A 144,179-nucleotide genomic window follows, 5' to 3' on the forward strand; every position below is an offset into this window, starting at 1 on the left:
ACATGTCCTTGTGGCATGATTGAGCATCTTTTGGATATATACCCAAAAGTGGTATTACTGGGTCTTGAGGAAGGTTGTTTCCTAATTTTCTGAGAAATCACCACACTGACATCCAAAGGGGTTTACCAGCTTGCATTCCCACCAGCAATGCAGAAGTCTTCCCTCTTCCCCACAACCTCTCCTGTATAAGTTGTCATCAGTGTTTTCGGTCTTGGCCATTCTTACAGGTGTAAGATGGAATCTCAGAGTTGTTTTGATTTGCATTTCTCTGATGACTAAGGATGTTGAACATTTCCTTAAGTGTCTTTCAGGCATTTTAGATTCCTCTCTTGAGTTCTCTGTTTAGTCCACTTTTTTATTGGATTATGTGATCTTTTGGTGTCCAATTTCTTGAGTTCTTTGTATATTTTGGAGATCAGACCTCGGTCTGATGTAGGTTTAGTGAAGATCTTTTCCTATTCTGTAGGCTGTCATTTGTCTTGTTGACCATATCCTTTGCTTTACAGAAGCTTTTCAGTTTCAGGAGATCCCATTTATTAATAGATTTTCTCAGTTTCTGTGCTGCTGTGGTTCTATTTAGGAAGTGGTTCCCTGTGCCAATGCGTTCAAGTGTTCTTCCCACTTTCTCTTCTATAAGGTTCAGTGGCTGGCTTTATGTTGAGGTCTTTGAACCATTTGGACTTGAGTTTTGTGAATGGTGATAGATATGGGTCTATTTTCATTTGTCTACATGTTGATATCCATTTATGCCAGCACCACTTGTTAAATATGCTTTTTTTTTCCATTTGGTATTTTTTGCTTCTTTATCAAAGATCGGGTGTTTGAAGATGTGTGGATTGATATCCGGGTCTTCTATTCGGTTCCATTGGTCCTCCTGTCTGTTTTTATGCCAGAGAGTTGGGATTTTTAAAGAGAACTTGGACATTTAAAGTGTTAAAAGTTTTAAGGATTATTGGGACTTTAAATGCTGGAATGTGTTTTATATAGTGATACTGATATTAACATAAGGTCTTGGGAATTAAAATATGAAAGCTTGTAGTTTAATAGGGATGTATTTGTGTCAAGTTGATAAGGAGTCAGTTGTGCTGGTTTGGGTGTTTTGGTCCACTTGACATAGCCAGGCATCATCTGGGTAGAGGGAGCCCTAACTGAGAAAACTCTGTGAGTCTGAGGTCAGCTTCATAAGCTCCAGGCCACTCAAGCCTCCAGTGATAACATGCCTCAAAACAAACAAACAGCAACAAAAAAAAAAAAAATGCCCCCCCCACCCAATCCAAAACCAACCAAAGAAAAACTGCTGAGAAAATGCCTCCATCAGATCGGCACATAGGCAAGTCTGGGGGCATTTTCTTGAGTAGTGATTGACGTGGAGGCACCACCCCCTGGAAAAGGTCCTAGGCAGGCTGGGGTGCTGAGAAGGCTCAGCCATGAAGAGCACGTGCTACTCTTGCTTGAGCTCCTGCCCGCATGGCGTTGGCTGCTGGACTGTGATGTGGAACTGTGAGTGAACTCAACCGTCTCTCCTCGAGTTGCTTTTGGCCATCGGGTGTCATCACATCAATAGTGACCCTGACCAAGACAGTGGGGGACACAGGAGGCAGCGACTGGCTCTCAGTGGCTTCTGGGCACAAGAGGCAAACATCCCCATGGCAGACATAGGGATGGCACCAGATGAGGCTGAGAACCCAGATCTGCCCCCTCACAGTAGCACTGATGTCCCTAAGCCGCACCTGCTCGCTTGGATGTGGCATCCCTGCTACCTTGATGATAAAGTCAGAGGGGGAGGGGAAGTGAGGGAGGCAGCACGCCACAGTCGGAAGTCAGACCTGCCAAGAACAGCCATCCTTTATTTTCATAGGTCTTTCTTGGCATTGGGCAGATACTGCCAAACAGGCATAGAAGATGTATAGACACACTGGTGACTACGGGGTACCCCAGGGGCTGTGTTCATCAACAACAGCTGGATGCCAAGGACCCATTTTTGCTAAAGATAGGAGAGGGGAAGAACCATGACAGGGTGCTCATGGCAAAATAGGAAACTTGCAGGCCTTGGTTTATTTGATCACTTTAATATGCCAGACCAATCAACAGGAAGGACGGAGCACACACAAATCTGTATTCGCAGCACGGAGGGCAGATGTTCATAGCCCTGGGCATGCATGTATCTCCTGTGGAATCAGGCAAACCAAGAATGCATAAATACCACAGCACAGCCAGACTTGGGGAGTGGATGAACACAGGCCACGGGGGACCATGCTTCAAAGGCAGTCAGAGGCATTAAATACAGGGCCTAAACATTACAGTCCACTTCACCGTACACGTAACTCATATAGTAAAAGGAAGGAGACCACGGTATATACGTGCAAGCGGCTTTGGTCAGAGAAAATGAACAAGGGAGGTGGAGCCATGCACTGGAAGGGCTTGCCTGTCTACTCCCCATCTTCTTCATCCCCACCCAGCCCACAAAGTCACCTGGGATCATGTAAGACTCTGAAAAGTCCTGCCTGGTATCCGTGATAGCCTCCAGGCCCATTGTGGGCAGGGAGGTACCCGACAGCCAAGAACACTTGAACCCTTGGAAGGAACCGGCCTGGACTGGAGGGGAGGGACATTGAACTGGTCAGGTGGGGGGAGCCAAGTCAGCCAGGCCAGGCGGGTGTGATGTGCTGCCTGGACCCAGGTCCTGGGAGAGCAGGAGAGATCAGAGATCACGGAGGAATCCACTTTTGCAAGCAAAGCTGAAGATGGCAGGACAAGCCTGTGTTTCTCCGCAACTGTCCCAAAGCCCATTCCCCTTAGAACTGGCTAGCGCTGCTGGGGTCACACTGCAGCAACCGGACAATGGACGGGTCACTCTTGGCACCTTTGATGAATTCTTCCAGAGATAGCTTGCCTGGGGGTCAGAGCGGGAGAAAGAGGATTAGCATCTAAAGGGGATAGGACCTCGGGTCCTTCTGGAAAATGGACAATGCCCACTCTCCACCCACTTCTAGGGCACTTACAATTCTGTTTACATATGAGTACACACATTTATTTACTGTGTGTGGGCATACATATTATCTGAGGCATACATGTGCTCCGAGGAAAACTTGCAGGACTCGGTTCTCCTTGCACCATGAAAATGTAGGTCCTGGGGATTGAACTCAAATCAGGTTTGGTTTGGGTCTGAAGGAAGCTGCCAGCCCCACCTGGAGGCCTGGAGAGTCAGGCACTGGGGCAGCTGAAGTAAAACCATGGGTGCTGGTCAAATTCCATTTCTGTTCCTAGGCTAAAAATCCCCTGACCAAGTCAGGGGTGATGACACACACCTTTAGTTCAAGCACTGGGGAGGCAGAGATGGAGACAGGTGGGTCTCTGAGTTCGAGGCCAGCCTGGTGTACAGAGTGAGTTCCAGGGCAGCCAGGGCTACATAGAGAAGCCCTGTCTTTTGGTGCGGAGGGGGGATTTCCTGACCAAAAGCAACTCAGGAGAGGAGGGTTTCCTTGGCTTAGGTCACAGCCTGTCACTGCAGGAGTCAGGCCTCACAGGACAGAGTGAATGCCTGGTGCTTGGCTGCCTGCTGTCTCCTTTCACCTCACGATGCAGCCCCACCCCCTCCCGCATAGAGAGTGGTGATGGGCCTTCTCATCTCAATTAACCATCAAGACAATCCCAACAGGCATGCTCACAGGCTGACAAGATCTAGAGCAGAGCGGTTCTCAACCTTCTTGACGCCTTTTGTGACCTTCTAATATGGTTCCTCATTTTGTGGACCCCCAACCATGAAAGTATTTTTGTTGCTACTTCATAACTTATGAATCGTAATGTAAACACCGGATGGTCTTAGGTGACCCCTGTGAAAAGGCCGTTTGATTCCCAAAGGGGTTGAGGGCCACTGATTTTTTTTTTTTTTTTGGTTTTTCAAGATAGGGTTTCTCAGTGTAGCCTTAGCTGTCCTAGAACCACTATGTAAATCAGGCTGGCCTTGAACTCAGAGATCAACCTGCCTCTGCCACCCAAGTGCTGGGATTAAAGGTGTGTGCCACCACCACCCGACCAAGAGAACCACTGATCTTAATTCTTCATTAAGACTCTCTTCTGAGCTGAGAGGTCGTGGCACATGCCTTTAATTCCAGCAGAGGCAGGCAGATCTCAGAGTTCAAGGCCAGTCTTGTTTACAGAGTGAGATCCAGGACAGCCAGGGTGACACAGAAATTTTTGTCTCTAAAAAACAAAAAAGATTCTCTTTTGGGGCTAGAGAGATAGCTCCACAGTTAAGAGCACTTGCTGCTTTTGCAGAGGCCCTGGCTTCAGTTCCCAGTATCCACATGGTGGCTCACAGCCATTTGTAACTCCAGTTCCAGGGGACCCAGTGCTCTTCTGGCTTCCATGGGCACCAGACACCCAATGCAGTACACAAGCAGACATTCAGGCAAATACTTACATACAAAATAAATAATCTTGCCGGGTGGTGGCAGCGCACACCTTCAGTTCCAGCACTCCGGAGGTAGAGGCGGGTGGATCTCTGAGTTCAAGGCCAGCCTGGTCTACAGAGTGAGTTCTAGGACAGCTAGGGCCATAACACAAAGAAAGCCTGTCTTGAAAAACCAAAAACCAAACAAACAAATAATCTTTAAAAAAAAATCTGGGCGGTGGTGGTGCACACCTTTAATCCCAGCACTCCAGGAGGCAGAGGCAGGTGGATCTCTGCGTTCAAGGCCGGCCTGGTCTGGTCTGGTTTACAAGAGCTAGCTCCAGGACAGGCTCCAACAGCTACAGAGAAACCCTGTCTTGAAAAACCAGAAAGAAAAAAAGAAAGAAAGAAAGAAAAAAGGCCTGTTGATGTTGAGGTCGAGTTGAGTTGGCAGTTAAAGCTAACCATCACAGTGCCTCCTACTGTAGAGTCTGGCCAGTTCCAGGGGATGAGAGTTGTAATTCTGCCCACCTTTGCTGCCCTTCTATCGGGATCCAGCTTCTCCGTAGTCCCGCCTCCTCCCCTCTTGAGCATTAAGCAACTGGCCACTGGCTTACATGAATGATTTCTCCGGAGGGAGATAAACGACTGGGACACATACAGTCCCACTGTTCACTGTCCTCTCTGAAGCTGACGAGATTTCCTGGCCTTGACAATCAGGAACAAGAGCCACAGCTTTTTATTAGAGTGTGCCATCCACACTAAGTGAGCCATTGGCATGGTGCCGCTTTGGCCTCATACCCACGCAAGTGAACTTCTCCCCACTTCACGGAGAGGAAAGCCAAGCCTAGGGAAAGGCCAAGCCTCAAATTGGTGTGTCAGAATCAAAGCCTTGGAGCCACGATAGACAAGAGAGTGAAGGATGTTTTTTGAGACCAGCCCAAAGGTAGCACTAGGCAAAAGGCTGTCTGCTTTGTGTGTGAACGTGTTTTGAAAGCATTTCCTCACTGTCTGAAGAGCTTTCTGCTGTCTGCAGTTCCACGGGAACCTTGTGTCCTGCTGAGCACCGGCCTCGGCTCACCTGCGCAGAGCACTCGAGGCCCTGCACGGCACTTTCCTGTGCATTAGCGGACACTGAATCTCAGCACAACCCAGGGAGCCTTTTTTCCCTTAATGTTGCATTTCTTGGTGGAACAAAAGCCAATCAGTCGTGGCTCTACAAAGCCACAGACAGGCTGAATCAGCGCACTGCGAGCAGCTACCTCACCCTTGCTGGGGTCCTACAAGAAACAGTCAAGGCGAAGGACATAAGCCATGTCCTCGTGGACTTCTTCCCACCTCCACTCCCCGAGACCTGCCTTTCTGCAGCTATGGTAGGACCTCAAAGTCCTCGGTACTATGGCCACAGACAATTTAGGCTTCCATGCCTAATGACCCCCACAAGTCCCTGGGGTGCCTCACATCTCAGGGTGATAGCAAGAAGCCTGGCCAGCTCTGCAGGATCCCAGGACACAAAAGTCCTCTGATTGAGTCTCTCACCTCTCAGACCATCAGCATACTTGCCTCTCCTCCCTAAATATATACTTGTGGGAATAATAAAACCTACTCTCTCTGTTAACATGTGGGCTGGCTAATTCCATGTCAGCTTGCTACAAGCTATAGCTATCAGAGAGGAGGGAACCTCAGTTGAGAAAATGCCTCCATTACTGTAAGCAAGTTTGTAGGATGTTTTCTTTTCTAGTTTTCTCAAGGCAGGGTTTCTCTGTGTAGCTTTGGCTGTCCTGGAACTCACTTTGTAGACCAGCTAGCCTCGAACTCAGATCTGCCTGTCTCTGCCTTTGCTTCCCAAGTGCTGGGATTAAAGGTTTGTGCCACCATGCTTGGTTAGTAGGTCATTTTCTTAATTAGTGATTGATGGGGAAGGGCCCAGCTCATTGTGGGTGGTGCCATCTCTACGCTGGTGGTCCTGGGTTCTATAAGAACTACAGGCTGAGCAAGCCATGATGAGCAAGTCAGGAAGCAGCTCCCCTCCATGGCCTCTGAATCAGTTTCTGCCTCCAGGTTCCTGCCCTGCCTTTCTTTCATGATGATCTGCTCTGTAGAACTATGGGCAAAATAAACCCTTTCCTTTCCCAGTTGCTTTTGGTCATGGTGTTTCATCACGGTAATAGTGAGCCTAACTAAGACAACATGTATGGAGCCTACAGCTCAGAGGGGCTAGGGACATGCCCATTGTCATAAAGCCATAGGGAGGGCACCGGGTGCAGGGTAAATGTCCCTGACCCTGAATTCCAGTCTTCCTTCAGCACAGCTGAATCAAATGGGAGGGGAAAGGGGCACAGCAGGCTTAGGAAGGGGCAGGGCCAGCTTGGGAGGGTCAGGGCCGCAGAGAGCACATCCCAAACACATCTGTGCCAGCAACAGTTTCACCCAAACATCCAGCGCTTGCCATCCCCCGGCCCCCACGTCCCTACCGTCATTGTTTGTGTCCATCTGCCTGAAGATCTTGTCTGTTCGTTTCTCCGGCGTGGATTCGTCTTCAGGCATCTTCATCACGGAGGACACCATCTTGTAGATGGCCTGCAAAGGAGCATTCATAAGTGTGCTCAGGAGTACGGAGGATGGCACAGACAGGGCAGAGCGCTCCCTCTCTGTGGCAGGACCCTTCTCAGATCAGAAAAAAAAAAAAAGAGAGAGAGAGACAAGATGCTGGGCAAAGAGTCGGAAAAGTTAGGCAGTGTTTAAGAGCACAGGATACAGCTCCGCTGGGATGGTGGAGTAACAGGACTCCCGGGCTAGGCGTGGGTGGGGATAGCGTTCGAAAGGTACAGTGGATCTGGGGGGCTGGGAATGCTGATGGGGGAGGTCACAGGGGCAAATGCAGTAAGCCCGGCCCACCTGTGGGTCCTGCACCTGCAGATTCAACAAACTGCAGATGGAAAATATTCTGGAAAAAGAAATACTACTGGAGGTGCAGGTTTTTTCTTATTCCCTAATAATACAATGTATTATTAGCACCTGTAACTGCTGGGCCTAGCACCACACATCTATCTGCTTATTCATCTATTCCTTTATTTACTCGTGTGTGTGTGTGATCAGAGGACCACTTGTGGGAGTTGGGCCGCTTGCCCTGTGTGGGTCCTGGGATTCGAACTCGGGCTGTCAGGCTTGGCAGCAAGCACCTTTCCCTACAGAACCACCCCACTGGTCCAGACATAGAGATGATTTGAAGCACCAAGGCAGAAGGATGCTGAGGGCACATAAGCATTGGTCCCGTGCAGGACTTCCCACTCTGAGTTCTACAGGAGGCCCCGACCTATAGAGAAAGCTAAATTGTGTGTTAAGTTATACATGTGTGTGCAAAGACACCCATGCAGAGGCCAGAGGGGAAATACTGGTGTCCACCTTGTCCCCTTTTGTCTTTGACTGAGCCTGAAGCTTGCCATTTTTGTTAGGCAGTCTGGGCAGCAAGCTTCTGGGACAGGATTCACCTGTCCCCTAGTTCTAGGGTTACAGACATGCTCAGCCACTCCTGGCTTTTACATGGGTGCTGGGATTTGAACTCTGGACTTCATGCTTGGGCATCAAGCACTCTTACCCACTGAGCCATTTCTCCAATTCTTGCTCTGAAAATTCTTAAGCAATCACTTATCTAAGCCTCAGATCTCATTAAAAGGAGAAAATGACCTGTTTTTATAGGATTGGGGGCTAAGCCTGATTGACGAGCTCAGTGGGGGCCTGATGTCTAACAAGCGATCGATGAAAGCTTGGCTTTATCATTATTTTTTGCAAGGGCCTGCAGCCCTTTAGTTTACATGGGAGCAAGGGAGCTGAGGAGTGAGCTGGTATCATGGTGATCATAGAGCACAGGGCTGGGCATGGGGGTGCTGGCTGCCCGTGCTCCAGCTGGCCCTGCTAATGCCAGTACCTGAACTATCTCCAGCATTTCACTGCGGCTGATGTAGCCATTGCCGTCCAAGTCGTACATGCTGAAGGCCCACTTGAGCTTCTGCTCCAGCTTGCCCCGAGAGGTCACACTCAGAGCGATAATGAACTCCCGGAAGTCGATGGTGCCATCACTGTTGGTGTCAAAGGTGCGAAAGACGTGCTCGGCGAACTTAGAGGCATCGCCGTAGGGGAAGAAGTTGGCGTAGATCTTCTTGAATTCATCCACTGTCAGGTGGCCGGTGGGACAGTCCTTGAGGAAGCCCTTGTACCATTCCTGCAGCTCGTGGTCGGTGAACTCCGTGTGCTCCCGCAGGTCCTGCAGCACTTCAGGCCGCAGCTTGCTGTTCTGCTTGCCCATGGCAGCTGGCAGTGGAGTCTAAGCCTGCAAGACACAAGGTCAGCTGTGGATGCCTGGGACCCAAGGTCCGGCTTCTTATCCCCCCACCAAGCTGGCTAAGCAAGGTCCCCTGTGTGTCCAGTGCCATGGGCCGGAGGAATTCAAGACCAGGATTGTGCAAACTCTGACTTTGAGCATGTATTAGACGCCTCTGTTCAGAAAGTATACAATGGTTTTTTACACAACATGCCAGACAACAGAACACTCCAGGAAGAAAGACCATCCTTTGGAATAAGAAAAACTCTTCTGCTTATGAGCTTGGGCCAAAGGGCAACATGAACCCAACTCAGACAACGTTTTCTCTTGGGGCATTGTGTGTGTGTGTGTGTGTGTGTGTGTGTGTGTGCATCTACACATGCGTGCGTTTCATGTCACAGATACACTTGCTAATGCCACACAGTAAATAATGTTTGGACAGGTGGGTAGTGGTGGTCCACGTTCCCATCTAACACAGCTCAGTTATATTTATAGGCGGACTGACATCCATCCTAAGTGAACTCGGGGAATGGTTAATGATAACTGAGGGTGGGTGCCTGGCTCTGGCCTTTGGAAGCTTTACTTCATTTATCAACACGCCTAATTCTCTAAGCAACGCTGGTTATCAACCCCATTCCTACCCAGATTGTCTGGGTGGAGCAGCATTTCTTGGGGACTCGGATATTCTCAATAAAGCTTTGAAACATTGGCAGGATAAGGAGGCTTCAAATCCTCCCAGACCCCATGCCCCCTGCCCACCATCGACCAGGACATCATGCTGTTTTTATCCCGAGGAGAGAGGCACCTGGAAGCCTGTGGGGAGTCCCCGCTCTTTCTTCTGCCTGAGATACTGCTCTAGTGGGGAGGATCTAGAATTAGCATCGATCGGAGAATGTCGGTCTGAATGTTAACAGTTGAAACAGGCCCCCGTGGACATCCAGGCCGGTGCTCCATCGGAAAGCCTTTCCCACTCAGTCTCCCACGAGGCCTACGTGTGAGATGCTGGGGTAATTTGCCACTGGACATTGACACTGCTCTCAGTTCACTTCCTCAAGTTTGCTTTCTTCCCTCGGCAGTAACACATGCGCAGGGCACAGTCAGTTTTGAGGTGTATAAGGAATAGGGTGAGTAGGCGTCCCCTTCCCAAGTCTCAAAGGAAACCACTCTGAACTGTTTCAAGGCTCGTGAATTCCAAACAATATGTGCTGGATCCTGTTAAGGGGGATGAGACCCGCACACTTCAATATTGTTCGTCACATCTGTCCCCTTTCCTCACCTCCCTCCCAGGTTGTTAGCTTTATATATACATGTTTTATTTTACTTATCTATGACTATGACTGACACCTTTAAACTTCCTTGATAGTGCCTTTGAAAACACACAAGACTTATCTAAACACATCCCCGCCTATCCAGATAACCGGTGCCCACAAACATCTCAAATGTCCATAGCATCCTATTAAGAAATAATTGTCAATTGAGCTGTCCTGGTGGCACACAGCTGGAATTCCAGAACTGGAGGGTGCAGGCAGGAGGGTCAGGAGTTCAAGGCCAGTCTGGAAGAGGTCGTATATGAGAGCACGTGACAAATGCTGCCATTTGTGAACGCAACAAAGGTAGACATACCTGGGTGTGGGGGCCACCTCTGGAAGAGCTTACTAGAAATGGGAATGTTGGCTGAAGATAAGAGAGGGCTGGATAGATAGGGACCTTGAATGGTTTTTTGCTGTGTTCTCCTTTGTAATTTTATTTATTGATGTTTTCTGATATAGGGTCTCCTCTAGCCCAGGCTGGACTCAAACTCACAATGTAGCTGAGTAATTTTTACACTCCTCACCTTCCAGGGGTCACAGGTGTGTGCCACCATGCCTGGCTGTATCCGCAATTTTAAGATGCTGAACTGTTCCACGTTTTCTTTTCCTTTTTTCTTCTTCAATGTTTTAATTGAATATTTATTTGATGTGTATGATAGTTGTATTTCTATATACAACAGGTGTGTGCCTGGTACCTACAGGGGCCAGACTAGGAGGCCGGATCCCCTTGAACTAGAGTTACAGAAGTTGTGAGCCACTTTGTGGGTATTTGTCGTAGGGAATTCTGGAAGTGGGGCGGTGTGCACTTTACATCGGCATAAATAATATAAGAGGCCATGCCCAAGTGGGTGGGTAACTTAAAGGCTACTGGCGGTAGGAATTAGAAACTCAACTGAACTGGGGTCCTCTGCAAGAACAGCAAGAACCATGTCTCCAACCCGGCCCCTTAGTTTACATTGTCTATTCAAGGAACAAACACACAAACCACAGGAGCCCAGCCTCTGTTCCTTGGCTGGGGTGTCAAGTCTAAGAACCTCCAGACTGACAGAACAGGATGGTCTAGGCTCAGCCCTGTCTGGAAGGGGCTTCAGAATGAGGACAGGGAATGTGAGGGGAAGTAGAGCACAGGGTGGCACACACCTTTAATCTCAGCACTCAGGAGGCAGAAGTAAGCAGATCTCTGTGAGTTCAAGGACAGCCAGGGCTACACAGAGAAACCTTGTATCAAAAACAAAAACAAACAAACAAAAAAGCAGAAGTAGGGTGCTGGAAGACCTCATAAAGAGACACAGAGTCTCCCTGTGATGGCTGAGTGTCAGATTCTTTCTCTTTCTAAACTTAGCTCCCATCTCACAGCCCCGCTTCAGTGGGGGTTTACAGCCAGCCCCGTCTTTCTGCTTTACCTACAGATCCACCTTAAATCAGCCAACCTCTCCCTGGCCGAAGACCAGAAGCTACATCCAGATCTGCACAGGAGCCCACTGAGGCCACCTTCCCCAGCTGCAGGAGGACAAGTGTGGTCACTGGTCACTGAGGGGCCACAGCAGGCCTAAGGTGAGCACCGGGTGAGGAGCCGGCTGCCCTCCAGGGGGCCCACTACCCAGGGCTCTGACTCACCCCATGAGTCAGGTAAGAGCACGTTGGGATTCTTTGGGAAGAGATAGCAATGCCCTAGTTTTATTGCGGGTGATTCATTTGGAAACTCAATTAACAAGACGCACATAAAACTGAAGTCACACTGGAACACGGAAGTGGGGCTAAGAACAGGGCTGATGACAGTGGGAAGGCAGGGCACTTGGAGAGGGCTGGTCTAAAGCATCCCTAAGCAGAGTAGGAAAAGAAGTCTAAAAGAGCTGCCCAGGGGTCCTCTAGGAATAGGATTGGGGAAGGAAGGGAGGGAGGGAGAGAGGGAGGAAGGGAGGGAGGGATCTGAAATATCCGGAGGAAGGGGCCCAAGAGGGTGGCTGCTAGGAAGTCGCTCTCAATGGAGGGCCCTCAGGCTTGAGACACAACTGTACAAAACAAGGTTAGCAGTGGGACCCCAGAGAACAGGGAAGAGGTTGGGGCCATAGGTGGTGAGAGGCAGGGAAGCAGGGTTGGACTGAGCTGAGGGGTGGGGCTCCTGCTCAGATACTAATATTGGGGATAGCCGGTCCTAGACCCAGAGGAACTGAGTGGCTACAAAGGCCCTGGCCGCTGAACCATTCTCATGGGGAGACTTACAATGTGTCTCCGGACTGGGGTCCACTTAGACACTTCACATATCAGATACAGCCTGCTAACAAGGACGCTGACCCCCAGGGAGCCGCAGAACCTCTCATTCCAGCTTGCCTGGCTATGGAATGTGTGGGCAGGACAGTCCCACGGTGGGTAATGCGGTCCTAGCTGCACCTGCTGTCACAGCCTGCCCTGTGCCTGTGGCTCCTCTTCCCGATCAGCCATCCTACACCCCACAGCCTGGCCGCAGCCCCTTGGTTTCCAGCTCACGCGCTCAGCATCCCCTCGCCTCGTTGAACACACGCCACTGCTGTGTCGGTGATTTATCATCCTACGGATGCTACCAAAATGCCAAGCTCCTCGCACTCGCTCTGCAGATGTCTGCAGAAAGGAAGCCACTGTGCAGCGAGCCTTGGTGTTTGCTGGAGGACATGCTTGATTTCCGGGCTCCTTCCCAAGTATCCCAGAGGCAGCAGCTTCCGACCTCAGTGCTGTGCCTCTGCCCACTTCATCCTCTTCCTGGTGTCAGGCTGCTTGACAGAACGGGTGGGGCGCTTTGTGTTTGTTTGGAGCACTGTTGCTGTTGTGGATATGGTACACACACCCTTGCTCTAGTTGTGGCTATAGTACACACACACACACACCCTTGCTCTCTCAGACTTCAATAATTTGGGGACAGGAAGGTCTTTGTTTTTTTTTTTTTTTTTCCCGAGACAGGGTTTCTCTGTAGCTTTGGAGCCTGTCCTGGAACTAGCTCTTGTAGACCAGGCTGGTCTCGAACTCACAGAGATCCGCCTGCCTCTGCCTCCCGAGTGCTGGGATTAAAGGCGTGCGTCACCACCGCCCGGCTCAGGAAGGTCTTTAACAAAGCTTGCAACCCAGTAGAGCGCAAATGACGGTCTTTGGATGCAAAGATGAAGGCTCAAAGAGACCACTCAGGAGCCTCCAAACCGTTGTGTCAGGGCTATTCCTGAGGCTCCAGGAACGTAGAAGAGGGAAGAGGACCAGTCTGGGCCTCAGGACTAGCTCTGAGAAGAACAATGGCTTTAAGTTCTGCTCCTGCATCCACATTTCTTCAAAGAGTGGTACCAATGAAAACAAGTCTGGCCGTCTTAAGAACTCAGGGACGACAGCATAAGCGGTGCAGATATGGAGGAAGGGAGGGTAGGAATGGCCCTTTTCTGAAACGTCAGAAAAGGGCACTAGACAAAGCCCCAGCCCTGGAGGGCTACATGGAGCAGAGTCCTCCCGTCCTGCCAGGCCCCACTGTATCCACATGGACAAACACACCTCAGGGATACCCAGCGCTGCTGAGATGCATGCATGTCCAGCTCCCAGCCAGCCTGAGTCCTAGAAACCCTCTTCTCAAGTGTGATCAGCGACAGTGACACCCCTTCTGACTCCAAAGGGGAGGAGGATTCTGTGCAGAGACTTGGGGCAGAGGAACACAGTCATAGAATGGGATAGCCGGAGCGATGGTAAGAAAGCAGACTCCCTGCAGCAGAGAGCCCCGCACCCATCCTTCCTGGCACGTGGAAGCTTGGGCTGCTAGGACAGCTTTGGGGTGGCTCTCCAGAGAAGCCCATGCTCCAGTGGGTGGGGCAGGGCATAACTCAGCATTTCCCAGCCTCTCGGGCTCTTGTCGTATGGAATATCGAGTCACCTCGGGTTGTAGTCCCTACTCTCTAGTGCCCTGGGCTCCCACGGCACATTCCTAGGCAGAGAACTAGGTGGTTTGCCTAGGAAGATGGCATTAAGAGTCAAAACGGAAGGCCAAAGAGGATGCTGGGAGATGATGGGGGCTCCAGCGAGGACTGGACAGAGATTCCAGCACAAGGGGTCTCACTCGGCTCAGCTGAGGGTTGGCAGAGCCATCCCACTGAGGAAGACAGGAGATGCCTGTCCACACGAGGCAGACCATGGGCAGGCGGGCTGTGACTAGAGCCAGGCCCCTTCCCTGCCAACATCCTGAATGGCAGTGAGTTTCCAAGTGCACTTAGTTGGTACCATCGGCCTAAGCTCCTGGCCAGCGAAGTGGCTGCCATAGCCATGTCACAAGATGGCCTCCTAAGGCTCACTTCCACGAAACGGTTAAGTGGAACCCACGAATGCTGGCAGCTTCACACTTACTTCCTGGCACTCATTCACAGGCGCCTAACAAAGACCTGGATAAAATATTTAATACAAAAGACCTCATTTTAGCTCTCTTGGAGGCACTCAGGCGGCAGCAGCAGAGGATGTTAAATGGGCTCAGTGCTGTGCGCCCCATGACCCTCCGTTCTTCATTAAGCAACCAAGCCAGCCTTATTGATGTTCAGCTGTCTGGGAAAATACCTGGCAAAATACAAACCCTTTTGTAGGGACAGCATCACTGTGGATGCTCCCCAGAAGGAGTACCCACCTAGCCCCGGCCATCAGATGAACCCAGGCTTCATTGATCAGGCAGCCCTGCTTTCATCCTTTAGGGGGTGAGGGATGAGGGTCCTTGGGAAGAACACAGTCACCTACTTAAAACACTTCATATTCTACTAGGGCTTCTAGCAGACAGACAAGACAGACAGCAGCCTTGGAGCATGGAGGACATGGAGTCCAAATTGACTTCACCTTAATGGGAATTGGGGGAGGGAGCTAACAGTTCCTACACCCTCTCCCTGGGTCTCTGCTTCTCTCTCTCCCTCCCTCTCTCTCTCTCTCTCTCTCTCTCTCTCTCTCTCTCTTTCTCTCCTGCTCTTATTGTCTTTAACATACTGAACTGTGAAGTAAAGGAAAGTAAACAAGCAGCCGGGGAGCTCTGTGAAAACGCAGGTCAATAATCCTTGCAGACGGTATCGTTCTGCTGATCGCCCAGAGAGGCCCTTGGGAAGCCAGTGCTCCAATGTCCCATTAGCCACAGCTGAACGCTGGCTGGAAACACGAGTGGCACTTCCCTCCACTGCTGAAAGTGCTCCCATCAGTCAGCCCGCTAAAGCTCAGGGCTGCTAGACAGACCCTGGAGGAAGATGGTGGGGACTGGTACAACATCCGGAGGAAGTCAACTATGCGCTTCCGCGTGGTGACCCACAGGTGAACGTTCCTCCTGTTGATGAGACCCCGTCTTGGGCGTGACTGCATTAGACCCATGTCCTGTTTTTCTCCAGATAGGCAGGTGAGACTCAAGCAGCCTGCGGGCCCCCTGCCGTATTGCAGCACTAGGCAGAGTGGCAATCAGCTGCCCTGATAAGGGTAACAAGATGCAATGAGGCCCGACGGACACTAGATGGCGCAGGCTAGCAGAGTGACACCCGTTTCTATCTCCAAGCCAGTCAAGACAGCATAGTGGGTCTAAACCATCAACCTGTTGGTCACGACCCCAAGGTGTCAAATGACCCTTTTACAGGGGTCGCCTAAGACCATCCTGCATATCAGATATTTATGATTCATAACAGTTGCAAAACTACAGTTATGAAGTAGCAACCAAAAGTAATCTTATTGTGTGTGGGGGTCACCATGGCACAATGAACTATATTAAAGGGTCATGGCCTTAGGAAGGTTGAGAATCACTGTTCCAAACTCATACAGGCCTGCAGGGTAAAATATACAGGATTTGGGCCTGTTTGGAATATAATGGGTTAAATCAAGCAGGTTGTAGACATTGCTCATCCCTGTTTCTCTTTCCTCTTTCCATGTGGTTGTAGGAAAATCTCATATTACATATGCATATAGCTGTCCACTTCTGGTGGACAGTACCGGGCAGCACCAAGCAATGGTACCGACGACTCTGGAGCTAATGCCGCCAGACAGAGACTCTTTTCCCGTCTATTAGCACCCCACAGTGGCCTGTGCTGCTTTCCCTCGCTGATGCCATGTGGGAAAGATGTGTTTGCATCTCAGTCCTTATCAGGTCCACAGCCCTCGCTTGCTTGCGGGGCCTCTTAGGGAAGCCAGTTGCAAGGGACCTGAAGCCTGACCCCAGTCAGGAGGCAGAGGGCTGCAGTAAGAGAGGCTCCCTTCTCTTCTGAGTGACAATAGTCACCTCCCCTCCCCTCCGGAGAGATCTAGGGGAAGATCAAGGTGTTGTGGGTACCCAGATGTAAAGCCAACCTGCCACGAGAGAGTCACAGAGCCAGGTCTCAGCTGGAGCCGCTCCAGGCTAGGGCTTGTCACTGACTCCTGAGCCATTTTCCAGGGGCTCATACTCTCAACTCCCCCAAAACCTCAGTGATTATAAGAAATAAAGGGAGGCAAGGCTAGCAAGATGGCTCCTTGGGTAACGGCCCAAGCCACCAACCCTGAGGAACCTACATGTGGGAAGAAAAGAACAGAATCCTCCAAGTTGTCTGCTCCTACACATACACACTGTGACACTTGCCCATCACACATGAACTGATACATAAATGTCACCCTTAAACAGCCGAGGGGAAGCGTAATGTCAGAAAGAGAAAGGGGGCAGCAGGCAAGGCTGCATAGGAAGCCCCACCCTGTGCGACTCCACTTCCCTTCCCCTGCACTCTCCCACCTGAAAGACTCCACTTGAGTTAGGGAACAGGAAGAGGTGGAAAAAAGAAAAGGAAACCCCCAAGAGGAAACTGCCACCATAACAGGAAGAGGGCCCTGCGGGTGGCTTCTCCTCCTGGGTCACACCCACTCCAGCCTCCCAGGAAGCTCCTACTCCCCTACTGCAGCCGCTCAGACACAAACATCTCTCACGCCCCGGGGGGGGGGGCAGGTTTCCAGACCCCACCATCACTGTCCTCAGCACCATGATGGGACTTGCTACCTTCTCTCAGGACCTTGACTTTTAGGGCTTTTCTCCCCGTTAGACCCTAGTAAGCATGTTTCAGCTCCAGGGCCTTTGCATGGACAGTCCTCCACTACGGCGCCCCTTCCTGTCTGTACCAGAGAGGAATCCCTTCAGCATTGGGGCTTCTTCCTGGGGAAGCCTCTAGGATTCATGCACATGTATGCACACGCACATGCATACATGCATGCTTGCCCCACTAGCATGTGCAGCGCAAAGAGGTTGACAGTAGGGTGTGATTTTTTTTCCTTTTTAAAAATAACTTTTTATTTCTATTCATGCATATGTCTGTGGGCCACATGCTCAGAAAGGTCAGGCGATGAGGTCAGAGCCCTGGACTCGAATTACAGGCAGCTTAAAACTGCAGCATACGAGTGCTGGGAACCTAACTCGGGTTCTCTGGAAGAGCAGAACTTGTTCTTAGCCATGGAGCTATCTCTCCAGCTCCTGGGATGATTTTTACTTTTTTTTGCTTTTCAATCCCCGTCTACCTCGCTGTGGTTTTGTCCCTGCACCCCCCCACCCCCGCTCCACCTCACATTTTTGAGTCAGGGCTCTCTGAACTTTGAGATTACTATGTACTGTTTTGTCTAGACTAGCTGACCAGAAGGACCCTGGGATCAGGCCCCCCCCCCCCCTGCACACCCCCCGTCTCCATCCTCCAGTGCCGGACTCACAGAGCCATGGTGCCCAAGAGAATGAAAGGACTCTTCCCACCCTCCCAAGCACTCCAGGATTAAGGACACAGGAAGGAATGTGAGGGACAATGATGACAAAGTGGTCTCTTCAGAGGTACAGTTACAAGAAGGCACATTCTGGTTTGGTCTTCCAGAAACCTCCACTCGCTGGCACAGGCATAGACACAGCAGAGGAGACACACAGGAATGTGTCACACTAGGAGATTGCTCACTAGTCAGATGTGGCTGTCCCTTCGATTGGACAACCCAGGTATGGGGTCCCAAGTAAGGCTTCCTGCTCCTTCCCATGAGGCTCTGGGTGGTGGCTGGACTGCTTCTGCATGGGGCCAGAGGGACATCTGGGCACTTAGTTACCAGCAGTGTGTAAGCGCCAGGGCCAGACCTAGGGAGAGCATACTGCTCTACAGCATTTAAGAGCGGCCCTGTGAGGGCTCCAGTCTGGCTAACTACGGTGGAACACAACCAAGAAGATGACCAGCCCAGTCACACCAGGAACTGGCAATGGGGAGAGCTGGAAAGACATGGAAGGTAAGGCATGTCCAGCCCCCGACTTTCCTTCCTAATGGCCAGCTTTATAGAAAAGAAACCTTGGCGAATTAGCTAGTCAAAAACAGCCCAGGACCCCAGTGATGCTCAACTGCATAGTGGAAGCTCAAGGCTGAGCCACAGGAACAAACATCACTTAGACACAGTCTTACTCCTGGGGACTGAGTATAAATAAGCTCTGTGAATCGCCCTGCCCCACAATTCTTGTTTTGAGATAGGGTCTCGGGTATCCCAGGCTGGACTTGAACTCCTGATCCTCCTGCCTCCATTTCCCGATGGTTGGGATTAGAGCCATGCACTGCCATATCCATTTTGTGCAAGCATGCTACCAATAGCCCCAACCCCAGCCTATTCTCCCTCTGCTGCTTCTGACAGCCTTTCTACATAGCCCAGATGAGCCTTGAACTTGAGACCCTCCTCAGTTCACTGAGATAAGCAGTGCACAGCAAGCTTTGTGTGCTCTTTTGAAGGGCGTGTAAGACCGCAAGCTGGAGATGGGCAGAGACCTCCGTTTCCTCCCACCAGCCCCTCTGCAGATGGAAGCCTTGTGTAGTCAGTTCTGGTGGGAAGAAGCCAGCAACGGCCTCTCTGTCTTGCTGCCTGGCACCCAGACTCAGATTGGCACACCAGGCTTGGTGCGGAAGGTTCTTTGGGGATCCTGGGTCGGCTGTGGAAAGACTCACACATGGATTCCTGAATGGGTGGGATAATAGTTTATATCAACGATGCTCTGAGGCTGGAGGCCAACTAGAGCCTTTCCCTAGGGGACAAGGGAATGGGACAGGTCCTCCAGGACTGGTTCTGTATAGCTAGTGACTTAGGCTGCCCTGGCCAGTGGCCAGCACCCAACACTCCTGTGAGGGCCTAGAAGAAATCCCAGGGCACTGAGCCAAGCCTAGCATCCAGCAGGGCAGAGTACCTCTTTCATGGCTCCTGACCAAGCATCTCTAAAGGGGACTGGGGTTCACTGTGCCAGGCCGCCGTGGAGCATGCAGGCTTGGTTGCTGGGTCAGTCCCTGCTGGCCATTTGCTTCTGGCTGGCTCAACTTCTCTGACTCCCGTCTTCCCAACTGTAAACTGAGAGCGGAGGTCCCTGCCTGTTGAATTTACAGTGTAACTATTTCTATGACAGGAAGGGAAGTGGAAGCTACGAGGAGACGGAGACAAACTGAAATGCCAGGCAAATGAATGGTGGTGGAAATGGCTGGGCTTTGCCTGGGTCAGCGAGCTCCATCAGAGTACTGAGCAGGCCCAGAAAACTCCTTTTGCTGGCCACATCTAGTGCAGTGGCATTAAAAGCTGCATCCCGTGCTGGCAAAGAGCCTGGGGTCACAGTGATCTAGACACATCCCTGGGGTGGAGCCATTGATGTTCTAACTTGTGTACTTCAAAGAGGAAATGAGGGGAAAGGAAGGAAGGACACAGCCAGGCAAACAACAGGGCAGGGACTGTGGAGGCTCACACTGGCTAAGGGGAAGGTTAGTACAGGGCCCAGGCATCAAGGGTTTGCCTGGCACAGCGATGGGGCTTCAGGAGGAAGAAAGCCCTTTCACTAATGTTAGGGTGTGTGCTGGAAACCCCCATGACCACTGTTTGGGAATGGGTCCCTATTGTAAGGGATGGGGGTCCTCAGTACACATTGCAAAGCCCCCCCCCACGCTCCCCTCACACAGCGATGTGTTGCCCACTGATTACCCAAAGGTCTCCTGGACTTGCCCCAGTGACAGTCCAGGAGTCCCCAGAGCACCAGATCGGATTCAGTAGGACTTCCCACTGGGAACTCGTTACTCTGACAAGAATGAGTTCGCTCATTCACGCACGCACTCCTTCCTCTGCTGTTTCTCCCATTACCAAGAGTGCATGGATTGGACCTGAAGATGTGAATCTTGGGCCGATGGGGAAATGCTGACTGGTGGAAGAGGAATTCCCAGAGGGAGCCACAGTGTGCTCAGAGGCAAATGGCAGGAAAGCGAGAGCATGGAATGTGTTACCTGGGGTGCATCGACCTTAGGGGCATGCATGAGGTAAGAATCAGTTTTCTCCTGGGGTGCAGGAGCTCATAGGCACAGGTTTTGGGACCAGAGGTCCCTGTGGCTACTCTGGGCCTGTTACCTCTCCAGGCACGCGAAGGGGCGCAATGAATAACTCACAGTATTTACTCAACAGTAACAGAATTGGCATAGAACAACACGGAACAGTCTAGGACATACTAGAACAACCCAGAACAGTCTAGAAAAGTGCAGAACAGTGTGAAAGGATAAATGAACGAATGACGGAAGTGAGGAGGAGGGGAAGAGAGGGAAAGAAAGAGGAATTAAATACCATCAAACCCAAAGCCTTCAGATTCCTTTCTTGAAGGTTGGTTCAAGTTTACAGTCTGGGTGAAAAACACAAGCACGAAGCTACTGGGATCTATAGTTGTTTGTAAGGACGGATTAACACGCACATACTAGCCAGGGTACCCTGATCATTGCCAGCCTCGGAAAGGTCTAGGAGGGCTTCCCTTGACACTCTTACTTCCCTCTAGAGGCTTCTGGCCAGTTTTGTCCCTGAGCAGGTGGATCCCAGCTCTAAAATGTGTCCTGTCCACAGGGCAGGCTTCTAAGGTACTGAGAAGCCGATTTCCCGTCTAGACTCCCATGTCCCTTTCTCGTGTCCCTCCTGTCCGGCAGGTTCACTACTCCCGACCACAGAAGAAAGCTACATTCCTCCCAGGCCCCTGCCTGAGTGACATCTAGATTCCCACCTCCTAGCTCCCAAGTGAACTGGAGCTGTCTGAATTCATGCGCCTCAAGTGAATGGGCTTTGACCATTCACTAATAACACGCCCTGGGTAGAGGCTAACAAAGAAGAAATGTCACCTTAAATGTTATGGCTGTGCGTTAACACATGGTTCTGCCCTCAGGGCAAGGGACCCCGGTGATAGGTGGTCCCCAATGGAGCTTGTAGATTTGGGATGGCAAGCATAGCTACCCTACCCACTTCACAAACTTGTTTTTGATTTTTTTTTAAGCTCAGAAGAAAACCTCCGGGGAACCACCTCATGAGCTGTTTGACTCACGTCTAATGTCTCAGGGAAGAAATAAAATCAGTAAGCCATGCTCATTAATACGTCACCACTCCCCATCCCACCCCAACTATTGCAGATAACACTAGGTGGAGGAATGAGCTGTGCCTGTAGCCCTCAGGGACCCCAGCAGCCGTACTTGTGAGTCCAGTTAGGAAGACATTTATGAGGAATCTTGTGAGCAGCTCAGAAAAGCCACCTTTGGCTATTTTGAGTCTTGATACTGTTGGAAACCCTGGGGAAAAAACTGCTGAGGTATCTCTTTAACATATGGAAGTGGACCTGGTCATCAGGTATGCCCAGCAGCCGGCAGTCACTATCTGTCACAGGGCCCTTCAGGCTGGCATGCTCCGCCCCCTACCCTCAACTTCTCCAGCCCAGAGGCTGGCTGTCCTTCCCTATTAAGTCCACCCGTTTTGGTTTCCCGCCCTTTTGTGGTCTACCCTTTACCTCCTGGCCTCTTGGTCTCTTGGTCTGGCTCTCCCCTCCCCACCCACTTCTCAAATGACTGGCTTGGGGTCACTTTCAATCTGGACTTTCCCAGATGTCCCTGCCTCTGGCTATCTTCTCCCTCATATCTATGATAAAGCTCCTCTTCCACATATCCAGGAGCAGTCCTGTCCTTATTTTTTTCCTTCAGATATCACAGGGCCAGAAGCCACAGGTTCTGCATGGAGCCTGGGAGCCATGCCCAAACCTGACCGTGAAGGCCCAGTAACAGGCTTTAAATGAATATCTACTATATGAAACCCCAGGACAGAGCCGGGGGATGCATGGCTGTGTGAGCCGCTCTCTGTTGGTTGCACTGGAGAGACCTGGGCCCTCTCCTTCTGCGTGGAGCCTGTGCCTGTCCTGCCAGGTCATATCCAGGCAGGTGGTGGGCAGAGGGTGGCGACACAGAGGTTGAGTTTCAAGATGAACCAACTGCCCCGCCCCCACCCCCAGGGCCCAAGGCTGGGTTCCAGTTCCCCAGGGCACAGCTGGGACTGATCTTATGACCAATTAACATACAACCAAACACAGGAAGGCCACAGTAATTGTTTCACTGTGGAGGAAGGAAGTCAGGGAGGGACGGAGGGAGGGAACAGGCTGCCTGGGTACTCCTTTAGGTCCCAGAAGATCCAGCCACTGATGGGGACTCTGTGACCCACAAGCACTGTCCTCACCCACTCAAACTTTTGTGCCTGCCACCCATGTATGGTCTGGTCCAGCCTGCCCACCCCCACCCCGGCCCCCGCCTCTTCTTTGAAACAGGATCTTATTTTTCCCAGATAGGTCTCCAACGTGCTATGTAGTTGAGGATGATCTTGAATTTCTGATCCTCCTGCCTCCACCTCCAGAGTGCTAGGATTACAGGTCTATGCCAGTTCAGAAGGGATGGAACCCACGTAGCTTCATGCATGCTACACAAATGCTCTGCCAACTGAGTGCTACCCCAGCCTGTCCTTTCTGAGCCATAGCCTTAACTCCAGCCAGAGGGTGGGCACCCTGGAGATCCCGGCAATTGCCACCATGCAAACATTTAAGGGTCTCCTGTGTTCTCAGTATTTCCAGTCTGAAAATTGACATACTGCATTGTGGAAGTCCAAGACCATTCAAAAGATCAGCTAGAGAGGGATGTGAAACCTGGGTCACCCCAGGAACTCAGGGACACGTGCCCAGGGTGAGCCAAGAGAGGGGCAGGGGGGAAAGGATGGATGTGGACCCCACCTGGAGAGGCCAGGATGTAGGTGGGAGGTGTCTGACTGGCTCAGCTCAGGCTGGGAAAATCCAGCCTTTCTGTATACAGGTCCCCACAGAGCACCTTGTTCTGTCTTAATAGGGTCACCGAGCCCAGGTGACTGGAGGTTGATTGTTCTCCAACTGGCCAAGCGCCAGGCTGGTCTTGCTTACCGAGGCCCAGGACATCAGCTCACATCACACCTGTTCTAAAGTAGATACACAAAAAGGACAGGGGACAGCACCCCCGCCCCTCGGACAGTGGTTTACATCCCTACGAGAATTCTGTGCTAGGGTCCAAAGTGCACTGTTGTTGCATATGTCTCACAACTGCTCACACTATGCTCCAGGCACAATCTTCCCCAGCAAAGCTGGAGAGGACACCCAGAGGAATTGATACTGCCAAGTCATTGTTGTCCTAAAAATAAGCCGCGACTTTCAACACAGGAAAGATTTCCCTTAACTGTGAGGGTCCCCATGGGTGGGGTCCACCCCAGGAAGGTCACAGTGATCTGAGAAGTCACCTGAGGTAGGTAGGGATCATCACGGAAGAGACCAGCCTAGTGGCTCTCTCCAATAGCATAGCCAGTCTCCAGCCATTCCCCTACCGTCTTCTACAGTAGTGGTTCTCCACCTTCCTAACGCTGCACCCCTTTAATACAGTTCCCCATGTTGTAGTGACCCTCCCAGCCATAAAATTATTTTCATTGCTACTTCATAACTGAGTTTGCTACTGTTATGAATTGTAACGTCAATATCTGATATGCAGGATGCCAGACATCCGACTCCAAGGGGGTCGCAACCCCACAGGTTGAGAATCGGTGTTCTAGATGCTGCTGCTAGCCACACAGGCCTCTGTGAGCAGTGTTGATCCTTGAATCCTGTAAGCAGAGATCACGATCTACATCTAGGGCTGTCGTTCGGTCTACGGTGAGCTTCAAGTGACCGACTGCATATCCGTTCTCCTCATTGAGTCTGTGACTCGTACTTCCCCACCCCTATCCCTCTGACCCATCTCCTCATCCTCTCCAGCCACACAGGTCCTTCCACGGCTTCCATATCCATTTTGACAGCTGCTCCTGGGCCTTTGCTCCCAAACCTCCCAGACTTTTTCCTCAGTCAGATCTCTTGAGGCCAAAGTGGAAGACTTTATCCAAAAGGGAAGCCTCAACATGTAGCTTCTTGCCCTAAACTCTCTTTCCAACTTATTTTTTCCCCTCTCTCTATATTAAAATGTGTTTAAGGGATTTCCTTTGCCATTGGAGGTCACAGCCCGCAAGCTCGCTGGGGACAGAGCATATTCTCAGTAAACGGTGAGCCTGTGTGCATGCACGCTGCCTGCCAGGGTGGGCAGCCAATGGGGGGGCTGTGCCCCAGGCCTGTTGTAAAGGATTACCTCCACAGAGTGGGAACGGAGGAGGTGTCTGTCCATCCTTGGGGCAGTGGGGGGGGGGGGTCTTCCCACTGGGTATCCCCTAACCCCTGACACTATGGCAAAGTTCTGACATCACCTTAGAACTAACCACCTGACCCAGGTCCTCCTCATTGAGTGCAGGGGTGTGTGCATCAAATACTAAGGGGCCTTAGGATGAGAAGAGATCCCACGGGCTCTAACTCCCGTTCGTCTGGCTTCTGTGTCTGTCCCAGCTTCCAGACATCAGTTCCCAGGCTCGGCAGGACCCTGTCATGCCCCTGTGTGCTTGTGGCAACTGGAGTTAAAGGCCCCGGGGCTGGGAGCACGTATGTAGATGGTGCTCAGTCATGCAGATTCGGGCAGCTGCTTCTCTGCCCTCCACATGCCATTATGTCTATCGAGAGGACCCAAAGACAGAGGCTCCTTTCTGGGTATTTCTTTCAGACAGCATGTACAGGGGATGTGGGGGAGCAAGTGATAGGCGGCAGGAGATGAAGGCAGGAAAGGTTACTCCACCCACAGGAAGTCCCAAGGACACCCTGTGCCTGATGCTAGGGGAGCTTGGGTGTCTGGGGGAGGGGAACCCAGCCACACCCAGGTCTGCTGGGAGCTGGTGGCCCAAGTTTCTGGGGAGCTGTATCTACCAGAGCCACAGATGGAAGTACCACTTGACATTGTCCCCCGCATTTTGCAAGAACCTCGATACACATGACCTCTCAGACAAAAGTGGTGATGCTGGCCACACGGTTAAGGCCTGGCTCATTCTGGAGATAATTTCAAGGCACACTGGACCCTCCCTTCTGGGTGTTGTTCCCCTTCCGAGGAATAGCCTGGGGGAAGGCAAGGGAGAAGGAGGACTTGGCATATGGGGTGCGAAGGGAAGGGAAGATAAGAAGAACCTCAGGAGAGACGCCTCTGTTCTCCATCCTGTACTTTTATATGGAGCTCCCAACTCTGCTCCCTGGACAAACTCACAGGCACAAACACAAGCACACACGATGCTCTCAGAGAGACTAAGAAGAGAGCCAAACCCGGAACCCAAAAGGGTTCTTCTTGCCTCCCAGCCTCAGTTTCCTAACTTATCCCCTGAGAGCACTGGGTAGATTGTCCCCACACAGTTTCTACAAGAGCCACCCCTTCTGCCCACAGCCCTAACCATCTGCAGGCCCACTGGCCTCAGGGTCACTTACCTAGGGCCAAGTGGAGGCCAAGACCGAGCACAGGTCAGAACTGCTAGGGGCTGATGCACAGGCTTGACTGGGCTGCTAGACCATGCCCCTGGAAGAGAAGACCATAGGTCAACGTGGGATGCTAACATCTGGATGAATCCACACTTGCACCCAAGCACGGCTGAGTGTGCATGAGTACAATTCCTACCATCTCCCATTAACAGAAGCCTCTGAGATGCTGACTTCCCGCTGCCCAGCTGGGGTTACATTATCCAAAACCAGTGTGAGCACCGGTTATGACCATGGCTCCCCAGTACACAAACCTGGCTCAAAATATTAATTGTAACTCAACTGGGTGACTCTGGATCATCAGAGATTTGTTGTGTGTGGTGCCTTGCTTTCTGTCCCTTCTGAGCATTAGGAGGCTTGGTTGAATATCCAGGCTGGGTTTGGTAGGCACAAAGGAGCATCCATGTCTGGCCCCCACCTGGGCTTACCCAGGCTTCCTCCTCAAAGTCCCAGTTGCCCCAGTCCTTTCTGTCTCAGTGCAGGGTACACAGAATATATTCTAATGTGCACATTGAATAAAAATACATCCTAGGACTGGAGAGATGGCTCAGCAGTCAAGAGCACTGATTGCTCTTAACGGAGGACTCGGCATTCAATTCCCGGCACCCACAATGGCAGCTCACAACTCTGTGATTCCAATACCTGACATTCTCACACAGACCTACTTGCAGGCAAAACACCAATGCACATTAAAACAAAAAACAAAACCAATATATCCCAACTCAGACAGCATGCAAGCCCTCACCATCTGGGGTAAGGAAACACCCCGTTAGCATCAAGAGCCTTCCAGGATGCCCAACAACCAAAGCCCCCGTAGAGGGCCAGCTCTGTAGGCCACCTCTTTCTTCCCCATCTGAGGATTGGTGTCCCCTCCCAAGTGAACAGTATTATGGAAATGTTCCTGAATAGTACCTCACTGAAAGCTGTCCTCGTCCCCCTGAGGTCCTCAGGACAGACCAAGGAGGGAGACCCAGCGTCACATTCATTTCCTTGACGGGGAAAACAGGGACTTAGATAAGCTGCTAACTGACTCAATAGCCAAGAGACAGCCAGGATGGGATCTGAACGTCCTGTCACCCGAGCACAGCTTCTCTTCCTGGCTACAGCCCAATCTCAGTTTCCCCTTCTGGTCCACGGTCCCTCTATCCGCAGCAATGATCCCATTCCTATGTGCTCCCTGTACCAAGCTCTGGTCCACCTCGGTGTCTGAAGCACAGAAGGACCAGGGCTCCCCTTGCTTTGCAGATGGGGGTGGGGACGGTGGGACTGTGCATCTGCCCTCGTCCCACTCAGCCCGGCTGACTGGACACCACATAGTAATATGTCGGCTTCATTCTTGTGTCAATGCTCAGTCAGTCGCTGCAGGCACCTAGTACTCCATGCTTTACAAAGGAATAGCCCTGACCTCAGACTCAATCTTAAATTCAAGATCTGGACTAGAAAAGCCACACACTTCCACACCAGATACATGCACATTAGTGTGGGAATATACTCATTAGTGCAGGTGCCTGTGGAGGCCACTAAGGGGCATCAGATCTCCCAGAGCAGGAGTTACAGCCTCCCAACAAGGCAGGAACTGCACTTGGGTCAGTCAAAGGACAGAAGGGCTCTTAAGCAATGAGCCGCCTCTCCAGTCCCCTGGGCACATCTGGCCCACACCCTACCCCAGAATGAGATATCTGCCCCGTCACTGTCATTGCTGTCACTCAGGTCCCCAGCTTACACTAGCGTTCCGGCTTTGAGCCATATATTCCGGGCTCATGGGTGCGCGTGGAAGCATGTCTACTGCGTCGAATACGGGATAGATTCATTGACCTCATCATCTCTTGTGCTCAACCTTATCCATGCTTTCTCAATGTGTTTCAAAGCCCCCAGCCTCAGCGAGTTCCAAGAGTCCTGATTTGACTGACACTCAGGGGGTCAAGGCCAGGCTGATGGCAGAAAAGGGGGACCCCGTGAAAGGTCATCGGAACCCACAGCGTGGTGGCTGCAGCAGAACTTACCAGGCAGGTGTACAGCCAGTCACGATTTCCTCATTCTGCCTTCCCCATAACCTTGGCCAAGAGCCATGCTCCCAGGGTATTACTGAGGAGGGAGTGTCTCTGGGACATGCCTGTGTCATTCGTGGCTAAGTGGAACACCCAAAATGCAAATCCTCAGCCCAGACCCCTGCTTCCTGCATTCACTGCCGTTAACCAAGGGAACAGGGCATACAAGCCATGAGCTCACACAATCACGATACTTGCACAAAAAATGGAAAGAGCTAGAAATCGTTGCTAAGGGAAAAGAGTCAGGTTCAGAAAGGTGTGTATGTGTGTGTGTATGTGTGTGTATGTGCGCGCGTGTGTGCTGGTGGTGATGGGCTGTATGTATGTGTGAGTATGACTAGAAAGGGGGAGTCCAAGAGGGAAAGGGATCCAAGGAAGGGAAGAAGTGGGGTATATGTCTGTCAGGATACACAGGACATGAAAGGGAAGAAGTGGGGTACATGTCTGTCAGGATACACAGGACATGAAAGGGAAGAAGTGGGGTACATGTCTGTCAGGATACACAGGACACGAAAGGGAAGAAGTGGGGTACATGTCAGGATACACAGGACACGAAAGGGAAGAAGTGGGGTACATGTCTGTCAGGGTACACAGGACATGAAAACAGAAAGTGCTAAGCAAGGGAAGGAAGGGACCAGCTGGAGGGGGTAGGAGGCAGAGAGAGGGCAAAGGGGAACACATGAGAACAATGGACAATGGCACATGTGTGATGGTGACCTTGAGAAACCCACTTTGAGAAAACCAAATACTTTAGATGTTATCTGAAAAAGTTTACAGATTCAGGCTGGAGAGTGCTCAGTGGTTAAGAGTGTATACTGCTTTTGCAGAGGGCCTGAGCTCTGTTCCCGGCAGCCATGACAGACAGCTCACAAATGCCTGCAACTCCAGCTCCAAGGGGGATCTGACGCCCTCTTTTGGATTCCATAGGCACCTGCACTCAGGTTCACATACATACATACTTATATCTATATACACATAAAAATTAAAAATGAGTCTTAAAGATTGTTTTAATTTTTAAAAATGTTACTATAGGATGCAGTGAGCAAGCACCCCACCTCCTTTTAGGGGTGTGGAAATGTGAGGGGTGGGTCCCCCTCTCTCAGCCTGCCACCTCTCAGCTCCTGAGACACTGCACCATTAGTGTGTGATGGGGAATCTTGGTTGTCGGCTTGACTGGATCTGTGGTCAACACACACCTTTGGGTGGGTGAGTCTATAAGGGTGTTTTCTGGCAGACTGACTCAAGGGGCTGAGACCCTCCCCGGGAGTGGGCATCACGGACACAAGGGCAGCCTTCGCCTGCCTGCCCGCCTGCCCTCCTCATTGGTGAGTGTATGTACCCTGGTTCCGTTACTGTCTCCATCCTTCACTCATCAGAGCCCTGGCTTTTGGCCCCCGGACATATCCTGAAGGCCAGAAGCTCTCTAGGAACCTCCACACCTTCAGGGCCAGACTGAGACTGTTAACACATCCAGGTCAGTGTCCTGAGCAGAAGGGGCTCTCAGCCTACGGCCAGCCACTGTTGGACTACACTGTCCTATGGTATAAGCCAGTCTAAAGCCCTCTTAGAGAGATGAATCCATTCTATCAACGCTGTGCCTCTAGAGCAGTGGTTCTCAACCTGTGGGTTGGCGAATGACCCATTCACAGGGGTCGCCTATCAGATAGCCTGCATATCAGTGTTTACATTATGATTCACAGCAGTAGCAAGATTACAGTTCTGAAGTAACAAAATAATTTTATGGTGTGTTGTGTGTGTGGGGGGGGTCGCCACAACCTGAGGAACTGTATTAAAGGGTTGCAGTATGGGAAGGCTGAGAACCATAGTTCTCAAGAGCCTTGACTAATAAAGCACTTGGCTCTCAGTCAGCTGCAGGGGCCTTGGTTGTTCAGTGACAAAAGCCTACCATTGCCAGCCTTCTGGGAACAGCTCTACATGACCACCAGGGGACCACACGCTGATCACAGCTCACTGAAGAGGACTCCCAACCCAAGAGAGCACTTTGTATCCGCCATCCCTGTCCCCTAGAGAGGATCCCAAGCTTAAAGGGAACCTGCTGGGTCAGGGTAGGCCTAGGGGAAGTTCTTTCAAACTGGCCTAGTCAGTGAACGACCTTGGGCACACCCCATGACCTCAGTCACAAAGGCCATGGGGGGGGACATCACTAGGAGATTGGCTGAAGCCACTGTCCTGCTGAGAATCAAGAATTCAAGAACAGAGAACACTCACTGTGGAGGGTGCCAACAGAGAAAGGCTATTTCTTTTACACAGCAATGATCCACAGCCAAGGCCTGAGTTTGTATGACCAGGAGCATGGCCTGGCTCCCCTCTAGATAGTTTCTGGAAATCTCCCAGACAAGATGACTAAGCGTTGCTTCCAATGAAACATCCTGGTGGCCCAAGCCACCTTTGTGACCCATCAGGCTGTTACTCTGTCTGGTGTAGCTCAGGACCACATTCAACTCCTTAATATCCCTTAGGGGGTGTAGTTTCAGGGCCAAAATCAGACAGAAGACTGCTCAAACATAAGGGAGCATTTCTCTTTCTGACTTATTTATTTAGCATATGTATGTGTGTGTGTACATTCACACGTGTGAATATGGGCACGTTTGTGCCACGGTGCACATGTGCACAGTCAGAGGAGAAACTCAGGTGTTGGCCCAGGCCTTCCACCTTATCTGAGGTAGAACCTACACACTAGGCCAGGCTCACTGGCCTGTGAACTTTGGGGTTCTCCCGTCTCCTCGTAGGAACGCTAGGACTGCACATGCTCACAACTGCATCGAGCTTTTCATATGTGTTCTGGGAACTCAAACGCAGTCTCTATGATTGTACAGCAGGTACTCTGTCTTCCTAGCCTCCTCCACAGCCCTGCTTCTCCTTGTAGCAACTATTGTTCTTTTTAAATTTTTTTTGGGGGGGGTGGAGGGGGGGGTCAAGACAGGGCTTTTCTGTGTAGCTTTGGCTGTCCTGGAAGTTGTTCTGTAGACCAGGCTGGCCTTGAACTCACAGAAATCCACCTGCCTTTGCTTCCTGAGTGCTGGGATTAAAGCCACCGCTGCCTATAAGTCCACATTTAAAATTTCCCTCTCAGGGAGAGGGTTTTCCCTCCTGGGCATGAGGTCCTCAATTCGGTTTTCAGCATTGCATAAAACCAGACGTGGTGGCATACAGCCACAATCTCACCATTTGACACGGGGCAGAGCAGGAAGATCACAAGCTCAGAGCCAGTGTGGGATACAGAAGGACCTGTCTCAAACAAAAACTCTTTTCAATAAACTCCAAGTCTGTTTCTATGCTGCCTTGTGCTGAAATTCTTTGCTGGGGGAAGTCAAGGATCTGCCTGTACCTGAACAGAGGTCCCTACAGGATAATGAAACTCTTTTTTTTTTTTTTTTGGTTTTTCGAGACAGGGTTTCTCTGTGGCTTTGGAGCCTGTCCTGGAACTAGCTCTTGTAGACCAGGCTGGTCTCGAACTCACAGAGATCCGCCTGCCTCTGCCTCCCGAGTGCTGGGATTAAAGGCGTGCGCCACCACCGCCCGGCATAATGAAACTCTTAAAGACACAGTGTTCGACTGTCTTCTGTTCCACTATAACTAACAGGACTAGGGAAGTGAGAATTCCCGAGGAAGATCCCCCATCCTGCCCCTACCATCCCTTCCAGCCAGCTCGGGTCCCACGTTTCCTTGCAGGAGAGCCCTCCATTCCAGAGACCCTCAAGGCTGCTTGTGAATACTCCATTAACTTGAATTGCAAATTTCTTCCTGGCCCTATCATTCAGCCACAGGGGCTCCCTGGCTTTCCAGTGAGAGATAAAGATTGCAGTCATTGCCTCAAGGAGCAGAAGTCATTAGGCGGGAATAATTATGTGGAGCTATGTCTGGTGGATCCCGATTTCTGTCTGGATCCCGATTTCTGTCTGCGACTGTCTTACAGATTGTCGAGTCTCATCCTCTGAAGGAGAGATGGGTGAGTCATACAGAGCCTGGGATGAAGGTCTTGCTGCTCCAAGGATGCACAGGCATCGGGCAGGAAGGAGCTTTGTGTGGAGCTGATGTGGAGCAAGGCAGGGTTGCTGCACCAGAGCCCAATCTCTCACAGGGTGTTTTCCACACTTCCCCTTTCCTGTGGTAGCCCAGCATTTTGTGCCTGGCAGACCTAAGGCCGGCTGTGGCCAAGCCTGACCCATCTATTTAGGTCCACAGAGTGGGGACAGATGGAGGGGAAGAAGACAGGCAGAGAGAGCAACATGACCCTCTGGCCAGCTCAGAGCCTTGCCCCCAGTGGATGGCCCCAACCTGTTATTCCACTTCTTGATGCAATAATGACACCTCCTAATTGAAAGATTTTAAGTTAAAATTATGTGAGTTAGTGCGTGCACGCGCGTGCGCGCGCGTGCACACACACACACACACAGAGCACATAGGAAAAACTCAATGATAACAACTCTGGAAGGGTTTGGGGAGTTTAGGCCAACCGAAAAGGGACACAGCTGAGTGCGTAGTGGCACAGGCCGGTCATCCCAGCACTGGGGATAGGACTGTGAATATGGCCAGCTCAGGCTACAAAGCAAGACCTGTATTATGGTTTGGTGATGGAGTATTCAGATAGCACAACCTCCCTCTCCCACTTTCCACATAGGATCATGTGTTTGAACACACGGTCCAAGCTGGCAGCCTGTTTGGGGAGGGTGTAGAGTTTTAGGGTGAGGTCTTTCTTGCTGTGGGGGGGAAGGGGTTTATGAGGCTGGAGCCTGGAGCCTCTTCTCACTCAGCTCTCTGCTTCTTGGTCTGTTCAGCTGTGAGCGAGCACCTGATGCTCTTGCTGCCACACCTTCCCCACTATGATGGATTGTAGCCCTTCAAACTGTGAGCCCAGATAAGCCTGTCCTCTCCTGAGTCACTTCTGGTCAGGTATTTGGTCACTGCAATGAGAAAAGGAACTAATATCATCTGTCAAGGAGAAAGAAAAGGCACAAGCGGACTCAAGGAACAAAGAGGTTGAATAAGCAATGAGAAAATTCCCCACAATGAAAAGCCCACACCCAATGGCTTCACGCCAGAACTGTAAAGAGCTGACGTATTTTTTACCAACTCCTCAGAAGACAGAAAAAGAGGGTGTGCTTCTCAACGCATTGAAAAAGATCGCAACTACTGTAACACAGAACCAGAGACCAACTTCAAGGGAGAATTAAATTCTTGAGCCGTTCTCATTAAGAATATGGCGTCAAAAATCCCTCACAAAACTGCAGGTCAAATGCAGCAACATATAAAAGGATCATTCACCATGCCCAGTGATGTCTGTCCCAGGAGTGCAAACTTTATTATTTACCATCTGAAAATCAACTTACCTAATGCCCAGCTTTTTTGTTGTAATTAAATTTGTGTGTTTGTATATGTGTGCGTGTCTCCATATGTGTAAGCATGTGTGTGCCAAGGTGTGTGTGTGAAGGTCAGAAGCCAACTTTGAGGAGCTGGTTACTGCCTCCAACCATGTGGATCCCGGGGATCAAACGCAAGTTACCAGGCGTGATGGCAAGTACCCTTATCCACTGATAAACCTTCATACCCAGCTCCTTAAACTGTGTGTCACAAACTCGTATAAAGCCACTGAATGTGAGAGCTGAGAAATTTGGCAAAAAAAAAAAAAAAAAAAAAAGGTTTGGAAGATCAAATGCAATGACTAAAACCAAATCAAAGTCAAACATATAATCTATGAGACATGTTGCACCGTGCGACTTCACTACAGCCTTGGCTCTGAGCACGCGTTATGTGCACCGTGCCATGCCAATGAAGCCTGCCTGAAGCACCTCTACAAAGGCTGATGTAGTATATCATAGCAGTGACCACCAAAAGGCACGTGCTCATCCAGATAGATCTAGAAGAAGCACTTGGCAATATCCAATGCCTTTACACGACAAAGACACTCTATGTGGATAACAGGACGAAAGGGAGCCCCTGCAATCTGACGAAAGGCAGCTATGCAAAGAAAAACCGCAGCTAACATTACAATGGGCAGTGATGTCTTCTAGGATAAAGACTCAGACAGCGGTGCCTCTTTGTTCTTGGTAGTTCTTTCTTTCTCCTCATGTGCATGTGCGTGCACATACACGTGCACATACACGTGCACTTGTGTGGAGGCCCAAGGCTGATGTCCCCAGTCTTCCTCTATTGCTCTCTTCCTTATTCATCAGGGCAGGGTCTCTTCCTTGAATCCAGAGCTCGCCTGTCCAGCCAGCTTTGCTGTCTCTGCTTTTCACTTGCTGGCTGTGGAGACCCCAAAATGTGAGCCTTTTCCACCTTGTCTGAAGGTCAGGGAGTTTGAGCTTGACCTAGTGTGTGTATTTAGTGTTTGGACGTTAGGATGGTCCATGGAGGTAGATCAAAGGTCAGAGAATTCAAGCACACTTCTGCTCCTCCTTTTGAATTTAGAGGTTTAACTTCAGGATACTTGTGTAGGTGGGTTCACTGTCTAAATAACAGAATGCTTTTTTCAAGAATTAATGACTTGATGTCTCAAGTATTGAAGGAAGTAACTGTTCTAGTTGTCCTCTGCACCATGTTAAAGCAGTCTTTTGCCTTTTATTTTATTAAGGCATAAAAGTATATGGAAAATTAAACGTGGGTGAATTTCAGTATTCGCTGGAACTCCCTCCCGGTACTATCCTAGGTTTCTGTTTTATTATTTTTACTGGCGTCTTCATTCTCTTTACTAACTTTTCTAATCCCCACGCCCCTACCCTGGCAAGTGGTATACCTGTTGAATCTGGTCCCCGACAGCTGGCATGACAAGTAGCCCGCCACACCCACTTGGCATTTACGTGGGTTTTGAGGATACAAACTCTGTCCATCGTGCTCTAACCACTGAGCCATCTCCCCAGCCGTATCTGTCCAAGTCATATGGTTCCCAGCAGGGCAATAAAGCAAGAAAAGAAATGCAAATATGAAAGATATCTATTACAAGGATGGAAGACGCACGCTACTTCATTTTCTGATACTATTATTTGGTAATTAGCACTTCTGATGAATCCGCTTCATTTTTCAAGAAGGCTGCTAGAGGCAAGATCAATAGATAAAAATAACTGTGCTTAGAAATTTGTAATTCAAAATTCAAACAGTGGAAATGATGACAATAATAATTAGAATACATAATTCCAAACAATGACATCCTACCCCCCCAAAAAAATACTAAGAAAAAAATACTCAATAAGAAATGCAAAAAAAATTCTGATCTGGAAATAACAAGGCATTGTTTTGCTTGTTTATTTAATTTCATTAAAAAACAAAAAATAAAAACAAAAGCCAAGTTCTGTCACATAACCCACACTAGCCTAGGTCCTGCCGTCCAGTCCAGACGGGCCATAAGCTCGCAACCCTCCTCTGGCTTCAGCCTCTAAAGATCTCCAGGCCTGGATGAGGAAAAACATTGTTGAAAGGTATCAAGGAAGATCTGAATAACTCCGGATGCATTCTCTGTTTACAAATGGGAAGACTTCATGGTAAGCTGGCCTTTCTCCCGACTGATCCACAGACTTAAGAAAATTCCTGTCAGCAGCCCCTACCTAGTTTACTTCTTTGTAGAAAATGAAAAACTGGTTTTAAAATTCATATGGAATTGCAAAGGACCTGGAGTAGCCAAAAATAGTTATAAAAAATTAGAAAGTATTTACTCATGCCTCCCAATTTTCTTTATATTCTGTGTGTGCAGAGTGTGTTCATACATGCGTTTTGTGTGTGTGTGTGTGTGAAGGCACATGCATGTGGAGGCCCACGGTTGATGTCAGGAGCCCTTCCCTCCTCACCTTCCACTTTGCTCAGTGAGGTAAGGGCTTTCAGTTGGACACAGAGCTCACTGGTATGGCCAGTCGAGGTAGCCAGCTTGACTCAGTGATCCCATCTGGACCTTCAGAGCCACCATGCACACCTGACATTTGATGCCGGTTCTGGGGTCCTAACACTTGCACAGCACAGCCATCTGAGCTATCTACCCACACCTCCCAACGGAAAGACACAGAAATGAAGTGCAATCAAGAGTACAGAAATAAACACGTACATTTGGGGCTATCGATGCAGGCCAGAGACAGAGCCCCTGCCTAGCATGAGCAAGGCCTAGGGTTCCATCCATGCCTCAAAAGTCAACCAACTGACCCTACAACATACAGTTTAACAAGGATGCCAAAACCATCTGACATGGAAGACTATCTTTTCTCTTAAAAATTTTATTATTTATTATTTAGTGTGTGTGTGTGTGTGTGTGTGTGTGTGTGTGAAAGTCAAGGGGACAACTTTGGGGAGTTGGTTTTCTCCTTCTACCATGTGGGTTCCAGGTAAAGGCAAGTGCCTTTACCCACCAAGCTGTATCACCAGCCCATGTTAGCGGTTCTTGGAGCTGGGGGAACAAGGCTGTAGCCTGAAGTGTTAGGTTTCCTCTAGAGCGATGAAAGCACTCTGAAAATGACTATGGTGATGGCTGGACACACTTGGAAAAAGACCACCACCAACTGAACTAGGTATGTCACCTTTACTTTGCTTTACATATAAGACGTGGAAATTTTTAGGTTATAGGAACTGTTTCTCCAAGCCCCATGGTGTTAGTTTAATGTCAACTTGACACAAGCTAGAGTTATCTGGAAAGAGGGAACCTTAACTGAGAAAACGTCAGTCTAAGATCCAGCTGTAGGGGGTTTTCTTAATTAGCGATTGATGGTAGAAGGTCCAGCCCATTGTGGATAGTGTCATCCCTGGGCTGGTGGTGCTGGGTTCTATAAGAAAGCAGGCTGAGCAAGCCATGGGGAGCAAGCCACTAAGCAGCCCCCCTCCATGGCCTCTGCTCAGCTCTTGTCTCCAGCTTCCTGCCTTGTTTGAGTTCCTGTCCTGACTTCCTCCAGTGAAGGACTGAAATGTGGAAGTGTAAGCCAAATAAACTCTTTTCTCCCCAAGTTAATTTTGGTCATGGTGTTTCATCACAGCAATGGTAACCCTAACTAAGGCACCCGCCAAAAGAAAAAGGGAATCTAAACCAAAGTCTTTCTACTTTTTTACATTAGAGGACAGAAGGATGAAGAACAGAGTCATAGGAACAAGGACACACGTGACTGGGCTTCCCAGTGCCGCACCATCGCCCTCACAGATGGATAGTACAGAGCAGGTGTGCCAATCTAGCTGCTGTCGAGAACGAGGCAGCTTCCCATCCTGGGCACAGCCCTAAAGAGCATACCTCAGGTTGAGCTAGCGTGGTACCTTGGGGACCCCCAGCATGGCCAGGCGCGCAGGCTGAGGGCCAGCCAGCATGTGTACTAGATCCAGGGCTACCTCCTCATTTTTGAGAAGTACACAGTCTAATAGGTTCACTCGGATATAAACTTGACACTAGGCAGGCTGCTAGACACAAGCTCTTGGGGGTCTCCTTATTCTTATTCAAGGGGTGCTGTGCAGGGCCAGTCCTCAGGACACGTGGTTCATAAGAGACACCCCAGCTGCACCCACAGCTCTTCATCTGTAGCCTAAGAATCTTCAGAGTCCTTGGCTGTTTCTGTGGCCTCTCGATGGCCCAGTCCTGGAGAACTGCTTGTTCCTGCCTCCAGCTAGAGAAGTCTCTCCCCAGCCCCCAAACACAGTCCTGCCCAGGTCATGCATTGCGCTACCTCTAAGACCTGCAGGGAACCCGGAAACAGCCTCTCCAGCCTGCTCCCACAGACCGGATGTGTGCTCAAGAGATGACAAATTGTCTTAATATATTCTGAAGCTCAACTTAATTAGGAAGCAAAGTCCCTTAGGGAGGGGAAAAACATTGTGGGCTCTGAAGCCCAAGATAGATGGTTTGGGATTTTGATGACTCCCAAGTGACTATGGTTTGGAAGTGACTCAGCCAACCACGGTCTCCAGGTAATGAGCACAGTGACTCACAGAATACCCTCGGATACTATTTGGATAATGACCTCTCTCTGTAGAGACATTTCGTTCATTTCACCATTCAAGAAACTGACTTACAGCAGGGTATGATGGTGGACACTTTGTGACCCTACCGTCGGGAAGCCCTGGTGGGAGGGTTGTAAGTTCCAGGCTAGCCTGGGCTATATAGTACAGCATGGGCTCAGTCTGAGCTTCATGGCAAGACTCTGTCTCAAACAAAAAGCAGTAGCAATATTAATAATAAATAATAAAGCAACGGGGTCATAAAGGAGACCATAGGTCATGTAGATGTTGTCAGCTTGTACTCCACAGAACACAGTGGCAGCCAAATCTGGATGAGACCACTCAGGCTGCCCGGCTGGGGAAGGGGCTGGGAGGACAGCTGGGTTCAGCAGTGAGCTGAGCCCAACCCTGAGCAAGGCAGAGTCCTGGCCAGTGCCCAGCCTGGGAATTTGACGATAAAAATTTGCACACTCCAAAGACTATGCAGTGCCTAACTGTGGCTCCTGCTTGTATGCCCCTCACCAGTGTGGCTGGCACTCGTGAAGTACTGGGTTTAATCCCCAATACTGAACAGACCAGATGTAGATGTACACCTACAATTCCAGTACTCAGGAGGTCGAGGCAGGAGACCAGACTTTTAAGGCTGTCCTTAGCTACATGGCATGTCTGAGGCCACCGTGGGATACATGAGACCTTGTCTCAAAAAATAAACAAACAAGCAAAACAGACAACGAAACCTGGTGTCTACGCTTTGAAAGACTGGGATATTTGCTAACTAAGGATAACTGACTCCTCGCATTCTCCTTGATGCAGGGGTCTAACTCCTTCACGCATTGAGACAGGCCAATCAATATCCATGTACTCCAGGACATGTGCCGTCGCCAACCTGCAAGCTATCCGAATGTGCACCTACACCTCACTAGGAGGGAAGCTGTAGCATCCTCGCACAACAGAGTACTAAGAAGTCATCGGAACGCCCCTGGGTGGCACCTAATCACACAGACAACGGTGAATGAAGAAGCCAGACGCAAACCCTCACAAGCTCTGAATCTTAGTTGACCTGTTAGCACAAATCGCCATGGAGTTAGTGCCTTTAAGCCACCTACTTTCTGTCCCCAGTTCTGCGGTAAACCCAAAGTCAAAGTGCCAGTGTGGATGGTCTAGCTTCTGGTTCTTTACCGAGTTCTTGTTTGGTAGGGAGCCCTGCATTAATCGCGCCTTGTGGGTTCTACCCTCCTGCCTTAATTTACCTCCCAAAGTCCCCACCCTTCTAAGACCATCCACTGTGAATTAGCATTTCAATGTATCAAGTTTGGGAAACACCAAGTGCAAGTTAAACACTGGACATTCCTCTCTTTTAAAAAAATTAAATTGCTACGTATTTATTTAGATTGTGCTTGTGTTTATATGTATGTATGTATGAGTGTGTGTGTGTTTGGAAAGGGTGCAGGTGTTTGTGTATGTGTGCATGTATGGGTATGTGTGTGTGCATAGTGTGTATGTGTGCTGTGTGTGTGTGTGGTTATGTGAGTATGTATATCGTGTATGGGTGTGTGGAGGCATATGTGTATACTGTGCGTGTGGGGGGTTGGGTATGTTTGGGGAGGGTGCAAGTGTTTGTGCCTATAGTGTGTGAATGTACATGTATAGTGTATATGGGTACGCGTGGTACGTATAGGGGTGTGTGTGTGTGTGTGTGTGTGTTTGGCAAGGGTGTACGTGTGCTGTGGCTGCATGTGGAAGGCAGAAGACAGTTTTCATGGGTCGGTTCTCCTCCTGTCATATGAACCCTGAGGGTCAGACTTAAATTGGGCGTTGGCGGTAGGCTCCTTTACCTGCTGAGCCATCTAGCCAGCCCAAGAACTCACATTTTAAGCAATGTTGCTGTAGAACAACTTTGAAAACTAGAAACAAAATGCCAGTCACCATAGGGAAAGATTAAAGGGTCCGTGCTCCCAGGGTAGCAGTGAATTAAGACTTTCTGGCTCTGTCTCGTTGGGTGGGAGTGCACCATCTCTACATGCTACCATTATGAGACCAAACACCGATGCTCACCCATTCATGCCCTTCCATGGGGTAGGAATAAAGGTGGCCCATTTCTCATAACAGGCTTTCTGGGACCCCTCCCCAGCCAGGGCCACTGTCACCTCCTACCATGGCTACCTAATACTGCTAACCCTGGACAGGGGTGATAAGATACCCACTCGGGCATTCTTCTCAAGGGGTGCCCACTCTGGAAGGGAGGTGGTGAAAAACCTTTGCCAACACTGGAACGGGCAGCCATGATGGGAACAGTGATGGGCCTGGGGAGGTGGGGTGATTGCTCCCGATGGCGTTGGCACTTCCTGTTCTGTGGAGTGATGACCACAGGAAACCAAGCGCTCCATCTTAGCTGAGGGGACACAGGCCTTCAGCAGGACACCTCTCTCCAGAGCCTAGCGTCTTAGAAGGATGGGAAGGAAAAGTAGTCTGCCCTTCCTTCCACTGTGGGACCACGGCATCTATGAACACAGACATTTAGCCAAGGCGTCCATGGGTAAGGCAAAGAGAAAGGACACCCATCTGGTCCAACCCTGCCATTTTGCCATTGTGCAGAGGATGCCAAGAGGAAAGAAAGAGTCCTGGCACTAACTCACAGGGCCAGGTATGGCCAGATGTATAACCAGGAGTGGCCCTATTAAGACCAGTATGGCCAAGTATGGCCAGGCCATATACCCAGGAGTGCCCAGGTGAGGCCAATATGGCCAGGTGTGGCAGCATGAAAAAACAAAAATCCTGGGAGAGGCAGATGCTTCCATTTGCTGCTGGTCAGCGACATAAAGGTTCCTACTTGAACGAGTGCCCTTTCCAAATGTGCACTTGACATCACCTGAGGTCACTTCATGGTCACCTGTCATACGAGCCAGGGCTGCAGGCCTCTGTGAGTGCCATTGCTAGGCACGCTGGCAGCTTTATTAGCAATGAAATTGGAGGAGAGGATGGAGAGCAGGTACTCCGTTTGGAACAAATTATCACTACAGTCTACTCGGGAGCACAATGGCCGCAGTGTCCCTAGAGCGGCTGTCCTGAGTCCACCCCAGGTTCTCAGAGTACCAGGAATGTGGAAGGTGAGTTGGGGGTGAACCCTTCAACACGAGGAATCTAAAGCATGCTGAACCTGGACTCCGATATGTCATTGGGTGGCCCTGGACAGTCGCTGTCCCTCCTCTGGTCTCTCCTCCCTGTCCTTCCTCTGGTAGCCAGGAGACCACATGAGAATATGAACCCACAAACACCCTTTCAATGCATGGCCATTCAAGCTAAAGGCTGGGAGCAGCACCTCCTGTGTGTAGTGTACAGAACCACGGTGTCAGGCCCATCCACAGCAAACACTGTCCCTTCAGGTCCCACCCAGGGCTAAGCTAGCTACCAGGCCTGCCAGCCACCTGGGTGTTCATGATCTTGTCCTGGAGTTGAGCAGGCAAAGGGTGGCATCTTGTTCCTGGGCTCACAAGTCTCCAAATGCCTCTTAGAGAAGACCGTTCCTAAACTTTGAACAACGAATCAACAGACAGCTCAGGAGAAGGATCCTGGCTAGTTATGAACAGTTTTGAATATCAGAATTCAGACTGTCCTCAGCCATGGTGGATTCTTGAATGATGGACTTGGAGGAGGATCAGGATAGTAACCTGGGCAGGATGAACGGCATATGCCCAGGCCCATGCCAGAGGGACCTCAGAGGAGATGGGTGAGTGATCTAGGCAGGGGCTAAGGTTGGTCCATGGCCAACCATCTGGGGTGTGCGTGGCCACGAGCAGCTTCCAGCTTGTCACATACAAACACTGGAGACAGTCTACCTGGGAGGCAGAGAGCTCGTGAATTATTGGGATTGAAGTCTCTGGGTACGTGAAGGAGAGAAGGAAAGAGGGAGAGAGAGAGAGAGAGAGAGAGAGAGGGAGAGAGAGAGACAGACAGAGACAGCAAGAGAGCACAAAGATGCTCCTGAAGTGTGGCCTGTGAAGCACCCGCCTGGAAACACATCACAAAGACGGGGGATTAAGGCTGCAAAGCCCCTTAATCAGGAACCTACAGGATGCTGGGCTGCGATGAAGGGGTAAGCCATGTGAAAACAGAAATAAATTATTCATTCCCCACAAATGAGCAGCCTCCACATTCCCGCAACAGCCGCCTCACCACGGGCACCCCAAAGGCATGAGAGTCCTGTTAGCGACACCGCTCAGCCATGCCGGCGTGGGTAGACACAGGATTCGGCCATCGCCATCTTGACAGCTCCCCAGGATCTGTCCACACGGTGTGCGTTCAGTATCACAAATTCAAACAGCCCAGCTCAGCTAACATAGTCCTGATTCAGGCCAGCCTCAAGCCACAGGGGCAACTCCCCAGAATCACTGTATCTAGAGCCTGCTGAGAGCTCACAGCGGCCCCCATGCTGGGAAAGAAGCCTGGAGCTTGCAGGTTGGGGCAAATCTCCAGAAATGGGTTTGAGTTGAAAGCAGGCCTGCCAATCCAATCCGAGCTACCATTAAAAAAGCATATGTGTGTGTGTGTGTGTGTGTGTGTGTGTGTGTATACATACATGCGCGTGGGCGGAAATGTGTGCACATATGGATAAACTATGCATACATACTGTAATTTTAGCAGCTCCCAGCCACACAAGCACACGGAACTGAGGCCACCAGCAGAAGGTGTCGGGGTTCTGGAGTCACCCCCGCCACCAGTAATCCATACACCACTAACAGCCTTGGATCAGGACCCCAGGGGACCAGCAGGTACTGGAAAGTAGAGGTCATTCACAAAACAATCCACGTGCTCAGGCCTCCCAGCGGGCCTCCGGGGCTTAACCACAGCTTACAGTCTTGAGGTTTTCTTCTCGCCAAGTTCTGGCATGCCAGGGACTATTTCCTCTCCCAGACCACACTCTAACTTCTCAATGAACTCTTCTTCACACCGGTCTTGAGGGCCTCTAGAGAGGCCCCAAGCTCCTGTCCCCTACCCCATTCCTATTGTACCATGAGGTTCACTGTCCCCTCACCTAACTTGGCCACTGGTGACACTGGTGACATCTCTTACCTGCCTGGTAGCCCTGCTGGAAGGTACTACTGCAGAGGACAGGGCCCTGCCCGGCAGCCAGCACACCTTCCGGCACAGAGAGAGCAACTATGCCTAAGTCTGGAGGTCCCACCTTCACCTGTCCAGAACAGGTCGGAGCTCTGCCTCGCAGTGAAGCAGTGAGGGTACTGGAAAACACTCCATAGGGAAGGGGGCTTCTCCTGGGACTGGGGACTTGCACTCATCTTGATCCACATGGAGGAGTATCCTGTCCCTCTGTCCCTAAGCTTCCACAAGGAGTCTTTTGCAGTAGCCACACAGGCTCACACTGACCTCATGCCCACTCCTTGTGTGAGAAGCGACTTACGCATGTGGCTGAAGGAAAGGATCTCCCAGCCATCCCCGCCCTCAAGCGTGGAGGCCCCATAGTTGTCTGCAACCCACACATGACTAAAAATGTGGCTTACGGGTTGGGGCAAACCTCAGGGGACTGGTTCTGGGTATAAAGCAGACATGCCAATTGAGCTGCCATTATAAAGGCATGTGTATGTGTGTGCTTACATGTGCGTGGGCGGAAATGGGTGCACAGGTGGATAAACTATGCATACATATTTTAATTTTAGCAGTTCTCAATGGAAGTGAGCGGCGTCATGTCTCTCAGAGGGAAACGTGGTCGTGGGTGAAGACATTTCTTGTTCTCACCAATGGGGGGAGGCATCGCACGGGTGAGGGTGGAAGGGACTGCAGAATGGGCTACACACAAACAGCAGCTCGCCCCACCCTAAGAACTGCAAAGCCCAAAACACCAACAGGGTCGCAGCTGAGACGCCTGGACCTGCGCGGACCCCACAACCCGCTGCCGCTGGACATCAGGATACGCTCAAGTTGTTCAGGGAAAGGGGGGCCAACAGTCTGGTCCCTTGAGTCCCATCTAACACATTAACACTGTCTCAATCTAGCCAACCATGAAAGTCTCCCAATGGGAGGAAGGAACTGCGAGGCCCTGGACAGGCCACCCGCCATTCAGTCCTCTTGGAATTCTTTCAGAGCTTCAGATGGTGCCCAGCCCGGTGTATCAGGTCCCTGTATGTCCTAGAAGTCACCACAGGGGGCTCCTGGACAGCTCAGACAGAACCAGCACAGAGGGTCCCTTTCCGCTCCTGCAAGGCCTTGGGGACTGCCTCTGCCCCCACATAAGCAGTGATCCTGGGGACCCAATCGCAGACACCACGATATTTGAACTTCCATCAGAGCGATGGTCCCCATCTGCCCTTTCTTTCACGTATCCACATCACATTTAACCAGGCTCCTAGCATGTGTCAGGATTTGTCCTAAACGTCTGGGATGTAACAGAAACAAAGATGATTCCTGTTCCTTGCAGCAACAGCCCTAAGAGGTTCTGAGTGGAACCCTATGGGTCCTGGGTAGGTGAGTGACAGAAGCCACAGAGGGAGCTCCAACCTAACCTAGGGTCAAGGAAAGCTTCCCAGAGCAGGTAACACACAAAGTCCTGAATAAGAGCCAGCAAGTGACTATTAATATGGGGGAGGTGAGTGTGGGGTGCGGCAGTCCTGGCAGAAGCTTTCCAGGAAATGCTCCACCCAACCAGGAGGCTGCATCCCCTGGGGAGGCTGGGGCTTTAACAGCAGCAGTCAGTGAGGGCAGCTGTGGTCAGCACTCAGCTCCCTGGTCCAGAACAGATCACAGTCGGTAGCCTCTGGCCCAGCGCCTACAGGCTTGCCCCAGCAGGAACAGCCAGACATAAAGTCCAGGAGTTCCTCAATTCTCAGACAAAAGAACAAAGCTCTCCTCACTGCCCTGTCCCAGCAGGTCCTCCCTGTTCACTCCATACCTCAAACCAGCAAGATCTCAGGACACACACATGGCTTTTCCACCCATCTGCCCACACATCTCCCCATCCTCAGAGCATGGGCCTGGGGTGTCTCCAATGGCAGCAAAGCCAATGCCCAGCTCGCCGAGTGACAGCTGGAGTTTTCAAACCATAGCCACAATCGCAAAAGGGCAGAACAGGCAGACTTACAGCCAGCCTAATTCATGGCATTTGTGCAATGAGAAAAACGCACAGGGCTTTGCCAAGTTAGGCATCCCTTCTGACTGAACCTCCAGGGAGACTCGGGCCCGCAGGTCCACCCTCACAATGAGGAGGGCACGCCTGTTCTGGGGGGTGGGGGTAGAAGGGGATGGCACCAGGGGCTCCTGCTTCCTGCTCAGGGCTGCAGTCATCCTGGGCGACTGTGCTGAGAATGAGCGTCAGTTCCGAGCATTCCCTTACATCCCAGGCATTCTTGCATTTGTCTTGCTCCTGTCCTCCCGTGAACAAGCGACCACATGTTAAACGCACAGCGCAAAGTCTGCCGTTAGCCCTATCACGTTCCTTCTCCTTCCTGTCTCGTCGTCTTAACTCACCAAGGCTTCTGGAATTTTAATAGCTTCCCGGCCTCCCATCCTGGGCCAATCTGATAAGTGGTACCACATCATAAAGGCGGAGGCTGAAGCTGCTGATGTGGTCCAGGCAAAGCTACCTGGCATCCACGAACAGATGTCCAACAGCAAGGCAGGCCATCAACTGAGCCCCGCTCAGCTGCCACTGAGGAAAGATCAGTCATTGCTTGTGGAATCTGAGCTGTTTCATCCACAGCTCAGAAGGGAGCCCTGTGTGTTGTGTCCCCCAAGTCTGTCAAGCCTCAAAGGGTCCCACTATCATCATCATCATCATCATCATCATCATCATCATCATCATCAACAGCAGCAGCAGCAGCAGCAGCAGCAACAGCAGCAACAGCAGCAGCAACAGCACTCACCTCCCGGGGCCACTGGGTCCCAAATGCCTTTTCTCTCATAAGTCCCATTTTTGTTCATCTTCACAATGTTTTGGAGAAACAAGGGATGTGATGAGAGTTTAGAACAAGGAGGAGGAGGAGGAAGAAGCAGTAGTCACTGGGAACCGGCAGGGTTGCTCCTGCCTGCACACTGTAGCTCCATGAAGGTCCATGGGGAGAATCAGGGTGGTGTCTACTGCCCTGATAGCTCTGGAGAAGGGCGTAAGGACTGGGAGGGCCTAGCCATGTCCAAGTTCAAGTTCAAGCACTTTTGGAACTTGCCATCAGAGGTTCTATTTACAAGGCTGGGTATGCTGGCTTGCGCCTTTGGTTCCAACACTTTGGACACAGAGACAACCTGGTCTACAGAGCAAGTTCAAAGCCAGCTAGGGCTACATAATGAGATCTTGTCTCAAAAAAATTTCTCTTTATGTATTTATTATTACTAGTATATCATTTTTAAAATATTTTATTTATTTATTTATTTATTTATTTATTTATTTATTATACAATATTCTGTCTGTGTGTATGTCTGCAGGCCAGAAGAGGGCGCCAGACCTCATTACAGATGGTTGTGAGCCACCATGTGGTTGCCGGGAATTGAACTCAGGACCTTTGGAAGAGCAGGCAATGCTCTTAACCACTGAGCCATCTCTCCAGCCCCCATAGTATATCATTTTTAATACTGGGTATTGAACCTAGGACCTCACGTGTGCTAGCAAGCTCTGCACCACTGAGTTGTAATTTTCAGCCTTCTTTGCAGAGATACAGGAGGACTTAGGCCACAGCCAAGTCTCTCTGAAGCCCCCCATGCCTTCCAAATGTCCACCACCGAGACAGAGAAATCCCACACTGCCTTCACCATTCCCTCTGAGCATCCCAAACAGCACCCCCACACTGAACACATGCCAGAGAATGCCACTGAGGAGGCCACACTCAGCATCCTGCCATGATCCAAACCGCCCAGAGCCAGAATCCTGCAAAGGCGCCCCCAAGCACCAGGACCACCCTGCCCTCCCTTCTCGGTTGACTCCAGGACACAGGTCTGTCAATTATGATGCAGAGGAAATGCGCTCAGCATAAAGTATGCATCTTGCCTTCCCTCCAGCTGTGACCCAGGGTCTTCTCCTGCCCCCTTGGCAGGCAGCTGTGACCCTCACATGTGCCACAGGCTTACTTCTCACTTTGGACTGGTAGATCCTCAGACTAGTGAGTCCCCATGGCCAGGGGGCCACTTCCATGTCCCGCCACATTGGCCCTGGGGGAGCTCAGCTGTGACCTAGAACAGGAAAGGTAGACGCAAGCCAGGTGTGTGGAGGTCACAAGGAGTTGCCTACACTCCGGCCTCCCCTGAGTTGAGGCTTTTCCAGGAATCTTCTGGAAGTACTGTGTTACATCAGTGGGAAAGGATGGAGGAAGCCACCAGGAAAGTAGGCACCAGAGTAGCTTTGAAGGGCTGATGTAGGGCCAGCCGAGAGGGTGACTCAGAACACGTAAAAAGAAAGACAGGAGTCCTGGGTCTCACGACTGTGCGCCGACACTGGGACACTAGCAGGGTGGCCTGTGAGCTGTGCCAGGATGTACATAGCCGGGAAGCACACGCTAGCTCACGACAAGCGTCTCTAAACACAAAGTCAATGGAGAGGGACATTAAAACGTCCCCACAGGGCTGGCAAACGGGGTCACTGGCCTCCTTGCTGCAGTTCTACTTAGCTATCCTCCATCCACCATTTGTGAGGCACAGCCTGTGCTTCTTACTGCCTCCTCTGGAGAACCTTCTAGAAGGGTACAGCCTAAATTGTGAACAGCAGGGTGTGGGTTAAATAAATTACAGTACATCCTCAGAGTAGGAACCCTGCCAGTTCTTCGAAATTGGGCCACAAAGGATACTTCTAATAAAAAAACAGAAACACACAGTTGATGGCATGTTTAGGTTAAACAGGCTACAGTTTGTGTGTGTTCTGAGTATAGTAAAGCATGAAGAAAAATGTATGTGCTATGGAATTCGAGACAGAGGCCATGGGGCCTGGAACTAACCCTGCAATGAGGAAAGTAAATCTTTAAAAATATATATTTTTTTTAATTTATTTTTTCGAGACAGGGCTTATCTGTGTAGCCCTGGCTGTTCTAGAACTCACTCTGGGCAGTCTGCCCTCAAACTCAGGGCTCCATGTGCTGGGATTAAAGGCATGTACTACCACCACCCAGAAGCACACTGAACTATCACAAGGGAAAGCACTAGCAAAATATTAGATGTCAGGGCTGGGGAGTTGGCTCAGTGGTTAAGAACATGGATTGCTCTAGCAGAGGGCCATAGTTTGGTTTCGGGGGACCCATGCTAGCAGCGCACAGTTGCCTCGAACTCCAGCTCTCGAGGACCCGAGGCCTCTGATCTCCAAGGACTCTGCACCCGTGAGAGGTACCCTGTTTCCACACACAGACACACAGGTACACATAATTAAAAAGAATTTTAAAAAATTCTTTAAAAAATTAGATGTCTTTTTCTTCATCAAGATCAGATATGCTTCCCCTTAATATTAAACTCTGACATTTACATTTAGGCTGCTTGCATTAAAAAGAAATTTTGTTGTTTGTTTTGTTTTTAAGACTGGGACTAATTCTGATCTGTAATTCCAGAACTTACCATCTTCCTGCCTCGGCTTCCTCATTACAGGTTACAGGTATGTGCCACTATACCAGGCTAAGAAAAGGTTTAAAAAAAAAAATCAAGTTTATTTTATCTACAATAAATTTCATCATTTCTAAGTGAAATGAACTAAAATTCATTTAGTTTTGAGAAATGTGCCCTGATCTGTAACCCACCCAACATAATCTTAGCAGAATGGAATCTTTTAAATTTATGCTAATAAGTGGTTTAGCATATATGAATATTCATCACCTCCCCAATTACTCTCCTAAATTATTTAATTAATTGCTGGTTTTTCAATTGATTCTCTCATTTTTTTTCCCCTCAAAATACAAAACAAGGCAGACCAGAGTCAGCCGTTTGGTGCCTTGGTGCTCAGGAGCGCTGTGTAGAGCCAGTTCGGCCTGCTGTCCCTCTGACTCAGTGCAAGGGTGTGACCCTGTCCAGTCCTATGAAGAAAGCAAAGTCTGGAAATTGAATAACTTGACCAAGGTCAGGCGGCTGCTAAGAGGAAGATCTAGGGCTCACATCCAGGGCTGATTTCCACTTCCGTATTTTATCTGTCCCCAACAGCCACATCACAAAAAAATGTCATTGTATCATCCTTGTCCTTCCCTAACCGCATACATTGCCTCAGTGTCTCAAAGGGCATTGAGGTGAAGGTTGGATCCACGCCTTCTGCCTCTCCCATACACTGACACCCCGCCACTTCTTGGCTCTAGCATGAACGAAGCTCCCAAGCACCCTCAAACCCACCCCAGGCTCTGGAGGGAACATAGGCATGGAGACAGGAGAGAACCTGGCTAATCATTCTTGTCTAGTGAATTCTCTGGAGGGCTGCAACGATGTCACAGGTCTGCAAGAGTAAGCACCCACACTGGAGACTTGGGACACGGAGCCGCCTCAGCCACCACTCCTGCTGAAACAATAAGGTCCCTTTATAGTCTATTATTCGGCTTCATAAACAGCTCATTGGGAAGAAGACCTCTGTCCAACCTTCCATGGCCTGTGGACTCCCCCCTCCCCTACATGGTCATCTGCTCCTTTCCCTCTCAGTTCTTCAATCCAGCAGTCCCGTTGTATCGGCTCTGTGTGCTGAAGTCCTAGACATCCACATCTCACAGAACTTCAGACTCTACCTGGGGTGCAGCTTACAGAACAGTAAGAGCCAATAATCAAGAGGATTCCAGATTTGGTGGGGGGGGGCTTCCAGAAGGAGTGGGCAAAGCCTCCATGCCATCAGGTTCAGATGTCTGTCCGACATCTCTCTCTCTTAATTGCTTTCCGGACCTCACCCCTGCCCATCACAGGAGGCCACCTCAGCTCTTCTGTTCACTCTGCACCTTACTTTGTGCAATATTTAATATTATTTAACATTTGTGAGCCCGGTACACCAGTGTCTACACCAGTGTCTACAGATGGGACTCCACCCACTGTCTCCATCCAGGCGGACGGGCTGTATCTCATCCCAGAGAAAAACAGTGTCTCTCTCCCATAATCCTCAGACTTCAAGAAAGCTGACCACACATGGCCTTTCCAGTGTGCATGCCAATACTGTGAGAAAGCAAACAGTCACACCAGAGGGCGGGGCAAATGCGTGGCTGGGTCAGGAGGTGGCCCTCGGTGACTATTTTTTGTGTATGTGTCCTATATTTTTTGCCAACTTTCTGATCTGTTTTACATAATTCTTCTAATTAAAGTAAGTGTTTTGTGCAGCCCGTTGTCCCTGGGGCTCTGGCACTCTGCCCCACTGACCTGAGGACTCAGCTTGACTCAGGGGGGAGGACTTGGAACACTCTTCAGGAGGGAGCCCGTAGCATTTGGAGCCCAGCAGGCCAGCGGAAGACAAGTGCTTGCCCTGGGCAGGCCCAGCCAGGTTACTCTGAGCTCCAGGGGGTGGGTGGGGACTAGGGATTTGGCTAGATTCTAGATTTTCCTAGAGCCCATGTAGGAAAACAGACCTTGTCCTGGACATAATGGCACACATCTGCACTCCCGACGCTGCTGAGGCTTAGACAGAGGGCAGAGTTAAAGCCGGCTTTGGCCATGGAGCAAGACTCTGTCTCCAAACACTAAAGCAACAAAAAACACCAACCAGATAGATCCCTGTAGCCAAAACCCACCACCCTGCCAACCCTGCAGTCATCCCAGGAAGGAAGTGGGACTGGAGTCAAAGTTCCCAAGGACCCTGGGGTCCAAAGTATTGGATTCAGGCTAAGAATCCTAGAGACAAACTGGAAAGGCTCTTCCTCCAGCACAGGATGGCATGGATTTCTGGAGGTAGCACTGGTGACCTTGGCCAGGGCTGCTCAGGCCGCCTGTATCACAAAGCATAGTGACCACAGGGCGATGAAGCTGCTTCCTGAGGCTGGTGGTGAGAACAGAGCTCACCCCCCCCCCCCACCAGGGGCTCAAAAAACAAAGGCTGCCATGTGTGTCCTTGGCTTCAAATACTGAAACATTAAAAAACCCCCTCCCGGGGACGCGGGTGTCTGATGTCATCTTCGCTGAGAGCCACTCGGCCGCACAATCTCCAGTTTCTAGGAACGTTTCTGTCACTCGTCACTTTCCAACACTTTAAATTTTAATTTTTCTATTATGGAGTCAGACGATGAGGATGGCAGCGCAGGCCCCTCCCCCTCCTCATGCCTTATTCATGGACAGGAGGCATGGGTGTCAGAAGCAGAGAGCCTCCTGGGGCCCCAGCCTTGTGCCGCCCCTCCCTCAACCTCATGCCTCAGTTTCCCCATTGGCTCCTTGGCTCCTCATCCCAAGTCTAGGGATCCGCCCCCACTCACGACATTCCTGGAATCAGTGCCCTCACCTCCTTTGGGCACCCATTACCAGCTTCTGATTACCCAATCAACTCTGGGACTTGCTGCCCTCACCTGTCACAGACTGCGCCACTCAAAGCCTCTTGATGCTGCACCGGTTCTAGGGCAGGCAGAGGCCTAGGGAAGGAGGCTGCCCAGCACTGGCTTGCTTCCCTTAGGGTCGCTAGCAGGATGGAGCCAGGGAAGGGCAGGGAGCCATGGCTGCTGGATCATGGAACTGGGACAAGTGGCTCTGAATACACCTGGAGTTCAGTCCTTAGGTGGGGAACAGGAGAGGCTCTTTGTAGCCACCAGAAGTGGTAACCTCCCGAAGGGCAACACGGTGTGCAGGAGCGAGGGGACCATGCTGCTATCCAGTCGGGTGGGACAGAAGACTGCCGGCAATAGCGGTCCTGGGTGGCATGTGGCATCTAGTGCTTGTCACCCTGTGTCATACCCACCTGCTCAATCACCTACCTCCCACCTGGGAGCCGCCTGAGGGATCAAAGCTCACCCAGTATTGAACCCACCAACCTGGATATACCATCGAGGCAGAATAAGTGCTGTGTGGCTGAAGGATGCATGCAGTAGGTGCTCAATATGTGCTGGTAGACTCAATGGACTCCAGTAGATTGTCTCTCATAGGATCCTCTCCAATCTCAACTCCACAGAGCCAAGGTACCAGCTCCCCTGCTGTGCTTCGGCCCACGGGAAGGTGATCTCTCTCCAGTGGAAGACTGATCAGAGGTAAAGCCCAAACTGGACTAGCTGAGAGATTGGTACACCTCAGCCGCACAGCCGACAGTGGCAACAAGGTTCCCAAGGAAGCACTGTGTGCATCTTTTCATCTTCTTTTTTTTAAAATATTTATTTATTATGTATACAGCATTCCTTCCATGTATGCCTGCGGGCCAGAAGAGGGCACCAGACCTCATTAGAGATGGCTGTGAGCCACCATATGGTTGCTGGGAATTGAACTCAGGACCTTTGGAAGAGCAGGCAATGCTCTTAACCTCTGAGCCATCTCTCCAGCCCGCATCTTTTCATCTTCAAAGACCATGGAAAAGGAAGGGCAGAGATAGGTGGTGGGGGGGGCGGCAGCAGAGAAACTCGGACCTACAAGGGCCCATGCTTGCCCTGTCTTCTCACCACTGCCATCCAGGCAAGAGATGCACTGGCCCTGCTCTCACATTTATTCAGGTGAGCCCTCCAGGGGAGGAGGAGGGGACTGGAGAGGTGGCCTCCAGAAGCATGGGATTGAAACAGAAAGGCTCAGGGAGGCTGCCCGTGGGGGAAGAACATGGAAGTCCCACCCCCTGCCCTCTGATCTTTTACTGCAATAAGGTTTAGCTTTCTGGGACCTCGGGGTAGGGCTCTCGGGTGAGGCCATACTTTAAGATAGCCACTCGACGTGGGGCTACAGAGCCCACAAAATCTCCCTCCTGTGCAACAACCAAGTCAGTTTCTACCCAGGTGGAGCTAAGTTCAGAGGACAGAGAACCACAAAGTGACACAGTAAGAAGAGTTCCCCGGGAATCCTGGGAACCAGGTCAAGGTTACAAGACAGATGTGGACTCCCGCTGGACCAGCCACATGGCTCAAGGGCTACAGCCACTTCTAAGATGCTGACGCATTTAGACCAGCTTCCTCTCCAAGTGAAGAGCCAGCCAGCCTCACATGACCCTCAGACCCCACCTTAGCACAAGAGCAGGACACCCCCCAGCCACCCCACTGCTAAATGCATGTCATTCACTAGGTCCCTCCCACTCCTATGGCTGTGTTTCTATTGCTCACTCCCCTGCCCACACACTCACCTCTACTGCATGCTGGCTCCCTCTACCTTAGATCCACAGCAAAGTCGCAGTCCAGTGGCAGGTCCCATTTGTGTGACCTAAGATAGCCTGCTTTCCTTTCTAGATGAGGAAACTGAGGCAGGAGATGAAGGCCAGCTGGCTGGCGGGTGCAGAGATGGAACCTGAGTACAAGTCTTCCTCAACATCATCGATACCAGGTATTCCCAGTAGCAGCGCACCGCAGAACACAGACAAGCATTCTGGGAGTTTTCAACCATGCTACCTTCCTTAGTCCTACAAGAGGTCATGGCCAGTGTTCACCTCACTGTCTAGAACCTGTCCTGAGTATCCAGACTTCACAGAGTAGCCTTGACCAAAAGCTAGCTCACAGGTGCCATTCAGTTCTGAGGTGCCAAGCTCTGAGGCTGGCAAGCACGAGACAAAACAGAATGTGCCATACACCTGTCTCTCCCTGCGGCTCAGCACCTCTTCCTGCCTGTGCCCAGTTGGGAATTCCTGGATGAACTATGAGGAATTAAGGCTCTCACAGCTGGGGACTAAGTCACTAGATAGCCTAGGTCAAGACAGACTAGACATCTGACTCCCCAAATCTCCCTCAGCCACTTCCCCACAAGCACCCTCAGGCACGGGGGGGAGGGGAGGGGGTGACCTAACGGCCTGTCTGTCTCCTCCTCCTCCACCATGAGGGCACCATGCCTGCTCTAGGAATAATGGGAAACAGATTGGAAGGAGCTGAAGTGAGGCGGCCAGGAAGGCGGTTCCCTGGGTTGAAAGGAAGAGGACATTGAGGGATACAAACAGGAAGGGGACCTGGGTTTGCTATGCAGCTCCCAGGGCCCTACAAAAGGCAAGGTGGCGGGATGCCAGCATCGTATTTGAGCCCCACCACTCCAAAGGCCTAACCCGGTCGTTTCTAGAAGATAAGTGGCCCAGGTAGACGCCTGCACAGTGAGAGTTTCTCCTTTTCTTTCCAGGACGTCAAGAAGTAGTACATTTCAAGGACACGCTGGGGGTGGCCTAATGAGGACAGGCCTTCTTTTCTTAAAACTCTAAGTTGACCTCTTTGAATAACGAGCTCTTGCCTGGTTGAGTCTGTGCCTCCTTATAGCTCATTTCAGCTTTCCCCAGAGGAGCTATTAATTATTATTTGATTAATAGGCAAATGGTGACAGCTTCCAAGGGACAAAGTTTATTCCTCCACTGTACTTAGGCTACCATCAGGCCCTGCCAGAGATCAGCTTGGGTGTTGGGAGCCCTGGGGAGAGAGTTACATTCTTCTGGTACTCACGAACTTGCTCTTGACCCAGGGCAAGTGTTCACAAGTGTTTCCAATAGGTTCCATTTATGAAGCAACCAGAAAGCCAGCACCCCAACAGAGCAGCACCAAGTATCTGTTCCCATCTCAAGCTGATTACAGTTCCAAAGAGAAACATTGTTGCTAGGATAAGAGCTCCAAACGGAGACATTGTTGCAGGGCCTAGAAGTGCCTCCTGGGACCTCCATATACTCTGTAGATACCTTGAGTCCAAGGAAAATCAGAGATTTCCTCAACAGCGCTGGGCCCTGAAAGATAGGAGCCCCAAGACCGACAACTCCTGGAAGATTTGTCACAGAAATCAGGCCACAGATCCTGATTTTACACAGATGACCTAAATGGCCCACTTCTTCCTAGTCCCACAGAGTGAGAGAGAGCGGTGCCTCTGGCTGCTGCAGCTACCATCAAAATGGCATTTTTAGTCTGCGTGAACCCAGCAGTGTGACACGCACTGGCCCGGTAACGTTGTGCCTGTTGGGATGCAGTGACAGTCTGGGTCCAGCCTGGTGCAGCAGAGTTCAGGGGGTTTTCCAGACCAGGGGCAAACCACCAGCTGCTGCCAGCTTGTGAGATGTGCGTTTGGGAGAACCACATAATGACGGCCTTCCCCTGCTGTCTCCCCCTCCTCACTCGGTTTAGCTATTGGCTGAGAAACCAAAGTCGGTTGTGGGGATGACTTCCAACAGATATAATCAAATAATCTATTCCTGGATTCTGCAAGTACTGAAATGTCGGTAATTCAATTCCTGAAATGTCATTTTGGAGCTGCGGGCGCAGGAAGCACAGCGGCTCAGTAAACAGGCTCCTGTCAGGGTCCCCGTGCACACACTGACCTTCAGCCCCAGCCCGTGCGACCATGGACGGTCAAGGCCACAAGGTCCAAGGAACCCTTGGCACAGGATGAAGACTTCAAGGAGGGTGGCTAAATAATGGCCATGGTTCAGGAGGCATGCCAACCAAAAAGAATGTGACCCAAGTTCCAGGAAAGGAAACAGGCATGCCTAGAGGGTTGAGGACTCCTGCAGGGGTGGAGGGGTAGGTGGTGGCCAGTGGTGGTGGTGAGCACAGGTAAGTGTCAAAGCTCAGTTTACTGTTTGGTTAGCAATGACAATTGTCACAGCTTTCGCCAGCCCCTCCCCTTCACCACAGGGTTCACTGTGACATCAATTCCAAGGTCTTCTGTGGGACCCGCCCAGGCACCATGGGGCTCCAGGACTTCTCTGGCACTTAGATGGCAATTTTGGCCAAGTCTAACATTTACATCTAAATCTGCATGCGAGCTTGTAGTGGTTATTAGTGTTTTACTTTTCAAGTTCCTTTTGGATATTCATGAGTTTTTTTTTTTTACAATAAGAATATTTAAGTTTAGTTTGAAAATGCTAATAAAATGCTTTCCCAGAACCCCATGCCAGCTGCTCGCATCCCATACAATTTCGCATCTAACTGTCAGGAGGTCAGTGTGTTCAGACACAGACCCTTCAGATGACAGCACATCAGAGAAGCAATTAGAACTCTCCTTCAGAAATGTCTCTTTCCTGTGCCTCAGGGGCACCGTTCAGTCCCTCTCCTGGCTTCCTCTGCCAGGTCCTTACCAGTCAATCACTGTGTGGCTCCCACACCCTCTCTTAGCACCAGCAAACAGCCTTATCCTCCCACATCAAAGGACCCTGCACCAACCCAGCACTGGCTGCTCCCATCCTAGCAAACCCCTGGGCATATGTAGATAAAGTCAAGGCTGCCCTGACTTTAGATCAGGTACCCCAATTGTGGGTATTTCCCCCTGAGCTGGAGGCTCTGCTCTAAGACAGCTATGCTGGAAAATCACATCAAGCTAGGTTTGGTGAAGAAGCAAGAAGAAGTCAGGGCACCATGTAGTATAGGGAGCCTGGGACTGTGGGGACATGGGGACAGGATGCCCACGGCTCTTATAACTTGGGGTAAGAATACTCAGGGTTGTCAGGACATGAGTTGCAGGAAGCTCAGGGCTCTGGACACAAGGGCTGTTGGGAGACCAAGTTCTGGAGTAGAGGACACTTGGAGCTTTCAGGATAAGGAAATGTGGGAGTCTAGGGTTGTGGGTGCCATGGGGCAGGATTTGCAGGGTTGGAGATGCTAGGTGCTATTGGGAAAACTGGGGGGGGGTGCTTAGGAATATGCTTAAGACTGGGAACTGTGGGTACCAGGATGCATGGGCTGTTCATACATATGAGGTAAAAGGCATCTGAGACTTGAGACACCCGGGCTGTTGAGGCAGGGGGCTGTAGGAGCCTAGAGCTGTGGGCATCCCCAATGCAGGATGCCCGGGACTATGGATACCCAGGGCTGCCGGCCTACAGGGTGCATGGAACTGTGGGATCCTGGAGTTGCGAGCACCCCAGATGTAGGTTAGCCAGAGAGCAGTCACAGCACTTGGTGAAGGTTCTCAGAGCTGGTGGGGCACGAGGTGCAGAACCCCTGAAGTTGTTTCTATGTGAGCTGCCGAGGCTAGGTGGGGCAAAGACACACAGTAGACTATGGGGAGAAACCAATCATAAAAGGGCCAGGCATGGTAAGATCAGGCGGAGGGCATCTCAGATGACCACTGGGAATGGCTGTTAGTAAGCCAGGCCATGGAAAGCTGTGAGTCTCTTTCTAGACCCAGGCAATGAGTGCCTTTGTCATGTGGTATCTATCCTGGTCTACATGCAAGTCTAGCCTGAGCTTGATGAGAGGCTAGCAGAACACAGAACACACCCAGCAAGTGAAGACATACACAGAGCCAGGGAGAGGAAAGGAATTCAGAACAAAGAGATCCTGACCTGGCTGCCAGACCAACTGTGCACCCCATATGAGCCATCTTCTTGAGCCTCACTCACTCATGAAGAGAGCACAGAAGGGCCCCCTTTGCCCACAGTGGGACGTCCAGGTGAGGACCCCGGGTTAGCTACTGTGAGAACTTGGGTTAGTCAGCAGCTAAGAAGAGAAAGCAAACATAGTAGCTGAAGAGAACCATACCCACCAGACAGTAAAGAGGCAGCCATCCTGGATTCGGCCCCCATAAAGAGCCGCTTGTGGGGACGATTTACTTATCTTCACCTGGTTCTGTGCTGCCTGTTCAAACAGCAGATATTCACACACACACCCCAACTCTGTCAGCCATATCCTACCCTATGGGGCTCACAGCAGGGCCATCCTACTCCAGGACCCTGCTGTCTGAGGACCCCACATCAGACTGGAGCCAGAGGACCCAGACTCCTGGAGACCTCCCTGTGTAGACAGACAAGCTGGCTGACTGAATCCCAGAACTCAGCATGGAAGGCTAAGCACCAAGAAATCCCTGCCACCCTGCGACTGGGGCTTGGAGTCTCTTTCAAGTTATGTTCCGTGGAATCAGGCCATATGCTGCCTATCTGGTGGCACTGGGTGATGTCAGAGACAATGAAGAGCTGGCTGCAGGCAGTAATGGGTGCTGGGGGCTTGGTTCCTCTCGGAGGAGAAAAGGATGTGAGCAGAAGAGGAGTCTCTTAGGTGAGGCGGCATGGGGGTGACCCAGCATGGGGGGTGACCCAGCATGGGGGGTGAGGTGGCATAGAGCGAGGAGGACTTTTTTACAGTGGAAAGGAGCCCCACCAGCAATCCATCTCACCAGGTATTTTCCTGGGACTTACCCATCAGCCTCCTGAATAAACTCACAGAGCCCCAGCCTTTACCTGGGGACCACAACATTCCAGCAACTGGGCTACATCATCCCATCCCTTCCCTGACATCCCAGAACACCCAGGAGGGCAGGAGGGTGTTGGCCTAATCCTTGTGTACCTAGCTTGAAGCCACTCCTTCATGCTCAGAAAGTCACCTTGGTAGGGGCCAGCCTGTGAGCCCCAGGCCCAACCCCCACACCTGCTAGAATGTACCCCAAGCAGGATACAGTTCTTGGCTCTGTTCCGTGCCCTCCTCATGTGGGTGCTGGGAGCCTGTTCCCAGGAAGGACAGAGGATCCACCTCTAGGCGAGGCGCCCTTTAGGATCTAATGCGGTCTCCTCACTCACTCCTCCAGAGGGCCTGCCCTGTGACCCTGGCCTGGCATCTTCCCCAGGAAACTTTCCCACATCCTGGCACCCTGAGTCACCAGGTCCTGCCCATCATTTCATAAGCCCAGTATAGATATCACTCACCCAGTTCACACAGGGAACCAGCCTTGAGGCATTATATGTTCCGTACCCTCTAGGTGACCCCAACAGACAGCAAACAGGAAAGGGGTGACAATCTGTTTAACAGACAAGAGAATCAAGGTCCAGAAGTAGGAACTCATTAGCCACAGCCCCGAGGGGCAACATGGAGAGTAAACAAGTCCTTTGACCTGGCCAAGGGTGTCCAAGCCGTGACTGACCTCAGAGATGACCTGAGCACCTTCCAAATAAAGATTCCCAGGGCTGGAGGATTGCTCAGTGGTTTACTGTTCTTCAAGAGAACCCAAGTTCAATTCCCAGTAACCATGTTAGGGAGCTCACAACTGTGTGCAAGTTCAGCTCCAGGGGATCTAAAACTTTCTTCTTGCCTCTGAGGACACTGTACTCACGTGTACAACACACACACACACACACACATACACACACACACGCACACACACGCACACACAAATGCATGCACATATACTTATAACTTAAAAAAATAATAGTAAATATTTTTTGTTTTGCTTTTTCAGACAGGGTTTTTCTGTGTGGTCTTATCTTTCCTAGAACTTGCTTTGTAGACCAGGCTGGCCTTGGGATTGCTGAGATTAAAGATGTGTGCTATCAAACTCAGTTAAAAGAAAATACTTTTACATTAAGATTTTGGCTCCAATCGGGATACTTCATAGGTCTGGGAGGATTAACTTTGTACCCTCCTCCTCAGCACACTGCTTTCCCATATCCTGTTTCCCAACTCTTCTCTCCCTAGAACCCTGCCCTGCAAGCCTGCTCTGTACTGGGAAGCCACATTAGGGGGTGCAGGTGGCAATGTGTTAATACAGTTTCTGAGGAACCCATTCCAGAAGCTCCTAAGCAAAGCTAATGGAATCTCAGAGTCAGAGTAACTGAAGTAAGGGGGCTAGAGGGTAACCCCAAGACTTCTGCCCACTCATCCATCTACAGATTACTCCAAGTCATAAACACTTCCCTTGCCATGATGTCACATGACCACAGAGGGGGTCAAACTGCAAAGGGGTCCACAACTCTCTATATGACATTTGGAAAAGTAAAAGGCCCAGCATACCAAAGCACTCTTCAGAAATACTGTGCTGGAATTAAACAAACAAATAAACCAAAAACCAACCACAGAAGGGCTGTGTGACCCTGGGAAACCAGCTCCCTGATTCCCCCATGATGCATAGGGCCCTGAAGCCCCTCCCTCCCCAGGAACCCTCTGACTCGTACCCTTTAAGACAGACCACCATAAATATGCCTAAGCCCAGGCTCAAACCACCTCATCCCTTGGTGATGGCCAACAGACATCAGGCAGCCAGCAGCTTCAGAGTCTGGGTTGGGGAGGGGGCAGGAAACCCGCTGTAAAGAAACCATCATCATACAAGGGCGAAGCCCGCTGACCCCTACAGACAAGTGTAGGAACTGACTGTGCCCACTCAGGCTGCATAGCGAGCAGCGGTTCTGAACGTTCAGGGCTGGACACAGAGCAGGTTCCCCCGTCATGGTCACCTCCCCAATGAATGAAAGCTACAAATCAGAGGCAGGGGCATGACGGGAAATCCTCCTGCCCCCCGTTCTCTCCTCCTCTAGCCTTTCATCCATCCTGTGTGTGTGTCCACGGAAACAGACACCAAGGAACTCAAGGCTTGGCCTCTTGGAGAACCAGGGCTCTGGCATTAAAGGCTCTGCTTGCTGCCATCTTCTTGTCCCCAGATATCCTGGCTGATAACCTGGAGAACTGGGTCCTCCCTATCTGATCCCAGCACTAACTCCAAGAATCACTCGTTTGAAGGTCCAGTCTGATGATGGGATATTCCAGATCTTTCTCTGGAATTCCTCCCTTCCAATTATTTGAAGGCTATTAGGACCACAGATTGAGATTCTAGGAAAAGGTCAGGGGCGTGTAGCTCAGTCGGCAGAATGTTCTTGGTTCACCCACCCTCCAGCACCATGTGTGCTGATCCACGTCTGTACTCCTAGCAGTCAGGAGGTAGAGGTCGGTGGGTCAGAGGTTCAAAGCCATCCTTAGCTACACAGAGAATTCAAAGCCAGTCTGAGTTACATGAGATCCTGCCAAGAAAAAAAAAGACAGACAAAAAGGTAGGGAAGGAAGGAAGGAAGGAATGGGTTTTATGCTTTGGTGGCTTCTTTACTAATGGTAGACCCAAACTGAAAGCCAGTTGGTTTCCACGTCAGATCCTCCACCTCTCTGACTAATCCCTGTTCTGTCACTAACCAAGGTCTCCCTGTGAACTGATTACCATTAAGGGCCTGTGGAAAACCTTGAAGCACCATGCTGTGCCAGTGTGCTGTGCCCTGGGGAAATCCCCCACAGTCAGCCTCCCTGGTCCTGGCACCATGCTGTGCCAGTGTGCTGTGCCATGGGGCGGTCCCCCACAGTCAGCCTCCCTGGTCCTGGCACCATGCTGTGCCAGTGTGCTGTGCCCTGAGACAGTCCCCCACAGTCAGCCTCCCTGGTCCTGAGTAGTAGTCTAAGTGGAAGTCACTTTAGCCTACCCAGCTGACAGCCTGGGTAGGCTCCATGGTGGTAGGACTCATATCTGCTCATGGTGTGCCCTTGCAGTGAGGGATCTACCAACTCAAGGCAAAGCCTGGCATCATGAGGTATCTGTGGCCCCATCCTGCTGGTGAGTAAGCCAAGGGCGGTAAAAAAAAATGCCCACAGATACATGGGAGAAACAGGGAGAGACAGGCCATGAGCCAGGCACCTAAAGACACTTTCTCTGGGAACAAAGTCAGCACCTTTCACCTTCTCATTCTCTACTTAAGAACTGCCTGCCTGGTGGACCCACCCAGTCCTGCCAATCATACATCCCGAGAGCACTGAGGCTCCTCCCACCTCCCATGCCACCTGCACACAGCTGTTCACCATGAGACTACTCCATGGTTACTAGGAAATTCCAAGCACAGTCTGCTTCACTGTCAATTTCCCCCCGTTCTCCATGAAGAAACAGGGCTGTCTCAGCACCCTGCTGGTACTATACACAACCCATCTTCTATTGACCAAGCGGAGGCCATCGGCATTCAGCAGTGGTAGCCATATTTCAGGCTACAAATGGGGCCTGCACACGCTCCTCATATCTAGCATTTACTCTTCCTATAAGGAAAGAGCAGGCCCCTTCCTAGGGATGCCACACTACAAAGCATCAAGGTGGGTCATGTGTAAATTTGGAAGGCATCTCCAGGCAGGATGAGGCTTCAGAGTCTGTCCAGGAGCAACAGGGCCCTAGGCCACAGCCAGGGTCCTGCACAAGTGAACAGCTTTCTCCTATGCCTCTCCAGCCCTCCCAGCTGCTCCTTTATAATTCCTCTCTCCTGCCAAGACACACCTTTTTCTGCACAGAAAAGGCTGCTGTTTCATAGGAAGATAGTCTTATTGTTAGCAATGCTGGGAATGGGGTGAGGAAGGAGGAAAGCACGATCTCTTGATTTTCTTCTCCAAACATCAGGCGGAGAAAACAAACGAGGGTAAATAACATTGTTCTGCAAACAGCTCAGAGGAGTGGGGAGGAGACATGGGGAGCGGTAAGGAAGCGGCATCGTGATGTTTAGAACACTGGCTTCTTGCTGGCTGATCTAATAAAGATATGGAGGCATCTCCGCTTTTGCTAGCGTGTTTTAAAAGACACGTCATCACGATGTCTGAACTAGAGAGGATTCTGAGGGTACTGAGCCTCGGGGGTCCTTCCCTTCAGCAGCCCTGTGGGGTTACTCAGCGGCATCTGCCATACATAGCCTTTTGGCCAGGTGACACACGGGCCACATGTCACTCAGCTCCCAAGGCAGAAAAAGGTACAAGATAAGGAAACATGGGGAAATACGCACATGAGAAAGAGAAAAGCCAGGGGTTTGGGAACTTGGCCAGGTGGCTGTTACCTGCCAATGTTGGCCTGGTCTTTGTCTTCCCTTCCATTCCACCTTGACCTTGAATACAAAGATGTTACTGTTGGATTGGGTAGCACTGGTGATTGATTGACCAATTGATTGATTGATTGAGATTGGTTTCTACATTGCTCAGACTGGTCAACCAACACCCAACCCACTTTCTCAGACAGTTGATATACCCTTTTCAAAGTCTGCTTTCTCATTGACCAGTGCAAATCAAAATTTACTAAAGGATCCAACCCACTCTGATGACTCTGTTAGTGTCACATGTAAGGAACAGAATTCACTATTAAAGAGCACCCTAGCTGGCCAGGACACAGATTTTCTTTCTGTTATAATGCTCAGAAGGCCCTAATGATTGACATCTGGACAGAGGCCCCACCTGCTGGGAAAACACTAGGTGAAGCTCCTTCCCCGCAGTGCCTACCCTGACCAGTCGCTGGGGTTCTCCTGATGCTCAGACACCCAGAGATGAACTTCCAGGATGGCTGTAGCTGCGGAAGAAGTAACAGGCCTGGATCTCGCCCTAGCTTGCAGAGCCTAGACCGCTAACGGAGATACAGTCACCCGGTCCCAAGAAAGACAATTAGTTCGGATCTCGACACAAGCCCCACTGGGAGAGCAGCCCACGAGGAACGCTAAAGAGATCTAGGGCTGGGGTGTAACACTGTAGCGAGATGAGCAGCCCATGAGGAACGCTAAAGAGATGTAGGGCTGGGGTGTAACACTGTAGCGAGATGAGCGTGGACTCAAGGTTCCTCCTGAGGAAAGGAAGGAAGGTTCCGGAGAGGTTTAAGGGAAGACAGGGAAGGAAATCTCTTCCCGCTGGAGTGTGAGCTGAGGAAAGAAAAGGATGAGTGGAAACAGCTCCTGTGCTAAGTCCTTGAGGGTTTTCAACAATCTCCTGTGATGGTCAATCTTCACCGTCAACTTGACAGGAGACACACCCCAGAACTGCCTAGGAGACACACACCTCTGGGCACGTGTCTAGGAGGCTGCTCCTAAAGAGGTTTTACTGAAGAGGGGTGCCTCACCCCAAATGTGGGCCACACCATCCCATGATCTAGAGCCGTGGTTCTCAATCCTAATACTGCGATCCCTGAATAAAGTTTCTCGAGATGTGGTGACCCCCAACCCTAAAAGTATTTCCATTGCTACTTCACCACTGTAACTTCGATACTGTTATGAATCATACTGTAAATATCAGAGTTTTTTGACGGTCTTAGGTGACCCCTGTGAAAGGGCCACTTGACCTCAGAGGGGTCGTGACCCACAGGTTGAGAACCACTGATCGAGCTGGAGCCCCAGAGTAAATGAAAGGTGACTGCCCCGAGCAGCAGCACTCCTCTCTCTGCTTCCTGACTGTGGCTGCCTCGGGTCCTCACCGCCATGCCTTCCCCACAGTGACGGGATGGTGCCCTCTCGCACTGAGAGCCAAAATTAACCCTTCCTTCCAGAAACTGATTTTTGCCTGGTGCTGTGTCCCAGCACGGTGCAACTAACCCAGCTTTCCACCAAGGGATAAAACACAGAACACACGGTTCACATGTCGGAAGTATGTAGCAGCTTCGGAAGTGTGAGGTCGCTACTACAGTCCATGGTAGAACATGATAGTCTCCCTCCTAAGAAAATTCACATCTGCCCTAGAGAGACGGTTTGGTGAGTAAATGTGCTTAGCATACCAAGCCCGAAACCAGGGCTCAGTTCCACAGGGACTTAGATGGTTGGAAGCAGAGAACCAACCCACAAGTTGTCCTGACCTCCATATGTGTAACAATGCACACACACATACCAAATAAAATCTGTTGTAAGAAGAATTCCTGTGGTGATATTTTGTTTGTGCTCTGACAAATAAAGCTTGCCTGAAGATCAGAGTGTAGAGGTAAGCCACTAGTGAGCCAGCAAGTCCAGGAGTGGTGGCTCCCACCTTTAATCCCGGCACTCAGGAGACAGTGATATGGCCGGATGGAGGGAATATAAGACAGAGAGACGGGAGCTCAGGATTCAGTCTGAGGTTTTGTAGAGACACCAGGATACCCCATTCGGTCTGGGGACTTCGTAGAGGTAAGAATTAGTGGCTGGCTGCTCTGCTTCTCTGATCTTTCAGCTTTTACCCCTTAATATCTGACTCCGGGTTTTCATTATCAAGACCAATTAGAATTCGCACAACAAAATCTTATACCTATTACCACTCAGTTCCTGTCACCCCTCCCCCCCCAACACTATCTTAGTAACCACGAGTGTCCATACTCTGGAGTTCCTTGGTCCTGAAATCTCACGGAAATGGAATGACACAATCTGCCATCTCTTGCGATGGCACCATTCCCTTGGCATTTCTTTTAGCAGTGGACAAGGGTTCTGACGTCCACACATCCACTCCTACACCTACATTTGCCCAACTTTGTTCTCAGGCTCTTAGTGGGTGTGGGCGGGCCCTGGTGGTTTTGGACTGCATGTCTCTCATGACAGCTAACTTGTGTGCTCACAGCTCCTGCATATCATATATTCTTTGAGCAACGTCTTTTCGGGTCCTGTAATGGCTAACACTGACTGTCAACTTGATAGGTTCTAGAACCATATAGAAAACAACCTTGAGGGAGGAATACCTGTGAGGGGGATTTCTAGGTTGACTTAACTGAAGTGGGAACACCCATCCTAACTGTGGGGAGCACCATCTATAGGCTAGGATTTTAGATTGCATAAAAGGAGAAAGTGAACTGAGTACCAGGACACGCCCCCCCATTCTTCCCCCCCCCCCCTTCTGACTGTGAGAGCAATGTGACCAGACACCTTAAGCCCCTGCGGCCACACATTCTTCTTTAAGTGGCTTTTGTAAACATCTTGCCAGTGCAACGACAAAAGCCCACATTTTTGTGAGGGTCTTTTGCGACTCCATCCTAAGAGCTCCCTGCAGAGTCCAGATACAAGTCCAGCATCCTTGAGCCTCGGCAGCCTGGTTCTTTCCTCTCTTTGCCTTCCCGATGACGTCCTTTGAAGCACAGCTTTTTGCCTGTGTTTTCTTTGGATGTTGTTCTTTCCTATCTAAGCATGGATGGCTCAATTCAAGGTCAAGCCTGGGTTCATTTATCTCCTAAGAGTGTTCTAGTTTTACTTATTATATGTAGGTTTGGGGTATATTTTGAGTTAATTCTTTTATACAGCATGAAATGGAGTCCAACCTTATTCTTTTTATAGACTTTGCATTTCTGATCCTCCTGCCTCCAACTTCCAAGGTCTGGGATTACAGGGATATGCCACCAAGCCTGGTACATGAGGGGCTGAGGTTCAAATCCAGAGCCTTGTGCATGCAAGGCAAGCACTCGCCACATCCCAAGGCCTTCCTTTTCTTTTTTAAAGGATGGAGGTCAAGCATTATAGGCTAGGCTGGCCTAGAACTCATGGCAATCTTCCTGTCTCAGCTGCCCAAGGACCAGAATTATAGACATGAGTCACCATGCCCGGCTTGTTATGACTTTTAGAGTAGTGGAAAACCATGATAAAATTTCTTTTTTAAGGTTTGCATTCCATTCTGACACAGTAATATTGGGAAGAAATTCAGTAACATCCATTGCCATGGCCTGCAGCATCATGGGAGCCAAGAAAATTCCTGGGTGCTGGAACAGCAAAATACAAAGGAAACATTAGAGAGTGACCAACCAAGCATCCATCCCGGGCGTGGCTACTCTCATCGGGAGTTAATCAGTGCTGAAACAGATTCCTTCATTTGCCTGAAATTTGGGTAGGCCCTTCATGTACCTCTGCGGTCCAGTTGCTGGGGACTTCACAGGGAGCTTTTGGCAAAGAAGTTGGGCTACTAGACCAAACAGGCGTGAGCCACATCATACCACACACATCCGATTTCCTGGGAGATGGCCAAAACCCAGATTACTTTAAAAAGAAATGCAATGTTGCTGCTTAGAGTGTATAAAATTGCTGGCTCCAAGTCTGTCTCGCTGGCTCTTAATCCTTAGCCTTCCGTTTTCCATCCCCAGCACATGCGAGGCTTACAGAGGCATCTAGTAACCGAATCAAGGCACGAAGGAACACATACCTGCTTGCCGGGCTCTGAGGTGGTCCCAACACTGCCCTTCCCTCCCTGGCCACATGACTACTTTCAAGAAAGGTCTGAAATGGCCTGCTGCGCCCATCCTTGGGTTGTGTGAATTCTGGAGATGAAGATGCGTAGGTGTGATGCAGGTGAAGGTGGAGAGAGGAGGAACCCAGGGATTAGATGGTAAATTGATGTATCCATGTTGGGGGCCAGGTGCCTGGTGAAGTCTGATGCCACAAAGGAGGCCTGGGGGACTCCGGGCCTTTTCTCCCAAGTACAGGGTAAGAAGTCAGATGACAGACATGTGTTCATACCTGGGAAGATAGGGGCCAGCAGAAGGTTCAAGAGACTCTGGGGGAGCCTGCAAGAGCAGGTGTATCCCCTTGGGGATGGCACCCCACCCCTTGCAATCACGTCCTGGAAGCCCCGAGTGACAGGAGCCACTCGAAAGAAGAGTCAGTCAATCAGTGGACAGAGAGTTTTTATCATTTTGGTTGTGAGCCCAGCTTTTAATGACTGAGCCATCCCTCCAGCCCTGGCACAGAGGTTTTAAACCCAGTTTCCTCCTCCCTGCCACCATCTCCACCACTCTTTGGTCCACACTTGGGACCCGAGCTTGGAATGGGGGGGTAATGTGATGGGGACCACAGTGAAGCAAAAAGGGGCACATTTCACTCATGAAACCCTTATTCACGTCTTCCTGGTCCCACTTCCACTACGGGCGCAACACAGCCGCGTGACAAAACAAGGAGATACACAAGTCCTGGAGGACACTCATCCAGTGCCCAGACCCGAGGAGCAGGCATCATCCTTTTCCCTGGGTGGCACCTGCCCTACCCATGAGGCCGAACTCACTGAGCAGCGTCTACCACCAGCAGCGCCCCAGAAGGGTGAGCGAGTGTTTGGGACACTTCTGAGTGTTTACTGCTGCAGCATTCCTCTGAGGAGGATAAACAGCTTGCAGCATTCTGCAAGCCAAAGGTGGGTGGGGTGGAGAGAGGGAGAGAACACGTGTTTAAACTCTCCCATCTGCAAGAGGGCCTGAGCCCCACCAGAAGGAGGGAAGAAGAAGGAGGGAGGGGAAGAGGCCGGGCTGTCTAGGGAGTAGGATGAGGGCTGCAATGAAAACAAAAAAGCAGAAGCAGGGGGAGCACGACTGAGTGCTGGTTTTATCTCGTGTCAGGGTGGAAACCCGCCCAGGCCTTCCACGCTAGCTAGCTAGCATTTGCCAACACAAGGACATACCACTGGTTCCAGTCTGAGGCAATTGACTGGCTAGTTGCCCAATTGTACAGCCCGTTCACACCCTAACTGGCTCCTGATACGGGTCGACTCCAAGCTCCTCGGAGGTTTGTTTTTGCTGAAGTGGCCAAGAGGACAGAATTGGCACCACTTTGGGGTGGAGGTGGAAACAGGCAGACATGTTCAAATTTGGTGATGAGGAACCGCCTCCCCAGGGATCCAGAGCCAGCCCCGAATAGGCCTGTGGACTTCAAGAGCCTGAAGCAGGCCGGGGGCCGGGTCTGACCCCTTCTACCTCCTCCTGGGGTTAGTTTCTCCTGCCATGTCGTCAGGGCCTTCTGGCGTGGTGTGAGCTACAGTTGGCCTTTCTGTCCACATTACTGATCTGTACTACTCTTCTGACCCACCTCCCTATACAAGCGACAAAGACAGCCAGGCGGGTGCCAGGCCTGTTCTGGAAGAATCCAGAGACCCAAGGACACCAAGGCATTACATACAAGCTTTGGCTGTCTGTCACACAGGCCCAGACACTGTCAGATGTGCCCACAGACTCAAACTTTCATTTATTTCCAAATTATCCCTTGTGCTTTGGCTAAATATATCATCTGTATACCCAGGGTACACAGAAAAGACTCCAAAACATAGCAAAACATTCCCAGAGGCTGTTGCTTCAGGTTGTGTGTGTGTGTGTGTGTGAGAGAGAGAGAGAGAGAGAGAGCACGCGTATGAACATGCACACACGTGAGAGAGGAGAGAGAGAGAGAGAGAGAGAGAGAGAGAGAGAGAGAGCATCCAATGTGCAGTGTGAGAAGCCCCCTTATTCATTAAATTTATAAAAGATTCCTGAGCTACCAGATGGTACAGTGGGGGCTGTGGATGCCCGGGTCACTTTTCTCATTTCTTTGCACAGGGCTCCATTTCAGGACCTGAAAGAGTGACATCCAAGAAGCTATTCCACAATTCCACCAAGACAATAACGGGGCGACTTCAGGAACTCGGCTTGCTTTTGCTCCACTGAGCAGATGTGTGCCCTTTCTCACTTCCTGAATAAATAGGCCCCGGGCTAATCCCAAGGCACCTGGTAGCACTCTGGGTTCCCTTACCACCAAACGGTCTAACCAGGTGGGGCCTGAGATCCAGGCTCTGTTATATAATTAGACCTGGTTCAGAGCTATCACCACCCCCCCCCTCTGTGACAGCTTAGCTTGTTCCAAGATGGCTATGCTTGGGTCAACATCAAAGACTATGTCCCTGGTGCTCTGTGCAGGAACAGGAGCCCAGGAGATGAAAGCCACAAGGTTCACAGTGACATTCAGTCATCCATGTGGCTTAGCCACCCGGTCTGCATTCGGTTTAGCTTTCAAAGGGGGAAGTTTTATCGAGGTCCTACACAGCTCAACTGGTTAAAAAACAATTGGCTCTCAGTTCTGCATAGGATCCCTTCCAAGCAAGATGCATCTTGCGGGATGCTATCTAGATGCAGGATGCTCCATGCAGACGCTCCTTGCAGGATACACCACATAGCCTCCCTATGGAGAACCAGTTCGGTGTGCCCATAAGCAGAGCAGTGCAGGTCTCCAAGAGGACCATGGTGGGGAGAGCCTTGCACAGAAACCATGTACTGAGGAAGAGAACAGCCAACTGTGTGCTCAGCCCTGAAGATAGACCATTTTTCTTCCTGCTCCAGCACGCCCCCAGCCCCCACCTCTCTCAGTTAATCCCTCCAGGGAGCAGCAGGAGGATTTTAGATGTCACTAGATATCCATGTCAAAAAAAAAAAAAAAAAAAAAAAAAAAAACTTTTGTGAGAACTGGGTTCACGTCTGTCCTTCAACTTTAGTCCAATACAGCTCCAGGCTGACCCTGCAGACCCAGCATTAGGCAGAGGCTTATGTCTGTGGCCAAAGACAGCGGAAGCTAGAAAACCCACTTAGCATCTCGGGGCAAGAAAAGGTGCCGTCAGTTCTTCGCATGTCGTTCTGAATTGCCACCAGGTTGTCTTGACCCTTGAAGAAAGCCATGACAGGAGGATGGGCCTTTCAGTCAAAGGGTAGAAGAAGGGGGATACATAACTTGAGGGGTGTTACGAGGGCAGGATGGGCCTCTGTGTGAAGCTAGGTTAGACGCTTTAGAGGAAAGGGAAGTCTCTGGCAGGGAAGGCACAAAGGTAGGCGAGGGACAAATCAGGTGGCCAGGGAGCAAATGTTCCCCTTCTTTTAAAACTGTCGCCGCTCATCAGGTATGAGCACGGGCTGCTCCTGAAGAGGCCCTGATGCCGGTTCCCAGAACACACCCCAGGCAGCTCACAAGTTCTGCCTGTAACTCCAGTCCTCCTCTGGGCCTCTGAGGGCACTGCACTCAACTGCATGCGTGTGCGTCCCCTCCTCCTCACACACACATGTAATTAAAAAATAAAATAGGGCTGGAAAGACAGCTCAACAGTTATAAGCGCTTACTGCTTGGGGTGCTTTGAGAGAGAATGGCCTCCGGAGGGAGTAGTACTATTGACAGCTGTGGAGGAAGTGTGTCACCATGAGGCGCAGGCTTTGACTCTCATACGCTCAAGCCATGCCCAGTGTGACAGTTCACCCACCTCCCGTGGCCTTCGGATCAAGATGGAGCATTTTCAGCTACCTCTCCAAAGCCATGTCTGCCTGCACGCTGCCTTGCTTCTCGCCATGAAACTAATGGACTAAAAAACCTCTGAATTGTAAACCAGCCCCAATGAAACAAATGGTTTCCTTTATAAGAGCTGTCAAGGTCATGGCAATAGAAACCCTAACTGCAATACTGATCTTGCAGAAGACACAGGTTTGGTTCCTGGCACCCCTATCAGGTAGCTCACGACTGCCTGTAACCCCAGTTCTAGAGGACTCTAGAGGCTCTGGCCTCTGTAAGCACCTACACCCACAAATGCGCACCCACACCCACAGAGATATAATCAAAACAAAACAAATCTTAAAATTCTCAAACTCCAGATCTTCTTTGAGAAAAGACACCCCTGCCCCACACTCTTTCTTCTTTTCCTCCCCCTTCTGCTCCTCCTCCCTCTCCTGTGACTCTCCCTCCTCCATCTCTTCCTCCCCCACTCCCTTTCTTCCCTTCTTTCTTTCTCCGGATCAACACTGGTCCTTGCTTTGACTGGAGACGACAGCTGTCCCGATCACTTCAGAAAGGCAATCCTCCTGCCTAGTGAGTTTCCCAGCCAGAGAGGTAGCATCCTGAGGAAGTCAGCACCTTGGTATTAAACTGACTTTAGGTGAGGTCCGTTTGAACTGTTCTCAAGTTGCGGCATCCAGCCCAGTCAGACACTTGGGGCCCCTTGCCTCAGCAGCCTGCCCACTTTGAAGATAGCAAGATTTCTAAACTGCAGCCGGCAAAGCAGAGCTGAGCTGTGCCCGCCTAGCAGGAGAGGGGAAGTGCAGATTTACCTAAGAAGGCCAGTAGTGAAACTTGGCAGCCCACACAGCCCAGGGGTGGCTTCCTGAACTCCTCGGGTCACAGGGAAGTCTGTGGCCCCAGAAAAGGTGCGCACAAATGCTTAGCAACCACGACTGCAGTCATTTCGATACTGGGACGGCACAACCCAGGCTGATCGCACCGGCTTTGGTATGGCTGGCTCCATACAGACACGTGGTCACAGTGGCTTCCAGGGTGCAGAGGAGCCGAGGGCTGGAAGCAGAGCAACTCTCACACTCGTGGCTACACGAAGGGCAGTTCTTGTCTCAGCGTGGCAGGACACCGATTTCCACGCTGAGCCTCAGGCCAGCCGTCAAAGGCAAAGGGGTCCACCTCGCTTCACTTCCACAGCACGGCCCGTCTCGAAGAGGAGGGTGGGGAAAACCTCTGAGAAGAGAGGCCAATGCTACTCCCAGACCACAGCCTTGGATTCCAGACTCAGAACAGAGACTTTTGCGTGGCGGCAGGAACGAACTGTACCTCCTCTCACTCAGAAAGTTGGGGAGGGAGACCAAACAAAACCCAAGAAGAGATTGATGGCACTCACAAAAAAAAAAAAAAAAAAAAAGCCTTGAGCCAATCTCAAAGCCCCGGCACACTAGGCCCCAGCACACTAGCACATATTGTTCCTTGTGCCTGGAAGGCACTCAGCTGAACCCCTCCCATGTCAACATGGTGATGTCCTGAGCAGTCCAGAGTCTCCTTCAGTGGGAAACTTTCCCCCATGCTCCACGCTGGTGACTCTGTTCTGGGCCCTGTCATGTATACATGCCCTCTCCCACTGGCTAAGCCAAGAAGGCTAAGGATTAAGTCTTATTTGGGCTGTGTCCAGGAGCTGGGGCTGGCCAGTCTTGACTGACAGCAAGGCAGACCTGCCCAGACCATGTAGAGGCTCCAATATGAGGCCCCACCCCAGCTAGTGCTCACTCAATCTATGCCAAGTTCTCGATGTTTCTTAGCAATGAACAAACTGTCTCTAATCCTATACAACCCCTTCCAACTGTGGGATGCTACAATAAGGGACCCCTCAGCTCCACTCCTTGAGGCTTTGGGAGGATCCACGTGTCAGGAAGAATTTCCACTTCAAGACACTCCCCTCCCCTCCCAAACCTCACAACTCCATCATGGCCAAGTCTGAACCCAGGGAACCCCATGGTACCCAGCGGTCTGTGCCATGACTTCTATTACAAATCTGGACCTGGGGGGTTTTTGGAGACACTGCCCAGGAAAGCTTGTTTGAAGCAGGACCCCTAGAGAACCTGTCCCTAGTATGTGAAGAGGTCTTGGCTTGCTGCACCAGGCCATATAATTTATTCCAAATCTATTGCACATCAATGCCAAGTCTAGAATCTAGACCAGATGCTCTGCAAGAAGAGGAAAAAGTGGGATGGCTTAACCCAGAGGAGTAAGTCCAGGCCTGTGACATGGTGGCATGGTCAGGAGAGCTCCCGAGCTCTGATTTTCCAGGGGTTGGGGACCACATAGAATGTAGGGACAGGGAGACAAGGACCTGGCGTGTCAGAGGTGAGCCAGCATCTGAAAGGCCGTCACTGTAGGAAGTTAGAGTGGGGGGGGGGGGCAGCGCTCTGGCCTGTGTGAGACTCCATCCATTCCATCTAGACTGTGCTCCCAGCTCAATCCCCTCCACACCTTATCCTCCTACAACCATGGGATACTGCCTCCAGGGAGTAAGCCAGTGCCCGCTGCTGCTGACCTCGGAGCCGCCCTCTGCCATGGTAAAGGGCGTTCTAAGTCACCTGGTATGCAAAGCACATTAACAACTGGAACATTCCCCTGGCGCCTCCTGGAAACACCAGGCTTAAGTCCTTGTCACAACTTCTAGCCCAGAGTCTACGATGTCCTGCCTCATCTTCCATGGCCTGGGTCCCAAGCTACACTGAGGACAGTCAGCACAAGAACACTTGTTCCCTCCCGTTCACGTCAGGACACCTGGCTCACAGAGACTCGGAGATTCTACAATCCCCTCTCAGTTGGTAAAGAGCTCAGCTGCAGCCATGGTTCCCTGACTGGCTTCTGGAAGGAGCTTGGAGGGGAGAGGGTTAGCCACTCCCCATTTCATTCCCAAATATCAGCGATGTAAAGAGAAGGGTGGTAGGAAGACACTGTATGTTACTGTGGGAAAATACACACACACACACACACACACACACACACACACACACACACACACACACACACGCGCGCGCGCGCGTGCGATGCGCTGGCTAGTTTTATGTCAACTTGTCACAATCAATAGAGTCATCCCAGAGGAGGGAGCCTTAGTTGAGAAATTGCCTCCACAAGATCTAGCCGAAGGCAAGCCTGTAGGGCATTTTCTCAATTAGTGACCAATGGGAGAGGGCCCAGCCCAAGATGTGTGGTGCTTGGGTTCTACAGAGAAGCAGGTTGAGCAAGCCACGGGAGCAAGCCAGTAAGCAACTCCCCTCCACGGCCTCTACATCAGCTCCTGTCTTTAGGTTCCGGCCTGGTTTGAGTTCCTATTTGAGGTTCCCTCAAGGAGCCAGGATTCAAGATATGTAAGCCAAACCCTTTCCTGCCCAAGTTGCTTTTGGTCATGGTGTTTCATCACAGCAATAGTGACCCTAACTAAGGCACAAACATACACACGCAAATGCAAAAACACAAAAACTTTTTTGTTTTTGTAGTACAAGAAAAACATTAATCTGGGTTTAACCAAGAACACCCCACATCACGAGACAAAGGACAGTGCTCCCCTCTTAAAACCTGGCAGGAGCCCCAGGGCCTCTGATGCTCCAAGAGCAGGAAGGACCAACAGTGAGTCACCTAAGGAGGCTTGTGAGCCCCAGGGACTGCTCCTCAGGACCTGTTGCTAAGCTCCGCCATGCACAGAGTGAGCAAGCAGATTCTGAGACCTGCTGAGTGACCTGGTTCCTCTTGGCTAGCAGTTCTCAACCTGGCGGGTGGAACAACCCTTTCATGGGGGTCACGTATCAGAAACCCTGCATGTCAGATATTTATGTTATGATTTACAACAGTAGCAAAATTACAAGTATGAAGTAGCAGTGAAAATAATCACGGGGGGGAGTGGTCACTACCACACGAAGAACTGTATTAAAGGGTTGTAGTGTTAGGAAGATTGAGAACCACTTGATCTAAGGCCTGATTTCCCTTAAAACAGAGACAGGGCGGTGGTGACACAGGCCTTTAATCCCAGCACTCTTGAGGCAAAGGCAGGGGGATCTCTGTGAATTTGAGGTTAAGCTGGTCTACAGAGCGAGCTTCAAGACAGGACTCCAAAGTAACACAGAGAAACCCAGACTCAAAGAAAGAAAATAAATAAACACAACAAAAACCCCAACAGAGATAAACACCAGGCTCACTGGGTGGCTAAAGCTTTGCTCAGACAGGGCGTGGCCACGCCTTTAATCCCAGCACTAGGGAGGCAGAGGCAGATCTCTGGGAGCCCAAGGCCAGCCTGCTCTACGTAGTGAGTTTCAGGCAAGCCAGGGCTACATAGTTAGACTCTGTCTCAAAAATACATTTTGTTCCACAAAGATTTCAAGATACAGAAACCCGTATGAGACACGGCTTCTTTTAGCACCCAGTGCCCTGTCCCCAGGTCACATTGTATCTCAACTGTGCCCTCGTTTGCACACTGTCCCGTGCAGTGCTTCTAAAGAACTTGTCACAGACAACCCGTCACTCACTGGTGGCTGCTTCAGCATGTCCTAGAGTTGCCTGGACAATTATATGCGCTAATACATCCTCGAGTGCCAGGAGCAGGCATGCAGGAGGTATACAGCATGCTTTTTGTATTCTCCTTGCTGTTACTGCACCTGTGAGCCAATATCGGCCCTGCTCCCCTGCTGCGGTTCTCTGGCTGCCTGGGGCTCGGCTGTGAAGCCACTTTCTGGTCCCTTATCAAGCAGAGACAGCATTGATTGACTGAGCTGCTTCAAGTGGGACACATGGGAGTGAGCCAAGCTCTCTGCGACCACAGCTCCAAGCAGGCTGGGTCAAAAGGTCCTGCAAGCTGACTCTGGGTACAGGTGGGGGTTTGGCCACTGTTCCACCTTCCTCACGCACATCTGGTACTCAGTCCCGTGCTGGGCACAAGCAATGGACAATCAGTGACCACCACTCTGTGGCGCCTAGTAGAGCAGGGAGACACACACTATCACCCCAGAAAGTCTTCAGCCCTATGTTGTGTGATGTCATACTCTTTTGGGGGGCCTGACTCCCAGTCCCCAAATAAATCACACGTGGAGGTTTAGTCTTTGTTATGAATGCCTTAGCTTGGCCAGTTTCTAGCCAGCTTTTAACTTAAATGATCCCCAACTACCTTTGGTCTCTGGACTTCTTCCTTTTCTTGTTTCAGTATATCTTCCTTTCACTCTTACTCCATGGCTGGCTGGGCGGCTGGGCGGCTGGGTGGCTGGGAGGCTGGGCGGCTGGGAGGCTGGGCGGCTTGGGAGGCTGGCTGGCTGGCCCCTAACGTCTTCTCCTTGTTTTCTCATTGTTCCCTCTCTTCTTCATTTCTCCTTCTATTTATTCTCTCTGTCTGCCAACCCCGCCTACCCTTGCTCCTGCCTCGCTATTGGCCGCTCAGCTCTTTATTAGGACCATCAGGTGTTTTAGGTAGGCAAAGAATCACAGCTTCACAGAGTTAAACAAATGCAGCATAAACAAGTCACACACCTGATAATAATAGACCCCAACATTTCCCCTTTTGCCTTTTTAAACAAAAATGAAAAAATTTTCACAATAACATAATAAGACTGTATACAATAAGAACAATTATCAAATAAAGATTACATTCACAGTGTACTGAATTCCAGGTCATTTGTGTCTGGTAAATTTAAAGAAAATATACCAAAGTCTATCCTATCTTAGTAAATCCAAAATTTTATACCTAACTTACTTTCTAGCATATCTAAGAAAAACTGCAACTATAACTATCTAGTTATGAGATTCCCCATTGCCTGTCAAAATACTGTCTGCTCATGTCTGCACGGTTGTGGTGGTACTGCTATGGTGGCCTGCTCCTGCTCCCCTGCCTCCTCTTCTTCCCACATGTGCGTATGTGTGCTGTGTGTGGCATGTGTATGTCCGGAGGCCCGAGGTCAATATCCAGTGTCCTCGATTACTCTCCACGTCATTCACAGAGGCAGGGTTGAGCTTGGAGCTCACCCATTCGGGCAGGTTCAGCTGTCTGACTTGACTGTCCTAGGGAGCACTTTCCTGTGGCTGCCCTGAGTTCTGGGATTAAGGTGACCACTGCATCTGCCTGGTTTCTGTGTGGAGACCTGAACCCCAGTCACTGTGCATGTACAGCAAGTGACTTGTTCTTTACTGTTAGTTGCTATCCAACCCAACAGCGTCCACGGGTAGTGACTCACAGGTCGTATGCTACTACAGCTATCTAACCCCAGGAACATTCTTCTGTCATCTCAAAAAGAAGATCAGCAGTCACTTCTGGTCCCCCTCCTCCTAGCCCCCAAAATATACTCCACTTTTTGGTGTCTTTAGATTTGTATATCCCAGAAGTTTCATTTAGGTAACACAATATACCATCATCTGTGTCTGGCTTCTTACACCGAATGTAATATCTCCAAGATTCCCTCACATGGAAGCATGAGTCAGCGTCTCCTTTCTTTTTTATGGCTGTGTAATATTCCACTGTGTGGCTCTACCTCATTTTGTTTATCCATTTAGCCTGATGGACACCTGGGCTGTTCCTGCTTTGGGAACTATTAGGAATGAGGCTGCTGTGAACACCCGTGTCTTTGTGTGCACATGCTTTCCTACAGTTTGCCTGGAGGTAGAACCATGGAGTCATCTGTCAGCTCTGTGCGCGATCATCTGAGAAGCCATGAAAGGGCTTCTCAGTGCGGCTGCACTGCTTCTCACTCCCTCTGGCAAGACACAAGGGTCCCAATGGCTCCACATCTCCACTGTCATTTGTCACTGTCTGTGCCGGGTTCGAACCATCCTGCGGTGACACATGGCATCCCGAGCTTACACTGTGTTGCTGTGTTGTCCCTGAAGCTCATCACTGCAGCTGTGTAAGGCCAGCTAGAGATGAGACTCACAAAGATGAGGAGCCTACACAGGAAAGCCCGAGCTACACTATTTTTGGCTCAGTTTCTCCTCTGGCCCCCAAATCAGAGACTTGAATTTCCATGGGGTCCCGGGAGGAAATATAAATTAACGAGTCGGGTCGGAGATCTGAACAGCGTTTCAGCATTTGAACAGAAATTCCAACAGGTCCACCTTTGTTTACCTGGGACATCTCATATAAGTGGGGTGGCATGGGTAGGGTCCCGTAGAAGAGTCGTTGTGATAGTTCTTATGCCACTCTTCGCAATAAACAACCCCTCTCTTCCACTGCGTAGACTAACAGGATTTATCACACTCCCTGCTAAAAATAGCAAATCTGTCCCCCAAGCCCAAGGATGCTCAGCAATACCTTAATGCAGATTAAGCCATTCAGCTGCAAGTCACTGGTCGCCAGAGGGCAGCCCCCAAGGTGCTGTGGGGACACGGCGGGGCCTTCTTGAGGACCTGCCTGCACTTGGAGCTTTGCAGCAGACCCTGGAACCATGGCCCTTTTGGCCAAGTGCAGGGAGGGGACGGGGTCCAAGCCTAGCGCTAATGCCAGCCCTGAGCTCATCCTCTGACGGGTCCTCCCACAGGCAGGAACTCTTCATGAGGTTCTTCCACAGGGCATTTGGCTTCCTCCAGGGCAGTCGATCCCAGAGAAAATAAGAGGAGCTGGGGATATAGCTCAACATAGAGGCCTTGCACAGCATGCGTGAGGTCCTGGGCTCCATCCCAGTTTTACAAAGAAACTTTTAAAAAAGTAAAGACCCAGCATGATGGCCCCAGCCTTAGACCCTGGTATCAGTGATACCTATTCCCCACTGTATTTTTTTTTCTAGACTCAAACCATTAAGGCCGGGCCACACCAGGATGGAGACCACACAAGAGTACAGACACAGGGATGCAGAGGTAGGCAGCCTCCTGAATGCATGAGAACCAGATGTCCATCACAGCTACTGAACCAACCCAAATGCAGACGACAAAGGGAGAAGAGGAACCGATGTTTGCAAAGCACTGTCTACCACTCTCCCACGTCCCCGAACCCTGGACCACAGTGTCAACACGGACAAGACATAGAAACATCACTGAATGCTCTGTCCGGGCAAAAGACAAACTGGCAGGAAGAGTGGCACACAAGTACATATAACGTGTAGACGCTGCGTCTCACTTACGGTTCTGCACGTGTGTGGAGAGAAGACACAGTCATGTGGGTGTGACCCACGCTCCTCCACGGGCACAGGGCAAGGCGCGAGGGAGGCAGGGAGTGAACTCTGTGACAATACTGGTCTCTGCAGGACACTCCACCAGAATAAAGGGCAAGCAGGCTCGGGTTTTAGCTGAAGCACACACACACTGATTTATCCATATGTTCAGGTATCCACGGGGCCTGGGCAAGAATAAGATGGTTTGACCCCTTCCCAGCTGGGCGCCGTTGGAGGCGGCAGGTCTGTGTACTCTGCTTTCAGACAGAGGGACTCCTTTCATGGACAGAAACAAATGGAGAGACACACTAAACAGCATGCTAGTCAGGGTACAACCAAGACAGTTGGGAGAATTGTGAAGACTTGTCAGAACTGTATCTGTGTGTGGTGTGTGTACATGTTATGTGTGTGTGGGGGGTGCACACCAAAGCACATGCGTGAAGTCAGCATGCAGGAGTTAGTTCTCTCTCCCATGAGTATCCTAAGGACATACTCAGGTTGTCAGAGCTAATACAGAAGTGCTTTTACCTGCTGAGCCAACTCGCTGGCCACAGAGAAAAGGCTCTTTATATATTCTTTTAATTTGCTTTTCTGCCGGGCGGTGGTGGCTCATGCCTTTAATCCCAGCACTCGGGAGGCAGAGGCAGAGGCAGGCGGATCTCTGTGAGTTCGAGACCAGCCGGGTCTACAAGAGCTAGTTCCAGGACAGGCTCCAAAAAAGCTACAGAGAAACCCTGTGTCGAAAAACCAAAAAAAAAAAAAAAAAATCAAAGGATGCTATGTACTTAGCATGTTGAGGTAATAAACCTTAATTTGCTTTTCTGCATTTTTTAGTCTTACCAAAATTTGTGTGTACAAACTAAATTAAATTTTTCTTCAAACCAGGTATGGTGGGGGCATGCCTTGAATCCCAGCACTTGGGAGACAGAGGCAGGTGGATCTCTGTGGGTTCGAGGCCAGCCTGGTCTACAGAGCTAGTTCCAGGACATCCAGGGCTAAGCAGAGAAAGCAAAAAAAAAAAAAAAAAAAAAAAAAAAAAATTTTAAATTTTTTTCTTCAAAAATCAAAACCAAGGCTGAGCATAGTGGCAGATCAGATCTTTTCATCTCAGAACTAGCGACGAGGAGACAGACAGATCTCTGTGAGTTCACGGCTAGCATTGTCTATCAACATAGCAAGTCCCAGGCCAGCCAGAGTGACCTGGTAAGACACTGTGCCAAAGAATAAATAAAACCAAATCAAAACCAAAATGGCTAGGGTTGACTGCCAGAACGCATGGTCTTTGAGAGTGAGTGCTAAGGAATTCCAGCTCAAACTGGATGGACAGCAGGGGCAGAGACGAGATCCTGAGCCTTGAGCAGTGAAAATGTGGAACACAGGAAGCTCCCACTCTGGGTATGTGGCCAGGTGACGAACAGGAAGTCCCTGACCTAGGTGTGTGAGCAGGTGTGAAAAGCCATGCTCCAGCACCGGCTTGACCTGCAACTTAGGCCAACAGGAACAGGGGTCAGAAAGACACTAAACTCCACCCCTGAGCTCAGGTAGGCCTGATGATGACTTTTGGCCACCTGATTTACGGTCCAACCCTCTAGAGTGGTGGGTTTCATCCCAGAGGAATCAATCAATTTTAAAATGAGAAAATTCTGTCTATCATCCACAGGGCTCAGAGGGCTGAGGAAGAACAGGGGCAGAGGCCAAGCAGGGTGGGCCTCTTGCAGTGGGCCTCAGGCATGGCCCAGCTCAGTCAATGTCCCAGGAACCCCTCAGGCTGTGACTCTACAATCCCGTCCCACCCCTGACTGAGGTGCCCAGTGTCTGTCCTTAGTCGGACGACAAGCCAGGGTAAACGCCCCTGACTAAAGGCTTCTGAACCCAGCCTTCCCACACCGGCTCTGTTGAGGAAGCTGCTCACTTGGCACTGAGCTCAGTTCACCTCAGGTCTTGTCAGTGAGATGGAAACATCATAGGCTTCTTCTTGGTGTCCTTCCTAGTGACCAGGGAACATGGCAGCATCCTGCTCCCGGCATCTGCCACCTCCACATAGCTTGAGAGGGGACCCATCTGTCACTCTTTCCCAAAGCCATATTCATCCCCTCTTAGAGTAGCCTTGTTCATCCACAAGGCCGAGGGGGTAGGGTCAGTGATAATGGTAGCCCAAGGCCTGGCCACCGCCCTGGAGCAGGAGTGTGGCTTTTGCCTGCCCCTCTACAGAGTGTCTTCCGCGTGGGACATGTGGGGAGGCCATCTGAGGAACAGATGCTAGTCTCCCTGTCACTGGCTCTTCCCACATACCAAGTACTTGGCTGTCAGGGTTGTCACAGACCCAAGGCTGCCCAGCCTGACCTATGACCTCTTGAGAACGCCAGAAGGTGTAAAAGAAGAGACACAGGCTTCCAGAGCAATGGGTGAGAGGTGGAAGGGCCTGGAGATTATCCTGCGTAGTGGTCTCCAAACATCAGCGGAGACAGGGAGGGGTTCATATAGCCCAGGTTATCCCTGAAGTCTCTATGTAACCAAGAATAACCTTGAACTTCATCCTGCCTCTACCTCTGAGTGCTGGACTATAACAACACAGCACCCCAGGGGCTTTCTGCAGTGCTAAGAGTTAAATGCAGGGCTCCAGGCATGCCAGGCAAGCTTTCTACCAACTGAGTTACACCCCCAGTTTGGGCTAAGGATTGTATTAATTAAACCTTTCCGGAACATGAATAAAACGCACACTCTGGAGGGCCAGAGCCAGTGAGCCCATTCAAATGCCCTGGTCCTCTGCAGCCCCAGCAGCCTCTCTTCAGAGCAGCTGAAAGACAGCAGCTCCTTCTGTAAGCCCCTCACAAGCCTGAGGGAAAGCAGAGTCTCAGGGGCTGGCAGTCCAGGGACCCACAAAGCAGATCCAACCCTGTGAAATGGTATCAGGGACAAGGGGCTCCCCTTCCTGCCAAAGCCCAGTGAGGACAGTCGGCTCAGCTGGGGGCTGAGAGCCGGTGTGATAACACCATCCATGGCCATATTTCCAGGTTCACAGATGATTAGAAAGACTTCCTCGGGAGGAGAAAGGGAGCGGAGGGGTGTGCTGGAGCCCTAGCGGAGGCCAATGAACTACCCAGACAGACAGAGTGCCCAGAGTGCACAAACTGACGCACACACCGAAAGGGGCCTACTTCCATCTGCGCTGTCTTAGGGCCTGGATGCTACTGCTTCTAAGGGAAAGCCCCTGCCTGCTCCCTGAGAATACATCTCCCGTCCCCAAGAACCACACTGACCTTATCTATCCTACAAGCTAACACTTCTCGGGGCTCCAGGTTTGGAGAGCTGACAAGAACACTAAAGAAAGAATCCAGTCCTGTGCTTGGAGATGGTACCCCTTCTTCTTCTGGGGTAGAAGAGGCAAAAAAAAAAAAAAGTCTCCACCATCAGAGGGCAGAGGCAAGGCTCCAAAGGCAGGAGGCTGTGTGTTCAGCTAACAGCAGGCAGCTGGGGACTCCTGGGAAAGTGGCCAGAACCCCAAGTGTAGCACAGGGATGCCAGCCAGTCCCAGAGAGGGGACCGCACTTTGCGGCCTGCAGGCAAATCTCCAAAGAGCGATCTGAGGACTGTGTGCCTCAAACAGGGCTAGAGAACAGCGCTGGAGGGGACAGCCTTTGTCCCGAGCTGTGACAGCAAGGGCCAGGGAAGACGGGGTTTCCAGGAGTTGCTGAGGAGACACTCCGCGGTTGGAGGGCTGAGAATCTAACTGAAAGTGTAAACGGCTCAGCCGCCAGCAGCTACTGGCTGGCAAAGCCAGGCATGGTCTGGGGACTCTGATTTCCACACATAGAGACCAGCAGATCCGTGCTTGGAGAAAACTGTCTCAACAGGCAACAGGGGTGGGCAGGGAGCTAATTCCTAGAGAGAACAAGGCAGGTATCCAAAGCTCTCCCTTCTCTAGGGTTAATGCTAGCTGCCTCTTATTTAGGTAAACTATCACTTTCATGTGTAAGAGGCTGAGCATGCTCCCCCAAAGTCCATATATCACATCCCGAGCCCCAGTACGACAGAAGCCAATTAATTTTCATAATTAGGTCCCCAACAACGCTTCCCTGTCCCATAACCAAACATCCTGAATGGAGAAGGTTTGGGCTGGAAAGTAACTCAAATCCTTCTGTGATCGGTGAGGACTCTGCAAGGATTCAGGGACCTATAGCAAGAGGATGAGGTCCTCGTGGCTACGAAGGCTGAGAGGTCCCACAACCTGCTGGAGCTCAGGGGAACCAGTTGGTTGGGGATTCTACCTAAATCCAGAGACTCAAGAACCAGGAGCTTGGTGTCCAAAGGGGAGCGATGATGTCCACTCTCCCCGTTGGGTGATGATTAATCTTCGTTGTCAACTTCTTAGAATCACCATGGACACTGGTTGTATACTCGGGGTGTATCTAAGGGAGCGTTTCCAGAGTGACTATACTGTGATAGGAAGGCCCACCCTGAATGTGAGCAGCATCATCCCATTGGCTGGAATGTGGACCCGGACAAAATATGAAAAGCAATATGAGCACCAGCCCAGCACCCACCACTGTTTCTCTTTCTGCTTCCTGATTGGATGCAATGTGACCAGCCCATTCAAGGTCCCGAATTCCCCACAATGATGGACTGTACCCTCAAACCGCGAACCCAAGTAAACACTCTTGTAAATTATATGGTCATATCAACAAGACAAATAACCAATACATTTGGTTAGTGTGTCTACTTAGACCCTCAAGGGACTACACCATACTCACCCACTCTGGGGAATCTGTTGATCCAAATGCCTCTGCTCTATCTGCTGGCTCCCGAGCTGCTCTCCCGAGCAATACACAGAAATGACACATTACTATCCAACTAGACACCCCTTAGGCCAGTCAAGCTGGCACGTGAAACAAGCCATCACGCTGGAACACAAACATCACAGCTGCCTTGCATGAAGCTCTGTTCCAGACTGAGGGTCACGGGCGTCACTGTCCTGTCACCTGGGAGCTGTTAACCTGGTCAAATCATTGAACCTCCCCGGTCTCTGGGTCCTTTTCCATAGCATAGGTTTCTGGCCATCGCCTGCTCACTGTGGACCATTCCTGAAGAGATAGTGGTGTCTTCATGGCTACCCCTCAGGGTCCACAGGACCAGTTCTCTCCACAGCAGTCCTGTTCCAAAACCCCATCAGCTCAAGTTCTTCACACTTCCTAAATCTAAGGGGCCATTATAAATGAAGCTTCGGGAAATGGGAAGTTATGGGTCTGGCGTTGGCCACAAATCACTCCCTTGTGAAGACATATATAGCAAGTCATTAATGTCTGCGCTGTCTGCAGCAAACGCTTCCCAGAGAATTAAGCCCCCCCACAGTTTGGCTCTAAATAACTCTGTTCTCCGCGGGAATAAGCCAGGGCTCTTGTCCAAATTCAAGTCCTGCTGAAGGTAAGGCTACCAACGCCCACAGATGACTCTGACAAACTGGATCCTGTCCTGGGCTTAAAAATAAAAATTAAAAAAAAAAAAAAACCCTCTTCAGTGCTACCGAAATAAGGAACTCAAATGAGCATGATAAAAAAAAGAAAGCTCATAGAATTCCCCACGACACTCCAAGCAAGTCAATATGACTCACACATGGGGAAACTGAGGCTCAGAGATGCATCTTGACTGGGAACTCAGGAAACGAAGAGAGGTCCAACTCCAATACACTCTCCACTCTGTAGCAACAGAGAGAAGTACCTGGGTCTCCCACAGGTCACTCCAGAGAGCCAGTGACCCCAGGGGTGGCACTGCCAAGTCTGCCCTAGCAGGACTAAGCACTATAGAATGCACATTTGGAATCATTTAGCTCCAGCTGAGCGCTGAGAAGCGTTCCTTCAGCTCAGCTCCAGCTGCATGTCACGGGAGTGGCAAGTGAGGCGAGATTCCAAGTGCGGTGTACAGAGGTGAGGTCACAGGGAGGCCACAGAACGGGTTACTGCTGCTAAGAGGTGCTTGCACTTCCCTTCCTCCCTCCCCCTCCACTGCAGTGTAGGGACCACAGGTTCATGGAGGGAGTCCCCCGGGTCGAGGTACTCTTTCTGTGAAGAGGGCATGAATTGACCAAAAGCCTTGAAGGAAGGGGTATACATCTGGTGAATGGCGGCTGTCCAACTCCTTGGGAGACAGGGTGGACATGGGAGAGGCTGTGATGGCCAGCTGCCCATGCTACGAGCCTCAGGCATCTGTTAGCAAGTGCTGGCCAATTCTAATGCACAGGATTGGGGTGTGTGTGTGTGCGTGGTCAAAATTCTGCTCAAAAGGGAGCAACCACAAGAGCATCATTTCCTGACTAAGGCTGGAGAGCGAGAGAAACAAGTACCAGGGAGGCTCAGTGGAAGTGCCTCCTGTGCTAGTACTCAGCTGCCAGGCAGGAGGCCAGTTTACCCTACCCTGGAGCTCTGGCCAGCATGGCCTCACCTGCTGTCTTAGTTAGGGTTACTGCTTCTGGGATGAAACATCACAGCCACAGAAACTCGGGGAGGAGAGGGTTTGTTCAGTGTAGGCTTCCACTGGACGGTTCATCATAGGAGGAAGTCAGGACAGGGACTCAAGCAGGGCAGGAGCCTGGAGGCAGGAGCTGATGCAGAGGCCATGGAGGGTGCTGCTTACCGGCTTGCTCCCCGTGGCTTTGCTCAACCCAGGGATGGCACCACCCACAATGGGCTGGCCCTTCCCCAATTATCACTAATTAAGAAATGCCATACAGGCTTGTCTACAGCCTGATCTTATAGAAGCATTGTCTTAATAGAAGTTTCCTCCTCTCAGATGACTTTAACTTGTGTCAAGTTGACATAAAACCAGCCGGCACGCCTACCTTCACAGGTGAGGGGTAAGATCAGGGCAGCAATATGGATGAAGGCAGGTCAGCGTAAACACTCAGGTGGCTAATTCCCAGCCTTGTCCCTAACCCCACCTCCAAAGAGGGGGCATTAAGATTTTTCAAAACAGGTCCCATCACAGGGTTCTGCCATGTCCTGTCACAACCCAAGGGTGGCATACCAGCCTCCTTTAACACACACCCAAGTCACTTTCCACCGGGCAAGCTGGGTGCATCTATTCATAGCCTCTTGGCCACTGCCTTTGGGTAGGAAGACCCCACCACCCCCACCACACGCATCCACGTGGAGGAGAAACTCAGAGGAAAGACAGCTTTGTTAATTAACCCAGACTGCGAGCAAAGCTCCCCGTGGAACCTGCAATCTCCCAGTTTCATTCTCATGAGGACCCTGAAATGGACTCTAGTCGCTGTGTGTGGGGGGACACAGCGCAGCACTCTGGGGACCGCCATCCATTCTTTAGTACCAGGGCCCTGAAAGACAGCCGCACTACAGACGACAGTTCAGAGGCTGTGCAGGTTAGATATCAGAACCGCAGTCTATTTCCCACACAATTTAAAAGTCCCCAACAGCTGCTTCATTTCCCAACGGCCTCACGGAGCATGGAGAAAGACCAGGCCGGTTTCACACAGCCAGTAAGTGGACCCAACGCCAGCCGGTAGAGGCACTAATTAGCCCCAGCTGAGCCAGAAAAAGCAGGACTCTGATAAAGGCTGGGAGCCAGGTCCACCCCAGGCAGGTGTTTAATATGTGCTTGCAGCTGTGTGCCACGCATCTTAAAGGTACAGGCTGCGGCGGGAAACCACAGCAGACCCACTCCCTCAAACACACCAAGATCATCTTGGATCCAGCACTGTTCCACGCAAAGCCAACCTACGTGACGCTAAGACGAATATCTCCGCAGACTCACTCTAAGGACAGGAGGAATAGAAGAGCGTGTGTGTTAGTGATACAGAGGCTGGTAAAGCGGTATAGCAGCGGACATCACTGCCGTCCAAAGCCTGGGACCCCGTGCTTACTCTGGCACCGCCACCACGAAGCCCAGGAAACACAGACAAGTCACCTTCCGAACCTCAATATTTTTCTGGTGTGTGCCATGTGTGCATTCACGAGCGTGCAGGTGCACATGGGTGTGCATGTACTGGTTGTGCATGTGGAGGGGTCAGAGGTCAACCCCAGGAGTCATTCCTCAGGTACCATCCAGTTTGTTCTGTGAGACGGGATCTGTTGCTGGCTTGGAACTCAACAAGTGGCTAAGCTGGCTGGCTATCAAGCCCAGAGGAGTCCACCTGTCTCAGCCTCCCCAGGGCTGGGGTTGCACACACAAACCACTATATCCAGCTTTTTTACATGGATTATGGAAACCAAACTCAAGTCCTTATGCCTGGCAAGGAGCACTTGGAGTCAGAAGCCAGCGAGGCCCACAGAAGCAGCCATGGACCATAGAATGGAAACACTGCCATTGTCATCAAGGGTAGCTGGACAGGATGGCAGGGCCTGACCCTTCCCTCATCTGAGCTAAGAACTTTTAAGGGGCAGATTCAGAACCAATAAACACCATAATTTCCAAGTAAGTGTTCAATGGCTACTGGTACACAAACTGCGGGGTGGCTACGTCTAAAGCATGGGAAACTGAGGCAGAAAGGGTGACTTTCTCTCCCAAGGAAACCAGCACGTAGTGGTGAACCGAGTCTTGAGAGGTTCACCTAGACGCCCAGGTCTCCTGATGCCCAGGCCAAAGTGCAGAGCCCTACCCTGCCCTGCAGAGGTCAGCAGACAGCAATCCCCCAGAAGGGCTCTGCACAGGGCCCCCCTCTCTGTGCAGCACCGTCACCATGGCAACCACAGCTTTAACAACTTTGGCATTTCCACAGCCTCTGATTGATCCAGGGCTCAAAATTAACATTACAATGAATCAGTATTTGCATTTAATTTTTATTTTAATTGGATTTTTACATAACAACACCTTTAGGTTTCACCCCTAAAGACCGGGACCAGTGAATCTACAGCACCAGGCACGGGAACCCCCACCCCCAAACCAGCAAGATGTAGCTGGTCCTTTTCAAAGGCCATGATGCAACAACGGGACTTGATATTCTTTCCTCTTACTGGGATGGCTATTAGTTTGCTGACATTCAACCTCTGGGGAATTGTTAGGGGCTGTGGACCCCTAGACCCTGAATTTCCTGTAAACAACTTGCTTGCAGATGCTCTGAGCTGCCCTCATCTGCGCTAACTTGTTTTCCTGTGTTTGCAACTGCTCTGAACATGAGACAGGGGAGTGGGTTTTAGTGGCTGCAGCTGAAAAATCCCGAGAGCTGGGGCATGGCGTGGCCAGAGCACTATACACAATAAAGTTGTGCCCCTGAACACAATAAAGTTGGCATTCTTGTTTCAAGGATGACCCGTATCTCCATGTCTCTCTGTGTGCGTGTGTTTTTAAATCTCCAGCCTAGTTCCCAGTTCATGTCCTGCCCCGTAGTGCAGGCGCTACAAGGGATATCTATATGTGATTTATTTATTTATTGCATATGTTATTTATTGCATGTGTGTGCTTGCATGCATGCTATGGCACATGTGTGGAGCTCAGGTGACAACTTGCAGGAGTCAGTTCTCTCCCTTCGCCATGTGGGTCCTGGGGTTTGAACTCAGGTCATCAGGCTTAGCGGCAGGCATCTTTCCCCAGAGAGCCATCTCGCTAGCCCCTGAAGTCCATCCTTTAGACCATGTTCTTGGAGCCTACTTAAATGAAAGAAAGATAAAAAGACAGAAGCCAACACCCAGGGTGTCTCTGAAGGAGCCACAGTGGCGTTCAGAGAGGAGAAGGATGCTTTTCCACTGGTGTGAGCCAAAGGCCTGGAAGGAGCCCAGGCATGCAGTAGGCACTCCTATTTGTGTGATGAACAGGTACCACTGCCCAGGCCAGCACACAAGAAGCTCAGGCAGTGGACTCTGTCACTGCTGCTGTAGTTCATGGCTGCTAAAGCAGGGCGCTTTGGAGTACGGGCACATGATAGCAGGTGTGTGTGTGTGTGTGTGTACCTAACACATCAGCGTCTGCGACAGTCTCAGCCTCCCTCTGCCTCAGCTCCTTCCATCCCATGCTGAATGAAGGCCGGAGCAAGAATAGGTGCAGAGAGTAGAAGAGGGCCTGCTTGGGCCCTGCTCTCTGAGGACTTCTGGGGACTCCATCAACTGGGAAGAAAGACATCTTTAGAAGATGCCATTCCACCATTTTGATTAAAAGCTACATAGGGCACTCCAGGAAGAAGAAGGTGACATGGCCTATGGCATTGGCTCTTCTTAAATTTGTATCTGTGTGCACGAGTGTCTGCCTGTGTGGTGTGTTAGAATGTGTGCGTTCGGATCCACACACCCGTCCATGCAGAGAGGCCAGAGAGGTCTAGCATCCCGCTCCATTACACGCAGCCTTATTCTCTCCATTCAGGGTCTCTCACTGAACCTAGCAGCCAGCTAACTCCTGAGACACCCCTGTTACTGCCTAGCCTCCAGCACTGGGGTTACAAACCATGTCTAGATTTGCTGGGGATTCAAATTCAGGTTCCTGAGCAAGTGATCATGCCCACTGAGCCATTCCTCGGCACAGCACTAGAAGGATGCATAGCTAACTGCCAGGTACAGATAGGTAGAGGGGGAATGGTGTTCCCAGCAGAAGGAACACTATGTACGAAAGCACAGAGCAGCAAAATGGTAATTATCAAAGTCCTTTATGTCCGTCTGGGGGAACCCCTCATCCTGGTGACCAACAGACAGTCTAGCCTGCTAAGGGGAGGGAAATAACAGAGAAGGACCAGAAAGTCTCCCAAGCCGGCCACGATACGTGCCTAGCAGTAGTGATCTATCTGGGGACCTAGAAATGAAACACTCTGCACTGGGCATGTAATCCATGAAGAACACATTTGGTTACAAACAGTGGCATAGACAGAAAAAGGGTTTTCTCTACATTACACTACAGTGCTCAGAGTAGAAGAGGCCATCAAAGACCTAGTTCATTTATCTGTTTTGCTGGCCTTGATCCAGGATCTTCAGTCATAAGTCACAAAAAGGCCACCCTACTTCCAGAAATTATATCAGCTTTCCAGGCAGGATAAGAGAGATGCTCTGAAAGCCCTTGGGATTTGGGGGCTTTCTTTGGAACCAGGAGCCCTTTCCACTGACCCTGAATGTCTCCTGGCTAAACTGTCTAGGCTTCCCTGGCTGGGGGTGGCTAAGGTCAGGCTTTGTTTCCCAGTATTGTGCAGAAGGGCTTTCTGCACTTGTAACCCCACAAACTGAGGCTTGCAGGCAGCCAATAGCCTCAAAGATCACCATCCGTCCGCCTCCCTGGGTCATACTCTATTTCACTACATGCTTAGGAGAAACAAAACCTATGTCCACATGGAGACTTGTAAGCAAATGTCCCCAGCAATAGTATTCATTGTGTCCCAAAGTGAAAACAGCCCAAATGTTTATCAACAGATAAACAACCCAAAGGAAAGAAAGGAAGGAGTGTGTGTGTGTGTGTGTGTGTGTGTACATATATATCCTCCCACAGGTCAGCAGGGAGCCAGGAGCCTATCATCTTCATAGAGCCTGTGACCATGATGATCAGGACTAAATATTCCCAAAGGCCCATACACTAGTCTTAGGTTTCTATTGCCGTGGTTAAATAACTGGATCAAAGCAATTTGGGGAAGAAAGAGTTTATTTTACTTTATAGGTCAAAGTCATCATCCAGGGATACACATACACACACACACCTGCTGTGGACTATTACAGTGCCATGTAAAGCCACAGAGCACCTCTGCATGTGGTACTACATGCGCACAAGAAGCACCAAAGCATATTCAATAAAAGTAGCTGGACACTAAAGGCTACACGTTTGATGGTTCTATTTACTTGCAATGTCCAAAGCTGGCAAATCCATGCAAACAGAACATATGTGATGGGTTTGCAGGCCTAGGGCAAGAGAGACTAGGCTGCTAATGCCTACGAGATGTCTTTCTTGGAGTGATGGACATACGGTGAAATCAGACAGTATCAATTTGTATCATATACTTTGTGTGTACACTAAAAATGACAGAATTGTACATTTTAAAAATTATGATTTATTTTATGTGTTTGAATATGTACCACTTGAGTGCCTGGAAGTTACAGGTGGGTGTGAGACACCATGTAGATGCCGGGATCAAACTCAGGCCCTCTATAAGAGCAACAAGTGCTCTTAACTGCTGGGCCTTTCTCTAGTACCACAGAACTTTTTAAACAATGACTTTTGTGGTATATGAATTACACTTTAATTCATTCTTTTCCTTCCAAAGTCTTGTCCCTAATTTACTTTCTATCATAACTTGCCTTCTGTATCAGGTAAACAAGGAAAACTATAACTACCACTATTTAGTATTCAACTCCCTCAGAGACCCAAGAAGGACATAATATTAACTGAGTAAGCAGGAAGTGCAAGTAAGCAACTTCCAAAAAATGTGAGTAATGACAGAAATGGCTGGCTGCCTGGACAGTCACCCAATGTCCCTCTGCAATGTTGGGGCATCTATCTTCGGTCTACAGGCCTAGCATATCCAACAGACGTTTCTGTGAAGCAGGATATTCTGAAGGGCTGTCCCTCCTTGTCTTGACAATGTTTGACAGTCACTTTCATTTGTGTCCTGATTGATCAGTGAGGACAGCACACTGTCAGCAGTCGGGGCATTTTCTTGCCCAGTGGCTTACTTTTGCCACAAAGAAAATAAACTCCATGTATAGTTTCTTCGATACCCATTATCTTCTCTGAAGTAGATTAGTGCTACAATGAGCAGACATGTCTCATTGTCATAAAAAAGAGCCTATGTTATTAAAACATCTTAAATGCCATATTCTGTAGATCTCTGAAGTATTTGAAGATGATCTGTCTATCTAAAATATATCTTTGTTTGATCTTGAAGAACATACCTAATAAGATAGGTTATATATGGAATATTTTCTCTGAATTTGTCAAATGCAAATGGACTAGACATTGTTGATGTTTATTGCCTGTATACATTATATATAGTCATTGTACTTATTGTATATAGTTTTTCTTATATTAGTTATGGCTTTCTTTTTTATCTTTAGACAAAAGAGGAAATGTAGTAATATTTCATTTGTATTTTAATAAATAATGCTTGCCTGAAGTTCAGAAAAGCAAAACAGCCAGCCACTGGCTCTTACCTCTAACTCAGTCTGAAATGGCGGTCCTGCCTCCAGGAACCTCAGAATGAGACTGTGTCAGAGACCTGTCTCCTCCTGTTTTATATTCCTCTCTAGAGCTGGGATTAAAGGCGTGCACTAATGCTGTCTGGTTTCTATGGTAAACTAGGGTGGTTACTAGGATTAAAGGTATGTGTCACCAATGCCTGGTCTGAAAGGCTGATCAGTGTGGCTGTTTTACTCTCTGAACTTCAGGCAAGGTTTATTTATTAAAATATAAATGAAAAATCACTACTTTAGATTCCTGGAGGCAGAATCACCATTTCAGACTGAGGTAGAGGTAAGAGCCAGTGGCTCACTGTTTTGCTCTGACCTTCAGGTTGATCCCCAATTTCTGTCTCTGGGTTTTTACTAGTTGTGCTACAGAAGTGTAGCAGCATCCTGTGGGCATGATGTGGGCTTTCTCTCTATGGTCTGTGAATATGCTTTATTGCCATTGGTTAATAAAGAAGTTGCTTTTGGCCAGTGACTTAACAGAGTAAAGCCAGGAGGAAAATCCAAACAGAGATACATCTCTGAGAGTAAAATCCAAACAGAGGGGATACATCTCTGAGAGAGAGTAGGCAGAGTCGAGGAGACGTAGCTGCCAACAGAAACAGATGCCTGGGACCTTACCAATAAGCCATGAGCCTCATGGTAAAACACAAAATAATAGGAATGGGTTAATTTAAGAAGTACAAAAAGCCTGAGCTAATAGACAAGCAGTATTTTAATTAATATAGTTTCTGTGTGATTATTTCAAGTCTGGGCAGCTGGGAACAAACAAGCAGCCTCTGCTTACATGGGCAGAGGGAGGTACCCACCTCAGATTCTACCACAGAAGCTAAGGATGTTGATCCCATGGACTGGAAGATGCTAAACCCCAGCTAGGATGAAAGAAGCAAGGGAAATGCCAGTATTGGAAGAGACCTGAGCATTGCTAGAGCTGTCAGTCTACAGCCGATCATTCATGTTTGCCTTTAGAAATCCAGGTTGGGGGAGGGGGTTGCAGCGAGATGATCCCATGCATAAAACCTGAGTTCAACCCCAAGAGCCCATACTGTGGAAGGAGGGAACCCTCTGCAGGTCCTTTGACCTTTATACATGCACTCATACACATGCACAGATGCACAGAAAATAAAACTATAATGTTGGGGACTGTGGACTCCCAGACCCTGAGTTTCCTGTGACCCCCTTGCCTGCCAGAGTAAACAACTTGTTTTCCTGTGCTTGCAGCTGCTCTGAGCATGAGACTCTCAGGAGTTTCTGATGGTAAGGGAGCGGTTTCTGGTAGGTTTGGCTAGGGCGTGGCTATCAGTTAAGGATCCATATATAATCTCCCCTGGAACACAATGAAGGGGGCATTCTTGGGGAATTCAAGGATGACCCATATCCCCTTGTCTCTGTCTCTGTGTGTGTATGTGTTTAAATCGCCAGCCCCTTTCTCGGCTACAGGCGTAGTAAACGTAGTTCAGGCACTAAAGGCGTAGTAAACGTAGTTCAGGCACTAAGGACCGCAGTACACCTAGTAGCACAGACGCTACATTATAATAAAAAAAAAAAAAGATATGGAGAAATTGTGAAGGGGGCTCCCCAGGGTAGGCATGAACTGCCGAGTATGTAAAATAACCATAAGCAAGCAGACATAGTACACAGGAGATGCCTAGGAATCATAACAGACCCCACCACACAGATGCTGGATCATCCTGGCAAGGCATGTGCTCCCTCTCCACCCACAGGTCAGCAGGGAGCCAAGAGCCTACCATCTTCATAAAGGCCCCTGTCTATGATGGCTCAGACTAAGTACTCCCAAAGGCCCATATACTTAGTTAATTTTTCTATTGCTGTGGTTAAACCCCCAGATCAAAGCAATCTGGGGAGGAAAGGGTTTATTTTAGCTGACAGGTCACAGCCCAGCATCAATGGAAGCCAAGGCAGGAACTGAAACAGCAGCTTGCTCTATCTGCTTTATGGCATAATCTAGGGGAGGCTTCACCCACAGTAACCATTAATCAAGAAAATGGCCCCATCCACAGACTTGCTTATAGGCCACTTTAAACAACAACAACAACAAAAAGCATCTCATTGTGTAGCTCTGTCTACCCTAGGACTTATTTGGAAATCAGGCTGGCCTCCAACCACATAGATCTTCCTTTCTCTGCCTCCCAAGTGCTGGGATCAAAACCATGCGCTACCATGCCTGGCCTACAGGCCACTGTTATAGAGGCATTTTCTCAATTAAGATTCTCTCAGCTATGTCCAGGTTTGTAACAAGCTGACAAAAGCAACACGTACAACCCACCCCATGTCAGCTTGACACACAGACCCATCACTGTAACTACAACTTTTCCTTCCTCGCTTGTCCCGTCCCCAAGCCCGTCTATTGACATAGCAATAAAAAAAACAGCTTAACTTTAAAAGCCCCGCAGTCTTTAGATTGTCCAATACTTCAAAAGCTCAGTCTCCTCAAAACACCCTATTTTGTTCCTGTAAAATAAAAAGTTCAATAATTTCTTACTCCAAGAGGAGTAATTGAAATCAAAGCAAAATCAAAGTCCAAAAATGTTCACTGTCAGACATCTGGGACTCCCTCGTGATCTTCCAAGCCTGTGCAGTTCCACCTCTTCAGCTCTGCCCACCACAGAACACAGTTCTCATCACAGGCTCAGGCTGGCTGCACTCGACACCTGCGGCTGCCCTTTGGCGGCCATCCCACGGTACAAGCATCTTCAAAATGCTGGGGTCTCCAGTGCAACCGGGCTGCAGCTTCACCAACAGACTCTCTTCAGGGACTCTGACCCTGCCACATGGTGCCAAGCATAACTTCTCTCTCCACGATCTTCTCAATCCTGGGGTTTCTATTGCAACTGAGGCTGCACCTGCACCAATGGCCTCCCCTGGCCTCTCACAGGGCCAAGCCTCAGCTACTCTCCACGACCCCTTCATGCCTTCAAAACCTGTACCACATGGAAGACTCCTAAACATGACGAAGTTCCTCGACAAGCATGAGGTACGGCCTTGACCCATCTGTACCACAGCTTCTGTGTGCTGACTCTGAGGAAACACTTCCCAGAAGACTTCTCAATGACGCTGGTCTCTTCTTAATCACGGCTGACTCTTCAGCCCCAGATAACCAGTATGGATTGTCTCAGCTGCACAAAGGTTTCACTTGAGTGGTCCTGGTCTCGTTGATCACAGTCAATCCTTCAGCCCCAGCTGGCCAGAACCACAGGCTCTAACTCAAAACATGACTGATACATGTTTCAGTCATGATAGTCTTCCCTCTGAAACTACACAAGCTCCCAGAAAACAGCCCGTTAAAATTTGCGCACTCAGTGGCCTTTCCAACCCAAATCCTCCCCCAAAACACATGATCAGGTTGGTCACAGAAATACCCCCACCAGCCTGGTACCCATGTCCGTCTTAATTAAGGTTTCTATTGCTGTGATGGAGGAAAGGGTTTACTTCATCTTGGAATGCTAAGATCACACTCCATCACTGAGGGAAGTCAGGGTTGGAACCTGGAGGCAGGAACTGAAGCAGAAGACATGGAGGAGCGCTGCTCACTGACAGTTTGCTCTGTTTGCCTCCTTATAGAGCCCAGGACCGCCTGCACAGAGGCGGCACTGCCCACTGTGGGACGTGCCCTCCCGTACCAATCATTAATTGAGAAAAGGCGCCCACAGAAATGCACACAGGCTAATCCAATGGAGACATTTTCTCAGTTAAGATGCCCTCTTTCCAGCCTTGTCTAGGTTTGGGGTCATGTTGATAAAACCCAATCACGGCAACACTGCAGGCTTTGGTGAAACCGTCAAGAGGTGGAGCCTAGTGGAAGGAAGTCAGGTAGGTCATCAAGGGCATGTCCCCAAAGGGAACAATGGGACCCTGGCATCTTCCTCTCCCTTTGTTTCCCCCCCCCCAACCACAACACTTCCTGTGTCACACCACGGGGCTAAGTGACTAGTCATACAAACCTCTGAAATAGTGAACCTGAATAAACCTCTCCACCTCTATTTTTTCAATTTTACATTTATTTATTTATTTATTGCCTGTAAAAGTCATATCTACCTGTAGAGTGAATTCTCTCCTTCCACCATGCAAGCCCAGGGACGGAACACAGGTTGTTAGGGTTGGTAGCAATTGTCCTTACGAACTAAGCCATCTGCTGGCCCCTCTCTGTTTTCCGAGACTTTTTGTTTGTTTGGAGACAGGCTGTCACCACATAGTCCTGGCTGTCCTAAAACTCACTAGACATAACTAGAGGGACCTTGAACTCACCACAGAGCCACCATTTCTGCCTCCCAGGTACTGGGTCTAAAGGTGTGTGTGTGCCACCATGCCTGGCCTTTTAAGGCTATTCTCTCAGGTACTGAATGGAAGAACACTGGAAAAGTAGGGACGATGGCCATAACAGACTCAGCAGCCCAGCTCATATAGTGTACTGGGCCCTGGCTCAAGGCTGGGCTCACAGCCCATAACGGTTGAACTCATTTGCTGAGATCTACAGGGAACTCATCCTTCTCGCTAAACAAGCTTCCTAGCTCTAGCAAAAGGTTCCAAAGGTGTGTTGTATTGGATAGATGGTCTCAATACATTTAAGTGTTTCTGGCAGAGAAGGGGGGTGGCTATATCAATAATTAAGCAGAGGAGAGCTGAAAGCAAAATGACGTCAGAACCCACAATGCGAGTAAAATAAACAGATCACCTCTGCCGAGAGAGGTCATTCACGCACACGCCTAAGGTGGGCCTTCTTCCATTTCTGGGATGATTGGGGTACCCAGGAAACCCCAGTCACTACCTGGTCGCCATGGAAACATACCTGTCTTCAGTGATGGGCAAGAAGACTTCCTGCCTTGGTGCTGGAATTGCCAGAGGACCCAGCATGAGGAAGAGCAATTTCTGAACACCAGAGTCCTGTTCTTTTTTTCGGTTTCTTTCTTTTCTTAAAATTGGTTTCCTTACAGCGATGGTCTTGAAGTTCCACACCAGGCACAGTGGAATATTGCTGACAAGTGCAGTTCTCTTTCTCCATATCATAAATACAGAGACTGAGCCTCCAAACTGTGCTTTGAAACACATCTAATCCAAGAGACAATAAGCAGCCACTGATGGGTCGCACAGGCAACCCGGGGTTTCCCACACGCCACAGCAATGCTACTCGCCTGGAGGCAGCCCAGCTCCCAACACCTGTCTCCCTCATTCACCCTAGAGTTAATTTTTATATTAGCCCATTTCTCTTATGGCGGCCTCATCTCCTTCACTTTCCACTGCTGATTCAATAGCCTGACCCTGGCAGGCTGAACTACTGAAAAACGTCAGGGAATAACAGCCTTTGGAGGGATGCCACCAAAAGTCTGGCCTGACCCAAACTAAGGTTGAGATGGCTCCGCACCAGTCAACAGAAGCCTGCACCATCTCAGTCAAAGGAGAAAATGAAGAATTCTCACAGGGAGCCCTCTGGTTCCCAAGGCAGGATGCCAGCAGGTCCCACCTCCAGGTCATAAGGAAATGGCTGGACAGGGACCCAAAAGGTTACTCTGGAAAGGGAAACTGGGCACATCAGCCAGTCTGATGAGCAGATGGACAGGAGACGGTATCTGAAGAAGAAGGATAACGAAAAGTGAACTGGGACCCCTGGCACCAGGGCTTTAAAATACCCCAAGTGAGGGCAGTCAAGATGGCTCAGCAGATAAAGGTGCCTGCTGCCAAGTCCAGCGGCCTGAGTTTGATGCCTTGGACCCACATGGTGGAAGGAAAGAACTGGCCCTGGCAGGTTGTCCTCTAACCTCTAAAACTGCACACACACACACACACACACACACACACACACACACACACACACTGCACACACAGAGATGCACATACAAAATAAGTAAGTTTTTTTTTTTTAAACTAATGCTCCATATAAAAGCATGAGGAGCTGGAAGCCTTCTTCAGATTAAGAGACAAGCGAAGGCCCAAATCCAAACAAACAAGGCAGGAGTGCAGGAGTGTGGGTCAGGAACAGACTGCACTTGGCTGCAGGGACAAGGCTGATTTCTTGGAGGACTCTGGATGGTGCCCCTTAAATCCAGCTAATGCATTTTACTCTGTATTGAGTTTAGATTGAGTTAGCATATTCTAATGGAGTGTTTATGATACATTTCCATTAATTCACACAGTCACAAGTATAGACGTTGCGGGTTCCAGACAGTCTGGGGATAAGGAGGAAGTTGGGTAAACAAATTAAAGAGAGTATGCCACGGAAGAGATGAGCAAGGACAACTTGCGGCAAGGCTCCTTTAAAAGCCAACCAAGCTTCCTTCCTTCCTTCGTTCCTTCCTTCGTTCCTTCCTTCGTTCCTTCCTTCCTTCCTTCCTTCCTCCTTCTTTCTTCCCTTTTCTTTCTCTTTCTTTTTTAGATTTATTTATTTTATGTGAATGAGTGTTTACCTGCATGTATGTCTCTGCCCGTGGAGGACAAAAGAGGGCATCGGACCTCCTGGAACTGAAGTTACAGATGGTTGGGAGCCACCATGTGGGTGCTGGGAACAGAACGCAAGTCAGTGCTCTTCACTGCTGAGCCATCTCTCCAGCCTGCTTTTCTTTCTAATTACAAAAGTCACAGACTTTCGGAAAACTCAGACTATGCATAAACACAGAAGAGCAGGAAAGACACATCCACTCAGCTCCCAGCCATAATGCCTGTTCTTCTCAGTTTAGCCACCTCCTTCCCATGGGCCTCCTCTGACTTCCCTCTCAAACGTAAGTAAAATGAAGCTGTCTGTATAATTGCATATTTTGGTTCCCAACCCCATACTTAGGAAATGTTTAAACTCCCGGTGTTCAACTCCAGGAACTAACTCCTACATTCCGACTGTGCGCTAATATTAAAGGAATTCTTAGGAGTTCTCTCACAAGATCAATTTGGAGCAAAATCTGGTCAGAGTTTTACATCACTAAATATACTTTGGTCTGAATAGTATGATTACTTGTCCTATGCAATACTTCATGGAGCTGCCATCTCCCTAATTAACAATTAATCACAATAAGAAGCACCGCCTCCCAGTCTCTTAGATCATCAGCATAGACTCTCCCAAGTATGAAAACCTGTCATTAGAATGAGGAGGACCGCATCCTCGCCGGTGGCTTTCCTTGCTAAAGCCTCCAGTGGGAACAGTACACAGCTTCTAAATAAGGCACTGAGTCCAGAGCCCAAGGGTTGAGCTTACATGCAAACCTCCGGTGGCCTCCCACTGTGGGCAAGGCTGCCGTCCACCTCCTTCCCAGGAGCCCTGCCTTGTTGTCCCACCTGCCAGGGAGCTAAGGGCAAAGGCTGGATGGTGGCACCAGCAGAGAAAAGCCTCAGAGCTCAGCTCCCCGGCTTCCACCCCCCACTCCTGCTTCTGTCTTGCCTGTGCCCCACTCGTGGGTCCCCTCCCAGGGTCACTTTCTGCTGTGCCGCCGCTCAACACTGCGGGTGCCAAGGTGTCTGCATTTTCTACAAGGTTCTTCATTAATATTTCTTTCTTTCTTTCTTTCTACAGTCAGTCTAGCTACATAAATTTCTCAGTATGCTCTTCGCTGGATATGTCTTACCATACATGCTTACATTTTTTTTTAAACCATTTTTTTTTTCCTGAACTGTGGAGCTGACGGGGTATTTGGAACTTATCCAGCCATAAGCCCTCATTTGACAAATGAGGGGACTGAAATCTAGAGAGTAAAGCTTCCTATGCCAAGTCAAAGCCAGACATTAGCCGGACAGGGGTCATCTCAGCAACCCGTAAGTCTCGATGGCTCCCAGACCACTATGTCAGTTTTAACAAATGCCCAGAACAAACACACACCCATCAGTGACACACATAGGACATGCCACTAGTGCACTGGCCTGGCTACGCAAGCCTGCAGAGCAAGCCCCTCAGGCAAGCTGTGGAGATTTTAAATAATTCAATGCAATCACCATCCTATAGTTGAGAAAGTGGGGGTTGCTCCAGCACACATCTGGGCATCCATCGTGCTCCTGGATCTATGCCAGTAAGGGAATGCCAACCAGGAGGAATCTACAGGGTTCCAGCTTCAGAGGCCCACTGCCTCGGGACAGGTAGGCAGACAGTGCCTAAGCAGTACAGCTAGGCTCTCTAGAGGGGCATAGAGAACACACAAGCCAGACAACGCTAGCCTGAAAAAACTGGATGGATTTTTTTTTCCAGAAGCTTCCTGATCAATAATTCTGGAGCCAGTCTCAGAATAATATTCCACCACACATCCATTCGAAATATCTATACCTATAGTCATCCTATGCAAGGTCCCTCATAACTACTACCCATAACCACAAGGCATGAACATGGCCCAAAGGCTGAATCAATGCCGAGACTAGGTGATGATTATGACAATGGTGATGGTGGTGGTGGTGATGGTGGTGGTGGTGATGGTGGTGGTGGTGGTGGTGGTGGTGGTGGTGGTGGTGATGGTGGTTGATGATGGTGGTGATGGTGGTGATGATGGTGGTGATGGTGATGATGGTGGTGATGGTGGTGATGATGGTGGTGATGATGATGATGGTAGTGATGGTGGTGGTGATGGTGGTGGTGGTGGTGGTGGTGATGGTGGTGGTGGTGGTGATGGTGGTGATGTGTGGTGGTGGTTGATGGTGGTGATGGTGGTGGTGGTGGTGGTGTGTGCTGATGGTGGTGGTGGTGGTGGTGGTGGTTGGTGATGTGTTGGTGATGGTGGTGGTGGTGGTGGAGGTGGTGGTGGTGGTAGTGATGGTGGTGATGGTGCTGCTGGTGGTGGTGGTGCTGGTGGTGGTGGTGGTGCTGGTGGTGCTGGTGGTGGTGGTGATGGTGGTGGTGGTGATGGTGGTGGTGACCACACTGGTGGTGGTGCTGGTGGTGGTGGTGCTGGTGGTGGTGGTGGTGGTGGTGGTGGTGGTGATGGTGGTGGTGGTGGTGGTGATGGTGGTGGTGGTGGTGGTGGCGGTGACTACAACAATGATGGTGGTGGTGGTGGTGGTGGTGATGGTGGTGATGGTGGTGATGGTGGTGGTGGTGATGGTGGTGGTGACCACAATGGTGGTGGTGATGGTGGTGGTGGTGATGGTGGTGGTGGTGATGGTGGTGGTGGTGGCGGTGACTACAACAATGATGGTGGTGGTGGTGACTACAACAATGATGGTGGTGGTGGTGGTGGTAGTGGTGATGGTGGTGGTGGTGGTGGTGACTACAACAATGATGGTGGTGGTGATGACAGTGGGGATAATAACGCTGATGACTGTTGTGGTGGTAGTAATGATAACGGTGGGTCTGATGGTGGCCATAGGTGGTGGTAACAACTCTGAGCAGTGATAGTAATGTCTGGTGGGGATGACAGTGATGAAAGTGGCAACAGTGACCCTGGTGACATGGTTTTCCTAGAGAGCCAGTAACTTCCCCAAGACAAGCTATGGCTACAAGGAACCCCTGTATTGTGGGGTCCCCTGACTGAGAGGCCCTGAACCCCTTGCCTGTGCTTTTATTTCATCTGCCCCATTCTCACTAATATCCCCAAACTACAGGATCTCACCTGACAGTGGGGTCAGGGGACCATCAGGACACACTATGTCAGATTCAGCAAGAGAAGCAATCCTTTGTCTAGACTCCAGGATGAAGGCAGGCCAGGGTTCTGACATGGCTGTCTCCCAGACGGGCTAGCTTCTAACTTCACTAACTGAAAATGCCAAGGCAGCAGCTACAGGTCACATATTGCACCTGGAAGCCATGGCTGTGCCCTATCCAGGCTGTGCCATTGAGCACAGGACCCACGCAGACACTGTGGAAGGGTTTTTAACAAATGATACCTCTACCCAGCTACACTTGGGCAAGGGTGTGTGGGAAAACCCTGCTTGGACCCCAGGCTGGACAGCATCTATTTTTTAAAATTTATTTATAGTTATGTGCATTGTATTTTTGGCTGCATGTATGTGTTGAGGGTGTCAAATCTTAGAGTTACAGGCAGTTGTGAGATGCCATGTGGGTGGTGGACATTGAACCAGGTCCTCTGGATGAGCAGTCAGTACTCCCAACTGCTGAGCCATCTCTCCAGCCCCAAGGACAGCGTCTATTAACAATAGTAATAGTAAACAGGAAAACAAACAAACAAAAGACAACCCTGATTTTTAAGAGGTTCTCAGTTCCCTCCAAAAATTGTTTACAGGGAAGCAAATGGGAAGGGTGGGAGTGACAGGGAGGGGTGAGGGTGGGAGGGGCACGGAGGGATGAGGACTGCCATTGGTTCTGCTTCCAGGCAGCACCACCCTTTGCAGACAGAAAGCAGAGGGCAGAGCATTCCCTCACTGAGAAGGAGCATGGTATGATTCGTGAGCACACTGCTCTGGGTCTGACAGTGAACACTCCAGGCAAACCTCCTTGGCCTGAAAACACATCAGCACAGGCTTTCCAAGACTCCCGGGCAAGGGGCAGGAAGCCCAGCCTCGTTGAGCATGAGAAGCAACTTGCAGAGTCATCTGGAATATTGGAAGGTCCCAATATTAGCAACCCTGTAGATGCAAGAGGAAACCCAAGAAGGGGATTTCAGAAGCTACGAGATCAAGAAGACCCAAAATGGTAGTCTTCCAAACTCCAAACCCAGACATTCCCAGCTCCCTTCCAGTAGCCTTTATGCACATGTCAGTCTCTTCAACATGAATTTGGAAGAAAAATATTTAATGGCACAGAGTTGCTGCCATCCAAAGAGGCTTAGCCAGCGACAGTGGCCACAGACTTGCCACCTTTCTTCTGAAAGTCCAGGTGGGCCCAGAACCCTCCCAGACAATACACCAGAGAGCACACACTGTGGCTGGGCCAGAGGTTCCTGTCTTCTCCCAAGCTGTTTTACAAATGGAAGGAAACAAGACATCTTCATTGTCTACCATGAGAGTTGCCTGTATCAATGGGAAAGAAGCAGCCTGGGACCTGACAGTGTGTCTGGAGGTCTCAGGTCTGAGCACTGCTCACATGGGTGCTTGTGCCAATTCATGCCTCTGCTGATGCACCCGGTCAAACAGGGTACCTACCTCCGCTGGCTTCCTTAGTACCCACAACTGCAAGGAGAACATTCCTTCTGAAATGTGGAAAGCATTGGAGCACACCTTGATCCTCAAGCACTCCCCCGCCCAAGGATGCCCACCCTCGCCACTTACATCCCAAGAGAACTTTCTACATGGCCACAATCCAGCTACTGCTGCCAGCTGGACCAAACATGAAGGTAAACGAAGACACATTGTGTACCACTCGTGCCCCGGAAGGTGCTACCCTAGCTTAGGAAACGATGACGAGTCCGTACAAGAAGATGGCCCAGGCCAGGTCGCACCAAAGAAGGGCACAAGCCCTGGCTTAGCTCCGGGTCTTCACCTTTCGGGACACAGACAGTCTTAGGCTCTTTATTTTGCTCTGGGACTCCTCAGCTTTTATCTCTAAAAGACAAGTTTGATGCCACTTGCTTCCCAGGTTCTTCATAAAGGAGACGGTAATTGCAGCAAGGCCCCCACAGCATCTCAAGCACATATACCCCGTACCCCAAATTCCAACACTCCGCCGTGCACTCGGTCTACTAGATAGTAGATGAAAGAACCAGGACGGAAGCAACCCTAGTCAGCCCCGGCGCGTGTCCTCGGAATCTATGCCAGGTACAGGCCAGGGAAGCCAATAAGAGAGCTCGCCATGTAGAAATGAGATGGACAAGCACCCGGCTCTAGTCACTTCTACCTGGAAGACTTCAAAACGACCCCGAGGAAGAGCTCCCTTGAGTCAAACCTAGGAAGAGGAAGGAGGGAGAAAAGGTAAAGCAAGGGAATCTGGTGACAAGAGGCTGTGTGGATAGAGCTTGGGCCGGGGAGTCACTGCCCATGAGCATGAAGTCTCACTCGGAAAAGATTCAGGAGCCTTCGCCAGACGACGGTGGTGGTTATGTAACTGCAGACTGAGAGAAATATCATTGCACCATACACTTAAAAGGGCCATAACTTTATCTGAGTTATAGTACAGCATTGCAGAGGTAGGAATCTCGTAGTTACAGAATTCTGGAGGAGAGAGAGAGGTTAGCAACCACCAGGCTCCTCTACCCCTCCTCTCCCACTTAGAAGGCATCCCCCCACCCCGAAGCTCCCTTGCTCCTATCCTGGGCAGGGGCTCCCCTACATGGGTCCCTTGACCTCCAAAGGCTTTTTGATGACTTGCCCACCCCATTCTCAGGTTAAGACCCTAATTTTGCACCAGTAGTATATAGAAGCCCAGGTCCAGCCTTCCCAGACCCTGACTGGAAAAGGCTCACAGGAGGCATGGGAAATAGCACTTACTCTGTAAGCGAACAAACCTGATTGGGGGAGCGAGATGCCCGAATATGCAACCCCTACATAGAGCTGGTCGTGGCAATGCCATAGCGAGAGCACCAGAAGGCACGGTACATGGGAGGAGGTGGCTCTGGCTGAGGGGAAGAGGCAGGCATTGCCGATTCACTTTGAAGATTCACCAGGAGCAATGAGGGACAGAAAAGAGCCCTCGTCCCTACCTGCAACACAGAGCTTCCACAGCTGAGGAGAGAAGATTGTCTATCATGATAGGTAGAAGATGTGGGCTCAACACAGTTTTGGACCAGCTGGGATGGGTATCATGAACCCTATATCCTATCTTGGAACCAGGGCTGCAGCCAAGGGATTGACATAGGTGTGTATCACCTACCAGTTTAGGGGATTCGGCAGGTGCACTGCCTATGCTACTCCTACTGAGGGACTCATCCTCAGCTGAGGCAGACTAAGAGCAAGGAAGGGTTTCAACAGAGATACTGAAGCAATACTGAAGCAAAATCCATGAAGGCTGTGCAAGTTGAGTTCCCCTACCCCCAACCCAGGCCTGCTCCATTTTAAATTTAATTGACAATCCTGGGGGTGGAGCCTAGAGCCTCAGGCACAGCAGGCAAGAGCTTTACCACAGAGCTATAGCCCCACTCCCTTTCTTCCTTTTCTTTAGGATCATAGGAATCTTCAGCAAGTTGTGGTTACCAGTCTTGCGTTTTCCTAGTCAGAGGCCCCTTGCTGGCTCCTGGAGAAGACTGCGGAATGGAAAGAGGTAGAGCTGAACCGGCACCTCCACCTCCAGGCTCCTGGCTGCTTGCCAACTTAGGCTGCACCCAAAACACCACAAAGAAACAAATACGGTACCAGGAAAGCAGAACCAGTAGGTTGGCAAGTGTTGCGCCAGGGTCATTAAGGTAAAGGAAAAGGGCTCCCAGCAGCGCCGCCTCCTACCCTCAGGCTGGTGGGAGAGGGTGAGCCAGGAAAGCCTGGGAGAAGAGAAGGTTCAGTTAGTCATGGTTCATAAATGCTGAGGTCTAAAGCTTTGCCTTGGAAATTCATTTTTACTTGAACCAACATAATCAAGGTAGGGCTCTCTAACGTGTGTGTGTGTGTGTGTGTGTTTGTGTGTGTGTGTGTGTGTGTGTGTGAATTTCTTTAAGCTCACGCCTTGCTCATCAGCACTGAAGAAACGTCCTACCTGTCAAACCATATTGATTACCTGCAGTTATATATTACAACCTGCCCCACTAGTAGGTGGTTTTGAAATGAATGTTGTTCTCCTCTTACGTAGAACAAGGGGCACTAAGGGATTAGCCCCTCGGCCCATCCTGATACCTCCATATGTAATTACATCCTCCACAGATTAAGAACCCAACCTAAAAGGACCTCACTACAAGAACTATGTGAGAATTAAAGACACACAGACACCCCAAAGTAGCCCCAAATGACCCAAGGTTTGAGTGGGAAGGGGGCAAAGCAAAGCACAATTAAAAGCTCCAAGTGTCGGCTAATCCTAACTCCAAATGGGCCCTCCCTTCCCCAGCACGATTACATCAGATCCTGACAAACTCCAAAAACATACATAATCCCCATCAAGCCTGGGCCAGCAACTCATAAACTGAAAGCATCCCTCACACCAAACAGGCGTGACTTGGGACCCAATACAAACCAGATCCTAACCTAGGTAAAGAACCAAGTTGCCAAATAGCTTAACCTTCAATCCCAAGTAAACACTGGGGCTCCCTGGGAGGGCCTAGGATTATCATTGGATTACAGGTACACCCAGAGTTCCACCATTTCTAAGGGGCAATACAGAGTCTGAGAGGAAGTTTGAGAGGAAGCCACAGAAAGCATCCTGCTGCCTCGCCAGTGTGGAACTGGATGTGGAAGGCAACCTTGGGATCCTGAGTGCTGAGTTCAAAAAGCCTAAGAGAACAAGGTCTACCACCTAGCAAAAGAAGACAGCCTCTCTGGGTAAGGATGGAGCTAGCCTAGCAAGAGGCCCTGGACCCATTCCTTCTTCCTCCATGGGAATTTCTAATTCTGCACAGCCTTGTGGTCAGAGAGAGAGACTGGGTCTACATCTAAAACAATTCCTTCAAGTTCTCTCATTCTGTCTCTGTTCCCCCCTCCCTCCCTCCACACTGTTGATCATAAGGAAGCATATAGCCAGAGTTTGGGCAAGCCCCTGTTCATCTGGGTTGTCCACCTGCTCTGATCTCTCACAAGCCAACAGCCTCCCAGATATCCATTCTCAAAGTCATGGCTTCTGACCTGTTAAGACACATTGACAGCTATGTTTCACCTAGGAAACACTGTAAAAGTAGGGCTCAAAGGAATCCACGTTAGGCAGTGGCACTACATCCTGAGAGACAGGGAGAGGCACAGCCCCTGGGCCTTCCCATTGGCACATTATCCAATAAAACCTCAAGAGCTCCATAATTACAGGCGCTTTCAAAAGTGAAACAGAAATAGATCGAAGGCCAAAATACTGGTTTGCTTGAGACAAAGGGCTGGCTTTAACCAGGAAAGCAAAACAAAACAAGACAGCTTTTGGGTCTGTCTTTTGAGCTGAGAAAGTCAGACTGATTTTTAAAAATGATTATTAAATCTGATTTGGGGGAGATAAGATTCCAGTCAAAAGCCATTTTCTCTTAAGGATATAAAATCATTTGATAAGGCTCAAAACAGGTGGCTTTCTAAAGTAAGCCCCCGACATCAAATCAGGATGATAAATCAGCTTTACATCCCTGGATGGCCATCATTACAAAAACCTCAGGGCTCTGGAGACAAACCAAAGGACCCAAACCAGAGGTTTCTATTACCGTGTCTCTGTGCCTGCTAGGTCTTCCAGCTTCTGCGAGAGCACCTAGGAGCATCCCCTACAAAGGCAGGTGGCAGGCATCACCAGCCCAGCCCAGTCCCCACCAGAGCTCCATTTTGAGAGTCCCTGACACCAAAAGGTTCTGTTCCTCCCTTGCTAAAAGGCTGTTTTTAAGCTGGGAAGGGTCCTAAGAAGAAGAAGGCAGCGAAGGGAAGCCATCGAGGGACTTGGCAGGGCGCAGCAGCAGCCCCACACTGCCACTCTCCACTCGCCACTCGGGCTGGCGCAGAGCAAATGTTGAAGTGCAGTGAGCTGAGCAAACCGTCGAGAACAGCATGCATATTCAGGGCAGTGCGGGTTTTTACCAGGTCTTAATACTATTAAATATATCTTTTTATTTTCTTTTTTAATCAAGGGGTGGAACTGGAAGGAGGGGCGCCACGCAGATCTCGGCCTCCTGCATCGGGATGACTGCATAGGAGCAGAGGCAGGTGGGACTTGGGGGTGGGGGGGGGGCCTTTCCTAACAGGGTTTGAATACCCTCCTCTGGGGGGGACTCGGTAGTGGCTCGGAGAACAGAGGGTGGCCTCCCCAATGACTAGGCGGGGAGGAAGGCTCCAGGAGCCATAGACTGCGTGTCTACGGAGAAAGCCACTTTCACACGGCGGCGACTCAAATTCCAAGAGCGACATCCCCCCCCCCCCCCAGGCACTTGTTGAACAAAAGGGCTCCCGAGTCTGTAGTCGCAGGCTTTTGGAACCCTTCGCAGACGCAGGAGCTTTGCTGGGTGGTGCCTTGCACGGCGGGCTTCCATACCCGCGAAGGCCGTGCCACGCAGCCCGCGGTGAGGAGAGGAGGCAGCGCACCCAGCCGCCTAAACTTTCTCGAATCTCCCAAGCTTTCGCTGTCAAGTTAGAGCCAGGAAGGAGGCACAAACCACAGCAGAGGAGGAAATGAGAGCGTCATCCACAATATAGACAAAACAAATTTCTCTTTAAAGAAATGAGAATCCAGTGAAGAGCACCTACTGTGTGCAAGACTCTGTGTCAAGAACTGCACATAGTGCGTTCTCAGCTCCATAAATACAGCTCCAGAGGGACCGTGCCCATAAGATAGAGACGCCAACTGCGACCCAAGAAGGTGGCGTGTCTGGCTCAGGTCTCAGGGCTGGTAACGGCAAGGCCAGGGCTGGGTTGATCTTTCCCACTGTCCCAGAGCTGATCACTACCGCGTGGGTCCCCATCCCTTTTAGAAGCCCACAAGCGTCCCACGTGGACCCTGTGGGCCTCCCCCCCCCGTGGGGGAGGATTAATGCCCGCTACCCATGAGGCAGGCACTGTGCCCGTTGGGTCCTAACCGTACCATCATGTTCCTGAGCTACGCACTGCACCGAGCGACACCAACCCGGGGCTCAGCTTGCTGGGGGCCTGACCGCCCACGCCCACCCCTCCACCCCCACGCTGCGCACAGCGGCTTCCTCTCCATACTTGCCCTGCACTAGTCCCCACTGGCAACTGCACCCTGACACACAATTCCACAAACGCAGTCTGAAAAGTGTACATCCCACCGAGCACACCGATCCCCACGAGGACACGCCATTCCAGAGCCACGCCACGGTCCGCGGTCTGCTGCAAGTCCACCACGCAAAGAAACAGGCACCATCAGCACCGGTGCGCACACACCCGCGCACTCACACAGCCGGGTCGCAACGAGCGGTTGCACACACGCTCCCTCCACGCAGCCCCGCGGCCCCGCAGTCGCCCCTTTCCTACCGGCTCCGGCACTGGACGCGGTCCGCCGGCTTCTCGAGACCAAGTTCAGCAGCGGCTGAAACCAGGGAAGTGACTGGGAGCTTGGGCGTCCGTGCGCCCGCAGCCGCCGCGTCGGCCCTGCGACCTTCGCCGCTCAGAGAGACAAAAGGATCCGCCGGCTCAGGAGGGAGCGAGGTGTGGGCTACCGCCGCCGATCCGCAGGTCCAACACCCGCTGCAGCCGCCAGCCCGGGAAGGAAGGGACGAGAAGGCGGGACCCGGAGGCGGAGGCCGGGGCGGGGCGCACGGCGGGGGCGGACATTCAAGTTTCCTAAGGGCCCGCCCCCGCCGCAACCACGCCCCCAGACTTAGCCCCTCCCCTGCCTCAGTCCGACCACGCCCCTGTCCCGTGACACACCCACTGATGGACCCTCGGTGCGCGACCCCTGGTTCTCATCACTCTGACCGCTCGCAGATTCCCGACTGGGTGTCAGTCCCAAGGGACTCTGGTGCAGGGGAGGGGCCGAGCGCTAGTCCCACCTCCCTCACCCTTGGCCTCTGGCCTGCGGGTGTGGGAGAGGCCGAGAGGCGGCGCCCGGAGGGGCCGGCTTTACTCCAGCGCCCCCCGCCCCCACAGTTCTTGGCAGGAAGTGCGGCCCTGGTGGCCAGGGAAGTGGAAAAGAGGCCTGAGTCGCCCTAGGCACCCCAGCACCTTCTGGGCCGCCCGCCAGGCCCTCCTTCCAACCTCTCCACGCCAGTCCCGTGTGCACCTATCACCCACCTTCCCGCGCCTCGTTAAAGGGAAGAGCCTGGCCTGGAGGCAGGAAGACATGGATTCCCGTTGAAGTTACTTCTCCCAACTCATTCAGTCATCTTGCCAAGAAAACCCTTAGGTTCTCTCAGTCTCAGTTTCCCCACCTATAAAACAGACAGTGAGGAGGGCCAGGATCCTTCTTTGGGGCTTTGCCTCCCTAACATTCAGTGTGGTTTCAGTTTCCTGGTGAGGAGGGGGGCTTGGTTGACATCTCCCATACTAGGGACAGCTGGCCTTCTGGGTGCCAGGGAGGGGCATAGTCGCTCTTTCTTCAACTCCCGGCATACCCTGGCAGATCGCACCTGCCATGCCCACCCACTGCAAACATCCCAGAAGACAGGTAACCACAGAAACAGTTTATATGAGGAGCTGGGCGAGCCTGTTGTGCAGAGACGAAACTGTCTCTCTGGCGTCTCTAGGGAAAAACTCAAATCCCTCCTTCAAATCCTCCTCCACAAAAACATGGGAGTGAACTCCTACTATACAGGAGGCTGCCAGGGGAACCGGTAGTAGAGCAGCTAGGAGGGTGGAGGGCAGCCCCAGGGCCTCCTCCATTCCTTCCAGCTTCTGGAAGCCAGAAAACGCAAGGGGATAATGGCTGCGAGGGTTACAGGGCACCTGTCCAATGATGCTAGCGAACTAGTCATGGTCCCGCGGACTAGTCGTGGTCCCTCGGACCATGATGACTTCCTGCCCAGTAAAGACCCAATCGAAGGTCATTCTGTCCCTTTCCAACTGCACAGGTATGTCAGGTTACAGGTTAGAAGCCCTCGGCAGCCTCGCCCCAGCAAGTGGACGACAGAGGCAGAGGACTTCAGAGATCCAGTAGGTCCAGGCAGGTTGCTTTGTACTGTGGTCACTCATGCACTTCCAGGTTGCAGTTCAGCCTGGAAGAGGGACCCACACTCAGACATTCAGAAACCCTCTAGCTTCTATCTAGTGATGTCAGCAAACCCTCAGGCTACCGCCGGTTCCCAATATCCTTTAAGAGGAAGCCAAGACAGCAGCAGCAGCACTTCAGGAAGGTCTTTGGGGTACCAGGCCTGGAAGTAGTTTAGCCCAGTTATCTCTGCCTACGCTCATGTCCTGAATTAGGCATATGGACCTACTTGGTTGTGAGGGACTCTGGGAGTTAGGGTTTTCTTGGATGCCCAGACAAACACCACACACACACACACACACACACACTCAAAACACACACAAAGTAAATAAATTTAATGTTAAGGTTAAATAAAAAGCTAACATATATAGTACTTTATATATATATATATATATAGTTATATATAGTACTTTAAAGAACATGAGTGTAGCCAGTTGGTGGTGGCTCATTCATGTCTTTAATCCCAGCATTCTGGAGGCAGGGGCAGATGGATCTCTGTGAGTTCAAGGTCAGCCTATTCTACAGAATAAGTTCCAGAACAGCCAGGGATTTTATACAGAGAAACTTTGTCTTGAAAAACAAAAAACAAAAAAGGAGAAGAAGAAAAAAGATGAAAAGAAAAGAAACTTGTTTGTAGTTATGTGTAGTGGGGCCTGCCTTCAAGCAGTCTTGGCCAGTCTAGTCTATATCTATCACCCCTCCTTGGTCTCGACGCTAGGGCCCCAGAACCTACTCTTGGCTTTAAGGAGGTCTTACCCCTACATCTTTGGGACGCCTCTGTCCTATCTTGGATGCTGAGGCACCAGGACAGAGGGGCGGGACCTTCAGGACTTAAGACATACCTCATAAGGTGTCTGGGAGACATAAACGATTCTCTCCCTTACCTCTTCTTATCTACCATCCCCCCACCCCTGCTTTGACAGGCCTGGAACATTCTCTGCAGTCACCCCAACTGACCCAGGATCCAGGTTTCCAGCATCCCTTTATTTATTTATTTTTATTTTTTTACACTTATTTATTTGTGCGTGTATGTGTGGGTGTACATGTGCCATGACATGTGTGTGGACATCAGAGGGCAGCTTGCAGAAGCCGGTTCTTTCATTCTACAATGTGGGCTCGAGGATTTTAACTCAGATCGTCAAGTCTGGCAGAAAAGCTCCTTTGCCCACTGTGACATCTTGCTCCCCCTCCAGCTCATAGTTCATAAATGTGGATGGATATTGATGCTTTTAAATAGTTGATGTACACACAGGGCCTACAGCGTGGTCGGTATCCAGGAAATAATAGGTGCACTTCTCCCCTCTTCATTGCCCTCTTTCTCCAGGCCCAGTATGTCCTCCTCCATCAGCCTGACCACGCTGCACATATACAGAAAATCAACATGTCAGTTAGGAGGCCCAGGGCCAGCCCCAGCTGTACCATGTTTGGTCAGTGTTACAGGATAAGACTCTGATGGCTTTGCGATTACTCCACCATCAGGTAGGTTTGATGAGAGGCAGGTCGGCTCAGACACACTAAGGAGTGGGAAATGACTCCATAAACCATGAAGTGTACTCCAGCCACTGCAAATGTTGATCTTGGAGCACTCACTCCACAGTCACCAAGTTGGGTTTACAGGTCTGTGCTACTGTGGATTTTGACAGCTGGCTGGAGGGAGAGTCCCCAGCCTGTCAGGATCCGCCCACAGAAATCAGAAGCCCCAACATGAGGCTCTGCACTGTGCATTGCATTGATGTCTTTTCCTTGTCTGAAAAAATGAGCGCTAGCCCAGGTTCTGTGTGACATCAGATCTCTCGGGGAGAAGTTAAACTCCAAAGTTAAATACAAACAATGGCCCTGACCACTGTTCCGAACCAGTGTAAACTGGGAAGGACATGCCTGTCCCCCCACCCCACCCCCTGTTCTCAGTGTAGCCTCTATTCCAGGAAATTGAGCTGCTGGTGCCCTGAGACCTTAGTGCGTGCCTCGCACAGGGATCAGGGGTTTTTTGTTTTGGTTTTCTCTTTCTTTTTAAAAACTTATTTTATATATATATATATATATATATATATATATATATATATATGATTGTTTTGCCTGAATATATGTCTGTGCGCCACGTGCATGCCAGGTCTCCTTGGAGGCCAGGAGCGGGTGTCAGATCCCTAGGAACTGAAGTCACAGACAGTTGTAAGCAACTATGTAGGTACTGGGAATCAAATCTTCTGCAGGACTAGCTAGCACACTCTCAACCACTGAGCCATCTTTCCAGCAAGCACCCTACCCCATTTTTTGGAGGGGTTGTGTGTTTGTTTGTTTTGAAAGAATATCTCACTGTGGAGTCCTAGCTGGCTTGGAACTGTCTATGTGGGCCAAGCTGGCCTCGAACTCACAGAGCTCTACCTGCTTCTGCCTCCTGAGGGCTGAATTATAGGTGCACACCACCACTTGCCAGTGAGCCAGAAACTGATCCAATAAGTATCCACAGCAGATAGTAGCCCTCCACGGTTTCTACTTCAGGCTTCTGCTTGAGTTCCTGCCATGACATCCCTCAGTGGACTGTAACACGGAAGTATAACTAAATAAGCCCTTTTCTTCCCTAAGCTGCTTTTGCTTAGAATATTTTATCACAGCAGCAGAGAAAGCGAACTAAAACATGTGGGACCTAGGGATGTGAATTCAGGTGTTCGTGCTTGTCTGGTAATTGCTTTAAACCACTGAGCCATCTCCCTGGAACCTGAAATCAATTTTAATGGTGCATTTTACTTAATCCTGTACATATGTGAAAAATCAATGTGAGAATCATGAATGAGGTATTTTTTATTCTCGTTCCACATTAACTTTGAAATTGAGTGTGTTTGGATTGACTACAACCCCAGTGCTCAATCAATAACCACATGTGTTTGCGGTTGTCCCCGTGGACATCAAGACAGTGCAGATGCAATGCAATGAATGCCAGGCCTTAGCACCCAGCAGCATCCCTTGAGAGCCTGTTAGGATGCCGACTGCTGGGCAACAAGCCCAGAGTTTTTAGTGGAGCAAGCTTGGGGCACTGCCTGCGAGCGTGCGTTTTTGATGAGTGTCTAGAGCAATGGTTCTCAGCTTTCCTACCACTGCAGCTCCTCATGTTGTGGGTGACACCGACCACCCCCCAACCATATAATGATTTTCCTTGCTACTTCATAACTGTAATTTTGCTACTGATATGAATTGTGATACAAATATCTGACAAGCAGGATATCTGATAGGTGATCCCCTGTGGTTGGGAAGCACCGCTCGAGTTGATGCTGATGCTGCGGGTCCAGGGACTACATGAACCACCTGCCACCTCTCCCTCCAAGGAAAGCAGTAAATGCACTTCCTAGTTTCCATATGGAAGAGCAGCGTCATCACTACAAAGCTACCGTAATCAAGACAGTGTGGTCCTGGTGTCAAAATTACCATCTGGATGGACAGAATCAAACTGAAAGTCCAGAAATAAACCCTGGCACGTTGTCAAGGAACTTTTGTCAAGACTATAAAGATAATTCAATGGGAGAAAGAACAGTGTTTTCAACAAATGCTGCTGGGACACCTGGAAGGCCAGGTGTGTGTGTGTGTGTGTGTGTGTGTGTGTGTATGTTGTAATTCCAGCACTCAGAAGAAGCAGGTGAACCAGAGGTTCAAGGTCATCCTCAGTTACACAGCAAGTTCTAGGCAAGCCTGGGCCACATGAGACCTATCTCAAAAAATAAGTCTAGCAAACAAACAAACAAACAAACAAACAAACAGAAAAAGAATAAATTTAGGTCCCTACCTCATATCCTATACAAAGAGTAACTCAAACCGGATTAATGATCTATAAAACTTTTAGAAAAAAAATTTAAGTGTTCATGACTTGGGATTGAAGGATGATGTCTTTTTATACAAATGACCAAATGGAAAAAAAAAAACTTTGACTCCATGGCACATCTGGGAAACATAAATCAGAGACTTGGCTACTTAAGGAGTTTGAGGCCAACCTGGACTACATGAGATTTGTCTCAAAAGAAAACCAAACACAAGCAAATACTAAATAAATAAATAATATAATTTAAATTTTCAAAACTTCAAAGAACATAAAGGTGAATTCTCTGTCCCTCCCAGTATGGCTAGGATCATAAAGATAAGGACCTGGGCACTAAAAACTGGAAGTCATTGCCAACGAGAATGCAACTCAGTGTTGGTTATGGAGAGCAGTTTGACAGTTCAACAGCTTAAGCATACAGGTCACCTTATGACCCATCAGGTCCATTTTATATGGGACAGGGCTCTGAACAGCAGTGGTTCTCAACCTTCCTGATGCAGGAGTATCTTATATCTATCTGTTGTTTCATTGGTTAATTAATAAAGAAACTGCTTGGCCTGATAGGTCAGAACATAGGTGGGTGGAATAGACAGAACAGAACGCTGGGAAGAAGGCAGTGAGGCAGACACTTCAGGCAGTCACCATGACTCTCCTCTCCAAGATGGATGCAGTCTAGAATCTTCCCGGTAAGCCACCACCTTGTGGTGCTACACAGATTACTAAATATTGGTTAATCAAGATGTGAGAGTTAGCCAGTAAGAGGCTAGAGCTAATGGGCCAAGCAGTGTTTAAATGAATACAATTTGTATGTTGTTATTTGGGGGCATAAGCTAGCCAGGCTGCTGGGAGCGTGGCGGTGGGAACATGGCCCGCTGCTCCTTCTACACCTTTCTAATGCTGCGATCCCTTAATACAGTCCCTTATATTGTGGAGACCCCCAGCTTGAAATTATTTTCACTGCTACCTCATAACTGTAATTTTGCTACTGTTATGAATCATAGTGTAAATATTTTTGGAGATAGAAGTTTGACAAAAGGGTCACAACCCACAGGTCGAGGACCATAAATAACAAAATGTGTGTACAATCCAGTCGAGGATTCACTTAACCACCCAAATCTATCCACTAACAAATGTGTTAACAAAGTGTTATCTACAAAGAAACGGTCATCAATGGACCAAAGAAGTGATGGGCTACGACTACCTGCTGTGAAGTGTTGAACCTTGAAACCCCCATACCAAGTGAAAGCAGCCAGATACAAAAGACTGTGTACTGTACAGTCCATCTCTCCATAATGCCCAGAACAGATAACCCACAGAGACTACTGACAGAAATTCCTGTTTGCAGGGGCTGACAGGAAAGGGGTGAGGAGAGTGGCAGCTGCTGGGTACAGGGTTTCTTCTTGACATCAGGCGGTGACTCATACATTGTACATCCACAAAAACCTACTGAACTGTGCGTTGCACGAATGAATAAACTGGAAACATCAGAGAGGAAGACATTTACTTCAAGTCATAAATAATAAATGTTAAGTGGGAGGTAGGCCCCAGAATACAGACATCTAAGTGGATTTCCCCCTGCCTCCCTTGACCTGTGGGGTTCTGCCGTCATAAGTATCGCAGGACATGGCTTGAAAAGCCTCTTGCGAACAAAAAAGGATCTCACTGAAGAAAACAAAAGTACACATGGCCGATAGACACATGCAAGATTCTCAGCATCCTCTGCGGCCAGAAAAGGCAATGTAAGCAATAGTACGGTAGGGTTTCCCACAAGACCTCTGGGCAAGGGTACACCCCATGCTGTCATAAGAATCAGAAGAGTCGTTTGGCCACATCCAAGAGAGACTTCAAGGCCAGACCCTCAGCCCAGGACAGCATTTGTGCTTCTCCTTAGAGAGCCTGACAGAGCTGCAGAAGCCTCACAGCCCAGTGCCAGCATGTCACCGCAAACTCTGGAGGAACTAATGTTGATTGAAGCCGGTGACATGGAAACCACAGACTCCCAGAGCCTGCAGGTCAGATCGATTAGATGAATGCCAGTGTCTGCGGGCAGATCTCAAAGCCAATACAGAGGAATAGGCTGCGAGTCTGAACTGTGTCAGGGTTTGCCTTTGTACACCATGATACAAAGTATATTCGCTTCGCTACAAATCTATTAAAGGTCCTGGTGGTTGTCGGAGTAAGAACTGTCCCCTTACAGGCTGGTGTGTTTGAATACCTCATCCCCAGTTGGTGGCAATGTTTGGGGAGTCTATGGAACCTGTGGGAGGTGGAGCTTTGCTGGAGGAAATGTGTCCAGACCTGAGGGTTGATAGCCTCACCCTACTTTCTGTTATCTCCCCCTTTCCCACTTACTGTTTGTGGATGAAAACCTGATCCACTAACTTCCTGCTTCTGTCAGCATTCCTGCCTGCCTGCCACTGTTCCATTTCTGGCCCACTGTGGGATCCTATAGGCATGTAATTTTATATATATATATATATATATATATATATATATATATGCACACATGCATACATATAAAATAATCTTTTTAATTTTTTTATTGGTGCTTTCATTTGTATGTATGTCTGTGTGAGGGTGGTAGATCTGGAGTTTCAGACAGTTGTGAGCAGCCATCTGGGTACTGGGAATTGAACCCTGGTCCTCTGGAGCAGTCAGTGTTCTTAAGGCCTTAGCCCTATTCTCCAGCCCCTAAAATAATTCTTAAAGTAACATGAATACCCTCCCTTGAGCATTCCTTTGTTTTTAAGTCTGGATTTGGGTGTGTCACCATACCCAGGTCATATGAATGTCAATGTTCCAGGGACAGTAATCACTGGGGAGCCATCCCTCTAAGTAGTCGGAGGTAACACTGTTGACCGGAGGCACCCCTGAGAGGCCACATGCTGAGTGTCTTAGTGAGAGTTTTTATTGCTGTGAAGAGAGACCATGACCATGGCAACTCTTACAAAATAAAACATTTAATTGGGGTGGCTGGCTTACAGTTCAGAGGTTCAGTCCATTATCATCACGGCAGGGAGCATGGTGGCGTGCAAAAATGGTGCTGGCTACATCTTGATCAGAAGGCAACAGGAAGTGGACTGAGACACTGGGCAGTATCCAGAGCATATCTGAAACCTCAAAGCCTGCCCCCACAGTGACACACTTCCTCCAACAAGACCACACCTACTCCAACAAGACCACACCTACCCCAACAAGACCACACCCACCCCAACAAGGCCACACCTACCCCAACAAGGCCACAGCCACTCCAACAAGGCCACACCTACTCCAACAAGGCCACACCTACCCTAACAAGACCACACCTACCCCAACAAGGCCACACCTACTCCAACAAGGCCACACCTACCCCAACAAGGCCACACCTACCCCAACAAGGCCACAGCCACTCCAACAAGGCCACACCTACTCCAACAAGGCCACACCTACCCCAACAAGGCCACACCTACCCCAACAAGGCCACACCTACTCCAACAAGGCCACACCTACCCCAACAAGGCCACACCTACCCCAACAAGGCCACACCTACCCCAGCAAGGCCACACCTACCCCAACAAGGCCACACCTACTCCAACAAGGCCACACCTACTCCAACAAGGCCTCACCTCTTAATATTGCCACTCTCTTGGGGGGGCACTTTCTTTCAAACGACCACACTAGGTAGTGCTGAACCTCAGACAGAGTAGGGAAAGTAAGACACAGTGGATGGAGAAATGCGACTCAGAAGGAAGTGAAATGTCACAGGCTTTAATTAGGGAAGGCATCATCAATGATGCTTAAAATAAGAAAGGATCAAGACAAGGAGGCAGGGACCTTTGGGAAAGATGTCAGAAATAACAGCTGGAGAAACTTAGGCCTAACTAAGTCCAGCTTACTGGACAAATGAGGGTGAAAAAGAAATCAGAACCCTTAGCCTCTCAGGTGTGGGTGATGTGGGGAGAGGGTAGCGAAGAGCACACAACAGACATAGAGGAGGCCAGCCAATACTGGTCCCCAAGAGGGGACCTCTGACCCATGGAAAACCATGCATCTCACCAGTGGGCTTTCTCACAGTGAAGGGGTTTGACTCACAAATCCATGGAGACTTACCATAGATGCCTGGTTGCCAGGGGCAGGTGTGGAACACAGTGAGGAATGATGACTGATGGGTGCACACAGCTCCTGCACATCTAAATGATTCTGAGGACACTCAATAGCACACACTGTGTCACAGCTGCTAGGATGAACCCCCTGGATTCCCACCATAGCCACAACACTCATTTTCTCAGCTGCTGTGCGCTTTAGTGACTTATGGCTCGATGTGGGATTCCCCTCTGTATGCTATGAATATGTTTTATTACCATTGGTTATTAAAGAAGCTGTTTTGGCCAAAGACTTAGTAGAGTAAAGCCAGGCAGGAAATCCGAATAGAGATATATAGAGAGAGTAGGTGGCGTCAAAGAGATACCATGTAGCTGCTGAAGGAGAAAGACATCAGTTGCCAGCCAGAATCTTACTGGTAGGCCACAGACTCGTGGTGATACACAGATTGATCTATCTATCTGATGATTTCATTGGTTAATTAATAAAGAAACTGCTTGGCCTAATAGGTTAGAACATAGGTTGGTGGAGTAGACAGAACAGGAAGAAGGAAGTGAGGTAGATGGCTAAGACAATTGCCCCACCTCTCCTCTCTGGGACAGATGCCATACCTCTCCTCTCTGAGCCAGACGCGATGAAGCTCTGGCCCAAGATGGACGTATGCTATAGAATCTTCCCGGTAAGGCACCACTTCGTGGTGCTACACAGATTATTAGATATGGGTTAATCAAGATTGAGTAAGAGGCTGAAACTAATGGGCCAGGCAGTGTTTAAATGAATACAATTTGTGTGTTGTTATTTCGGGGCATAAGCTAGCCAGCGGCTGGGAGCCGGGCGGGAATGCAGCCCTCAGCTCATCACTACAACAGATTAAAAGAAATGGGTTAATTTAAGATGTAAGAGTTAGCTAGAACTATGCCTGAGCTATTGGCCAAACGGTGTTGTAATTAATATAGTCTCTATGTGCTTATTAGGGTCTGAGTGGCTGGAAGATGAATGAGCAGTCTCCGTCTATATAATGGTACACCAACATGGGCCAACTAGATCCACATAAAACCTGAAAAAGCTTGGGAAGAAATTCTAGACACAAAAGAAACAGAGTTAAGCACAGCTTCATGGTAGCAGCATTTTCTCAGATGGGCTCTGTTTGCTAGAAGCAAGCAGAGGCATGATTCCTTTAAGAGAAGGCTTCCTGACTCAGTGGTAGCAGCAAAAACTGTGCAGCTCCTTTAAGGCTTCCTGGTTCATGCTAGTTGCACAAATAGTTTTGGTTCTTTCAGGAAGCCAAGCACTTGAATGGGGTTTGTGGGCAGTGTGCTGCAAGTTATTTGGTGGCAGCATGAGCCAATTGGTTACCAGAGTTGAGGTGGTGAGCGTGGCTCTCACCTGGAGGTCAGAGCTGATAGTGAAGGTACCTCTGCCATATTGGAAGGCTGAGAGAGGCAGAGCCAGCATCCAGGGCCACTGTGCCCAAGCTGCTTACCATTTTAAAAGCACTCCTTGTCAGAAAATGATTACAGATCTTCAATAAAGGCAGATTCAGACAGAAGTAAACCTCTGAACAGGTCACAGTGTGTTTAAAAAATGTACGTAGGCTTGAGAGAGAGATGAAAAATATTATAGACAGTTATAAAAAGAAATAGTTTTAAAGAATAAAACACAGTCTCTAAAGAGACAGAATGCAGATAGTCATAGATTAGAGGAGTAAAGATAATAAGCCACATAAAGATGGAAAATACATAGAGAGTCTGGATTATATATATTACTGTGTTTTCTTTGAATTTTTTGACTGTGAATGAGCTAAGTACAGAGAGACATTTCATTGTACAGGTTGCTAAGCTAAACCAACATATATATTTTAAAGGTATCATGACTTCAAAATTTGAGTCTAAGGATATGTTGCTTTGGAAAAGAGGTTCTTCTTTTGTTTTCACAAAGGATAGAAAGCTGCCAAAGGAGAAAGATGCCTACCGGTAGGTGACAGTCTTGTGGTGATACATAGACTAATAGAAATGGGTTCATTTAAGATATAAGAGTTATCCAGGAATATGTCTAAGTAATTGACCAAGCAGTGTTATAATTAATACAGTTTTTGAATGATTATTTGCATCCGGGCAGCCGGAAAACCAATGAGCAGTCTCTGCCTACGATGGCTCTTGACTCTTCCCTGGGAATTGTTTGCTAGTGGAAAAGGCTACATAGCCTAAGGTCTACCTGCACCCGGGGTAGCCTATATCTGGAGACAGGTCTATTGGACATACTAAGGTCCCAGACAACTCTGAGGTCACTCCAGCATCAGAACTCTCTGTGGAGTGGGCAGTCTCTGTTGTAGCAGTCCTAATCCATGCACCTTAACACACTGGGGCCTCTCTAACAAACCTTCCTGTCTGTGAACTTCACTCCAGATCTGTTCCCCTGGGGAACTGACCTAAAGCATGGGGGATGGGGAATGGGGAATGGGGGTTGGAGAATCAAAGATTTTCCAAGAAAGCATAGGGATTTAAGCAAACACCAGATCTGCTTAGGAGCAGAGTTGTGTAGACAATGTCTCTATTTAGTTCTCTCACCATCAGCCATAAATAAAGAGCTCTGAAAAATGTTGACTTCAGCAAGGTAGCCCATCTAGCTCTTCCTCAGGTAAAAGCAGCTCAGAGAAGGCACTGCGAAGATGATTCAACAGATAAGAGCACACACTGCGCTTGCAGATGACCTGAGTTCAGCTCCCCATACCCACAGTGGGCGGTTCACAACTGCTCCCAGGGATCCGATGTTCCTTTCTGGACTCTGCAGGCATCGGTGCTCAGATGTGTACATACACACGTGTGCGGACATGTGTGCTGTTGGAATGAATCTGTAAGGCAGGAAGCGGATTGACGGTTGTTACCTAGGGAGTAGCGACTGACTATGAAGGATGTAAAGAACTTTGGGGAGGGTTGGGGACATCCCATATCTTGAGGTACTAGTTAAATGGGAAGGAGCATCTCCCAAACTTCAATAAACCCAACACTTTAAGTGGGTGCTTTTCAGAGTTGGAGAGATGGTGCAGCGGGTAAGTTGCTTGCAGCATGTCATAGTCATAGCTTCTATGGCTGTGGTGAAATGTTGTAACCAAAAGCAACTTGAGGAGGAAGGGATTTATTTTGGTTTCATTTCCACATCATAGTTCATCCCTGAGGGAAGTCAGGGCAGGAACTCAACTTGGGCAGGAACCTTGAAATAGGAACTGGAGAAGAGGCTGTGGAAGAGTGCTTCTTATTGTCTCACTCCTCATGGCTTGCTCAGCCTGCTTTCTTATAACTTCCAGGACCACCAGCTTAGGGAATAGCACTACCCCCAGTGAGTTGGGTCCGCCCACATCAATGACCAATCAAGAAGATGCACCACAGGCCAGTCTGCTGGGGACATTTTCTCAAATGAAGTTCCTTCTTTCCAAATGAGTCTAGCCTGTGTCAAATTGACTTAAAACTAGACAGCACACAGCACACACATGAGGACCTGAGTTTGATCTTCTGAGCCCACATAAAAAGTCAGGCACAGTGGTGTGTGCCTAGGAAGGCAGACATGGGTAGATCTCTGGGGTTTTCTGGCCAGCCAGCCAGTCTAATGTAATTGGTGAGCTCCAGGCCAGTAGGAGATCTGGTCTTAAAAAGGTGGACAGTTCTTGAGGAACAACACTGTAGTTGACCTTTAGACTTTAAACATCATGACACATGCACACATACATATGGAAAAACACACCCAAATAGGTGATTTTTCATTTTCTGTCTGTTATAATTCAAGGAAATTGATTTTAATAATAATAAAAAAACCCAAAAACAATAGCCCAGAGGTAGGAAACCCAAAATTAAAATGTCACCCTTAGATGACAGGGACCCAGTCTTTTGTCTCTTGCTCCTCTGAGTGGTATGGTTTTTATTTACAAAGCCATGCCATGACTCAGAGTGACTACAAAAACTGTGGCATTTATAGCCTTCTTCCAGCTGGAAGAAGAAAATGAGAATGAACTTAGCTTCCTTTATAAAGAGATGGTAAACACAGGGCACAGAACACATACTTTAGTCTCAAGCAGAAGCAGATAGAGCTCAGAGCTCTGTAAGTGCGGTCTACATAGCCAGTTTCATGTCAGCCAGGGTGTGTGTGTGTGTGTGTGTGTGTGTGTGTGTGTGTGTATGAGAGAGTGGGGGAGAGAGAGAGAGAGAAGGGTTCAGGGAGAATGGCTAGGTCTTCCTATAAGAAAGGATGGAAAATGAATGAGCTTATAACTAGAATCTCTGCAGGTCTAGATAAACTCAGGATCCTGTCCTAAGGGATATGAAACTAAGTAGCTCAGAAACAGCGCAGTGTGGATGTGGTGAAATACAGTACAGGTCGAGGGGCTGGAGAGATGCTCAGTACTTAAAACACTTGTTGCTCTTGCAGAGGACTGGAGTTCCATTCCCAGCACCCATAGAGAGCAGCTCTCAGAAGCCTGGAATTCCACCTCCAGAGGATATGACACCCTCTTCTGGCCTTTGAGGGCACCTGCACTCATATGTGCATAACCATACACAGACACCCAGATAAAGACACACACACACACACACACATACACGCATACACACACACACACACACACACACCACACACACACACGTTTAAAAAATAAAATAAGGGGTAAAGGCCAGAGCTGGAGAGATGGCTCAGTGTTAAGAGCACTTGTTGCTCTTGCAGAGGGACTTGGGTTCAGTTCCCAGCATCCATATGGTAGCTCACAGCTATCCCATGCACTCAGGGGGGTGCATATTCATACATATAAAAATAAAAAATATGAAAACAAACAAATAAATAATAATAAGATCAGGGGTTTGGGAGACAGCTCAGAGGTTAAGAGCATTGGCTGCTCTTCCAGAGGACCTGGGTTTGATGCTCAGACAGAAACTGCATGGAGGCTCAGCACCATCTCTATCTCCAGTCCCAGGTGATCCAACACCCTCTTCTGGTCTCTGAGGCCATTGCATTCATATGGTGCATAGACAGAGATACAGGCAAAGCACCTATACACATAAAATACATCAAAAAATCCAAAAAGAAATAAAGTATGTAAAAAGTAAAATAAAATATAGGTTGATGATCCCTGATCCAAAAGCACAAAAGGTCAAAATGCCCCAGAATTCAAAAGCTTGGTATACCAATACAATGCCATAGTAGAAGATTCCACACTGAAGCCTACAGCACGCAAGGCAAGTAAAGTCAAAACACAGCTCCCTAACAACAGTGGGTAAAATTACCTTCAGGCTGCATGTATCAGGTATGAAAAAACAAAGGAATACCTTTTTTGGACTTGGGTCCATAACCAAGCACTAACCCCCTTTATCTCTCCTCTCCCTCCCTCCTCTCTCTCTCCTCTCTCCTCTCTCTCTCTCTCTCCTCATCTCCCTCTCTCTATCTCTCTCTCTCTCTCTCTCATAAACACACTTGTTAGTTTATTTTTCAAGATAGGGTTTCTCTGTGTAAGACTGCATATCTCAGAACTCATTCGGAACCAGTCTGGCCTCAAACTCAAGAGATCCACCTACCTCTGCCTCCAAGTGCTGGAGTTAAAGGTTTGCTCCAAATTTAAGCTATATTATTATGGATATACAAAATTTTCAGATTTTTCCCCCATCTGAAAACTGTACCAAAATCCAGAACACTTCTGATCCCAAACATTTTGGAACAGGGATGTTCAACTTGGGTAGTGTGTGAGTTTAAAAGAGTCAGCGTCAGGAGATGACCATGACAAGTAGCATGGTGACTCCCACCTGAAATCCGAGGAGGCAGGGTTGAGGACAGTTTGGGGCCATCCTGATCTACATAGTAAGTCCTGAGGCCAGCCAGGGCAAAGACCCTGACTTAAAGAAAGAAAGAGGAGTTGGAGGAGGAAGAAAGAAAGAAAGAGGGGGAGGGAGAGGGAAAGAGAGGAAGGAAGAAAGGAAAAAATGAGCTGGGTAGGTTTTTCCAGTGAGGTCCAAGCCTTAGTACTCTTGGGTTGATGCTGTTGAGACAGAACCTACAAGATCCAACATCTAGATGCTCCACTGTTGGAATAGAGCCACGGTTTCCTAGAACCTGGGCCAGGTTTAGAAGGAATTAAGGGAGGCTCTAAAATGTATATGGTTTCTTCTGGGGTTGATGAAGTGTTCTAAAATTCGCTGAGGTGACAACGGTCTAAGTGGGAAGATACGGAAAGCCATGAAACACGCCTTTGGTGAGGGAAGCAAATGCCTTCTCTTAGTCAAGGCATTAAGAACATTTTCTCTTTCACTCCACTCACATCTGCCTGCAGTCAGCTGTGTAGTGTGTCTGCCTTCTGGCCTTCCGTACAACTGCACCCTACTCATGAGACTCCTTCCCATCTCCCCTCCTCCATGAAAACCTTTCAGTTCTTCTGCGGCCAGAATCATGCCTAGACCCACTGGACAGGAGCCTGAGGCTGCAAAAAAATTGGGTGTTCAGTAGCTACTTCAAAACATCTCTCAGTAGGAAAACAAGACAGAAGCCCTCACACCAAAAGCCACGACTCCATAGAAAGCCCTGAATCCCCGATTGTCACATGCTATTGTCAATCCATGGCACACTAATCCTATCCAAGGGGGCTTTATGTCCTCATTAGGCTCTGGGAGATATTAAGTCCCAGTGTACAAGATACAGGGGTCACCAAATAAACTGTCTGCATACGTTTTCTGCATACGTCTTAAGACTTTTCCTCAGCATGGGCTTTTACATTAAGTTAGAGTTGAGGAATGTCAAGGCAGCATTTCTCTGGATGGTTAGATTCGACACCTACCTTGCAAAGCCTCCCCACCCCTCCTGTGCCCGCATCTGCTTCAGGGAATGTCTGACCATGTTATTATTTGTTCCAAACCTCGGTATTTACCTATCTCTATCATCAAGATGTGAGTTCCTCGGGGCCAGAGACTTGTAAAGGCAGGGACACAGAGTATCCCTAGAAACACTTGCTGGATATACTGGTAGCTCGTAGGAGTAGCAAAATTACAGATGAGGTAGCAATGGAAATCATTCTATGGTTGGAGGGTTACTACAATATAAAGAGTTATAGCATTAGGAAGGGTTGGGGACATGTTCTAGAGCATCATGGGAGGCTCCAGGTCACCGGAGTCTGAAAATGCCATCTGAGGCAGGTTTGGTAAAGGAAGGTGAGATGCTTTCCAGCCAGAGTGAAAGGGAGGCAAGCCTGATTGAGAATAAGGCTGGCCTTCTGGCCCCAGCCTTCCATACCAAGCATCTTGGGGCAGAAGATGACCTCATTGCTCTCTTCAGGAGGAAAGGGCAGGCTCCCAGAGAAAAGCCTGAGCATGCTCTGTGGCTAGGAGAGCCCACCCCTCCTTACTTTCTTGTGAACGTGAGAGAATGGCTGGGAACTCAACCGTCTAGGGGAGGCGGCAGTTTGATGCTCTCCAACACAGGCTGCTACGCTGCTTTCTGCGCGTCCCACAGGCGCTCACTGCCCTCTTCAACAGCTCCAAGGGGCCGGGCTCTGTGTCCGGGAGTCAGGAGCAATGATCACATGCAGCCTGCTATGATGTTTCAGTTGGGTCCCCGTTCACAGTGCCTATTTTCCAGTCCTCATGTCCTCTGGAACCTTGGGCATGATCCAGCCACAGTAGGGTAAGAGAGTAAAGTCTTCAGGTGCTCAAGAGCTGCTGGCTGCTGTGGAGGCAAGGAGGCAAGTGAGATGCCCAGAAAGAGGGCCAGAACTTGTCAATGGCGTCACATGATAAAGCTTCCCTCTACCCACCAACCCTCTCTCCACCTCTGTTCCACATCTTTCATCTAAGAGGACCCCACTCAGAACTCTGTGACAGGTGAGAACACGGAAGGTAGAAACCCCAGGGGGGGTCTGAAGCCGATATGGTCTTCTGGCCTTCGTGAACACATGGTGCCTCTCTGGCTTTTCCAAACATGCCAGATAGGCTCTTCTTGTCTCTTTGATCTTAGAGGCAGGAACCTTGCTGTCCTCTACCTCTCCACTATCTCGGGTCTCCTGGCATAAGAATGTCCCCATGCAGGTGGCAGATTGGTCAGGGTTTGCCATACAGTTAGGAAGCGTCTTCTGTATGTCACATCACTCAGGTGAAAGGAGAAAGAGAGGCCACTGCTGTCTCAGCCCAACCCCTCTAGGACCCAGGAGCCTGTGCCCTCTCTTCCTCCCCCTCACCATCCTCGCCACCCCCCCCCAACTCCCAGCTCTATCTCCTGCTGGCAGCTTGACAACTTCCAGCCAGCACCTGCTGCTTCCACAGGAGCCCCTGAACCCTCTGCTTCCGGTTCTCAGCGCCTTCCCTCACTCCGCCTCTGTACTTTTAAGATGACAGCCTACAGGATCAACCCCAGCCTAAGAGCACACATGCCCAGAGGCGGTTACACAAGGCACCGGGAGGGGTGCAACCTTGTGGTGGTCACTTATGTACTGACCTTACGAGCAATGTGGGACCCATAGGTTGGTGGTTGGGGAAAGCAATGAGGCTGAGTGGCCGTCTGAAGCCTGGGTAGCCACCTTCCTCTTGTCGCATGTCAGCCATGGTCCAGGGTGAATCAGCACTAGAGACAGCTTCCTTCTGCCCATCCATGATCCTCAACCACCCACCATCCCAGGCCTGAACGCCTTCTCCAGGTTTGTGGTCCTGAGGTTTCCAAGATGTCCTCGTGAGATCACAGCCAGGCCCCTCAGTCTTGATCTCCTGATGATAGCTCAGTGCTGTGAAGGTCAGGTACATTGCATTCTCTCTGAGTCTGAATTTCTGCATGTTTTCTATTTTGGTCTTGTTATTGTTGAGACGAGTTTCATTATGTGGCCCAATTGAACCTGGCATTCACCATGTAGATGGCTGGCGTTAAACCACAGATATTCACCTATCTCTGATCCAGCCCTGGATTTCTACATCTGAAAGCGCAGTCAGTCAGTCAGCAGGAGCCCTTCTGGCTGTGAGAAGAAGGCCCAGTTGGTCTGAACGAGATAGGAAGAAAAGGGACGGCCAAGCTATGGCATGGTACTGAAGGGAGAGGGGGTAGTAAAGGGGCTTTCTGAGAGAAAGGCAGGGCCTTCCGGGAGGGTAGGAGGGTGCTGGTGTGGGGGAGGTCAGAGGGACGGCAGTAATGATAGCAGGGAGTGCAGTACACTGCCCAGGCACACGCGTGCCGTTCTCTAGGTCTGCAGAGAGTCCGTGGTCATCTCCACTCAGCAGAGGAGACCAGCACAACAGGCCACATATTTCTTAAGGGTTGGCTCCAGAACTGGATTCAGATGCTCTCAAGCCTGTACCCCAAATGCCAAGTCCTAGGACTGAGGTGTACATCTGCATGCTGGAGGTCCTAAGTAGAAACAGTGAGGAACCGGCCGGTGGTCCCACGAGCCCTGGGCTAGCGGGATCAGGGAAAAGCTGGGGAAAGAACTTGCTGAGATACTGTGGAGATGAGGGTCTTGGTTCTAAGCAGCTAATTGGCTGACTATTCTGCCATTTCAAACCTTGTATAGACCCCTAGATGGGCACATCTGTAAAGACATGATTTGCTTCCTTTCTTACCTCTTCCCCCACCCTACATTCTTCCCTGTCCTGCAGTAAATACCTACCCACATGGATGGCCCACGCAGCGCTGTGATTTCTCTAGCCCCACCCTCCTCTTCTTGGCCACATGACCTCCATCCATTAGCAACTGGCTCTTCCCGTGAGCCAACTTCTCCATCCCGGGCAACCAGGTCCTCCCATGTCTCAACTCAAGATTCCCTGCCCAAGCTCAAACTCTCTTTTTCTTTATTAAGCAAAATTTAAGTGTTTTATATTTATTTATTTTGCGGGTGTGCACATAGATACTTGGGCATGCATGCACATGTGCCACAGTGCCCAGATGGGACTCAGAGAACAACGTGTGCAAGCCAGTTTCTTTCCTTCCTCCACGTAGGTCCTGGGAATTAAACTCAGGTTATCAGACTTGGTAGCAAGGGCCATAACCCCTGAGCCATCATGACCTCACTACCCAGCCCACTTCCTAGCATGCCGACCTCCGCATGTGACTCCCACAGCGTCTGTGCTGGAGCTGCCCCTGTGACTCCACCACCCTCCTCTCTTCCACCCACTTCTCATTTTCTTTAATGAGTATTTAATGTCTTCCCAACTCTGAAATCCTCTGGTCTCTTTTGCACACCTCATTCAGGGCCAGAGGCATCTCTTTGGGATTAGAAACTAACAATGAAAAAAAAATAATTTTACTTTCCTACCGCCGATGTCTCCAAACCTGAGTATCCCCGTATCCCCGGCAGGAGTGTGGACTGTGTTTCTGCTAAAGCCTGGGGCCTGGGGCAATCCCCTCATGGCCTTCTTGTTCTCAGGAATCTGAAACCTAAATCATCTTCCTTCCGCTGCAATGCTAGCACTTCTTATTAATATTTCAGTGTGACGAGGCGGAGGCAACCAGGGGTCGACCATGTCTGTTCTCATCCTCTTTAGCAACAGATGTGATGCAGTGGGAAGGGCTGGCGGGGAGGTCTGGTCAGTGGGGAGCCGTCAGTAGTCGCTAAGACGATGGGTAGAAGGAGGATGTGAACACTTGGGATGAAGGTGACTGGAGCACCTGCAGGATGGTTGCCATTCATAGTTAGGGTGTGTCCTCTCTCCTCCATTCGCCCATTCTGGAAATCACCTGAAAAATCTGCCTTGGAGGTTGGTCTCCTCAGTGATGGTGGTGCCCGTTCAGGTCGACGGCCAACATTACCCCAAAGCGGAGTTGCCCACTCTGAGCATCCTTCCTAAGTGAAATTTACGTCTGTGCTTCACTCCCAACCAAGACCCAGCGCAACAGATACACACACTGTTCCCACCTGAATACAGGCAGAGGGAGGAGAACCAACACAAGCTCTTAGAATTCCAGGGTCCCCCTTTCAGTTTCTGTGCATTACTAATGGCAAAGACTGAGTCTCCATGCACACAGCCTCTGCTAGTAACTCCACTGCATTTGCAGACAACATCTGGTCCACAGCCAGCCCAGAGCTCCATAGGGCTTAGTCTGGCAGACGCCCCTGGGGCTTCCGGCTCCATCTTGAGCCCTCCATCCCTTTAGCTTGGGTGGGCTCTTCCTCTGCTTGATTTTCCTCCCCTGCTCCCTGAGACAGAAGCTCATGGGATGAGGTTCAATAACCTCTCAATGGGCTACTGCCCTTCAAGATCGGACTTCCTCAGAACCATGGGGTGGTGTCATCAGAGCCTATATTAGAGTATTCGGAGCCTTCCTCCTGCAGAAGAAGTTCTCCTGTCCTGGATCTGCCCCAGGTGCCACCCTACACCTAGAGTTGTGGATCTCTCACAGGCTGGCAGCTTCCTCAGCTGCAACTGTGGGCCCCACCCAGCTTCTCAAGAAGGGCTCAAACTGTCATCCCCAGCTACATAGTCTTCTGTGTTATTTGCTCTTCTCTTGTTCTGATAAATCACCCTCAGGTCCCCAGTCACTTGCAGTCTGACCAAAGTGACTTAAGGAATAGTTTATTTGGGCTTATGGTTCCAAAGTGAGAGTCTATAATGGCAGAGCATATGCAGAAAGCGGTGGAGGAGAGAGAGGAGGAGGGAGAGAGAGAGAGAGAGAGAGAGAGATGAGAGAGAGAGAGAGAGCGAGAGAGAGAGAGAGAGAGAGAGAGAGAACTGGAGTGGACTTGGCTCTGACTTAGCCCATCCCCAGTGACCTGATTCCAGTAAGGCTCCGTGTTCTGAAACATCCATTACTTCCCAGAGACCAAGTTTTCACACGCATGAGCCTATGGGGGAACATTTCTCATTCACATCCTCAGAGCCCCCAGTTGTCCTTTCTGGATGACTTCCCTGTGGTCCCTGGGTTGACAGTAAGCAACATGATCCACCTGAGGCTGCAAGCCACGAGTCCAGACTCAGCTGGTTCCTGGCTCATGCCCCTCCTTTTTATATCCAACCACCGGTACTCCTCTCCCCCCACCCCCCCCCCACCCCCGCCCAGCATCTGGTTTCAGACCTTGCATGGCACTGCCAAGCCTCTTGAACTCAGCGGCAGGAAGAACTTCTCCCCGGCCCTGGAAAACATCCAGGCACACTCTTAGGTCACTGGACACCATGCTGCTGCGGCCTAAAGCCCTCCAACCTTCTGTCATGGAGATGGGACCTGTTTTAGAATCCAGCCTCTGCTCTGGTCTCTTCTCTCAGATACTAACAAGCACCCTGCTGGCAGATCCTCTGTGAGCTCCCAGCTAACACAGGCAGGATTTCTCACCTGAAAGCCAGTCCATATCAAAGTGGGTATTGGGGCCCACACTCCTGCTCCCCATACCTCTTCCCTGTCTAACTGGGAATCAGAGAGCTTGGCTGCAGGTTCCCACTGTGAGATCTCTCGCTCTCAGGAGGCTATGAGCGAGATACCATTTCTCCTTCTGCAGCTTGGATCGCTGGTTCTCTTTGAGACTCGGCCAATGCTGTCTGCCCTGCAACTGTTGGTCCTACCATGCATAGCCGTGAACTCTCCTCAGAGCTCACGCCATGTTGTTGCCTCTCTGGTATCTGCCCATGTGTTAGTGATTCTTTGAATAAACTCCTTACACCCTCAGGAAACCATCTCAGTGTGGTCTTGAACCACTTGCCCCATCCAAAACTTAATAGTTTGTGTCTTTACCCTAAGTCTGTCTCGGCCAACCACCCTGCTTTTCCCGCCTGTACTCCGTCCGACTAGGGAGTGCCCACATGGACTGCCCTGGCCTCCGAGAGTCCCCACAGCTTCACTGCTCCTCCTGCCTGAAATGTCCTGGTCCCAGCTCTCTATCCTCTACCCTGACTCTGTCTCTTCTTCAGGTCCAAATGTAAGGGTTCCTTGTTCAATTGGTTGCCTGGGAACTTCCATCCACTGGGCAAGATCAGGTGTGTGATTATTTCGTCCACCAGGTTCACACAACTTCCTCAAGAGAGGACAAGGCCAGGGGCAGAGCTGACATAGCAGGTATCTGTAAGAATCAGCCTCTAGCCTCTCGGGAGAGTGGAAAGGAAGCTGGCTTGCTAGGGGAGTAACCAGCCATTCATGTAAACACAGAACAGAAACCTAAGTCCTCTCAAGCATTGGGCAGCACCCAAGAGGCAGGTGGGAATATTGCCAAGGCAGAAAACCCTCCGGCCAGGGACTTTCTCGCCTGCCTGTCTACTATGATGGACACTTAGACTTCAGTGCCTTTTTGTTTTGTGTCTGGGTTAGGCCTCTGTGATGGACTTGCTAGGAAAAACCACTCCATGGGACATCATTTGCGTTTTAAGTCCGATTGCTAGGACAACCTTTCAGGTCTTCAGACAAATGGTCATCTACGGGTAGTTTCAGGATCCAGGAAAACACTTTTTTTTTTCCCCAAGAATTTTGAACTGATGTTTGTTTTGCTTAACAAAAAGGCTTTAACAATTTCTTTTTGGAGACAGGGTCTCCTGATGTAGCCCTAACTGGCCTGTAACTCACCATGTAGACCAGGCTGGCCTCAAATGCACAGCTACCCACCTGGTTCTGTACCCACATCCACACCAACATGCCTAGCCAGAATCTCTTTTTAATATAAACCATACATTAAGCCCATTTATCACTCTGGTTTTGATGTAGCTGTAACCTATTTGTTCGGTCCTGGTGCCTGTGGGAGTGAGCATTGGCTAGGGTGGTGCTCAGATCTCCTAATTTCCACTTCTTTAGGGGGCAGCAAGAGCTGAAAACATTCGTGAAGCAAGCTGAGTGTCGCTTCCACTGAGAGCAACTCTTTCCTCACTCCACAAATCACGGGGCTGCTTAGCGCTTCCCTGCGAGAGCCACCCCTTATTCTCTCCGAGGCTGTGGTCAGGAACTGGACCACAACAGTCTGCTCAGGTGAGGCTGTTTGGGGGTGAGGGGGAGGGGTGCACTGCTGGAGCTGAGAGGAGCCACAGGCTGGAGAACATCTCAGCTCTTCCTTTTAAGGACACTATAAGGAGCTGTTCTCCAGAGAGTGTTTGCTCGTGTGTAGTATGTACACGTGGTGTGCATGTGTGGAGACCAGAAGTCAATGTTATGTCTTCATCAATCGTACTCTACCTAACTTTTGAGACAGGGTCTCTCCATGAGCCTGGATTCCACTGGCCCCAGGGGTCCTTCTGCCTCTACCTCCCCAAAGCTAAGATTGCAGGCACACACTGCTGCAATGACCTTTTACATGTGTGTTGGGGATCTGAACTCAGGTCCTATGCTTGCACCATGAGGACTCTACCAACTGAGCCCACAACCCACCCCCCCAGTTCCTATTCTGACCAGCTTGATTTCAGCCTAGGGGGAACTATGGGGAACAGCTTGACTTCTAAGAAAGGGAGAAGTCACTGGGTTAGGATCCTGGAGATGACTTCATACCATGTGGAACTCAACAGCAAACGCAAGGAACAATTAATACTTCAAAGATTTAGTTGAGCATTCACAGAGGTGACTGTTCTTTGCGTCCCGCATTTATGGAGCAGATATAGCATTTTGGCATCGTGTGTAAACAAGTACCGTTCATACCGTGGTTTGGGAGCAGAATCAACTGGAGTCTTCTCTTGAAGACACCAGGGACTGGAGAGAGGACTCAGGGGTTAAGGAGCACCAACTGCTCTTCCAGAAGATGCGGGTTCAATTCCCGCACCCACATGGACAGCTTACCTGTAACTCCAATTCCAGGGGACCTAACACTATGGCAAAACACCAATGCACATAAAACAGAGAGAGAGAGAGAGAGAGAGAGCAAGAGAGAGGAGATAGAGCAGACCCCAGTGTGGTGACTGTGGCCCAAGCACACAAGCATGACAGGGGAAGGCCCACCTTAGAGCAGCAAAGGGGTCTTTACATAGACTGTGGGACCCCAGCATCATGGAGCCCAGTGAACCCTCATGTGGCTCTAACAAGTCACAAGTCACCATAGGCAGCAGGGGTGAGCCCAAGGCAGTACGTGGATCAGGGCTGGCGGCTTGTGACAAGGTTGCACCGGACCAGGTAGCTTAAACAGTTTAAGCTATTGTCTCCCAGCCCTGGAGGGCATGGCGGTTGAGGTCAAGGTAAAATCAGGAGGGCTGTCCTGTCCACTGAGCCCTTCTCTCCTGGCCTTGCAGAAGGCCACCTCATTGCTGCCTCTCCGTCCTCGGTGTGCCTGCAACCAAATCTACTGACCCCACCCACATGACCTTTAGAGACTTCTTCAGTTCAGTCACACCCTGAGAATTGAGGACAAGGACCTACAGCTGTGAATTTAAGGGGGCATAAATCCACCCATGCCAGTGGAGAAGGGGACACCCACCCCAACTGCAGTCCTCTTGACAAAGTAAGGGAGGGGAGGGGCAACGGACTCTGTGTGTGTAGGAGAGAAGTCACAGCCCTCAGCATCGCCTTGTGGTAGGCAGGAGAAACCCTGCCTGGCTAGATGCTGTTCCAGGTCCCTCCTCCCAGCCTGCCTCTCCTCCCCAGGGTCTCCTGCAAGAGCCACCTCTACAAAGGAAAAAAAAAAAAAAAAAAAAAAAAAAAACCTTAGAAGCCTGGTGACTGAGAGGGAGTGGATTGTGTGTAACTTGGCCTGGAGCATGGAAAGTTAAATCAACTGGAAAGAGAAGGAGGAAGTTAGAAAAAAAAAAAATCACCCAACCACCAGCGCAGCAGTTGATAAAAGGATGGTGAGGGTTTGGAAAAACTGAGTCTCGAAGTCTGAAGGAAGGAGAGAAGGCAGGGGCTGTGGTGTTCTTCTCTGCTGTGCACTGGCAGGAGAGGGGACCGGGGGAGGTGGGGGAGGGGGGAACTGTGTTCATCTATATGTGGATGCATGTGGAGCTAAAGATCAAACTTGGGGGTCAATCCTCAGGAGCTGTCCATTTTCAGAAAAACGTTTGATTTATTTACCCCCTCTCCACCGTGTCTGTGTACTTGCCACGGTCGGTACGCATGCGGAAATCAGAGGAAAACCCGTGGGGAACTGGTACTGTCCTTTCACCCATATGGATCCCAGGGATGTGAACCCATGTCCTCGGGCTTGGCAGCAAGTGCTCTTATCCGCTGAACCACCTGTTGGACTCAGCCTACATTTTTGTTTTGAGACCAGGTTTCTCAATGGGACGGGGGAGCGGGGGGACAGGGGACCTGGGCTCCGGTTGGATTGCAGCGAGCTTAAGCTAAGACCCACCTGTCTCTGCCTCCCTAAGCACTGAGATCATTGTGCTGCCACACGCAGCTTTTTATGGGGGTGCCAGGGATGGAGTTAGGGACTGGGGTTTGCAGGACAAGTAGATCGCCGGGAGTGATCTGCCCGGAGTCACTGAGCTGCTTTAAAGAGCTTTGCCGCCAGAAACCCTTCATCATCTCTGTCTTGTGCTAGGGCTGACTGAAGTCGGACTCTGTGGAGGGAGGACAGAGGCGGGGTATCCTGCTCCTGTCTGAGCGTCCATTAGAGGCTCTCACATGCCAACAGTGGACCCAGGACACTGAGATACAAGCAATATAAGCAGCAACCACAGAGTGATTACCAGAGCCCTGAAGAAGCTGGCCACGCTTCACCTATTCATACACTCGTCTCCCTCCTTCAGAAGTCGGATCACCATATGGCCCTGAGCTCTGGGCACCCTCTAAGCCCCACTCCAGGGCTCTTCACCTGGAGGCCCCAGAGGACACCCAGGGTAAAGGCTTTAGCATGAGTTGATGATTGTCAATTGGATTCCGGGACCTTCTACTGATGGGGATTCTGTATCTAGGTAGTACAAGGAAGATAAAGGCGGGGTGGGAGTGGGGGATGGGGCACGAGCCACCAGAAGAAAGTATCCTAGCTACGCTTTATAATTTGATCTCACCCTTAGGGAAATTTAGCTGGGAATATCATTTCAAACACTTGCATGCTTACATAGGACACATGCAGAGTGGCATGCACCCCACTGAGGTGAATAGTCCAGGCCTCTCATCCAGGACAGAGGCTGATCTCAGCCTTGGAGACTACAAGCCTCAGAACACAACCTTCACAATGTAGGTCTGTCCCTGAGACTCTAGAGAGCATCCCCATCCCTGAGCCCAGGAAGCCTCCTGTCCCTTTCTAGCAGGTCCTTAGAGACAGGTTCTCCACAGAGGCCAGAGCCAAACAGCTGTCTGCAGGTCTTTGGCTCTTACTCCTTTTTGAAGTCGGTTTGAGGCGCTCTGACATAAACAAAGGCAGGGTGAGCATGCGAGCCGGCACGCTCGCACTCCAAGCCTGACCCTGCCAGGTTTGGGGGAGATCTGGGCAGGACTGGCCAGATAAGGAGGAGGGTGTGCCACGCGGTGCCAGATGGCACAGCTCAGGAGCATTGGCTAACACCCTTGTCCTATTTTCCAAGTGGAGCCAAGCAACAACCTGGGCTCAGTCTATGGACACCTTCCTGATAGAAGCCTTGGGAACCCCAGGTGAGGTCTCTCGGGAAGTCTGAGTCCTGAATCTGGGCAGATGGAGGCTCCGGGAAGAAAGTAAAGACTTGATTGTGGCTACTAACCACTGATGCTCAAGTCTATTGCCAGATCCTGCACCAGGCTCAGGCTCCAAGTCAGTGCTCCTTATGTACAGCCTCCTGGCTGAGCTTACCCTTCTGTGCCTGTGTATGCACGGTACTGAGTGTTCACAGACATCGGAAGCCCAGAGAGCAGGGGACTGTTTCCAGTTGGCACCAGGTGTTATGCGCCAGGCAGTGTCTCCCTGCTCTTTTAAGTAAGGAGGTCCCTCACCTGCTCAGGTATAGGTCAGGTGCTGGGGTGGGTCCAGGTCCAGGCAGTAGGAAAAGGAGAAAACATCTACTATTTGCTGAGGCTTCCCTCAGGCTCTGGTACCCAGGGTATTGTACGGAGCCACTAGACTGCAGGGAAGTACTTCCTACGTGCACAGAATCAGTCGCTGTTCCCGCCCTCCCCCCACCCTGTCTTGGGTCCTCTCGGAGCCCCTGAATGTCTGTGTTGTTGTCCCCTGTGCAGAGGAGGTCATAGAGGATCAGGGAGTAAGCAAATAGCCTGAAGCCATCCCAACTCCACGTTCAAGGGCTGGTGCTAAAGTTCCCCACATGAATTTTCAACAGTCTGCCAGGCTGGCTTGGGATGATGCCATAGACCAGCTGCTTAAGGATATTCTCAGGACCCCTTGTATGCCTCCATTCATCACCCCTGAAGGGCATTCCTTATGATACCGCTTTTGTCTGAAACCAAACTTTTCAGAAATAACTCTTAATTCACTTAAAATGAACCCACCAACACATTACTAAGATAGCATTTTTTTATGGAAAAAAAAGCAGCTGTGTTTTCCCCCCAGACAAAGTGTTTGTTGAGAAGTTTATCACTGTTCTATAGTTACAAAAGCTGACTTGGTAGAGAATCTCTCTTGCTTCTGCACGTGGTAACTGTAAGAGCCTAGGAACCCTCACTGCATCTCAGGAGAGGAAGAGAACACACCAATCTGGCTTCGCAGCATTATAGGAATGGTTTGTGGGGGTTGGAGAGATGACTCAGCCGTTAAGAGCACTAACTGCTCTTCCAAAAACCTCAGTCAATTCCCCAGAATCCGCATGGCAGCTCCACAGCTGTCTGCAACTCCGTTCCAGAGGATCAACATCCTCACACTAACAGACATGTAGGCAAACAACCAATGCACATAAAATAAAAACAAATCAATCATTAAAAAAAACCAGTTTTTGGTCTTGGTTTTTTGAGACGAGTTTCTCTGTTATACCAGTCCTGGCTGTCTGGAACTCACTCTGTAGACCAGGCAGACTCGAACTCCAGTGATCTTCCTGCCTCTGCCTCTCGAGTGCTGAGATTAAAGGCATGCAACACCCACTGCCTGACATGGGTTATTTTTTGACAGGGTCTAGTGTATTCTAGGTTGACCTCCAGCTCACTAAGTAGAAGAGATTGGCCCTTAACCTTCTGATCCTCCACGTACTGGGGTCATAGTTATCACAGGCATCCGGGGCATCAGGGGGTCACACCTGGCTTATTCAGTGCTAGGGATGGATTCAAGGCCCCCTGCATGCTAAGCATTACACTACCAACCAAACTTTCACCCCTGAAAATGGCTTTTAGGGGTTACCTACGGGTGCTACCTGAGCTACACTTGAAGAATGTTGTGTGGAAACTGTAGGATGTATTTGTGTTTTGCCTACAAAGTGAATCCCTGATTCCCGACTCTAAGATGCATCCGCCCATCTCTGCCCAAGACATATCACAATCTTAGTGAAATCTCAATGCATCTTTTTAATTCATGTGACGTGTGCCCGTTACACACACGCATGCAGGTCCCAACAGAGATCAGAATCGGGCACTGGATTCCCAGGAGCTGGAGTCACAGGCAGCTGTGAGTGTTTGATGTGGGTGCTGGGAAATGAAGCCTGGTCCTCTGGAAGAGCAGCTAGTGCTCTTAACTGCCTCATCTTAATGCATCTTGTGTTCTCACTGATTGACCTGTCTTTCAGTACACAGCATCTTAGAATCAGATCCTAGACAGGCTGATGGGAGCTCAGGCCTTTAATCCTAGCACTCCGGGAGCAAGAAGCAGCAGATCTTTGTGAGTTCAAGACCAGCCTGGCTACAGAGTGAGTTCCAGGACAGCCGAGGCTACACAGAGAACCCTCTGTTTTCGAACAACCAAAGGGAAAAAAAGAGGGTCAGACACTATATCAAACACTATTATAATAACCTAATCACAGAAATCGCAGCCAACATCTGATCAGGTCTCTCTCTCCAGAAAGGAGACTCTTGTGAACTGCTCTTATGCATACCTTCCAAGGTCTCTGGGAACACTGCAGAAACCCCAACAGAGGCAAGCAGGGAGCAGGTGCCAGGCCATCATACAATGTTTCAGGGCTCCCCCCTCAATTCCAGTTAAGTCCGCAGCTCATCAGCACCTCCTTCAACCCGCCCTACCCTGCCTCCCCTCCCCCCATTACTCCACCTAGCGGGCTCCACTTCCCCTTCCAGTTCTTAGGAACAAGCCACTGTACAGTTGGTTTGCAGCTCTGCCTCCCCACCTGGCTGCAGGCTTCTCCAGGGAGGGGTGGTTTCGCTCCATCCCTGCAAGCCAGGACCCGGCGCCATGCCAGCCCTCAGATACACAGGAAAGGCAAGCAGGATCTGTGGCCAGCTAAGGAAACCTGAGTTTGGAAAGCCGGTCACTCACAGCAGGTGGGGGGCCACACCAGGAGGGCCTCTCTCGCAGGGCAGCTGTTGCTTGGCACAGCCCTGGGTGTAACTTGACACAGAGAAGCTTGGCTGTTCCTCAGCCTTAGAAGATAAGAGGTGGTCCCTGGGAGGGGCTTCTGGAAAGCCAGGCCTCCAGGAGAGCAAGCCCACTGGTGTCCAAGTCCATTATTTTCCTCCTCCCTGCTGGGTTTGTAGTGGGGGGCAGGGGACATTCTTGTCCTTGTCTCTGGGACACCCGGCCCTATTCCTAGGCAGCACTCAGCACACAAGTAAGAGTTTGTGGAACTGAACATTTTAGGAGTGTTTTTTAGGGTCTCATGTAGCCCAGGATGGCCTTGAACTCACTACGTAGCAAAGGTGGCCTCTAAACTCCCGGCCCTCCTTTCCTCTACCTCTCAAGGACCTGTCCTTACCACACCTGGACAGAACTGAATTTTTTAACATTGTGTGCGTGTACATGTGTGTGTACATGTGTGTGAGTACTCACATGTAAGCACACGGTATGCATGTGTACCTGTGGGAGTGGCTTTTCTCCTACCATGTGGGTCCCAGGGACCACTCAGGTAGTCAGGTTTTCTCCATGAGCCACTTCACTAGCCCCCATAACTGAGTATTTTACATGCCACAAGAATACCTGGCCTTATTGTGGCATTGCATTGATTTTTATTGTTTATATTTTTTCTCATCTACCACTGTAACCACTGGGCCACAACTGCGCAAGCATGTTGTGGGTTCCGCTACTGTTGTTTGAGACAGTGTTTCGCGATTTACTGGCAGCTGACTTCAAGCTTTGGACTTCCGCGTACCTTCGCCTTGGCTTCTTCTGAGCAGCTGGGGACTAAAGGTTGTAGACTGCCATGTGTGATAGGAAACAAACAGACCGGAAGAAACCCGTGATAGTGGCAAGGTGGGTTTTTTGTTTTCTGGTCTTGTTTTGTTTTTTCGAGACAGGGTTCTCAGTGTTAGCATTGGAACCTGTCCTGCGACTAGCTCTTGTAGATCAGGCTGGCCTTGAACTCACAGAGTTCTGCCTGCCTCTGCCTCCCCAAATGCTGGGATTAAGGCATGTACCATTTTCACCTGGTGCGGCAAGGTTTCATACAGGACAGCTGCCAGCCTCCCAACTGTGTTCTTCTGCCAATTGGTGTTCTCAAATGGACTACACTAACCGTTGCATACCTAAGAGAGGTGGAATATCCCCAGAGTGCTCAGAAATCCAGGGAGAGTCTTTTCAAAGCTAACGACCTTCATTTGAAAGTTCCTAGGAGCCCTGAGGAACTGACCTGGCCAGAGCAGGCGATGCTCACAGGTCAAGAGTAAGCATTGATTCTGAAGTCCATGGTAACTCTGGGTTCTTCTAGAACTATGACACCTAGAGTGTTCCTCACGAAGCTGCCAGTTATGAGTTAGAAATTTCTGGAAAGTTCACGGACTTCCAAGAAAAGCCAAAGGAAATCAAGGCCAGAATACCCAGGCAGCCTTCCAGATAATTCTAAATCACTAAGCAAGTCCACGGATAAAGGGTCCATTTGCTAACCTGGGACTTTTATCCCAGGCTGCAGGAGGTGAAGGGTAGTAGAGAAGAGATGGTAACATGAGGCACAGGAGATATCACACGCGCGCACACACACACACACACACACACACACACACACACGTTTTTCTGCTGTGCCTGAAAGTCCTGTATCTATGGCTCACTATGAAGATCTGGTTTACAAAACACATTGTGTCAGAGTAAGTCACTGGCTGCAGAGGACACTTAGAAACACCAGCTAGACAGCATCTCTTGCCCAGCATCCTCTGCTCTAATAGATACAGAGGAGAAAGCATGGTTTCTGTGTTCAAACATACATGCAAACAGATGCCAGAAAATAGTGTAGTATGTTTGATTAAAGCAGGAATCAAGGACACTTGTGGGTGGCAGGTAGATCCCAGGGAACCCCCTAGCCCCTTCCCACCCTCTACTCATTCACGAATCTCTGCCACATGGGCTACTAGCACGTTATGAAGCCATCTCAAGATCAGTTGCCAAGTTGTGCCATCAAGTTCAGAGTCTGCGCATTCACACACAGGCAGGGGGCAAGGTGGAGGGGGTTGCTGTGCGTGGTAGCAATGGAGAGTCCAGCCTCAGATTATATGAGAACACCCATCCCAGGGGACACAGCTAGACCTTTCCTTAAACTTCAGGCGGAGATGATGAAAACCCCCTACCCCAAGGATCTGGCCCAGGACAGACTACAATTAATGCGAAGAACTGGCTTCCATCCTGCAAGTTCTCAAAATTGCATGAAGTTCCAAGATCAGACTATACTATGCTGAGGGCCCCTCTTACCTTCAGCTGCCAGTCCTCAGAGGGCCTGAGGCAGTGGAGCGGAAATAGAAGTGGGAGCAGGGAAGGATGTTCATGTCCTCTGGAGGGACTCTGGGTTCCCACTGTCGCTCCCTCTCCCTGGCCAAGCCAATAGCACCTGCCAAAGGCATCTGCTTCTAGATTATCTCAAGAAATCAAGGATGCTGTGATGGGAAGATTATCAGGGTGGGCCCCCAAACACCATCACACAGGGTGCCCCCTAGAATGGAGACTAAAGAAGATTATACCAGAGTGCAGTTCACATGAAGAATCGAGGAGGAGACTCAAAGATGCTCAGATGGGCCTTCGCGTCAATGGAGGAGGGGCTTTGTGAGCCATGGTATAGGGGATGCAGCACCAGGGGACAGAGAGGGCTGGGAAACCACTCCCCTGAGCATTCTTGTGTGACCCTTGGTTCAGAGTTATACTTCTGATTCTCCACGGAATGAGGAGGAGAATTAAACGTTTGTTTTTTTTTTTTTTTTTTTTTTGATTGCTTTAGGCTCATAGATTTGGGGCCAATTTGCTTCAAGAGCCATATTAACAAATGTACCACTCGGGGAAGAAGTCAGCCTTCTGCCATGACTAACTGCATCCCCAGAGTTCTTGGGCAGGAGTCTGTGAAAGCCCAGCAACACTGCAGCAACAAATGGACAGATGGGGGGTGGGGAGGCAGGGGACAGGGGACAGGTGAAAGTCCCTGAAAGGCAAGCCAGTTGGTCTGTGTAGCCACAGAGCTGTAATGCTGGGGGACCTGGGACAGCAAGGTCTTGTTCATTCGGAGGTACAACATCCCCTGACACCTCAGAAGTCCTGTAACAACAGTCAGCCTCCTAGCGACCCCCCCAAAAACTTCAGAACAAATAGTGTCACCCTGCCCCCCCCCCCCAACTGCGAAATCTCAAACCTTTGGGAACAAGGACACCTCCCTACACTTCCTCAGAACTCCAGCAGGGCCTTGATGCCCCTAAGGACCCATGATCCCACAGCATTTTTTCTGGTAGCCACAGGCCACTGGTGACCCCTCACCCTGGAACCTGAGTTGACGACCACATTAGACCCATCTGTAATTGACCCTCAGCTGGCTTGGGGTTCAAGTCCCTCCTTGCCATATCTCTTCTGGCCCCCGCCCTGATCTTGTGATCCTTTGGTAACCAGACAGGGCCTAAACAAGGTCAAACACAAACCTGAGAGGATATTGAAACTCAAATTTAGGAATGAGGAACGTGGTTCCTGAAAGCGTTTGTAAACATTCTAACAAGAGAATCTGCAATGATAGCAGGATGCGTACAACAATCGACAGCACCAAAGAAAGCAAGCGTGTTAGACAAGAAGTTTTCTTGATGCGTCCAGCCTTCCTAAGTAGGGGCTGTGTACCAGCAGTTCCCAGGCTTGATAGAAGGGGTGAAGAAACAGGAAACAGAAAACATGGGTGAACTGGAGTCCAGACTGACCCTGCCCTCCCCAGTTCTAATGTGAGACTCTTACACCTAACATGAACCCTGCCGGCAGCTTCGTGTGCAATCAAGGAGTAAAAATTGGGACCTTAATCCCAGCTCTTGGGAGACAGAGGCAGATAGGTGGTTCTCTGTGAATTCAAGACCATTCTGGTTGGCATGGTAAATGCTAGGCCAGTCAGGGCTACATAGCAAGGCCTTGTCTCATGCAAACAAAATAAATAGGGCTTGGGGAAAAAGGCTCAGTCGATTTATTGCTGACTGCAGAATCATGAGCACCTGAGTCCGGATCCCAGCAACCCAGTGAAAAAGCCGGTACACGCCTGCAATCCTATGCTGGGGAGGCAGAAGAAGGAGCCGTGGGAGGTCATTGGCAGTCATCGTGGGGGGTCATTGGCAGTCATCGTGGCGGAACTGAAGAGCCCCAGGTCAGTGACAGACCCCATCTCAAAACTTAAAGTGGAGAGATCACCCTAAGTAGACGCCCATCCTAACTTCTTTCCTGTTGCTAGGATTAAAAAGACTCTGGCCAAAAGCAATTTAGAGAAATAAAGGGTTTTTATCTTCCACGTCCAGGTCACAATCCACCATTGAAGGAAATCAGGGCAGGGTAGCTGCTGCAGAAAACCATAGAGGACGTTGCTTGCTGGCTCATTCTAGGCACAGGCTGGGTGGTAAATTTCTTATACAGCCCAAGACCACCTGCCTAGGGATGTTATCGCCCACAAGGGGCTGCCTCCTACATCAGTTAATAATCAAAACAGTCTCCACAGGCCAGCCTAGTCTAGGCCATTCCTCTACTGAGGTGCTCCAGTCAGTCAACAACGGGTAGACTGTGTCAAATTAAAAATTATAGGGTAACTGAGAACCGGGCGGCAAACGCAGCCGCTCCGCGCGCGCGCGCGCTCGCGCGCGCGCGCGCGCGCGCTCCACACACACACACACACACACACACACACACACACACACCACACACACACACACACACACACACACACACACACATACATACATGTTGACACAGGTAAACATGTATACAAGCACATACACCCCACACACAAACACAAAGAACAACAGATACAATGAAAGGAGACTCTTCATGCAAGATAAAAATGTCCTTGGCTCAGGGACCTGCCTTTAACCTGGCCTAGACCTCCAGGCCCTTTCCTTTACTGCTTCAGTGGTCTCAGAGAAGCGTCTTCTAGGAGATCTCTACCCAGGTCACTCCTCTGCTAAGAGCCTTCAATGGCTCCCCATATCCTCCAGGTGTGAATTCTCAGGCTCCAGAAGGAGGCTGCCATCCTCTGTTCAAGGCTCCAAAGAGGGCTTCTTCCCATAGGCATTTAATGACTGCTCTCAAACCTCTCTAGCTTCAGATTCAGGGAGACATCATCTCCATAGATTCATATATCACCTCCACAGACTCTCCCATCCCCTTCACAGACTCACGTATCCCCTCCACAGACTTCATCATTACCTCCACAGACTCCACCCATCCCCTCCACAGACTCACGTATCCCCTCCACAGACTTCATCATTACCCTCCACAGACTTCATCCATCCCCTCCACCAGACTCACACATCACCTCCACAGACTCACCCCATCCCCTCCACAGACTCAACCATCACCTCCACAGACTTCATCATTACCTCTACAGACTCACGTATCCCCTCCACAGACTTCATCATTACCTCCACAGACTTCATCCATCCCCTCCACAGACTCACGTATCCCCTCCACAGACTTCATCCATCCCCTCCACAGACTCACGTATCCCCTCCACAGACTTCATCAATTACTCCACAGACTTATCCATCCCCTCCACAGACTCACGTATCCCCTCCACGACTCATCATTACCTCCACAGACTTCATCCATCCCCTCCACAGACTCACACATCACCTCCACAGACTTCATCATTACCTCCACAGACTTCATCCATCCCCTCCACAGACTCACCCATCCCCTCCACAGGACTCACCATCCCCTCCACAGACTCACCCATCCCCTCCACAGACTCACACATCACCTCCACAGACTCATGCATCTCCTCCACAGACTCACCCATCACCTCCACAGACTTCATCATTACCTCCACAGACTTTAGTCTTCCCTCCTTCTCAATTGTCAAGTTGACAGGCTCCAGAGTCCCCTGGGAGGTGGATCTCTGGGTGGGCCCATGGAGGTATATTGATTAGTGTAACTGCAGCAGGAAAGACCTACCCACTTTCCCTGAACTACACAAAAGCAGAAAGTTAGCTGGCTGTGCATCCATGTTTCTCTCCCCCCCCCGCCCCGCCCCCCCTGCAAACACAATGGGGCAGTTCAGTCGGCCAGCAGGGAGAGGCCTATCTTACTGTCTTGACTTTCTTATGGTG

The 144,179-nt window shown here is 50.1% G+C and overlaps 1 protein-coding gene across 2 annotated transcripts; it reads right to left on the minus strand.

The window, feature by feature from the left end:
• Positions 1 to 2,053: 2,053 nt before the first annotated feature.
• Positions 2,054 to 108,465, minus strand: Hpcal1 (hippocalcin like 1). Of its 2 annotated transcripts, none has more exons than XM_038319050.2 (5): positions 108,235 to 108,465; positions 25,653 to 25,740; positions 8,322 to 8,723; positions 6,868 to 6,973; positions 2,054 to 2,893 (listed from the first exon to the last, which is right to left on the minus strand). In XM_038319050.2, exons 3-5 carry the CDS (start codon positions 8,697 to 8,699, stop codon positions 2,796 to 2,798), a joined length of 582 nt encoding a protein of 193 aa, XP_038174978.1. In that variant the 5' UTR covers positions 8,700 to 8,723; positions 25,653 to 25,740; positions 108,235 to 108,465; the 3' UTR covers positions 2,054 to 2,795. The 2 variants fall into 2 exon arrangements, with proteins under 2 accessions (XP_038174978.1, XP_038174979.1); XM_038319051.2 differs by lacking the exon at positions 108,235 to 108,465 and adding an exon at positions 58,293 to 58,409.
• Positions 108,466 to 144,179: the final 35,714 nt, after the last annotated feature.

This window comes from Arvicola amphibius, chromosome 2 (genome assembly GCF_903992535.2).
Source record: "Arvicola amphibius chromosome 2, mArvAmp1.2, whole genome shotgun sequence".
In the NCBI taxonomy this organism is placed as follows: Eukaryota; Metazoa; Chordata; class Mammalia; order Rodentia; family Cricetidae; genus Arvicola; species Arvicola amphibius.

Excerpts from the sequence above, each read along its gene's own strand:
- Hpcal1 (XM_038319050.2), bottom strand. The coding sequence starts at position 8,699 with ATGGGCAAGCAGAACAGCAAGCTGCGGCCTGAAGTGCTGCAGGACCTG. Across the intron at positions 6,974-8,321 it reads AAATGCTGGAGATAGTTCAG|GCCATCTACAAGATGGTGTC; the intron begins GTACTGGCATTA and ends GCTCCTTTGCAG. Across the intron at positions 2,894-6,867 it reads GATGGACACAAACAATGACG|GCAAGCTATCTCTGGAAGAA; the intron begins GTAGGGACGTGG and ends TCTGACCCCCAG.